The following is a 144,179-nucleotide window of genomic DNA, read 5'->3' as shown; positions in this document are numbered from 1 at the left end:
TGATTCAAAAGACCTTCCGGAGGAAGACGTATACCTTTGCTCCGTGACACAGGCAAATAGTGGTAAGCGCATGTGGCTGGGAGCGCAGTATGACAGCACCCCTATGTTGTGGTTTGTGCTATATGACTTTAGTGTAGGTGTCGTCAGCTTTACAATTATTGACCGGCACTCCGAGGACCTCATCTTTGATTTTTTAATTTAAATCGGCACGCCGAACAGAAAAGGTTGCCTACCCCTGCTCTAGAAGGTGTTTTTAGTTATATCTGAAGAAGAAGAAGCTCAGAGGAAGCTCCGAAACGTCATATTCTGTCATCATTATGAGTTAGCCATTAAAAAAGGTATCACCTACTGAAGACTTGCAAAGTATATTACATGGAGCTGCTGGTATAGTACGTGGATTTCTGGTATATTACAGTATATTACATGTGGTTACTACTATATTACATGTATTTCTGGTATATTACAGTATATTACATGTGGTTACTGCTATATTACATGTATTTCTGGTATATTACAGTATATTACATGGAGCTGCTGGTATAGTACGTGGATTTCTGGTATATTACAGTATATTACATGTGGATACTGCTATATTACATGTATCTCTGGTATATTACAGTATATTACATGTGGTTACTGCTATATTACATGTATCTCTGGTATATTACAGTATATTACATGTGGTTACTGCTATATTACATGTATTTCTGGTATATTACAGTATATTACATGTGGTTACTGCTATATTACATGTATTTCTGGTATATTACAGTATATTACATGTGGTTACTGCTATATTACATGTATTTCTGGTATATTACAGTATATTACATGTGGTTACTGCTATATTACATGTATTTCTGGTATATTACAGTATATTACATGTGGTTACTGCTATATTACATGTATTTCTGGTATATTACAGTATATTACATGGGGTTACTGCTATATTACATGTATCTCTGGTATATTACAGTATATTACATGTGGTTACTGCTATATTACATGTATCTCTGGTATATTACAGTATATTACATGTGGTTACTGCTATATTACATGTATTTCTGGTATATTACAGTATATTACATGTGGTTACTGCTATATTACATGTATTTCTGGTATATTACAGTATATTACATGGGGTTACTGCTATATTACATGTATCTCTGGTATATTACAGTATATTACATGTGGTTACTGCTATATTACATGTATTTCTGGTATATTACAGTATATTACATGTGGTTACTGCTATATTACATGTATCTCTGGTATATTACAGTATATTACATGTGGTTACTGCTATATTACATGTATTTCTGGTATATTACAGTATATTACATGTGGTTACTGCTATATTACATGTATTTCTGGTATATTACAGTATATTACATGTGGTTACTGCTATATTACATGTATTTCTGGTATATTACAGTATATTACATGTGGTTACTGCTATATTACATGTATTTCTGGTATATTACAGTATATTACATGGAGTTGCTGGTATAGTACGTGGATTTCTGGTATATTACAGTATATTACATGTGGTTACTGCTATATTACATGTATTTCTGGTATATTACAGTATATTACATGTGGTTACTGCTATATTACATGTATTTCTGGTATATTACAGTATATTACATGGAGTTGCTTTTATAGTACGTGGATTTCTGGTATATTACAGTATATTACATGTGGTTACTGCTATATTACATGTATCTCTGGTATATTACAGTATATTACATGTGGTTACTGCTATATTACATGTATCTCTGGTATATTACAGTATATTACATGTGGTTACTGCTATATTACATGTATCTCTGGTATATTACAGTATATTACATGTGGTTACTGCTATATTACATGTATTTCTGGTATATTACAGTATATTACATGGGGTTACTGCTATATTACATGTATTTCTGGTATATTACAGTATATTACATGGAGTTGCTGGTATAGTACGTGGATTTCTGGTATATTACAGTATATTACATGTGGTTACTGCTATATTACATGTATTTCTGGTATATTACAGTATATTACATGTGGTTACTGCTATATTACATGTATTTCTGGTATATTACAGTATATTACATGGAGTTGCTTTTATAGTACGTGGATTTCTGGTATATTACAGTATATTACATGTGGTTACTGCTATATTACATGTATTTCTGGTATATTACAGTATATTACATGTGGTTACTGCTATATTACATGTATTTCTGGTATATTACAGTATATTACATGGAGTTGCTGGTATAGTACGTGGATTTCTGGTATATTACAGTATATTACATGTGGTTACTGCTATATTACATGTATCTCTGGTATATTACAGTATATTACATGTGGTTACTGCTATATTACATGTATCTCTGGTATATTACAGTACATTACATGTGGTTACTGCTATATTACATGTATTTCTGGTATATTACAGTATATTACATGTGGTTACTGCTATATTACATGTATCTCTGGTATATTACAGTACATTACATGTGGTTACTGCTATATTACATGTATTTCTGGTATATTACAGTATATTACATGTGGTTACTGCTATATTACATGTATCTCTGGTATATTACAGTATATTACATGTGGTTACTGCTATATTACATGTATCTCTGGTATATTACAGTATATTACATGTGGTTACTGCTATATTACATGTATCTCTGGTATATTACAGTATATTACATGTGGTTACTGCTATATTACATGTATTTCTGGTATATTACAGTATATTACATGGAGTTGCTTTTATAGTACGTGGATTTCTGGTATATTACAGTATATTACATGTGGTTACTGCTATATTACATGTATTTCTGGTATATTACAGTATATTACATGTGGTTACTGCTATATTACATGTATTTCTGGTATATTACAGTATATTACATGTGGTTACTGCTATATTACATGTATCTCTGGTATATTACAGTATATTACATGTGGTTACTGCTATATTACATGTATCTCTGGTATATTACAGTACATTACATGTGGTTACTGCTATATTACATGTATTTCTGGTATATTACAGTATATTACATGTGGTTACTGCTATATTACATGTATCTCTGGTATATTACAGTATATTACATGTGGTTACTGCTATATTACATGTATCTCTGGTATATTACAGTATATTACATGTGGTTACTGCTATATTACATGTATCTCTGGTATATTACAGTATATTACATGTGGTTACTGCTATATTACATGTATCTCTGGTATATTACAGTATATTACATGTGGTTACTGCTATATTACATGTATTTCTGGTATATTACAGTATATTACATGTGGTTACTGCTATATTACATGTATTTCTGGTATATTACAGTATATTACATGTGGTTACTGCTATATTACATGTATCTCTGGTATATTACAGTATATTACATGTGGTTACTGCTATATTACATGTATCTCTGGTATATTACAGTATATTACATGTGGTTACTGCTATATTACATGTATCTCTGGTATATTACAGTATATTACATGTGGTTACTGCTATATTACATGTATCTCTGGTATATTACAGTATATTACATGTGGTTACTGCTATATTACATGTATCTCTGGTATATTACAGTATATTACATGTGGTTACTGCTATATTACATGTATCTCTGGTATATTACAGTATATTACATGTGGTTACTGCTATATTACATGTATTTCTGGTATATTACAGTATATTACATGTGGTTACTGCTATATTACATGTATTTCTGGTATATTACAGTATATTACATGTGGTTACTGCTATATTACATGTATTTCTGGTATATTACAGTATATTACATGTGGTTACTGCTATATTACATGTATTTCTGGTATATTACAGTATATTACATGGAGTTGCTTTTATAGTACGTGGATTTCTGGTATATTACAGTATATTACATGTGGTTACTGCTATATTACATGTATTTCTGGTATATTACAGTATATTACATGTGGTTACTGCTATATTACATGTATCTCTGGTATATTACAGTATATTACATGTATCTCTGGTATATTACAGTATATTACATGGGGTTACTGCTATATTACATGTATTTCTGGTATATTACAGTATATTACATGTGGTTACTGCTATATTACATGTATTTCTGGTATATTACAGTATATTACATGGGGTTACTGCTATATTACATGTATTTCTGGTATATTACAGTATATTACATGGGGTTACTGCTATATTACATGTATTTCTGGTATATTACAGTATATTACATGGAGCTGCTGGTGTGTTACATAGAGTTGCTGGTGTATTACATGGAGTTGCTGGTATATTACATGGATTTCTGGTATATTACAGTATATTACATGTGGTTACTGCTATATTACATGTATTTCTGGTATATTACAGTATATTACATGGATTTCTGGTATATTACAGTATATTGCATGGATTTCTGGTATATTACAGTATATTACATGTGGTTACTGCTATATTACATGTATTTCTGGTATATTACAGTATATTACATGTGGTTACTGCTATATTACATGTATTTCTGGTATATTACAGTATATTACATGTGGTTACTGCTATATTACATGTATTTCTGGTATATTACAGTATATTACATGGAGTTGCTGGTATATTACATGGATTTCTAGTATATTACAGTGTATTACATGTTGTCACTGCTATATTACATGGTGCTATTGGTATATTACAGTATATTACATGGAGTTGCTGGTATATTACATGGATTTCTAGTATATTACAGTGTATTACATGTGGTCACTGCTATATTACATGGTGCTACTGGTATATTACATGGGGTTAGTGGTATATTACATTGTTTGCTGATATATTGTAGTATATAACATGGATTTTCTGCTTTATTACAGTATGTTACATGCGGTTACTGGTATATTACTGTATATTACATGGGGTTACTGGTATGTTACATGTAGTCCTGATATATTTCATTATATTACATGTTTTTTTTTTTTGGTATATTACATGGGGTTACTGGTATATTACATGGACATGCTGGTATATTACAGTATATTACATGGACATGCTGGTATATTACAGTATATTACATGGGGTTACTGGTATATTACAGTATATTACATGGGGTTTTATGGTATATTACAGTACAGTATATTACATGGGGTTACTGGTATATTACATGGTGTTAGTGTTATATTACATTGTTTGCTTATATATTGTATTATATTACATGGGGTTTTCTGGTATATTAAATGGTTTGCTGGTATATTCCAGTATATTATATGGGTTTTCAGGTACATTACATGGTGATGGTATATTACAGTATATTACATGTGGTTACTGTTATATTACATGGTGTTAGTGTTATATTACATTGTTTGCTGATACATTGTAGTATATTACATGGGGTTTTCTGGTATATTACAGTATATTACATGTGGTTACTGCTATATTACATGTGTTTCTGGTATATTACAGTATATTACATGGAGTTGCTGGTATAGTACGTGGATTTCTGGTATATTACAGTATATTACATGTGGTTACTGCTATATTACATGTATCTCTGGTATATTACAGTATATTACATGTGGTTACTGCTATATTACATGTATTTCTGGTATATTACAGTATATTACATGGGGTTACTGCTATATTACATGTATCTCTGGTATATTACAGTATATTACATGGGGTTACTGCTATATTACATGTATTTCTGGTATATTACAGTATATTACATGTGGTTACTGCTATATTACATGTATTTCTGGTATATTACAGTATATTACATGGAGCTGCTGGTGTGTTACATAGAGTTGCTGGTATATTACATGGAGTTGCTGGTATATTACATGGATTTCTGGTATATTACAGTATATTACATGTGGTTACTGCTATATTACATGTATCTCTGGTATATTACAGTATATTACATGTGGTTACTGCTATATTACATGTATTTCTGGTATATTACAGTATATTACATGTGGTTACTGCTATATTACATGTATTTCTGGTATATTACAGTATATTACATGGATTTCTGGTATATTACAGTATATTGCATGGATTTCTGGTATATTACAGTATATTACATGTGGTTACTGCTATATTACATGTATTTCTGGTATATTATAGTATATTACATGTATTTCTGGTATATTACAGTATATTACATGGAGTTGCTGGTATATTACATGGATTTCTAGTATATTACAGTGTATTACATGTGGTCACTGCTATATTACATGGTTCTACTGGTATATTACATGGGGTTAGTGGTATATTACATTGTTTGCTGATATATTGTAGTATATAACATGGATTTTCTGCTTTATTACAGTATGTTACATGCGGTTACTGGTATATTACATTATGTGACATGCGGTTACTGGTATATTACTGTATATTACATGCGGTTACTGGTATATTACTGTATATTACATGGGGTTACTGGTATGTTACATGTAGTCCTGATATATTTCATTATATTACATGTTTTTTTTTTTTTGGTATATTACATGGGGTTACTGGTATATTACATGGACATGCTGGTATATTACAGTATATTACATGGACATGCTGGTATATTACAGTATATTACATGGGGTTACTGGTATATTACAGTATATTACATGGGGTTTTATGGTATATTACAGTACAGTATATTACATGGGGTTACTGGTATATTACATGGTGTTAGTGTTATATTACATTGTTTGCTTATATATTGTATTATATTACATGGGTTTTTCTGGTATATTAAATGGTTTGCTGGTATATTCCAGTATATTATATGGGTTTTCAGGTACATTACATGGTGATGGTATATTGTAGTATATTACATGGAGTTTTCCGGTATATTACAGTACAGTATATTACATGGGGTTACTTTTATATTACATGGTGATAGTGTTATATTACATTGGTTTGATGGTATATTGTAGTATATTACATGGAGTTTTCTGGTATATTACAGTATATTACATGGGGTTACTGCTATATTACATGGTGTTTGTGTTATATTACATTGGTTTGATGGTATATTGTAGTATATTACATGGAGTTTTCCGGTATATTACAGTATATTACATGGGGTTACTGCTATATTACATGGTGTTAGTGTTATATTACATTGGTTTGATGGTATATTGTAGTATATTACATGGAGTTTTCTGGTATATTACAGTACAGTATATTACATGTGGTTACTTTTATATTACATGGTGTTTGTGTTATATTACATTGGTTTGATGGTATATTGTAGTATATTACATGGAGTTTTCCGGTATATTACAGTACAGTATATTACATGTGGTTACTGCTATATTACATGGTGTTAGTGTTATATTACATTGGTTTGATGGTATATTGTAGTATATTACATGGAGTTTTCTGGTATATTACAGTATATTACATGTGGTTACTTTTATATTACATGGTGTTTGTGTTATATTACATTGGTTTGATGGTATATTGTAGTATATTACATGGAGTTTTCTGGTATATTATAGTACATTGCATGAAATATTAGGGGTCCTGATGGCCTCTTTATAGCGCCTATTGATATTTATTACAGGTACTGATCTCCCAAATCCCCACTGACCTGTGACCTGGCCGGAGGACCGTGTAAATCTCAGGTCAGCATAGACAACAGCCATGAAAGCCTCGAATATTCACTGGGCAGAAGAGAAAATCAGAGCTGAGAGCAACAGAGAGGAAGAAGAGGAAGGAGGGAGGAGGCTGCGAGCGACCAAGTGTGCAAAAGGAGAAGTGAGACCATGAGGGGCGAGCAGTCATCACCTGGAAATCTACAGGCCCAGACCAATCTACCCACACACACCCCAACACATACACCTGCGAGTCACTGCTAGTAGTCAGGCATCTGTATGTTTCGTCAAACGCCCCTTTTTGAGGTTTGACAGGTGCCACGCCCCTAACCACGCCCCTTTCTGACCATTCAACCTGCCCAGTTACGCCCCTTTTCTTTGTCTATGGACAGGTTTCCCCGCCCAACCACGCCCCTAGCCCGCCTACTGGGTGTGTCTGGACAAGCCCCTCTCCCCCCTCCCTTCGGAATGCGAGGTGATCAAGAATGTTAATTTGATACGGGTTTGATAAGGTTTTATATCTAGATGACTCGTTATAGGCTGGCTGAGTGAGAATGATATTGATTGTGATCAAGAATGTTAATGTGATACGGCCCTGAGAATGTGCGACGCTTTTATAGAAAGGTGTGAGAATGTGCGACGCTTTTATAGAAAGGTGTGAGAATGTGCGACGCTTTTATAGAAAGGTGTGAGAATGTGCGACGCTTTTATAGAAAGGTGTGAGAATGTGCGACGCTTTTATAGAAAGGTGTGAGAATGTGCGACGCTTTTATAGAAAGGTGTGAGAATGTGCGACGCTTTTATAGAAAGGTGTGAGAATGTGCGACGCTTTTATAGAAAGGTGTGAGAATGTGCGACGCTTTTATAGAAAGGTGTGAGAATGTGCGACGCTTTTATAGAAAGGTGTGAGAATGTGCGACGCTTTTATAGAAAGGTGTGAGAATGTGCGACGCTTTTATAGAAAGGTGTGAGAATGTGCGCCGCTTTTATAGAAAGGTGTGAGAATGTGCGACGCTTTTATAGAAAGGTGTGAGAATGTGCGCCGCTTTTATAGAAAGGTGTGAGAATGTGCGCCGCTTTTATAGAAAGGTGTGAGAATGTGCGACGCTTTTATAGAAAGGTGTGAGAATGTGCGCCGCTTTTATAGAAAGGTGTGAGAATGTGCGCCGCTTTTATAGAAAGGTGTGAGAATGTGCGACGCTTTTATAGAAAGGTGTGAGAATGTGCGACGCTTTTATAGAAAGGTGTGAGAATGTGCGACGCTTTTATAGAAAGGTGTGAGAATGTGCGACGCTTTTATAGAAAGGTGTGAGAATGTGCGACGCTTTTATAGAAAGGTGTGAGAATGTGCGCCGCTTTTATAGAAAGGTGTGAGAATGTGCGCCGCTTTTATAGAAAGGTGTGAGAATGTGCGACGCTTTTATAGAAAGGTGTGAGAATGTGCGACGCTTTTATAGAAAGGTGTGAGAATGTGCGACGCTTTTATAGAAAGGTGTGAGAATGTGCGACGCTTTTATAGAAAGGTGTGAGAATGTGCGCCGCTTTTATAGAAAGGTGTGAGAATGTGCGACGCTTTTATAGAAAGGTGTGAGAATGTGCGACGCTTTTATAGAAAGGTGTGAGAATGTGCGACGCTTTTATAGAAAGGTGTGTTGTTATAGGTCGCCGGAATTAGAATGATAAGAATGCCTCTCTCCTACACTTTATTAGGAGTATGTGTGTCGCCTTGTGTGTGAGCGCGGCCTCGTGTGTGTGAGCGCGGCCTCGTGTGTGAGTCTGGTTTCCCCCTCACACTCCTCCTCTCCCCTGTCCTCAGTCCTGGCACTATCTGGTTATTTGTGAGGTTTGGGTTCCAGTGTTTGCCCCAGTCCTGTGTAACCCTTTCCTCTCCCCTGTCCCTCTCCTCATTCTCTTGTTGTGTATTGTGTTGTGTTGTGTGTCTGTTGTCCAGCACATCCCGTCCTGTGTTGTGTCTGCAGCTGCCCCTTGGTTTCTGTAGGGGTCACCCCCTTAGTACCCCCAGTCCCTAGCTCTCTTGTAGCTCTCGCCCTGTCGGCTCGGCCTTCGTGTTAGAGAGCCAGGAGTTGTCAGGCCAAGGCTAGCTTGTGTACAGCGGACCACCACCCGCAGGCAGGGCCTAGCTAGCCGCTGTAGTGTCAGGGAGAGTCACCGACCCTTGTTCCCTTAGCGGTGCAGTCTGCGGTCCGGAATCTGGGTCTGGGCATAGACATGAACGTGACACTGCACTACTGCCAACCATCCCTCCAGCTACTCCTCCTGTCACACACAGCTCTGCACTACTGCCAACCATCCCTCCAGCTACTCCTCCTGTCACACACACAGCTCTGCACTACTGCCAACCATCCCTCCAGCTACTCCTCCTGTCACACACACAGCTCTGCACTACTGCCAACCATCCCTCCAGCTACTCCTCCTGTCACACACACAGCTCTGCACTACTGCCAACCATCCCTCCAGCTACTCCTCCTGTCACACACACAGCTCTGCACTACTGCCAACCATCCCTCCAGCTACTCCTCCTGTCACACACACAGCTCTGCACTACTCCCAACCATCCCTCCAGCTACTCCTCCTGTCACACACACAGCTCTGCACTACTGCCAACCATCCCTCCAGCTACTCCTCCTGTCACACACACAGCTCTGCACTACTGCCAACCATCCCTCCATCTACTCCTCCTGTCACACACAGCTCTGCACTACTGCCAACCATCCCTCCAGCTACTCCTCCTGTCACACACACAGCTCTGCACTACTGCCAACCATCCCTCCAGCTACTCCTCCTGTCACACACACACAGCTCTGCACTACTGCCAACCATCCCTCCAGCTACTCCTCCTGTCACACACACACAGCTCTGCACTACTGCCAACCATCCCTCCAGCTACTCCTCCTGTCACACACAGCTCTGCACTACTGCCAACCATCCCTCCAGCTACTCCTCCTGTCACACACACAGCTCTGCACTACTGCCAACCATCCCTCCAGCTACTCCTCCTGTCACACACACAGCTCTGCACTACTGCCAACCATCCCTCCAGCTACTCCTCCTGTCACACACACAGCTCTGCACTACTCCCAACCATCCCTCCAGCTACTCCTCCTGTCACACACACAGCTCTGCACTACTGCCAACCATCCCTCCAGCTACTCCTCCTGTCACACACACAGCTCTGCACTACTGCCAACCATCCCTCCAGCTACTCCTCCTGTCACACACACAGCTCTGCACTACTGCCAACCATCCCTCCAGCTACTCCTCCTGTCACACACACAGCTCTGCACTACTGCCAACCATCCCTCCAGCTACTCCTCCTGTCACACACACAGCTCTGCACTACTGCCAACCATCCCTCCAGCTACTCCTCCTGTCACACACACAGCTCTGCACTACTGCCAACCATCCCTCCAGCTACTCCTCCTGTCACACACACACACAGCTCTGCTACACCCAACCATCCCTCCAGCTACTCCTCCTGTCACACACACACAGCTCTGCACTACTGCCAACCATCCCTCCAGCTACTCCTCCTGTCACACACACACACAGCTCTGCTACACCCAACCATCCCTCCAGCTACTCCTCCTGTCACACACACACAGCTCTGCACTACTGCCAACCATCCCTCCAGCTACTCCTCCTGTCACACACAGCTCTGCACTACTGCCAACCATCCCTCCAGCTACTCCTCCTGTCACACACAGCTCTGCACTACTGCCAACCATCCCTCCAGCTACTCCTCCTGTCACACACAGCTCTGCACTACTGCCAACCATCCCTCCATCTACTCCTCCTGTCACACACACACACAGCTCTGCACTACTGCCAACCATCCCTCCAGCTACTCCTCCTGTCACACACAGCTCTGCACTACTGCCAACCATCCCTCCAGCTACTCCTCCTGTCACACACACACAGCTCTGCACTACTGCCAACCATCCCTCCAGCTACTCCTCCTGTCACACACACAGCTCTGCACTACTGCCAACCATCCCTCCAGCTACTCCTCCTGTCACACACACAGCTCTGCACTACTGCCAACCATCCCTCCAGCTACTCCTCCTGTCACACACACACAGCTCTGCACTACTGCCAACCATCCCTCCAGCTACTCCTCCTGTCACACACACACAGCTCTGCACTACACCCAACCATCCCTCCAGCTACTCCTCCTGTCACACACACAGCTCTGCACTACTGCCAACCATCCCTCCAGCTACTCCTCCTGTCACACACACAGCTCTGCACTACTGCCAACCATCCCTCCAGCTACTCCTCCTGTCACACACACAGCTCTGCACTACTGCCAACCATCCCTCCAGCTACTCCTCCTGTCACACACACAGCTCTGCACTACTGCCAACCATCCCTCCAGCTACTCCTCCTGTCACACACACACAGCTCTGCACTACTGCCAACCATCCCTCCAGCTACTCCTCCTGACACACACACAGCTCTGCACTACTGCCAACCATCCCTCCAGCTACTCCTCCTGTCACACACACAGCTCTGCACTACTGCCAACCATCCCTCCAGCTACTCCTCCTGTCACACACACACACAGCTCTGCACTACTGCCAACCATCCCTCCAGCTACTCCTCCTGTCACACACACAGCTCTGCACTACTGCCAACCATCCCTCCAGCTACTCCTCCTGTCACACACACAGCTCTGCACTACTGCCAACCATCCCTCCAGCTACTCCTCCTGTCACACACACACAGCTCTGCACTACTGCCAACCATCCCTCCAGCTACTCCTCCTGTCACACACACAGCTCTGCACTACTGCCAACCATCCCTCCAGCTACTCCTCCTGTCACACACACAGCTCTGCACTACTGCCAACCATCCCTCCATCTACTCCTCCTGTCACACACACAGCTCTGCACTACTGCCAACCATCCCTCCAGCTACTCCTCCTGTCACACACACAGCTCTGCACTACTGCCAACCATCCCTCCAGCTACTCCTCCTGTCACACACACAGCTCTGCACTACTGCCAACCATCCCTCCAGCTACTCCTCCTGTCACACACAGCTCTGCACTACTCCCAACCATCCCTCCAGCTACTCCTCCTGTCACACACACAGCTCTGCACTACTGCCATCCATCCCTCCAGCTACTCCTCCTGTCACACACACACAGCTCTGCACTACTGCCATCCATCCCTCCAGCTACTCCTCCTGTCACACACACACAGCTCTGCACTACTGCCAACCATCCCTCCAGCTACTCCTCCTGTCACACACACAGCTCTGCACTACTGCCAACCATCCCTCCAGCTACTCCTCCTGTCACACACACAGCTCTGCACTACTGCCAACCATCCCTCCAGCTACTCCTCCTGTCACACACAGCTCTGCACTACTGCCAACCATCCCTCCAGCTACTCCTCCTGTCACACACACACAGCTCTGCACTACTGCCAACCATCCCTCCAGCTACTCCTCCTGTCACACACAGCTCTGCACTACTGCCAACCATCCCTCCAGCTACTCCTCCTGTCACACACACACAGCTCTGCACTACTGCCAACCATCCCTCCAGCTACTCCTCCTGTCACACACACAGCTCTGCACTACTGCCAACCATCCCTCCAGCTACTCCTCCTGTCACACACACAGCTCTGCACTACTGCCAACCATCCCTCCAGCTACTCCTCCTGTCACACACACAGCTCTGCACTACTGCCAACCATCCCTCCAGCTACTCCTCCTGTCACACACACAGCTCTGCACTACTGCCAACCATCCCTCCAGCTACTCCTCCTGTCACACACACAGCTCTGCACTACTGCCAACCATCCCTCCAGCTACTCCTCCTGTCACACACACAGCTCTGCACTACTCCCAACCATCCCTCCAGCTACTCCTCCTGTCACACACACAGCTCTGCACTACTGCCAACCATCCCTCCATCTACTCCTCCTGTCACACACAGCTCTGCACTACTGCCAACCATCCCTCCAGCTACTCCTCCTGTCACACACACAGCTCTGCACTACTGCCAACCATCCCTCCAGCTACTCCTCCTGTCACACACACAGCTCTGCACTACTGCCAACCATCCCTCCAGCTACTCCTCCTGTCACACACACACAGCTCTGCACTACTGCCAACCATCCCTCCAGCTACTCCTCCTGTCACACACACACAGCTCTGCACTACTGCCAACCATCCCTCCAGCTACTCCTCCTGTCACACACACAGCTCTGCACTACTGCCAACCATCCCTCCAGCTACTCCTCCTGTCACACACACAGCTCTGCTACACCCAACCATCCCTCCAGCTACTCCTCCTGTCACACACACAGCTCTGCACTACTGCCAACCATCCCTCCAGCTACTCCTCCTGTCACACACACAGCTCTGCACTACTGCCAACCATCCCTCCAGCTACTCCTCCTGTCACACACACAGCTCTGCTACACCCAACCATCCCTCCAGCTACTCCTCCTGTCACACACAGCTCTGCACTACTACCAACCATCCCTCCATCTACTCCTCCTGTCACACACACACACAGCTCTGCACTACTGCCAACCATCCCTCCAGCTACTCCTCCTGTCACACACAGCTCTGCACTACTGCCAACCATCCCTCCAGCTACTCCTCCTGTCACACACACACAGCTCTGCACTACTGCCAACCATCCCTCCAGCTACTCCTCCTGTCACACACAGCTCTGCACTACTGCCAACCATCCCTCCAGCTACTCCTCCTGTCACACACACAGCTCTGCACTACTGCCAACCATCCCTCCAGCTACTCCTCCTGTCACACACACAGCTCTGCACTACTGCCAACCATCCCTCCAGCTACTCCTCCTGTCACACACACACAGCTCTGCACTACTGCCAACCATCCCTCCAGCTACTCCTCCTGTCACACACACAGCTCTGCACTACTGCCAACCATCCCTCCAGCTACTCCTCCTGTCACACACACACAGCTCTGCACTACTGCCAACCATCCCTCCAGCTACTCCTCCTATCACACACACAGCTCTGCACTACACCCAACCATCCCTCCAGCTACTCCTCCTGTCACACACACAGCTCTGCACTACTGCCAACCATCCCTCCAGCTACTCCTCCTGTCACACACACAGCTCTGCACTACTGCCAACCATCCCTCCAGCTACTCCTCCTGTCACACACACAGCTCTGCACTACTGCCAACCATCCCTCCAGCTACTCCTCCTGTCACACACACAGCTCTGCACTACTGCCAACCATCCCTCCAGCTACTCCTCCTGTCACACACACACAGCTCTGCACTACTGCCAACCATCCCTCCAGCTACTCCTCCTGTCACACACACAGCTCTGCACTACTGCCAACCATCCCTCCAGCTACTCCTCCTGTCACACACACAGCTCTGCACTACTGCCAACCATCCCTCCAGCTACTCCTCCTGTCACACACACAGCTCTGCACTACTGCCAACCATCCCTCCAGCTACTCCTCCTGTCACACACACAGCTCTGCACTACTGCCAACCATCCCTCCAGCTACTCCTCCTGTCACACACACAGCTCTGCACTACTGCCAACCATCCCTCCAGCTACTCCTCCTGTCACACACACACACAGCTCTGCACTACTGCCAACCATCCCTCCAGCTACTCCTCCTGTCACACACACAGCTCTGCACTACTGCCAACCATCCCTCCAGCTACTCCTCCTGTCACACACACACAGCTCTGCACTACTGCCAACCATCCCTCCAGCTACTCCTCCTGTCACACACACAGCTCTGCACTACTGCCAACCATCCCTCCAGCTACTCCTCCTGTCACACACACAGCTCTGCACTACTGCCAACCATCCCTCCAGCTACTCCTCCTGTCACACACACAGCTCTGCACTACTGCCAACCATCCCTCCAGCTACTCCTCCTGTCACACACACACAGCTCTGCACTACTGCCAACCATCCCTCCAGCTACTCCTCCTGTCACACACACAGCTCTGCACTACTGCCAACCATCCCTCCAGCTACTCCTCCTGTCACACACAGCTCTGCACTACTGCCAACCATCCCTCCAGCTACTCCTCCTGTCACACACACAGCTCTGCACTACTGCCAACCATCCCTCCAGCTACTCCTCCTGTCACACACACAGCTCTGCACTACTGCCAACCATCCCTCCAGCTACTCCTCCTGTCACACACACAGCTCTGCACTACTGCCAACCATCCCTCCATCTACTCCTCCTGTCACACACACAGCTCTGCACTACTGCCAACCATCCCTCCAGCTACTCCTCCTGTCACACACACAGCTCTGCACTACTGCCAACCATCCCTCCAGCTACTCCTCCTGTCACACACACAGCTCTGCACTACTGCCATCCATCCCTCCAGCTACTCCTCCTGTCACACACACACAGCTCTGCACTACTGCCATCCATCCCTCCAGCTACTCCTCCTGTCACACACACAGCTCTGCACTACTGCCAACCATCCCTCCAGCTACTCCTCCTGTCACACACAGCTCTGCACTACTCCCAACCATCCCTCCAGCTACTCCTCCTGTCACACACACAGCTCTGCACTACTGCCATCCATCCCTCCAGCTACTCCTCCTGTCACACACACACAGCTCTGCACTACTGCCATCCATCCCTCCAGCTACTCCTCCTGTCACACACACACAGCTCTGCACTACTGCCAACCATCCCTCCAGCTACTCCTCCTGTCACACACACAGCTCTGCACTACTGCCAACCATCCCTCCAGCTACTCCTCCTGTCACACACACAGCTCTGCACTACTGCCAACCATCCCTCCAGCTACTCCTCCTGTCACACACAGCTCTGCACTACTGCCAACCATCCCTCCAGCTACTCCTCCTGTCACACACACAGCTCTGCACTACTCCCAACCATCCCTCCAGCTACTCCTCCTGTCACACACACAGCTCTGCACTACTGCCATCCATCCCTCCAGCTACTCCTCCTGTCACACACACACAGCTCTGCACTACTGCCATCCATCCCTCCAGCTACTCCTCCTGTCACACACACACAGCTCTGCACTACTGCCAACCATCCCTCCAGCTACTCCTCCTGTCACACACACACAGCTCTGCACTACTGCCAACCATCCCTCCAGCTACTCCTCCTGTCACACACACAGCTCTGCACTACTGCCAACCATCCCTCCAGCTACTCCTCCTGTCACACACAGCTCTGCACTACTGCCAACCATCCCTCCAGCTACTCCTCCTGTCACACACACAGCTCTGCACTACTGCCAACCATCCCTCCAGCTACTCCTCCTGTCACACACAGCTCTGCACTACTGCCAACCATCCCTCCAGCTACTCCTCCTGTCACACACACAGCTCTGCACTACTGCCAACCATCCCTCCAGCTACTCCTCCTGTCACACACACAGCTCTGCACTACTGCCAACCATCCCTCCAGCTACTCCTCCTGTCACACACAGCTCTGCACTACACCCAACCATCCCTCCAGCTACTCCTCCTGTCACACACACAGCTCTGCACTACTGCCAACCATCCCTCCAGCTACTCCTCCTGTCACACACACAGCTCTGCACTACTGCCAACCATCCCTCCATCTACTCCTCCTGTCACACACAGCTCTGCACTACTGCCAACCATCCCTTCAGCTACTCCTCCTGTCACACACACAGCTCTGCACTACTGCCAACCATCCCTCCAGCTACTCCTCCTGTCACACACACAGCTCTGCACTACTGCCAACCATCCCTCCAGCTACTCCTCCTGTCACACACACACAGCTCTGCACTACTGCCAACCATCCCTCCAGCTACTCCTCCTGTCACACACACACAGCTCTGCACTACTGCCAACCATCCCTCCAGCTACTCCTCCTGTCACACACACAGCTCTGCACTACTGCCAACCATCCCTCCAGCTACTCCTCCTGTCACACACACAGCTCTGCACTACTGCCAACCATCCCTCCAGCTACTCCTCCTGTCACACACACAGCTCTGCACTACTGCCAACCATCCCTCCATCTACTCCTCCTGTCACACACACAGCTCTGCACTACTGCCAACCATCCCTCCAGCTACTCCTCCTGTCACACACACAGCTCTGCACTACTGCCAACCATCCCTCCAGCTACTCCTCCTGTCACACACACAGCTCTGCACTACTGCCAACCATCCCTCCAGCTACTCCTCCTGTCACACACAGCTCTGCACTACTGCCAACCATCCCTCCAGCTACTCCTCCTGTCACACACACAGCTCTGCACTACTGCCAACCATCCCTCCATCTACTCCTCCTGTCACACACACAGCTCTGCACTACTGCCAACCATCCCTCCAGCTACTCCTCCTGTCACACACACAGCTCTGCACTACTGCCAACCATCCCTCCAGCTACTCCTCCTGTCACACACACAGCTCTGCACTACTGCCAACCATCCCTCCATCTACTCCTCCTGTCACACACACAGCTCTGCACTACTGCCAACCATCCCTCCAGCTACTCCTCCTGTCACACACACAGCTCTGCACTACTGCCAACCATCCCTCCAGCTACTCCTCCTGTCACACACACAGCTCTGCACTACTCCCAACCATCCCTCCAGCTACTCCTCCTGTCACACACACAGCTCTGCACTACTGCCAACCATCCCTCCAGCTACTCCTCCTGTCACACACACAGCTCTGCACTACTGCCAACCATCCCTCCAGCTACTCCTCCTGTCACACACACAGCTCTGCACTACTCCCAACCATCCCTCCAGCTACTCCTCCTGTCACACACACAGCTCTGCACTACTGCCAACCATCCCTCCAGCTACTCCTCCTGTCACACACACAGCTCTGCACTACTGCCAACCATCCCTCCAGCTACTCCTCCTGTCACACACACAGCTCTGCACTACTGCCAACCATCCCTCCATCTACTCCTCCTGTCACACACAGCTCTGCACTACTGCCAACCATCCCTCCAGCTACTCCTCCTGTCACACACAGCTCTGCACTACTGCCAACCATCCCTCCAGCTACTCCTCCTGTCACACACACAGCTCTGCACTACTCCCAACCATCCCTCCAGCTACTCCTCCTGTCACACACAGCTCTGCACTACTCCCAACCATCCCTCCAGCTACTCCTCCTGTCACACACACAGCTCTGCACTACTGCCATCCATCCCTCCAGCTACTCCTCCTGTCACACACACACAGCTCTGCACTACTGCCATCCATCCCTCCAGCTACTCCTCCTGTCACACACACACAGCTCTGCACTACTGCCAACCATCCCTCCAGCTACTCCTCCTGTCACACACACAGCTCTGCACTACTGCCAACCATCCCTCCAGCTACTCCTCCTGTCACACACACAGCTCTGCACTACTGCCAACCATCCCTCCAGCTACTCCTCCTGTCACACACAGCTCTGCACTACTGCCAACCATCCCTCCAGCTACTCCTCCTGTCACACACACACAGCTCTGCACTACTGCCAACCATCCCTCCAGCTACTCCTCCTGTCACACACAGCTCTGCACTACTGCCAACCATCCCTCCAGCTACTCCTCCTGTCACACACACACAGCTCTGCACTACTGCCAACCATCCCTCCAGCTACTCCTCCTGTCACACACACAGCTCTGCACTACTGCCAACCATCCCTCCAGCTACTCCTCCTGTCACACACACAGCTCTGCACTACTCCCAACCATCCCTCCAGCTACTCCTCCTGTCACACACAGCTCTGCACTACTGCCAACCATCCCTCCAGCTACTCCTCCTGTCACACACACAGCTCTGCACTACTGCCAACCATCCCTCCAGCTACTCCTCCTGTCACACACACACAGCTCTGCACTACTGCCAACCGTCCCTCCAGCTACTCCTCCTGTCACACACACAGCTCTGCACTACTGCCAACCATCCCTCCAGCTACTCCTCCTGTCACACACAGCTCTGCTACACACAACCATCCCTCCAGCTACTCCTCCTGTCACACACACACAGCTCTGCACTACTGCCAACCATCCCTCCAGCTACTCCTCCTGTCACACACACAGCTCTGCACTACTGCCAACCATCCCTCCATCTACTCCTCCTGTCACACACAGCTCTGCACTACTGCCAACCATCCCTCCATCTACTCCTCCTGTCACACACAGCTCTGCACTACTGCCAACCATCCCTCCAGCTACTCCTCCTGTCACACACACAGCTCTGCACTACTGCCAACCATCCCTCCAGCTACTCCTCCTGTCACACACACAGCTCTGCTACACCCAACCATCCCTCCAGCTACTCCTCCTGTCACACACAGCTCTGCACTACTGCCAACCATCCCTCCAGCTACTCCTCCTGTCACACACACAGCTCTGCTACACCCAACCATCCCTCCAGCTACTCCTCCTGTCACACACAGCTCTGCACTACTGCCAACCATCCCTCCAGCTACTCCTCCTGTCACACACAGCTCTGCACTACTGCCAACCATCCCTCCAGCTACTCCCCCTGTCACACACAGCTCTGCACTACTGCCAACCATCCCTCCAGCTACTCCTCCTGTCACACACACAGCTCTGCACTACTGCCAACCATCCCTCCATCTACTCCTCCTGTCACACACAGCTCTGCACTACTGCCAACCATCCCTCCAGCTACTCCTCCTGTCACACACAGCTCTGCACTACTGCCAACCATCCCTCCAGCTACTCCTCCTGTCACACACAGCTCTGCACTACTGCCAACCATCCCTCCAGCTACTCCCCCTGTCACACACAGCTCTGCACTACTGCCAACCATCCCTCCAGCTACTCCTCCTGTCACACACACAGCTCTGCACTACTGCCAACCATCCCTCCAGCTACTCCTCCTGTCACACACACAGCTCTGCACTACTCCCAACCATCCCTCCAGCTACTCCTCCTGTCACACACAGCTCTGCACTACTGCCAACCATCCCTCCAGCTACTCCTCCTGTCACACACACAGCTCTGCACTACTGCCAACCATCCCTCCAGCTACTCCTCCTGTCACACACACAGCTCTGCACTACTGCCAACCATCCCTCCATCTACTCCTCCTGTCACACACAGCTCTGCACTACTGCCAACCATCCCTCCATCTACTCCTCCTGTCACACACACAGCTCTGCACTACTGCCAACCATCCCTCCAGCTACTCCTCCTGTCACACACACAGCTCTGCACTACTGCCAACCATCCCTCCATCTACTCCTCCTGTCACACACACAGCTCTGCACTACTGCCAACCATCCCTCCAGCTACTCCTCCTGTCACACACACCGCTCTGCACTACTGCCAACCATCCCTCCAGCTACTCCTCCTGTCACACACAGCTCTGCACTACTGCCAACCATCCCTCCAGCTACTCCTCCTGTCACACACACAGCTCTGCTACACCCAACCATCCCTCCCTCTACTCCTCCTGTCACACACATCTCGTGTGTAACCCCTGTGTGCAGTTCAAGGCAACGAGGGGTTAACAGTTTGCAAACCTTATGCATGCAGCATGGAAGCAATTGTGTTTGTTTATCAAATCCTTGGAGGATGGGAGGGGCTGCTTGGCAGGGGAGACCATGTGCTCAGGCAGTCTGCAGGAGAGAGCGATCACAGGTGGATGCAAGAGGAAGATCTCCTGAGCTCCAGGGGCTGAAAGCAAAAGGAAAGAGGATTTCATTCCTTTAGAGAAAAGGTTACCGGCTCCACAGGACGATTTGCTGAATAGACTGGGTGTTCATACCCTCCACAACGGACGGAGGAGCCTCCCAGCTACACCGGAATGTTCTTCCAGACTTAACCCTTTGGCAGCCTGTTGTACAGGACGGCGTTAACCCCTCTGGGACTGTAAGTGTACCTACCACCAGCATTCTTATTTAGACTGCATCCTATGCTCCAGGAGTAACTTGTTCTTGGCTAGTATAACTGTTTAAGCTGGAGCCCTGCAGACGGAGTAAAAGAGACTTGATGCATCCGGGCACCTGCTGTGCTGCCATGTCCTATTGTAAGGGATAGCGCCGGCTGCTGCTGCTGATGGATGATTGTAGCCAGTACTAAATCACTGCACTAAGGAATATTCCCCTGCTAGGAATTAGAGGAGCATTGTTCATTTCTGACATACCTCATGTGCACCAACGAACGAAGATTCCTTCCAGAACCGCAGCAACAGGCCTTGTACTAAGACTGAGCTTTGTGATTGTTATACATTGTCCTGGGGCAGCGCCATGTTCTAGATTGGTTTATCGCTTACAGTGCCACCTCTTACTGATGCTGTGAATGTTATTGCAGATTGGACTTCACCATTACTCTTATTAAGTTCCATATACAAGTTTCCTTGTTTATACCACAATCCTCTCTGGTGTGTTGGTGTGGGCGGGGCTTTCCCTTGTCAAGCCCCGGGCAGAGATCTGAAGAAAGGTACTGTCACCCCGGAAGCACCAGAATATCACCGACAAGGGTGGAGGCACTGCGCTAAGCAAGGTAGAACGGCAACTCATATGCCCCGCTACCCGGGGGTGTGGCCAAAGGGGGCGTTACACGTGTGTAGCAGAGCTCAGCGCACACTCAGTTCTGCTACATCTATACAACAGAGTGTACAGAGATGTAGCAGAGCTGAGTGTGTGCTGAGCTCTGTTACCCCAGAGTTGTGTGTGACAGGAGGAGTAGCTGGAGGGATGGTTGGGTGTAGCAGAGCTGTGTGTGTGACAGGAGGAGTAGCTGGAGGGATGGTTGTGTGTAGCTGAGCTGTGTGTGTGACAGGAGGAGTAGCTGGAGGGATGGTTGGGTGTAGCAGAGCTGTGTGTGTGATAGGAGGAGTAGCTGGAGGGATGTTTGGGTGTAGCAGAGCTGTGTGTGTGACAGGAGGAGTAGTTGGAGGGATGGTTGTGTGTAGCTGAGCTGTGTGTGTGACAGGAGGAGTAGTTGGAGGGATGGTTGTGTGTAGCTGAGCTGTGTGTGTGACAGGAGGAGTAGCTGGAGGGATGGTTGGGTGTAGCAGAGCTGTGTGTGTGACAGGAGGAGTAGCTGGAGGGATGGTTGTGTGTAGCTGAGCTGTGTGTGTGACAGGAGGAGTAGTTGGAGGGATGGTTGTGTGTAGCTGAGCTGTGTGTGTGACAGGAGGAGTAGCTGGAGGGATGGTTGGGTGTAGCTGAGCTCTGCTTCATCTCCAGTGTCCGGAGTAGTCGGGCTAACCGCATGGCTAGCTCTGCTTCATCTTGCCATAGGAATGCATTGACCAGCGTTGATTGGCCAGTGTACTGCAATCGGCCAATCAACGCTGGTTCTGCTGGTGGAGGCGGAGTCTAAAATCGGACCAGAATGGAAACTGCTGTGGACCGATTTTAGACTCCGCCTCCTCAGGCAGAACCAGCGTTGATTGGCCAATTACAGTACACTGGCCAATCAACGCTGGTCAATGCATTCCTATGGGAAAAAGCCCGCTCCGGCATATCACAAGCTGCCAGGGATCCCGACATAATAAAGGTATTGGTGCCCCCAGACATGCGCCCCCTGAGTGTGTATAGTGTGTAGTTGTTAGGCTGTGATAGTGGGGTAATAGAGGGGCTTTGGGGTGTTAGATGCCCCCAGACATGCTTCCCCTGCTGCCTATAGAGCCTTCACATCTTGGCTCAGTGAGGAGATGGAGCTACACACGTGGATATAGACAGTATGGCGCCCAGGCTGGAGGAACCATTACAGGCCTGGAACATACCAAGTGGCCCGGACGTGGGACTATCCCCTCTGCACTGGGTGACAGGAGAGGAGCTTGTACAAGTCTTACAAGGAACTACAGAGGACTCTGGAGAAGACTTGGCAAGCAACCAATGTAATGGAGGAGCAGAGTAGACGGGGCTGATGAGGAGGCCATCTTGTTCTGACCTAGGATCTAGAACCTTCCGAGGAAGATACCACTCAGCAGCAGGATCATCCTCAGGCCTATAAGACTAGTGTCAGGAGGGCGGAGCTTATAGACGCATCACATGGTAAGCTTACAGGTAAAGGATTGCTCAGAGTGAGGCCTATGAGCCTGCACCACAATGGCGGCTCTGCAGGACTATGAGGCCCCCCCCCCACACACACAATGACGGGACGTGGTGAGTGAGGCCGATCTATGGGGACATCAGGTTATGTGTCAGTATTATTGAGGATCCTCTCCCCTCCCCCATCACCTTCCTCTTCTCAGGCCGCAGTCACCTGTAACTAACCGGGAACAGGAAGTGAGAACGAAGAGCGGAAGAGAATCCGGGGGCGGGGGTCACCGACCGAAATATACCGGACTATTATACCTGTGTAATGGGGGGGGGGGGGTCAGACATGTATATAGAGATACTTGTATAGAAGAGAGGGGGTGATATTATATTGGGGGGTGATATTATATTGGAGGGGGGGTGATATTATATTGGGGGGGTGATATTATATTGGAAGGGGGGTGATAATATATTGGGGGGTGATATTATATTGGGGGGGTGATATTATATTGGAAGGGGGGTGATAATATATTGGGGGGTGATATTATATTGGGGGGGGGTGATATTATATTGGAAGGGGGGTGATAATATATTGGGGGGTGATATTATATTGGGGGGGGTGATATTATATTGGGGGGGGTGATATTATATTGGGGGGGTGATATTATATTGGAGGGGGGTGATATTATATTGGGGGGGTGATATTATATTGGAGGGGGTGATATTATATTGGGGGGTGATATTATATTGGGGGTGATATTATATTGGGGGGTGATATTATATTGGAAGGGGGGTGATAATATATTGGAAGGGGGGTGATAATATATTGGGCGGTGATATTATATTGGTGGGGTGATATTATATTGGGGGTGATATTATATTGGTGGGGTGATATTATATTCGGGGGTGATATTATATTGGAGGGGGGGTGATAATATATGGGGGGGTGATATTATATTGGAAGGGGGGTGATATTATATTGGGGGTGATATTATATTGGGGGGTGATATTATATTGGGGGGGTGATATATTGGAGGGGGGTGATATTATATTGGAGGGGGTGATATTATATTGGAAGGGGGTGATATTATATGGGGGGTGATATTATATTGGTGGGGTGATATTATATTGGGGGGTGATATATTGGGGGTGATATTATATTGGTGGGGTGATATTATATTGGTGGGGTGATATTATATTGGGGGTGATATTATATTGGTGGGGTGATATTATATTGGTGGGGTGATATTATATTGGGGGTGATATTATATTGGGGGGTGATATTATATTGGGGGGGGTGATATTATATTGGGGGGGTGATATTATATTGGAGGGGGGTGATATTATATTGGGGGGGTGATATTATATTGGAGGGGGGTGATATTATATTGGAGGGGGTGATATTATATTGGGGGGTGATATTATATTGGGGGTGATATTATATTGGGGGGTGATATTATATTGGAAGGGGGGTGATAATATATTGGAAGGGGGGTGATAATATATTGGGCGGTGATATTATATTGGTGGGGTGATATTATATTGGGGGTGATATTATATTGGTGGGGTGATATTATATTGGGGGGTGATATTATATTGGAGGGGGGTGATATTATATTGGAGGGGGTGATATTATATTGGGGGGTGATATTATATTGGGGGTGATATTATATTGGTGGGGTGATATTATATTGGGGGGGTGATATTATATTGGAAGGGGGTGATATTATATTGGGGGGGTGATATATTAGGAGGGTGATATTATATTGGTGGGGTGATATTATATTGGGGGGTGATATTATATTGGAGGGGGGTGATATTATATTGGAGGGGGTGATATTATATTGGGGGGTGATATTATATTGGGGGTGATATTATATTGGTGGGGTGATATTATATTGGGGGGGTGATATTATATTGGAAGGGGGTGATATTATATTGGGGGGGTGATATATTAGGAGGGTGATATTATATTGGTGGGGTGATATTATATTGGGGGGTGATATTATATTGGAGGGGGGTGATATTATATTGGAGGGGGTGATATTATATTGGGGGGTGATATTATATTGGGGGTGATATTATATTGGGGGGTGATATTATATTGGGGGGTGATATTATATTGGAAGGGGGGTGATAATATATTGGGGGGTGATATTATATTGGGGGGGGTGGTGATATTATATTGGGGGGGGGTGATATTATATTGGAAGGGGGGTGATATTATATTGGAAGGGGGGTGATATTATATTGGAAGGGGGGTGATATTATATTGGGGGGGTGATATTATATTGGGGGGGTGATATTATATTGGGGGGGTGATATTATATTGGAGGGGGGTGATATTATATTGGGGGGGTGATAATATATTGGAGGGGGGTGATATTATATTGGAGGGGGTGATATTATATTGGGGGGTGATATTATATTGGGGGTGATATTATATTGGGGGGTGATATTATATTGGAAGGGGGGTGATAATATATTGGAAGGGGGGTGATAATATATTGGGCGGTGATATTATATTGGTGGGGTGATATTATATTGGGGGTGATATTATATTGGTGGGGTGATATTATATTGGGGGGGTGATATTATATTGGAAGGGGGTGATATTATATTGGGGGGGTGATATATTAGGAGGGTGATATTATATTGGTGGGGTGATATTATATTGGGGGGTGATATTATATTGGAGGGGGGTGATATTATATTGGAGGGGGTGATATTATATTGGAGGGGGTGATATTATATTGGGGGGTGATATTATATTGGGGGTGATATTATATTGGGGGGTGATATTATATTGGAAGGGGGGTGATAATATATTGGAAGGGGGGTGATAATATATTGGTGGGGTGATATTATATTCGGGGGTGATATTATATTGGAGGGGGGTGATATTATATTGGAGGGGGTGATATTATATTGGAAGGGGGGTGATATTATATTGGAAGGGGGGTGATATTATATTGGGGGGTGATATATTGGGGGTGATATTATATTGGTGGGGTGATATTATATTGGGGTGATATTATATTGGTGGGGTGATATATTGGGGGGTGATATTATATTCGGGGGTGATATTATATTGGAGGGGGGGTGATAATATATGGGGGGGTGATATTATATTGGAAGGGGGGTGATATTATATTGGGGGGTGATATTATATTGGGGGGTGATATTATATTGGGGGGGTGATATATTGGAGGGGGGTGATATTATATTGGAGGTGGTGATATTATATTGGAAGGGGGGTGATATTATATGGGGGGTGATATTATATTGGTGGGGTGATATTATATTGGGGGGTGATATATTGGGGGTGATATTATATTGGTGGGGTGATATTATATTGGGGGTGATATTATATTGGTGGGGTGATATTATATTGGTGGGGTGATATTATATTCGGGGGTGATATTATATTGGAGGGGGGGTGATATTATATTGGAAGGGGGGTGATAATATATTGGGGGGTGATATTATATTGGAGGGGGGTGATATTATATTGGTGGGGTGATATTATATTGGTGGGGTGATATTATATTGGGGGGGTGATATTATATTGGAGGGGGTGATATTATATTGGAAGGGGGGTGATAATATATTGGAAGGGGGGTGATATTATATTGGGGGTGATATTATATTGGGGGGGTGATATTATATTGGTGGGGTGATATTATATTCGGGGGTGATATTATATTGGAGGGGGGGTGATATTATATTGGGGGGTGATATTATATTGGGGGGGTGATATTATATTGGAAGGGGGGTGATAATATATTGGGGGGTGATATTATATTGGGGGGGTGATATTATATTGGAGGGGGGTGATATTATATTGGTGGGGTGATATTATATTGGTGGGGTGATATTATATTGGGGGGGGTGATATTATATTGGAGGGGGGTGATATTATATTGGAGGGGGGGTGATATTATATTGGGGGGTGATATTATATTGGAAGGGGGGTGATAATATATTGGAAGGGGGGTGATATTATATTGGAAGGGGGGTGATATTATATTGGGGGGGTGATATATTAGGAGGGTGATATTATATTGGTGGGGTGATATTATATTGGGGGTGATATTATATTGGAGGGGGTGATATTATATTGGAGGGGGTGATATTATATTGGGGGGTGATATTATATTGGAGGGGGGTGATATTATATTGGAGGGGGTGATATATTGGGGGGTGATATTATATTGGAGGGGGGGTGATATTATATTGGGGGGTGATATTAGGAGGGTGATATTATATTGGGGGGGTGATATTATATTGGAGGGGGGGTGATATTATATTGGGGGAGGGTGATATATTGGGGGGGTGATATTATATTGGGGGGTGATATTATATTGGGGGTGATATTATATTGGTGGGCTGATATTATATTGGGGGGTGATATATTCGGGGGTGATATTATATTGGAGGGGGGGTGATATTATATGGGGGGGTGATATTATATTGGGGGGGTGATATTATATTGGGGGTGATATTATATTGGGGGTGATATTATATTGGGGTGATATTATATTGGGGGGTGATATTATATTGGAAGGGGGGTGATAATATATTGGAAGGGGGGTGATATTATATTGGTGGGCTGATATTATATTGGGGGGGTGATATTATATTGTGGGGGTGATATTACATTGGTGGGGTGATATTATATTGGGGGGGGTGATATTATATTGGGGGGTGATATTATATTGGGGGGGTGATATTATATTGGGGGGGTGATATTATATTGGGGGTGATATTATATTGGGGGGTGATAATATATGGGGGGGTGATATTATATTGGAGGGGGGTGATATTATATCGGGGGGGTGATATTATATTGGGGGGTGATAATATATGGGGGGGGTGATATTATATCTGGGGGGTGATAATATATGGGGGGGGTGATATTATATCGGGGGGGTGATATTATATTGGGGGGTGATAATATATGGGGGGGTGATATTATATTGGAGAGGGGTGATATATCGGGGGGGGTGATATTATATTAGGAGGGTGATATTATATTGGGGGTGATATTATATCGGGGGGGTGATATTATATCGGGGGGGTGATATTATATCGGTGGGGTAATATTATATTGATGGGGTGATATTATATCGGGGGGGTGATATTATATTGGGGGGTGATATTATATCGGGGGGGGTGATATATTGGGGGGGTGATATATTAGGAGGGTGATATTATATTGGGGGGTTATATTATATTGGGGGGTGATATTATATCGGGGGGGGTGATATTATATTGGGGGGGTGATATATTAGGAGGGTGATATTATATTGGGGGGTTATATTATATTGGGGGGTGATATTATATCGGGGGGGGTGATATTATATTGGAGGGGGGTGATATTATATTGGAGGGGGGGTGATATTATATTGGGGGGTGATATTATATTGGAAGGGGGGTGATAATATATTGGAAGGGGGGTGATATTATATTGGGGGTGATATTATATTGGGGGGGTGATATTATATTGGAAGGGGGGTGATATTATATTGGGGGGGTGATATATTAGGAGGGTGATATTATATTGGAGGGGGTGATATTATATTGGAGGGGGTGATATTATATTGGAGGGGGTGATATTATATTGGGGGGTGATATTATATTGGGGGGTGATATTATATCGGGGGGGTGATATTATATCGGTGGGGTAATATTATATTGATGGGGTGATATTATATCGGGGGGGTGATATTATATTGGGGGGTGATATTATATCGGGGGGGGGGTGATATATTGGGGGGGTGATATATTAGGAGGGTGATATTATATTGGGGGGTTATATTATATTGGGGGGTGATATTATATCGGGGGGGGGGTGATATTATATTGGGGGGGTGATATATTAGGAGGGTGATATTATATTGGGGGGTTATATTATATTGGGGGGTGATATTATATCGGGGGGGGTGATATATTTTCCTTTCATACAGCAGCAGGAAATTCTCTGAGGAAGTGAGAACAGAAACTGAGTGATGGAGAAGCTTCAGTCTGATGTACAGAGAGAGCGAGGATGAGCGAGCGCTCGGTATCTGCCGCACCCCGAAACTCAGGTAAGTGCATCAGATGTGGCCCCTGTCCTGAGTATGTAACTACTGCACCTACCGTGTAACTACTGCACCTACCGTGTAACTACTGCACCTATTGTGTAACTACTGCACCTATTGTGTAACTACTGCACCTATCGTGTAACTACTGCACCTATCGTGTAACTACTGCACCTATAGTGTAACTACTGCACCCATCATTTAACTACTGCACCCATCATTTAACTACTGCACCTATAGTGTAACTACTGCACCCATCATTTAACTACTGCACCTACCGTGTAACTACTGCACCTACCGTGTAACTACTGCACCTACGGTGTAACTACTGCACCTACGGTGTAACTACTGCACCTACGGTGTAACTACTGCACCTATTGTGTAACTACTGCACCTATTGTGTAACTACTGCACCTATTGTGTAACTACTGCACCTATCATTTAACTACTGCACCTACGGTGTAACTACTGCACTTATCATGTAACTACTGCACCTATCATGTAACTACTGCACCTATCATGTAACTACTGCACCTATCGTGTAACTACTGCACCTATCGTGTAACTACTGCACCTATTGTGTAACTACTGCACCTATAGTGTAACTACTGCACCCATCATTTAACTACTGCACCTACCGTGTAACTACTGCACCTACCGTGTAACTACTGCACCCATCATTTAACTACTGCACCTACCGTGTAACTACTGCACCTACCGTGTAACTACTGCACCTACGGTGTAACTACTGCACCTACCGTGTAACTACTGCACCTACCGTGTAACTACTGCACCTACGGTGTAACTACTGCACCTATTGTGTAACTACTGCACCTATCATTTAACTACTGCACCTACGGTGTAACTACTGCACTTATCATGTAACTACTGCACCTATCGTGTAACTACTGCACCTATCGTGTAACTACTGCACCTATAGTGTAACTACTGCACCCATCATTTAACTACTGCACCTACCGTGTAACTACTGCACCTATAGTGTAACTACTGCACCCATCATTTAACTACTGCACCTACCGTGTAACTACTGTACCTACCGTGTAACTACTGCACCCATCATTTAACTACTGCACCTACCGTGTAACTACTGCACCTACCGTGTAACTACTGCACCTACGGTGTAACTACTGCACCTATTGTGTAACTACTGCACCTATCATTTAACTACTGCACCTACGGTGTAACTACTGCACTTATCATGTAACTACTGCACCTATCATGTAACTACTGCACCTATCATGTAACTACTGCACCTATCGTGTAACTACTGCACCTATTGTGTAACTACTGCACCTATAGTGTAACTACTGCACCCATCATTTAACTACTGCACCTACCGTGTAACTACTGCACCTACCGTGTAACTACTGCACCCATCATTTAACTACTGCACCTACCGTGTAACTACTGCACCTACCGTGTAACTACTGCACCTACGGTGTAACTACTGCACCTATTGTGTAACTACTGCACCTATCATTTAACTACTGCACCTACCGTGTAACTACTGCACCTACCGTGTAACTACTGCACCTACGGTGTAACTACTGCACCTACCGTGTAACTACTGCACCTACCGTGTAACTACTGCACCTACGGTGTAACTACTGCACCTATTGTGTAACTACTGCACCTATCATTTAACTACTGCACCTACGGTGTAACTACTGCACTTATCATGTAACTACTGCACCTATCGTGTAACTACTGCACCTATCGTGTAACTACTGCACCTATAGTGTAACTACTGCACCCATCATTTAACTACTGCACCTACCGTGTAACTACTGCACCTATAGTGTAACTACTGCACCCATCATTTAACTACTGCACCTACCGTGTAACTACTGCACCTACCGTGTAACTACTGCACCCATCATTTAACTACTGCACCTACCGTGTAACTACTGCACCTACGGTGTAACTACTGCACCTATTGTGTAACTACTGCACCTATCATTTAACTACTGCACCTACGGTGTAACTACTGCACTTATCATGTAACTACTGCACCTATCATGTAACTACTGCACCTATCGTGTAACTACTGCACCTATCGTGTAACTACTGCACCTATTGTGTAACTACTGCACCTATAGTGTAACTACTGCACCCATCATTTAACTACTGCACCTACCGTGTAACTACTGCACCTACCGTGTAACTACTGCACCCATCATTTAACTACTGCACCTACCGTGTAACTACTGCACCTACCGTGTAACTACTGCACCTACGGTGTAACTACTGCACCTATTGTGTAACTACTGCACCTATCATTTAACTACTGCACCTACGGTGTAACTACTGCACTTATCATGTAACTACTGCACCTATCATGTAACTACTGCACCTATCGTGTAACTACTGCACCCATCATTTAACTACTGCACCTATGGTGTAACTACTGCACTTATCATGTAACTACTGCACCTATCATGTAACTACTGCACCTATCGTGTAACTACTGCACCCATCATTTAACTACTGCACCTATGGTGTAACTACTGCACCTATGGTGTAACTACTGCACCTATCATGTAACTACTGCACCTATCATGTAACTACTGCACCTATCATGTAACTACTGCACCTATCATGTAACTACTGCACCTATCGTGTAACTACTGCACCTATCGTGTAACTACTGCACCCATCATTTAACTACTGCACCCATCATTTAACTACTGCACCCATCATTTAACTACTGCACCTTTCATGTAACTACTGCACCTATCGTGTAACTACTGCACCTACCGTGTAACTACTGCACCTATAGTGTAACTACTGCACCTATCATGTAACTACTGCACCTATCATGTAACTACTGCACCTATCATGTAACTACTGCACCTATCATGTAACTACTGCACCTATCGTGTAACTACTGCACCCATCATTTAACTACTGCACCCATCATTTAACTACTGCACCTATGGTGTAACTACTGCACTTATCATGTAACTACTGCACCTATCATGTAACTACTGCACCTATCATGTAACTACTGCACCTATCGTATAAACACTGCACCTATCATGTAACTACTGCACCTATCCTGTAACTACTGCACCTATCATGTAACTACTGCACCTATCATGTAACTACTGCACCTATCATGTAACTACTGCACCTATCATGTAACTACTGCACCTATCGTATAAACACTGCACCTATCATGTAACTACTGCACCTATCGTGTAACTACTGCACCTATCATGTAACTACTGCACCTATCGTATAAACACTGCACCTATCATGTAACTACTGCACCTATCGTATAAACACTGCACCTATCATGTAACTACTGCACCTATCATGTAACTACTGCACCTATCATGTAACTACTGCACCTATCATGTAACTACTGCACCTATCGTATAAACACTGCACCTATCATGTAACTACTGCACCTATCCTGTAACTTGCACTGTGTCCGGTTTGAAAAAAAAAAAACGGTTTTGCCGCGTAGAGCATAAAACGCTCCCCTGCGGAAACCTGAGAAGGGAGTCCGGGCGCTGGTGTGATCGCAGCGAGGGGCCATTGTATGTAATTATTATATGACACATCCAGGGGGGTCAGACAGGTTTCGGCTGATATCAATGACTCCACCACTAGTGTTTCTTACGTCTCCCTCGCTCACACTCTCCAGGCTACAGGTCTAAGAAGTCGGCCTTCCTGATGTGGACTCTCCTGGCCTCCAACCTCCTACTACTGATCATAGTTGTGAGAGTGAGCGCCACCTATAGAGGAAAATGTACTGAATACATAGGAGACAGAGGTGAGTGCTGGGAGATTACTGGTACTGTATACTAGGAGGGGGTAGATTACTGTGTACTAGGAGGGGGCAGATTACTGGTACTGTATAATACGAGGGTCAGATTACTGGTACTGTATACTAGGAGGGGGCAGATTACTGGTACTGTATACTAGGAGGGGGCAGATTACTGGTACTGTATAATACGAGGGTCAGATTACTGGTACTGTGTACTAGGAGGGGGCAGATTACTGGTACTGTGTACTAGGAGGGGGCAGATTACTGGTACTGTGTACTAGGAGGGGGCAGATTACTGGTACTGTATACTAGGAGGGAGCAGATTACTGGTACTGTATACTAGGAGGAGGCAGATTACTGGTACTGTATACTGGGGGGCAGATTACTGGTACTGTATACTAGGAGGGGGCAGATTACTGGTACTGTATACTAGGAGGGGGTAGATTACTGTGTACTAGGAGGGGGCAGATTACTGGTACTGTATACTAGGAGGGAGCAGATTACTGGTACTGTATACTAGGAGGGGGCAGATTACTGGTACTGTATACTAGGAGGGGGCAGATTACTGGTACTGTATACTAGGAGGGGGCAGATTACTGGTACTGTATACTACGAGGGGCAGATTACTGGTACTGTATACTAGGAGGGGGCAGATTACTGGTACTGTATACTAGGAGGGGGCAGATTACTGGTACTGTGTACCAGGAGGGGGCAGATTACTGGTACTGTACACTAGGAGGGGGCAGATTACTGGTACTGTATACTATGAGGGTCAGATTACTGGTACTGTATACTAGGAGAGGGCAGATTACAGGTACTGTATACTAGGAGGGGGCAGATTACTGGTACTGTGTACTAGGAGGGGGCAGATTACTAGTACTGAAAACTAGGAGGGGGCAGATTACTGGCACTGTATACTAGAAGGGGGCAGATTACTGGTACTGTATATTAGGAGGGGGCAGATTACTGGTACTGTGTACTAGGAGGGGGCAGATTACTGGTACTGTGTACTAGGAGGGGGCAGATTACTGGTACTGTATACTAGGAGGGGGCAGATTACTGGTACTGTGTACCAGGAGGGGGCAAATTACTGGTACTGTATACTAGGAGGGGGCAGATTACTGGTACTGTATATTAGGAGGGGGCAGATTACTGGTACTGTGTACTAGGAGGGAGCAGATTACTGGTACTGTGTACTAGGAGGAAGCAGATTACTGGTACTGTATACTAGGAGGGGGCAGATTACTGGTACTGTGTACCAGGAGGGGGCAGATTACTGTTACTGTATACTACGAGGGGCAGATTACTGGTACTGTATATTAGGAGGGGGCAGATTACTGGTACTGTGTACTAGGAGGGGGAAGATTACTGCTACTGTATACTAGGAGGGGGCAGATTACTGGTACTGTATACTAGGAGGGGGCAGATTACAGGTACTGTATACTAGGAGGGAGCAGATTACTGGTACTGTGTACTAGGAGGGGGCAGATTACTGGTACTGTATACTAGGAGGAGGCAGTTTACTTGTACTGTGTACTAGGAGGGGGCAGATTACTGGTACTGTATAGTAGGAGGGGGCAGATTACTGGTACTGTATACTAGGAGGAGGCAGTTTACTTGTACTGTGTACTAGAAGGGGGCAGATTACTGGTACTGTATAGTAGGAGGGGGCAGATTACTGGTACTGTATACTAGGAGGGGGCAGATTACTAGTACTGAAAACTAGGAGGGGGCAGATTACTGGTACTGTGTACCAGGAGGGGGCAGATTACTGGTACTGTATACTAGGAGGGGGCAGATTACTGGTACTGTATACTACGAGGGGCAGATTACTGGTACTGTATACGAGGAGGGGGCAGATTACTGGTACTGAATACTAGGAGGGGGCAGATTACTGGTACTGTGTACCAGGAGGGGGCAGATTACTGGTACTGTGTACCAGGAGGGGGCAGATTACTGGTACTGTATACTACAAGGGTCAGATTACTGGTACTGTATACTAGGAGGGGGCAGATTACAGGTACTTATACTAGGAGGGAGCAGATTACTGGTACTGTGTACTAGGAGGGGGCAGATTACTGGTACTGTATACTGGGGGGGCAGTTTACTTGTACTGTGTACCAGGAGGGGGCAGATTACTGGTACTGTGTACCAGGAGGGGGCAGATTACTGGTACTGTGTACTAGGAGGGGGCAGATTACTGGTACTGTATACTACGAGAGTCAGATTACTGGTACTGTATACTAGGAGGGGGCAGATTACAGGTACTTATACTAGGAGGGAGCAGATTACTGGTACTGTGTACTAGGAGGGGGCAGATTACTGGTACTGTATACTGGGGGGGCAGTTTACTTGTACTGTGTACCAGGAGGGGGCAGATTACTGGTACTGTGTACCAGGAGGGGGCAGATTACTGGTACTTTGTACTAGGAGGGGGCAGATTACTGGTACTGTGTACTAGGAGGGGGAAGATTACGGGTACTGTATACTAGGAGGGGCAGATTACTAGTACTGAAAACTAGGAGGGGCCAGATTACTGGCACTGTATACTAGGAGGGGGCAGATTACTGGTACTGTATCCTAGGAGGGGGCAGATTACTGGTACTGTGTACTAGGAGGGGGCAGATTACTGGTACTGTATACTAGGAAGGGGCAGATTACTGGTACTGTGTACCAGAAGGGGGCATATTACTGGTACTGTATACTAGGAGGGGGCAGATTACTGGTACTGTATACTACGAGGGGCAGATTACTGGTACTGTATACTAGGAGGGGGCAGATTACTGGTACTGTATACTACGAGGGGCAGATTACTGTACTGTATACTAGGAGGGGGCAGATTACTGGTACTGTATACTACGAGGGGCAGATTACTGGTACTGTATACTAGGAGGGGGCAGATTACTGGTACTGTATACTACGAGGGGCAGATTACTGGTACTGTGTACTAGGAGGGGGCAGATTACTGGTACTGTATACTACGAGGGGCAGATTACTGGTACTGTATACTAGGAGGGGGCAGATTACTGGTACTGTATACTACGAGGGGCAGATTACTGGTACTGTATACTAGGAGGGGGCAGATTACTGGTACTGTATACTACGAGGGGCAGATTACTGGTACTGTGTACTAGGAGGGGGCAGATTACTGGTACTGTATACTAGAAGGAGGCAGATTACTGGTACTGTGTACTAGGAGGGAGCAGATTACTGGTACTGTGTACTAGGAGGGGGCAGATTACTGGTACTGTATACTAGGAGGAGGCAGATTACTGGTACTGTGTACTAGGAGGGAGCAGATTACTGGTACTGTGTACTAGGAGGGGGCAGATTACTGGTACTGTCTACTGGGGGGCAGATTACTGGTACTGTGTACTAGGAGGGGGCAGATTACTGGTACTGTATACTAGGAGGGGGCAGATTACTGGTACTGTATACTAGGAGGGGGCAGATTACAGGTACTGTATACTAGGAGGGAGCAGATTACTGGTACTGTGTACTAGGAGGCGGCAGATTACTGGTACTGTATACTGGGGGGGCAGTTTACTTGTACTGTGTATTAGGAGGGGGCAGATTACTGGTACTGTATACTAGGAGGGGGCAGATTACTGGTACTGTATACTAGGAGGGGGCAGATTACTAGTACTGAAAACTAGGAGGGGGCAGATTACTTTCACTGTATACTAGGAGGGGGCAGATTACTGGTACTGTATATTAGGAGGGGGCAGATTACTGGTACTGTATCCTAGGAGGGGGCAGATTACTGGTACTGTGTACCAGGAGTGGGCAGATTACTGGTACTGTGTACCAGGAGGGGGCAGATTACTGGTACTGTATACTAGGAGGGGGAAGATTACTGGTACTGTATACTAGGAGGGGGAAGATTACTGGTACTGTATACTACGAGGGGCAGATTACTGGTACTGTATATTAGGAGGGGGCAGATTACTGGTACTGTATACTAGGAGGAGGCAGATTACTGGTACTGTGTACTAGGAGGGAGCAGATTACTGGTACTGTATACTAGGAGGAGGCAGATTACTGGTACTGTGTACTAGGAGGGAGCAGATTACTGGTACTGTGTACTAGGAGGAAGCAGATTACTGGTACTGTATACTGGGGGGCAGATTACTGGTACTGTGTACTAGGAGGGGGCAGATTTCTGGTACTGTGTACTAGGAGGGGGAAGATTACTGCTACTGTATACTAGGAGGGGGCAGATTACTGGTACTGTATACTAGGAGGGGGCAGATTACAGGTACTGTATACTAGGAGGGAGCAGATTACTGGTACTGTGTACTAGGAGGGGGCAGATTACTGGTACTGTATACTGGGGGGGAGCAGTTTACTTGTACTGTGTATTAGAAGGGGCAGATTACTGGTACTGTATACTAGGAGGGGGCAGATTACAGGTACTGTATAGTAGGAGGAGGCAGATTACTGGTACTGTATACTAGGAGGGGGCAGATTACTAGTAATGAAAACTAGGAGGGGGCAGATTACTTTCACTGTATACTAGGAGGGGGTAGATTACTGGTACTGTATCCTAGGAGGGGGCAGATTACTGGTACTGTGTACTAGGAGGGGGCAGATTACTGGTACTGTGTACTAGGAGGGGGCAGATTACTGGTACTGTGTACCAGGAGGGGGCAGATTACTGGTACTGTATACTACGAAGGGCAGATTACTGGTACTGTATACTAGGAAGGGGCAGATTACTGGTACTGTATACTACGAGGGGCAGATTACTGGTACTGTATATTAGGAGGGGGCAGATTACTGGTACTGTATACTAGGAGGAGGCAGATTGCTGGTACTGTGTACTAGGAGGGAGCAGATTACTGGTACTGTATACTAGGAGGAGGCAGATTACTGGTACTGTATACTGGGGGGCAGATTACTGGTACTGTATACTAGGAGGGGGCAGATTACTGGTACTGTGTACTAGGAGGGGGAAGATTACTGCTACTGTATACTAGGAGGGGGCAGATTACTGGTACTGTATACTAGGAGGGGGCAGATTACAGGTACTGTATACTAGGAGGGAGCAGATTACTGGTACTGTGTACTAGGAGGGGGCAGATTACTGGTACTGTATACTGGGGGGGCAGATTTCTAGTACTGAAAACTAGGAGGGGGCAGATTACTGGTACTGTATAGTAGGAGGGAGCAGATTACTGGTACTGTATACTAGGAGGGGGCAGATTACTGGTACTGTATACTTGGAGGGGGCAGATTTCTAGTACTGAAAACTAGGAGGTGGCAGATTACTTTCACTGTATACTAGGAGGGGGTGGATTACTGGTACTGTATCCAAGGAGGGGGCAGATTACTGGTACTGTATACTAGGAGGGGGCAGATTACTGGTACTGTATACTAGGAGGGGGCAGATTACTGGTACTGTGTACTAGGAGGGGGCAGATTACTGGTACTGTATACTAGGAGGAGGCAGATTACTGGTACTGTGTACCAGGAGGGGGCAGATTACTGGTACTGTGTACTAGGAGTGGACAGATTACTGTTACTGTATACTAGGAGGGGGAAGATTACTGGTACTGTATTCTAGGAGGGGGAAGATTACTGGTACTGTATACTAGGAGGGGGCAGATTACTGGTACTGTATACTACGAGGGGCAGATTACTGGTACTGTATATTAGGAGGGGGCAGATTACTGGTACTGTATACTAGGAGGAGGCAGATTACTGGTACTGTGTACTAGGAGGGGGAAGATTACTGGTACTGTATGCTAGGAGGGGGCAGATTACTGGTACTGTATACTAGGAGGAGGCAGATTACTGGTACTGTGTACTAGGAGGGGGCAGATTACTGGTACTGTGTACTAGGAGGGAGCAGATTACTGGTACTGTATACTAGGAGGAGGCAGATTACTGGTACTGTATACTACGAGGGGCAGATTACTGGTACTGTATACTAGGAGGGGGCAGATTACTGGTACTGTATACTATGAGGGGCAGATTACTGGTACTGTATATTAGGAGGGGGCAGATTACTGGTACTGTATACTAGGAGGGGGCAGATTACTGGTACTGTGTACTAGGAGGGAGCAGATTACTGGTACTGTATACTAGGAGGGGGCAGATTACTGGTACTGTATACTAGGAGGGGGCTGATTACAGGTACTGTATACTAGGAGGAGGCAGATTACTGGTACTGTGTACTAGGAGGGGGCAGATTACTGCTACTATATACTAGGAGGGGGCAGATTACTGGTACTGTATACTAGGAGGGGGTAGATTACTGGTACTGTATCCTAGGAGGGGGCAGATTACTGGTACTGTATACTAGGAGGGGGCAGATTACTGGTACTGTGTATTAGGAGGGGGCAGATTACTGGTACTGTGTACCAGGAGGGGGCAGATTACTGGTACTGTGTACCAGGAGGGGGCAGATTACTGGTACTGTGTACTAGGAGGGGGCAGATTACTGGTACTGTATGCTAGGAGGGGGCAGATTACTGGTACTGTGTACCAGGAGGGGGCAGATTACTGGTACTGTATACTAGGAGGGGGCAGATTACTGGTACTGTATACTAGGAGGGGGAAGATTACTGGTACTGTATACTAGGAGGGGGCAGATTACTGGTACTGTATACTAGGAGGGGGAAGATTACTGGTACTGTATACTACGAGGGGCAGATTACTGGTACTGTATATTAGGAGGGGGCAGATTACTGGTACTGTATACTAGGAGGAGGCAGATTACTGGTACTGTGTACTAGGAGGGAGCAGATTACTGGTACTGTATACTAGGAGGAGGCAGATTACTGGTACTGTGTACTAGGAGGGAGCAGATTACTGGTACTGTGTACTAGGAGGAAGCAGATTACTGGTACTGTATACTGGGGGGCAGATTACTGGTACTGTGTACTAGGAGGGGGCAGATTTCTGGTACTGTGTACTAGGAGGGGGAAGATTACTGCTACTGTATACTAGGAGGGGGCAGATTACTGGTACTGTATACTAGGAGGGGGCAGATTACAGGTACTGTATACTAGGAGGGAGCAGATTACTGGTACTGTGTACTAGGAGGGGGCAGATTACTGGTACTGTATACTGGGGGGGAGCAGTTTACTTGTACTGTGTATTAGAAGGGGCAGATTACTGGTACTGTATACTAGGAGGGGGCAGATTACAGGTACTGTATAGTAGGAGGAGGCAGATTACTGGTACTGTATACTAGGAGGGGGCAGATTACTAGTAATGAAAACTAGGAGGGGGCAGATTACTTTCACTGTATACTAGGAGGGGGTAGATTACTGGTACTGTATCCTAGGAGGGGGCAGATTACTGGTACTGTGTACTAGGAGGGGGCAGATTACTGGTACTGTGTACTAGGAGGGGGCAGATTACTGGTACTGTGTACCAGGAGGGGGCAGATTACTGGTACTGTATACTACGAAGGGCAGATTACTGGTACTGTATACTAGGAAGGGGCAGATTACTGGTACTGTATACTACGAGGGGCAGATTACTGGTACTGTATATTAGGAGGGGGCAGATTACTGGTACTGTATACTAGGAGGAGGCAGATTGCTGGTACTGTGTACTAGGAGGGAGCAGATTACTGGTACTGTATACTAGGAGGAGGCAGATTACTGGTACTGTATACTGGGGGGCAGATTACTGGTACTGTATACTAGGAGGGGGCAGATTACTGGTACTGTGTACTAGGAGGGGGAAGATTACTGCTACTGTATACTAGGAGGGGGCAGATTACTGGTACTGTATACTAGGAGGGGGCAGATTACAGGTACTGTATACTAGGAGGGAGCAGATTACTGGTACTGTGTACTAGGAGGGGGCAGATTACTGGTACTGTATACTGGGGGGGCAGATTTCTAGTACTGAAAACTAGGAGGGGGCAGATTACTGGTACTGTATAGTAGGAGGGAGCAGATTACTGGTACTGTATACTAGGAGGGGGCAGATTACTGGTACTGTATACTTGGAGGGGGCAGATTTCTAGTACTGAAAACTAGGAGGTGGCAGATTACTTTCACTGTATACTAGGAGGGGGTGGATTACTGGTACTGTATCCAAGGAGGGGGCAGATTACTGGTACTGTATACTAGGAGGGGGCAGATTACTGGTACTGTATACTAGGAGGGGGCAGATTACTGGTACTGTGTACTAGGAGGGGGCAGATTACTGGTACTGTATACTAGGAGGAGGCAGATTACTGGTACTGTGTACCAGGAGGGGGCAGATTACTGGTACTGTGTACTAGGAGTGGACAGATTACTGTTACTGTATACTAGGAGGGGGAAGATTACTGGTACTGTATTCTAGGAGGGGGAAGATTACTGGTACTGTATACTAGGAGGGGGCAGATTACTGGTACTGTATACTACGAGGGGCAGATTACTGGTACTGTATATTAGGAGGGGGCAGATTACTGGTACTGTATACTAGGAGGAGGCAGATTACTGGTACTGTGTACTAGGAGGGGGAAGATTACTGGTACTGTATGCTAGGAGGGGGCAGATTACTGGTACTGTATACTAGGAGGAGGCAGATTACTGGTACTGTGTACTAGGAGGGGGCAGATTACTGGTACTGTGTACTAGGAGGGAGCAGATTACTGGTACTGTATACTAGGAGGAGGCAGATTACTGGTACTGTATACTACGAGGGGCAGATTACTGGTACTGTATACTAGGAGGGGGCAGATTACTGGTACTGTATACTATGAGGGGCAGATTACTGGTACTGTATATTAGGAGGGGGCAGATTACTGGTACTGTATACTAGGAGGGGGCAGATTACTGGTACTGTGTACTAGGAGGGAGCAGATTACTGGTACTGTATACTAGGAGGGGGCAGATTACTGGTACTGTATACTAGGAGGGGGCTGATTACAGGTACTGTATACTAGGAGGAGGCAGATTACTGGTACTGTGTACTAGGAGGGGGCAGATTACTGCTACTATATACTAGGAGGGGGCAGATTACTGGTACTGTATACTAGGAGGGGGTAGATTACTGGTACTGTATCCTAGGAGGGGGCAGATTACTGGTACTGTATACTAGGAGGGGGCAGATTACTGGTACTGTGTATTAGGAGGGGGCAGATTACTGGTACTGTGTACCAGGAGGGGGCAGATTACTGGTACTGTGTACCAGGAGGGGGCAGATTACTGGTACTGTGTACTAGGAGGGGGCAGATTACTGGTACTGTATGCTAGGAGGGGGCAGATTACTGGTACTGTGTACCAGGAGGGGGCAGATTACTGGTACTGTATACTAGGAGGGGGCAGATTACTGGTACTGTATACTAGGAGGGGGCAGATTACTGGTACTGTATACTAGGAGGGGGCAGATTACTGGTACTGTATACTAGGAGGGGGCAGATTACTGGTACTGTGTACTAGGAGGAGGCAGATTATTCGGGCACGGCGTTAGATGGCTTCGTATTCTCTTCTTCTGCTCTTTGGTCTTCCTCTATTACATAACAATGACTGAACCTTCTCATCAGATCCCTGAAGTGTCTGTTTTGTATTTTTCCTTTGCAGAACATTTCGCAGTTTCCGATCCTCCCGCAGAGACCACAGGTGAGGTGCAGAGAGGACTGTGGGGGCAGAACAGGGCGAGATCCTCGGGGGCGGAGCTTTGTGTCTCTCTCCTTATACTATTTACAGCTTGTTCTGGGGTTACAGCAGACATGTCCCAGCCTGGGCTGTAGTCCGGTCACTGACTGACACTGGATTCAGGGTAACTGCACAGATATCCCTGGTGGAGCTCTGGGGCCCCGCACGGGTGACACTACACGCCTCTTCATTGGCTTTGTCCTGCTTTTTAACCACTGACTGACTGTAGTTGGGACCAATAGAGGACTGAAGTCCATCCAGACTAGAGGTGACAGAGAATCTCATGTACAAGTATTGGGGCTCATCTTAGGAGTTCCCCTCTAAGTGGCAGAAACTTATGTTCTTGAAGTCTCGGCTATTCCTTACTGGTCGATAGGTGATGTCTTGTTGCTGACACTTTAGGGGCCCTGAATCCTGTGGTGGGAGGATTTGTTGTCTGCCGCTCCTCAGGGGACTGACCTCTTACTTTTCTTTACAGCGCCTTATCTGCTGAATAACACCCCAGGTAAAGGATCTGTAGATTCATGTCCTGCTTCCATGTAGTTGTGTCTCCGGAGAGTCATTGAATATTTCCAGGATACGATATAATGTCTGAGCAGGGGCGGCCGAGTGCCGTGACCCCCGCTGATCACTAGTGCTATGTAGGGGACACATGCTCATTCTAAATACTGATGGTGTTGGGGATCTATGGGGTCAGGCATTGGGCCCTGGTGACCAGGCAGTGGGCCCCAGTGGTCAGGCATTGGGCCCCGGTGACCGGAAGCTGGGCCTCAGGTAAGATCTTACATTAGAGGCGCCCGATGACATAAATCCGGACTGTCTAATAACCAGTCAGTCTCAGCAGTCTCCTGAGTCCCGCAGCTGTCGCACTTGATGTGTCTCCCTCCAGGTCACTGTCGGCCATGTCCACATCAATGGATCCAAAGTGAAGAGAAATGTTATTTCTTCTCTGAGAAAAAGAAAACCAAAGAGGAAAGTGAGAAGAGCTGTCACCAGATGGGCGCACGACTGGCCACGGTGAAGGACGGGGTCATACTGGTGAGTTATAGGAGGTCTATGGGAGGGGCGAAGAGTCGTCACATCCGGTGGTGATGGAAAGATATTCTCCAATTCACTTCAGTCTGAACTTGTTCGGATACAACCGAAATGGACTTTATTATACTCTGAGGTCTCTTACAGAACCCAAAACCCTAATTCTCCCCTCCCCCCACCCTCACCTTATTGGTCTCCTTGTAGCATCAGGCGCTGAAAGGTGAGGGAAGGAGAGTATAAATACATTTAATTATCTACATTACCTGAGCTCCTCCTAGTGGTGACTGTATAATCTGTATGTAGTGAGCTCCTCCTAGTGGTGACTGTATAATCTGTATGTAGTGAGCTCCTCCTAGTGGTGACTGTATAATCTGTATGTAGTGAGCTCCTCCTAGTGGTGACTGTATAATCTGTATGTAGTGAGCTCCCCCCTAGTGGTGACTGTATAATCTGTACGTAGTGAGCGCCCCCTAGTGGTGACTGTATAATCTGTATGTAGTGAGCTCCCCCTAGTGGTGACTGTATAATCTGTATGTAGTGAGCTCCCCCTAGTGGTGACTGTATAATCTGTATGTAGTGAGCTCCCCCTAGTGGTGACTGTATAATCTGTATGTAGTGAGCTCCTCCTAGTGGTGACTGTATAATCTGTATGTAGTGAGCTCTTCCTAGTGGTGACTGTATAATCTGTATGTAGTGAGCTCCCCCTAGTGGTGACTGTATAATCTGTATGTAGTGGCTCCCCCTAGTGGTGACTGTATAATCTGTATGTAGTGAGCTCCTCCTAGTGGTGACTGTATAATCTGTATGTAGTGAGCTCCCCCTAGTGGTGACTGTATAATCTGTATGTAGTGAGCTCCTCCTAGTGGTGACTGTATAATCTGTATGTAGTGAGCTCTTCCTAGTGGTGACTGTATAATCTGTATGTAGTGAGCTCCCCCTAGTGGTGACTGTATAATCTGTATGTAGTGAGCTCCTCCTAGTGGTGACTGTATAATCTGTATGTAGTGAGCTCCCCCTAGTGGTGACTGTATAATCTGTATGTAGTGAGCTCCTCCTAGTGGTGACTGTATAATCTGTATGTAGTGAGCTCCTCCTAGTGGACTGTATAATCTGTATGTAGTGAGCTCCCCCTAGTGGTGACTGTATAATCTGTATGTAGTGAGCTCCCCCTAGTGGTGACTGTATAATCTGTTGTTGTTTCTATCCTGGTTGATGATGATGTTGTTGCTGTTGATGATGATGATCTGCGCTGTGTCATGTTTTAGATGACGGTTGGGCCTTGTCATTGGTATTTTGTGTTTCTGATCTTATCGTTACTTTCTTCTAGAGACTGGCGACCATCATGGAGGAGGAGTTCTGGGTTGGATTATCGGCCTCTGGATCCCATTACCATGAGGATTCCTGGATTGGGGTGTGGTCCGATCAGAGCACAGTGTAGGTAGCGCCGCTCTCCGCCATGACTGGTGATCGATCTTGGTCTGTCCATGTCCACATATAGAATCTTTATGTGCCTTCCCCTTCATTATCTCGTCTGTCCAGTAGGTGGCACTATCTGATATCACTTTTTTCAGTAGGTGCAGGGCCGGTCAGAGGAAGATTCCTATTGAGGCTGCTCTATGACTGGTCTCAATAGGAATGTCCAGAATCTCCCATAGACTTCCATACACATGTACAGTTACATTGCAGTCTATGGGACCTGCAGTCAGATGATTGGCGGTTCAAACCCTTGTGGGAGGGGATTAATAAAATACTAAAAAAAAAAAAAAAACCTTCAACTTTAAGTTTTTATTAAAAAAAAAAAGATGTAAATTCCCCCCTTTCCCTAGAATACATATAGAATATCCCGGTGGGACCCATTAGGTATCTCTGAGTACAGAACAATAAATGGGACCATTACGGAGAACAATTGTCCCGCATTAACCCCTTGTGGCTCGGAGAAGGTAAAAATAACAACGTTATGGGGTTTGGGAGTCAAAAACAAAGATGGAAAAAGATCACTGTGTGAAGGGGTTAAACTGTGGGGACCACTGCAGGGGGACGTTAACCCTTTCCCCACTGTCTGCCCAGGGGGGCACTTTAGTTGCAGAGCACGTGTGTTATATGTCATTACTACTAAAGCTCCCTTAGGGCGATGAAGATGAGTTTGGATTCACTTTAAAGATGAGAATCTCATATACCAAGATCATCAGCATAGTCCTTACAGGTCCAGAGCCATCCTCAGCAGTGAGAGCCCAAGGCAGAGCACAAATCCCAACAGCAAATCGCTCAGGACCTGTCAGGGCTATCATGGTGATCTTGGTATTTGAGACTCTCATCTAGCCCTAACAGATCATGACATAAGGGGCACGTATGAAACCTTGGCGTTGGGCCCACCAGTGTGTTAGAATGGCCCTGAGTAGGTGACACCATCAGGCGACATGAAATTGGGGAGCCAGTGTAGGATGTGACATCCCAGATGTGACTGTCCTCCTGATGTTATACTATCGGGGCCATGAAGTGTAGGCGCTCCTCTAGGGTGTGATGCCCCCTCCGTCCTCCTCATATTGATTTATTTTCCGCTCCCCCCCTTCCTTAGGTCTATTCGACAAGGATCTGGGACTTGTGCTAAATTGGGACGTGGCCTAATGTTGGAGAATTGTTACAAGGAGCTGTGCTGGATCTGTGAGAAGGACGTGTAGCATCTGCGGAGTCCTCACTAGATCATTGTAGAGAACCCAAAGCTTCACCTCGAAGGCTTCGAAACACAAAGCAAAGGTGACAATATGGCTGCAAAAGTGGAAAGTATCTGCCAATCCCATCATGCATCGGGAGACCTCATGCTTGGACAACGGGGGGACATTTTTTTTATAAAGGCCTCTTTGGCCAACTCATCCTCCAAATCCATTGATGCTCCTTAGAGGGGAGAATATCCCAAATATATTTTCGAGTCTGAATGCAGAAGAGTCCGCGGTGTCGGCGACAATCAGGTGTGTGGCCGAATAATACGGGAATATCAATGACTAGTAATAAATCTGCTGCAACACTGCAGACTGCTCTCATTGTGTCCATGGGGTGATTGGATGTTGGAGGTTGTCACGAGGATTGATGACATGTTTTTCTTTCAGATTCTCATCATCACTCTCGGCTGTTCAGTTACGGTTTTACTCCAAAATACATCAATGATGGGGAGAAGTAAATATGGGGAGGGCGTAAAACGGTGGTGATAAAAATAGTGAGCCCAGGGTGAGTAATGGGGATGAGGGATCGGCAGGAGGAGGATCAGATGGCCTGTGTGACCTACAAGTGGAGGCTCCTAATCATATAATGCACCTAGAGGAGCTGAGGCCAGCGGTGAGGCCATGCACAAAGCCTGGCAGATGTCTCAGGCTCCTGGGCCCTTCCCCCTCGCCTTCCTATCTCCCTATGCTTTTACTTATGGAGACGTATTTATTTTTTAATATCCAGAATGTTTCTAGTTAAGCTCATCTTGATGTCAGCGTTACGACTGGATTGCTGATATTTTACCTTTCTAGTCTCCCATAACCATTTGTATCAGTTCCTTTATTTTCCCAATTGTAATATTTATTTGAAAAATTTCAAGAAAATCTGATTCAAACATAAATTTTATACAGTGCTGGGGGATGGTCAATACCAGGAGGTCACGCCAGAGCCCGAATCAAGAAAGAAACGGATAACCAGTATAAAGCCGAGGCTCATATCTGAGAGGTCACGTCAGAGGCAGAATCAGGAAAGCGACAGATAACCAGTCTAAAGCCGAGGGTCAGATCTGAGAGGTCACGTCAGAGGCAGAATCAGGAAAGCGACAGATAACCAGTCTAAAGCCGAGAGTCAGATCTGAGAGGTCACGTCAGAGCCCGAATCAGGAAAGAGACAGATAACAAGTATAAAGCCGAGGGTCAGATCCGAGAGGTCACGTCAGAGCCCGAATCAGGAAAGACAGATAACCGGTATAAAGCCGAGGGTCAGATCTGAAAGGTCACGTCAGAGCCCGAATCAGGAAAGACAGATAACCGGTATAAAGCCGAGGATCAGATCTGAGAGGTCACGTCAGAGCCCGAATCTGGAAAGAGACGGATAACCGGTATAAAGCCGAGGGTCAGATCTGAGAGGTCACGTCAGAGGTAGAATCAGGAAAGAGACAGATAACCGGTATAAAGCCGAGGGTCAGATCTGAAAGGTCACGTCAGAGCCCGAATCAGGAAAGACAGATAACCGGTATAAAGCCGAGGGTCAGATCTGAGAGGTCACGTCAGAGCCCGAATCTGGAAAGAGACGGATAACCGGTATAAAGCCGAGGGTCAGATCTGAGAGGTCACGTCAGAGCCCGAATCTGGAAAGAGACGGATAACCGGTATAAAGCCGAGGGTCAGATCTGAGAGGTCACGTCAGAGGTAGAATCAGGAAAGAGACGGATAACCAGTATAAAGCCGAGGTTAAGATCTGAGAGGTCACGTCAGAGGCAGAATCAGGAAAGAGACGGATAACCAGAAACAAGGTGTGAATAACGCTGTCCAGTACACACAGAGCCTACAGTACTGTATGAGCAGGCACCTGGTTCGGGAGGGCGGGGTTGTTTAGAGGCCTCCTCAGTTGCTAACTGGACATTCTCAGGGAACCTCTGATACTGCCCAAGCTTCTTAGGTCGGCATCCTTCAAGTAACAGCTGAATAAAGATCTGTGTCAGGTGGAAGTTATGAGGGTGAGCGGGAATCCGATTACAGAAGAAAATGGAGTAACACAACCATCCGTACTCCGCCCCACAGCACCTTATATACTGGATATGACATCAGTATATACACTGTACATGGCTTATATACTGGATATGACCTCAGTCAGGTGGTGCTAGAACGTTCCGCTGACTCACACGACAGCTTTATCTTCTGTATTTTCCGGTGTAATACATGAGCTGGTGGCCGCCATCATGTTTACTCCTTACGCCCCATATATGTAGGCAAATGGGATTCTATAATAGAATGACTATAATCACCCCAAAATATAATCGCCCCAGATCAGTTCACGAGCCCAGCTGATGCTAACAGGATATACCACAGATCTGGATGGGGGGAGGGGCGGTGACCAGCCCCAATGGACATGAATGTCTATGGGGAAACAAGGCAACAGCTCCAGAACAGAATGAAAGCGATACCTATATAAGACCATCGCCCTTCAAGCTCCCGTCTGGATAATGTGGGGTGTTATACGCGCTGTATACGCCCTATATATAATATACACGATGGATCCGATCCTATGAAGCTTCTGATACTTTAACAGAGATTTGAGGACTACAAGAACGTAGCGAAGCTTTTCAGAACTGATGAGCGGAGGATTTAGCTGTACGGGAGGCGAGTGCGTTACCGAGGGATGGATGTTGTCCTTCTATTACTGACGGCTCTTATACAGCGCCAATATACTCTGCCGCGCCGTACAGATATTGTATATAGGGCTCACAATCTATATTCCCTATAAGGAGGTCTTTGAGGTGTGGGAGGAAACCGGGGTACCCAGAAGAACCCCACCAGACCCAGGGAGAACCTACAAACTCACTGCAGATGTTCTGCTACTCCTTAACGGGATTAGAACCAGGAAACCCTTCTCATGGATGGCGCCGTAGGGGCCACGATAACCGAGCACCTGGGGCGTCTTCCCCTAAACCAACTGTTGGCTTTCTGCTCTTGTATCTCACGTTGTCATGTTAGGATTATACAAGTGGTACTGATCAAGGCGATCATCGTTAGCGTCTGCTCGTATCTTACCGGGATTAGATTATGGCTTATACTTTGGCATTCTACAACTCGCTGACACGCCTAGAAGGATTGTAACGGGACCTTCCGGTGGCTGGAGGACAGACACTTGGCTTAAGACCCCCAGATTTTAGGACGAGTCAGACTCCTCTACAGACAGTCTCAGTGGCCACAATTTCTGTTGGGCTCCCTCCTGTGTGAATTCTCTGATAAGACTTTATTATTGGGGGCTGTGGTTTCTTTGCTGTGCGACTTCTCTGACCTACAACAAGACCTGACATGGGGATAACACATTTTCCATATGACTTATCACCCGTGACCTGTTTCCTTATGTTTAATGAGATCGATTCCCCACATATAGATCATGTAGATTGTTTCTTTCACAATAAGATCGGATTTATTTGTAAAGAGTCCCCACATTCTGAGCCTTAATATGGCTCCTCTCCTGTGTGAATTCTCTGATGTACATCGAGATCTGAATTATTCGTAAAGCGTTTCCCACATTCGGCACAGGAATACGGCTTCTCTTCTATATGAATTCTCCAATGTTTAATAAGATCGTATCGATTTATAAAAAACTTTCCACAATCTGAGCATGAATATGGCTTCTCTCCCGTGTGACTTCTCTGATGATCCTTAAGTCTGTCTTTCGTAATAAAACATTTCCCACATTCTGAGCATGAATAAGGCTTCTCTCCTGTGTGATTTCTCCGATGTTTCATAAGATCTGATCTACATGTAAAACCTTTCCCGCATTCAGAGCATGGGTACGGCTTCTCTCCAGTGTGCCTTCGCTGATGTATATTACGGTCTGATTTGTTCGTAAAGCATTTCCCACATTCAGAACATGAAAATGGCTTCTCCCCTGTGTGAGTTCTCAGATGTTGAAGAAGACCTGATTTCACAATGAAACACTTCCCACATTCTGAGCATGAAAAAGTCTTTTCTCCTGTGTGGCTTCTCATGTGTATATTGCGGCTTGATTTAGACATAAAACATTTCCCACATTCGGAGCATGAATAAGGCTTCTCTCCTGTGTGAGTTCTCCGATGCGTAACAAGATTTATTTTCTGAGTAAAAGATTCCCCGCATAGTGAACATGAATAAGTCTTCTCTCCTGTGTGACTTCTCTGATGTGCAGTAAGATTTCTTTTCCGAGTATAACACTTCCCACATTCGGAACATGAATATGGCTTCTCTCCTGTGTGGCTTCTCTGATGCTGAGTAAGATTCGATTTGTTCGTAAAGCATTTCCCACATTCTGTACATGGATACGTCTTTTCTCCTGGCTGATTCTCCTGATGTCCCACAAGGCTGATGTCACTTTTATTCTGCTCAATACTCTCCGATGAATCCGATGATGGATCTTTGCAGTGAAGGGCTGAGAATGTATCTGGGACGGTGCCGGAATCATCATAAGTGTCCTGTCTAGTGTCACGATCTTCATATGGATCCTGTTTGATGTGAAAGTCATATGTATCGCGTGTGATGTCATGATCTTCGTATGGATCCTGTTTGATGTGGTAGTCATATGTATCATATGTGTTGTCATGATCGTCATATGTTTGCTGTGTCGCGCCATCATCATCCGCTTTAATGTCTGAAGCTATTAGACAGCCCTCCGAGCTCCTGGTACAGGCACCTGCTAAGAATACAAATATTTCATTATATTTCCAATACAAATAATGAAGTCAATTTCTATGAATAACAAAGACAGTGCACAATGCAAAAGATGTGTAACTAGGTTCACAATGAACCAAAGTCATCCTAAACTTCGCAAAAGTTTCAGATGTGATATTAGTGTAGCACAGGCTGGAGTGTAGGTGTAGTGTAGCACAGGCTGGAGTGTAGGGGGTAGTGTAGCACAGGCTGGAGTGTAGGGGGTAGTGTAGCACAGGCTGGAGTGTAGGGGGTAGTGTAGCACAGGCTGGAGTGTAGGGGGTAGTGTAGCACAGGCTGGAGTGTAGGGGGTAGTGTAGGACAGGCTGGAGTGTAGGGGGTAGTGTAGCACAGGCTGGAGTGTAGGGGGTAGTGTAGCACAGGCTGGAGTGTAGGGCGGTAGTGTAGCACAGGCTGGAGTGTAGGGGGTAGTGTAGCACAGGCTGGAGTGTAGGGGGTAGTGTAGCACAGGCTGGAGTGTAGGGGGTAGTGTAGCACAGGCTGGAGTGTAGGGCGGTAGTGTAGCACAGGCTGGAGTGTAGGGGGTAGTGTAGCACAGGCTGGAGTGTAGGGGGTAGTGTAGCACAGGCTGGAGTGTAGGGGGTAGTGTAGCACAGGCTGGAGTGTAGGGGGTAGTGTAGCACAGGCTGGAGTGCAGGTGTAGTGTAGGACAGGCTGGAGTGTAGGGCGGTAGTGTAGCACAGGCTGGAGTGCAGGTGTAGTGTAGCACAGGCTGGAGTGTAGGGCGGTAGTGTAGCACAGGCTGGAGTGTAGGCATAGTGTAGCACAGGCTGGAGTGTAGGGGGTAGTGTAGCACAGGCTGGAGTGTAGGGGGTAGTGTAGCACAGGCTGGAGTGTAGAGGGTAGTGTAGGGTGTAGTGTAAGACAGGCTGGAGTGTAGGGGGTAGTGTAGGGTGTAGTGTAGCACAGGCTGGAGTGTAGGGGGTAGTGTAGCACAGGCTGGAGTGTAGGGGGTAGTGTAGCACAGGCTGGAGTGTAGAGGGTAGTGTAGCACAGGCTGGAGTGTAGGCGGTAGTGTAGCACAGGCTGGAGTGTAGGGGGTAGTGTAGCACAGGCTGGAGTGTAGGGGGTAGTGTAGCACAGGCTGGAGTGTAGAGGGTAGTGTAGGGTGTAGTGTAGGACAGGCTGGAGTGTAGGGGGTAGTGTAGGGGGTAGTGTAGCACAGGCTGGAGTGTAGGGCGGTAGTGTAGCACAGGCTGGAGTGTAGGCATAGTGTAGCACAGGCTGGAGTGTAGGGGGTAGTGTAGCACAGGCTGGAGTGTAGGGGGTAGTGTAGCACAGGCTGGAGTGTAGGGGGTAGTGTAGCACAGGCTGGAGTGTAGGGGGTAGTGTAGCACAGGCTGGAGTGTAGAGGGTAGTGTAGCACAGGCTGGAGTGTAGGCGGTAGTGTAGCACAGGCTGGAGTGTAGGGGGTAGTGTAGCACAGGCTGGAGTGTAGGGGGTAGTGTAGCACAGGCTGGAGTGTAGAGGGTAGTGTAGGGTGTAGTGTAGGACAGGCTGGAGTGTAGGGGGTAGTGTAGGGGGTAGTGTAGCACAGGCTGGAGTGTAGGGCGGTAGTGTAGCACAGGCTGGAGTGTAGGCATAGTGTAGCACAGGCTGGAGTGTAGGGGGTAGTGTAGCACAGGCTGGAGTGTAGGGGGTAGTGTAGCACAGGCTGGAGTGTAGGGGGTAGTGTAGCACAGGCTGGAGTGTAGGGGGTAGTGTAGCACAGGCTGGAGTGTAGGGGGTAGTGTAGCACAGGCTGGAGTGTAGGGGGTAGTGTAGCACAGGCTGGAGTGTAGGCGGTAGTGTAGCACAGGCTGGAGTGTAGGGGGTAGTGTAGCACAGGCTGGAGTGTAGGGGGTAGTGTAGCACAGGCTGGAGTGTAGGGGGTAGTGTAGCACAGGCTGGAGTGTAGGGGGTAGTGCAGCACAGGCTGGAGTGTAGGGGGTAGTGCAGCACAGGCTGGAGTGTAGGGGGTAGTGTAGCACAGGCTGGAGTGTAGGGGGTAGTGTAGCACAGGCTGGAGTGTAGGCGTAGTGTAGCACAGGCTGGAGTGTAGGGGGTAGTGTAGCACAGGCTGGAGTGTAGGGGGTAGTGCAGCACAGGCTGGAGTGTAGGGGGTAGTGCAGCACAGGCTGGAGTGTAGGTGTAGTGTAGCACAGGCTGGAGTGTAGGGGGTAGTGTAGCACAGGCTGGAGTGTAGGGGGTAGTGCAGCACAGGCTCGAGTGTAGGGGGTAGTGCAGCACAGGCTGGAGTGTAGGGGGTAGTGTAGCACAGGCTGGAGTGTAGGGGGTAGTGCAGCACAGGCTGGAGTGTAGGGGGTAGTGTAGCACAGGCTGGAGTGTAGGGGGTAGTGCAGCACAGGCTGGAGTGTAGGTGTAGTGTAGCACAGGCTGGAGTGTAGGGGGTAGTGCAGCACAGGCTGGAGTGTAGGGGGTAGTGTAGCACAGGCTGGAGTGTAGGGGGTAGTGTAGGGGGTAGTGTAGCACAGGCTGGAGTGTAGGTGGTAGTGTAGCACAGGCTGGAGTGTAGGGGGTAGTGTAGCACAGGCTGGAGTGTAGGCATAGTGTAGCACAGGCTGGAGTGTAGGCGGTAGTGTAGCACAGGCTGGAGTGTAGGGGGTAGTGTAGCACAGGCTGGAGTGTAGGGGGTAGTGTAGCACAGGCTGGAGTGTAGGGGGTAGTGTAGCACAGGCTGGAGTGTAGGGGGTAGTGTAGCACAGGCTGGAGTGTAGGGGGTAGTGTAGCACAGGCTGGAGTGTAGGCATAGTGTAGCACAGGCTGGAGTGTAGAGGGATGTACCACGGTTCCTGGTTTCGGCAGCCCCCTGCCCTCTACGTGATCCCCTTACCCTCAGATTATATTCTGGCCTATCATAGAGGGGTTGATCTATTTGATAAACCCCATCTGGGCCCTGACCCTGCAGAGCACCCTGGTGTGAACAAGGCCCGATAGTTAATGTCACTGCCGGGCTACTAAATAGATCAGATCTCTGCCGGACACAGCAGCTGCAAATGGATTATAAAGTACAAACTATGACCATGTGCTCCCAGTAACTTCCCGGGCCGCAGCCTCCTGCTGCGCAGCACCACAAGGACGAGATTCCCACAATACTGACTAAGGGAAGGAATCCCACAATTTATACCAAAAGGATAGAGACTGTCCCGACCTACCTAACTAGGCAACGTGCTGCCAAACTAATGATTGCACTGAGGTGCACAATTCAGGTTTTAGGCTAAGACACCGGGTGAAGAGACCTGTCTCCTTAAAGAGAGGGAACGTGGGTCTAACCAGCAAGTCCAAGGTGCCCTCGCCAGGTGCTCATAGGTTAGCACCACTGTCAGCCAGAAGACCGACCACACCTACCGGCTGCAAGGGGTTAACCCCATGCATGCTGGACTGAGTAGATACAGCGGAACAGGCTGCGACCCTGCTCTCTTGGCCACACAGTCCTAACAATACCCCCAACTTCCATGACACAACGACGCCATGGGTCTCCGGACTGGAGACAAAAATGGTGAGAAGTGATCCAGACACGATCCCCCGGGGACAACTCCACCCCTGACCTATGTCTGATGTCAGCTGACTCTCTGCTCCTGTCCTTGGCCTGCCTCATGGCAGAATGTACCGGCCGTGGACCTTTGCCATTTGTTACCAGAGGATTTGGGGAGTCTGTGGGGGTGAACACGTCCAGTCCTTTTATCCTGCCCAGGTACCGTGCCTCCACTATGCTTAATATTTAATTTTTTCCCATTTTTCCGTTGCGGGCACAATACCTCCCTGGCACCTGATGGCACGGGACAACAAGAATTTCTTGCAGATCTTAGCACCTCCCTCTGCCTCGAGGTGGTGTTGCCCCTGGTAACAGGTGTGTGGAGTATACATGAGACCTAGGTTCTGGCAGGGTCTTAGCAGCGTTTTTAGAGAAGACCTCTGCATACCGAGGGGGTAAGTCCTCTTGTTCCGGAGGCCTCACTGGATGGATGGCATACAGCATAGCCTCCGGACTCCACGTAATAATCTCTCCTTGTCTCCAGTCTATGACTGGGGCGCGCTTACGAAACCACGGGAGACCTCGCAATATTGCACCAGTTAAGCCCTCCATGATGTAGAAGGATTGCCGCTCTGTGTGCAGTGCTCCACTCCGCAGGAGCAACGGTGGCGTCTCAAATCGGATCTGCGGCCGAATCTGAGACCCGTCAACCACCGTAATGTCAATGGGGGTCTGGAGAGCTTTCAGGGGAACGTCACACTGCTGGGCAAATTTTACTGAAATTAAATTCCCCATGGCCCCAGGGTCTACAAATGCCCTAGTGTTGACCCAACCGTTACCCAGCTTAAGGACTACTGGGAACCGGACACGAGTACGGGACTTTAGTGCACCAAGTAGCCCACCCCCAATGGACACTTGGCTAGTCCTTTTTTCCAGTGGGCTCGAGCATTGAGGGGCAATATGCCCTGGCCTGTTGCAACGGTAACAGTTCACCCCCCTAGTCCCCCTACTCCTGCTGCCACCAGAAGGTGTCCATAGGTTCTGTGGACTCCTCAACAGACGGGGCAGTGGATGACTTAAAGACCCCCCGCTCTGTGACATGAGATTATGCTCCAGCCCCCGCTCCACTCTCCTGACAGCTGTATATCTACACAAGTCGCCGAATTAATAAGGGCAGAGAGGGAGGTAGAAGGTTCCCGGCCTGCTAGTTCATCCTTTATACGCGAGGACAAACCCTCCCAAAATATTGCCACCAGTACCCTGCCTGGCCAATCTGGCTCGTATGCCAAGGTCCGAAACTCAATAGCAAAGTCGGCTACTGAGCTCTGGCCTTGCCGTAAGTGTAAGAGCTGAGAAGTGTAGGTGGAGTGGGGCACAGGGCCGGGAAACACCAGGTGTAGTGTTCCAAACAGCGAAGTTAGCATAGTCAACTCCGCCGGATCCTGTTCCTTTAACGGGGTGACCCAGGCCAATGCTGTCCCAATGAGCAAGGAAACCACAAAGGCCACCTGAGACTTCTCATCTGGGAAGAGACTAGGGCAGGCCTCTATGTAAGTGTCACACTGGTGGATGAATCCCCAACATCCCTGCGGCTCACCCGCATACCGCTCCGGAGGCAGGAGAGGACATGGTGACGGCACAGGGGTCAGCAGGCTACCAACCAAATGAACCATAGCCTGAACTAACCCTGAGATAGGGCAGAAAGGTCACCTGAGGCAGCTGGAGGAGATTGCTGTAAGTGTTTCTCCACCGAGCCCAGGCGTGTGATCAGGTAGCTGAAAAGATTCCCCAATCCATTATGTGGCTCTGGCTCTAGTCTACTGTTACAGTCAGAAGGATACTACAAAAAAACCTAAATAAGAAATATCCTGTGGAGCTCAACTGGGCTCTGAGCCGCAGAGCACCCTGGTGTGAACAAGGCCCGATAGTTAATGTCACTGCTGGGCTACAACATCATCTGGGTACAAACAGAAACTAAATAGATCAGATCTCTGCCGGACACAGCAGCTGCAAATGGATTATAAAGTCTTACAGTTACTGCACTGCAAGTCTAACACAAATCTGACTGTTTGCTCCCAGTAACTTACCTGGTAGAGATAAACAGCTCAGAAATACAAGCTGCTCCGAGAACTCGCTCCCCTCCTGAGAGCTACATCACTTGTCCTGGGCGGAGAGATAAACAGCTCAGAAATACAAGCTGCTCCGAGAACTCGCTCCCCTCCTGAGAGCTACATCACTTGTCCTGGGCGGAGAGATAAACAGCTCAGAAATACAAGCTGCTCCGAGAACTCGCTCCCCTCCTGAGAGCAGAGAGCTACATCACTTGTCCTGGGCGGAGATATAAACAGCTCAGAAATACAAGCTGCTTCGTGCAATCAGCCTCTCCCCCCCCCTCTGAGAGCAGGGAGCTACATGACTTGTCCTGGGCGGAGAGATAAACGGCGGAGAGATAAACAGCTCAGAAATACAAGCTGCTCCGAGCACTTGCTCCCCTCCTGAGAGCAGGGAGCTACATCATTTGTCCTGGGCGGAGATATAAACAGCTCAGAAATACAAGCTACTCCGAGCACTCGATCCCCTCCTGTCCTGGGCGGAGAGATAAACAGCTCAGAAATACACGCTGCTTCGAGCATTCAGCACCCCCCGCCCCTCCTGAGATCAGGGAGCTACATCACTTGTCCTGGGCGGAGAGATAAAACCATCCCCAGGTCCGTGGTTATGGAAACGCAGTGTAAACAATGAAGTGAATAAATTAAGATAGCGGCCAAACAAAGCAGTTTTGCTGAAGCAATGTATTTAGGAAAAGTCTTAACTCCACATAAGCTAGTCCTATATATAGGATCCTCGAGATGGGAGAACCCCTTTAATCTACAAACCCTTAAAGGAAACATTTTTCTAGTCGGGACAGCCCTGCTCACCTGGGCAGTCACGGGCAGGATCGTCCTCCTCACAATGCACAAACGTCTCGGCAGTATTCACACTGCCCCGATTCACGAGCTGTGAAATAAACAAGGTCAGGTCAGCAGACGGAGGAGAAGTGGCCTGCAAAGTCTACGAGCTCCAAAGACCACTCATGAGGCTTTCCCACCATAGGGCGCGTCTATATAGAGGGTCCCATCCCCCACCTCTCCCCTATAGACATATATTATACTGCTGGACACAAGGACATCTCCATCTACCTGACCATCCTGAAGAAGAAGAGGAGGAGTGGGACATCTGTGGGGGGTTGTCCTCTTACTGGATCTACCTGCAGGACACACAAACCGGGACTGAATCCATCTGTACATACAAGTAACGAGCGGGTGTATATAGGAGTATATAGTCATGTCTATTACCTGCTGATGTCCGGGGGGGCCGGGGGTCCTCCATCATCACCTCCTTGTACCGATCCTCGTGTCCTTCTAAATACTCCCACTCCTCCATGGAGAAATAGACAGCGACATCCTGACACCTTATAGGAACCTGACAACACAATGATACAGTCATCACCCCGACCCCTCCAGTTACTGTATAATGTCCCAGCATTCCCAGCAGTGTCACCTCTCCAGTCAGCAGCTCCAGCATCTTGTGGGTGATCTCTAGGATCTTCTGTCCATTGATCTCCTCCCTCGGGATAGGGCTCAGGGTTCCTCCATATCCATCATACACAGGGGCCTGACAGCGCCCACTAGAGGTCTTCTTCACTACGGTGTAATCCTGGTTATGGGGGGACACATGAATAAATCTCACTACATACATGTCCAGAGTCCATCACCTCTCCAGATAAGAATGATGTCATGATGACATCATCAGAACCTCTCACCTCTCCTGTCAGCTGGTAGATGATCTCCAGGGTGAGGGTCAGTAAGGTCTCCGCCATCTTGTCTCTCTCCATCCTCCACCAGCCTATCAGGATATTTTATGTGGAAGAAACAGACGGAGGATTCTGTAAGGAAAGAAGAAGATTTTACGTTAAAAGCAGAAGCTACCTGGGAGTCCTTCATGATACCACCACTGGGGGGCGCCCTCTTACCCTCCGCAGGGGCCAGACAATATACTGTATAAGGCCCCCTCCACCACCCACACACCGGGGGGCGCCCTCTTACCCTCCGCAGGGGCCAGACGATGAATATAAGGCCCCTCCACCACCCACTCACCGGGGGGGGCGCCCTCTTACCCTCCGCAGGGGCCAGACAATATACTGTATAAGGCCCCTCCACCACCCACACACCAGGGGGCGCCCTCTTACCCTCCGCAGGGGCCAGACAATATATATAAGGACCCTCCACCACCCACTCACCGGGGGGCGCCCTCTTACCCTCCGCAGGGACCAGACAATATATATAAGGCCCCTCCACCACCCACTCACCAGGGGGCGCCCTCTTACCCTTCGCAGGGACCGGACGATGTATATAAGGCCCCTCCACCACCCACACACCAGGGGGCGCCCTCTTACCCTCCGCAGGGACCAGACAATATACTGTATAAGACCCCTCCACCACCCACACACCGGGGGGCGCCCTCTTACCCTCCGCAGGGACCAGACAATATACTGTATAAGGCCCCTCCACCACCCACTCACCAGGGGGCGCCCTTTTACCCTCCGCAGGGGCCAGACAATATATATAAGGCCCCTCCACCACCCACACACCGGGGGGCGCCCTCTTACCCTCCGCAGGGGCCAGACAATATATATAAGGCCCCTCCACCACCCACTCACCGGGGGGCGCCCTCTTACCCTCCGCAGGGGCCAGACAATATACTGTATAAGGCCCCTCCACCACCCACACACCAGGGGGCGCCCTCTTACCCTCCACAGGGGCCAGACAATATACTGTATAAGGCCCCTCCACCACCCACTCACCGGGGGGCGCCCTCTTACCCTCCGCAGGGGCCAGACGATATGTATAAGGCCCCTCCACCACCCACTCACCGGGGGGCGCCCTCTTACCCTCCGCAGGGGCCAGACAATATACTGTATAAGGCCCCTCCACCACCCACTCACCGGGGGGCGCCCTCTTACCCTCCGCAGGGGCCAGACGATGTATATAAGGCCCCTCTACCACCCACTCACCGGGGGGCGCCCTCTTACCCTCCGCAGGGACCAGACAATATATATAAGGCCCCTCCACCACCCACTCACCGGGGGGCGCCCTCTTACCCTCCGCAGGGACCAGACAATAGATATAAGGCCCCTCCACCACCCACTCACCGGGGGGCGCCCTCTTACCCTCCGCAGGGGCCAGACAATATACTGTATAAGGCCCCTCCACCATCCACTCACCGGGGGGCGCCCTCTTACCCTCCGCAGGGACCAGACAATATACTGTATAAGGCCCCCTCCACCACCCACACACCGGGGGGCGCCCTCTTACCCTCCGCAGGGGCCAGACGATGTATATAAGGCCCCTCTACCACCCACTCACCGGGGGGCGCCCTCTTACCCTCCGCAGGGGCCAGACAATATACTGTATAAGGCCCCTCCACCACCCACTCACCGGGGGGCGCCCTCTTACCCTCCGCAGGGGCCAGACAATATACTGTATAAGGCCCCTCCACCACCCACTCACTGGGGGGCGCCCTCTTACCCTCCGCAGGGGCCAGACAATATACTGTATAAGGCCCCCTCCACCATCCACTCACCGGGGGGCGCCCTCTTACCCTCCGCAGGGACCAGACAATATATATAAGGCCCCTCCACCACCCACACACCGGGGGGCGCCCTCTTACCCTCCGCAGGGACCAGACAATATACTGTATAAGGCCCCTCCACCACCCACTCACCGGGGGGCGCCCTCTTACCCTCCGCAGGGACCAGACAATATATATAAGGCCCCTCCACCACCCACACACCAGGGGGCGCCCTCTTACCCTCCGCAGGGACCAGACAATATACTGTATAAGGCTCCTCCACCACCCACTCACTAGGGGGCGCCCTCTTACCCTTCGCAGGGACCGGACGATGTATATAAGGCCCCTCCACCACCCACACACCAGGGGGCGCCCTCTTACCCTCCGCAGGGACCAGACAATATACTGTATAAGGCCCCTCCACCACCCACTCACCGGGGGGCGCCCTCTTACCCTCCGCAGGGACCGGACGATGTATATAAGGCCCCTCCACCACCCACTCACCGGGGGGCGCCCTCTTACCCTCCGCAGGGACCGGACAATATACTGTATAAGGCCCCTCCACCACCCACTCACCGGGGGGCGCCCTCTTACCCTCCGCAGGGGCCAGACAATATACTGTATAAGGCTTCTCCACCATCCACTCACCAGGGGGCGCCCTCTTACCCTCCGCAGGGGCCAGACAATATACTGTATAAGGCCCCTCCACCACCCACACACCGGGGGGCGCCCTCTTACCCTCCGCAGGGACCAGACAATATACTGTATAAGGCCCCCTCCACCACCCACACACCGGGGGGCGCCCTCTTACCCTCCGCAGGGACCAGACAATATACTGTATAAGGCCCCTCCACCACCCACACACCGGGGGGCGCCCTCTTACCCTCCGCAGGGACCGGACAATATACTGTATAAGGCCCCTCCACCACCCACTCACCAGGGGGCGCCCTCTTACCCTCCGCAGGGACCAGACAATATACTGTATAAGGCCCCTCCACCACCCACTCACCGGGGGGCGCCCTCTTACCCTCCGCAGGGACCAGACGATGTATATAAGGCCCCTCCACCACCCACACACCGGGGGGCGCCCTCTTACCCTCCGCAGGGACCAGACAATATATATAAGGCCCCTCCACCACCCACTCACCGGGGGGCGCCCTCTTACCCTCCGCAGGGGCCAGACAATAGATATAAGGCCCCTCCACCACCCACTCACCGGGGGGCGCCCTCTTACCCTCCGCAGGGACCGGACAATATACTGTATAAGGCTTCTCCACCACCCACTCACTAGGGGGCGCCCTCTTACCCTTCGCAGGGACCGGACGATGTATATAAGGCCCCTCCACCACCCACTCACCAGGGGGCGCCCTCTTACCCTCCGCAGGGACCAGACAATATACTGTATAAGGCCCCTCCACCACCCACTCACCGGGGGGCGCCCTCTTACCCTCCGCAGGGACCGGACGATGTATATAAGGCCCCTCCACCACCCACACACCGGGGGGCGCCCTCTTACCCTCCGCAGGGCCCAGACGATGTATATAAGGCCCCTCCACCACCCACACACCGGGGAGCGCCCTCTTACCCTCCGCAGGGCCCAGACGATGTATATAAGGCCCCTCCACCACCCACTCACCGGGGGGCGCCCTCTTACCCTCCGCAGGGACCAGACAATATATATAAGGCCCCTCCACCACCCACACACCGGGGGGCGCCCTCTTACCCTCCGCAGGGACCAGACGATATATATAAGGCCCCTCCACCACCCACACACCGGGGGGCGCCCTCTTACCCTCCGCAGGGACCAGATGATATATATAAGGCCCCTCCACCACCCACTCACCGGGGGGCGCCCTCTTACCCTCCGCAGGGGCCAGATGATATATATAAGGCCCCTCCACCACCCACTCACCGGGGGGCGCCCTCTTACCCTCCGCAGGGACCAGACAATATATATAAGGCCCCTCCACCACCCACTCACCGGGGGGCGCCCTCTTACCCTCCGCAGGGGCCAGATGATATATATAAGGCCCCTCCACCACCCACTCACCGGGGGGCGCCCTCTTACCCTCCGCAGGGACCAGACAATATACTGTATAAGGCCCCTCCACCACCCACTCACCGGGGGGCGCCCTCTTACCCTCCGCAGGGACCAGACAATATACTGTATAAGGCCCCTCCACCACCCACTCACCGGGGGGCGCCCTCTTACCCTCCGCAGGGGCCAGACAATATACTGTATAAGGCCCCTCCACCACCCACACACCGGGGGGCGCCCTCTTACCCTCCGCAGGGCCCAGACAATATATATAAGGCCCCTCCACCACCCACACACCGGGGGGCGCCCTCTTACCCTCCGCAGGGACCAGACAATATACTGTATAAGGCCCCTCCACCATCCACTCACCGGGGGGCGCCCTCTTACCCTCCGCAGGGCCCAGACAATATATATAAGGCCCCTCCACCACCCACACACCGGGGGGCGCCCTCTTACCCTCCGCAGGGACCAGACAATATACTGTATAAGGCCGCTCCACCACCCACACACCGGGGGGCGCCCTCTTACCCTCCGCAGGGACCAGACAATATACTGTATAAGGCCCCCTCCACCACCCACACACCGGGGGGCGCCCTCTTACCCTCCGCAGGGACCAGACAATATACTGTATAAGGCCCCCTCCACCACCCACACACCAGGGGGCGCCCTCTTACCCTCCGCAGGGCCCAGACAATATACTGTATAAGGCCCCTCCACCACCCACACACCAGGGGGCGCCCTCTTACCCTCCGCAGGGGCCAGACAATATACTGTATAAGGCCCCTCCACCACCCACTCACCGGGGGGCGCCCTCTTACCCTCCGCAGGGACCAGACAATATACTGTATAAGGCCCCTCCACCACCCACACACCGGGGGGCGCCCTCTTACCCTCCGCAGGGACCAGACAATATACTGTATAAGGCCCCTCCACCACCCACTCACCAGGGGGCGCCCTCTTACCCTCCGCAGGGCCCAGACAATATACTGTATAAGGCCCCTCCACCACCCACACACCAGGGGGCGCCCTCTTACCCTCCGCAGGGGCCAGACAATATACTGTATAAGGCCCCTCCACCACCCACTCACCGGGGGGCGCCCTCTTACCCTCCGCAGGGACCAGACAATATACTGTATAAGGCCCCTCCACCACCCACACACCGGGGGGCGCCCTCTTACCCTCCGCAGGGACCAGACAATATACTGTATAAGGCCCCTCCACCACCCACTCACCAGGGGGCGCCCTCTTACCCTCCGCAGGGCCCAGACAATATACTGTATAAGGCTCCTCCACCACCCACTCACCGGGGGGCGCCCTCTTACCCTCCGCAGGGGCCAGACAATATACTGTATAAGGCCCCTCCACCACCCACTCACCGGGGGGCGCCCTCTTACCCTCCGCAGGGGCCAGACGATGTATATAAGGTCCCTCCACCACCCACTCACCGGGGGGCGCCCTCTTACCCTCCGCAGGGACCAGACGATGTATATAAGGTCCCTCCACCACCCACTCACCGGGGGGCGCCCTCTTACCCTCCGCAGGGACCAGACGATGTATATAAGGCCCCTCCACCACCCACACACCGGGGGGCGCCCTCTTACCCTCCGCAGGGACCAGACAATATATATAAGGCCCCTCCACCACCCACTCACCGGGGGGCGCCCTCTTACCCTCCGCAGGGACCAGACAATAGATATAAGGCCCCTCCACCACCCACACACCGGGGGGCGCCCTCTTACCCTCCGCAGGGACCAGACAATAGATATAAGGCCCCTCCACCACCCACTCACCGGGGGGCGCCCTCTTACCCTCCGCAGGGGCCAGACAATATACTGTATAAGGCCCCTCCACCACCCACTCACCGGGGGGCGCCCTCTTACCCTCCGCAGGGGCCAGACAATATATATAAGGCCCCTCCACCACCCACACACCGGGGGGCGCCCTCTTACCCTCCGCAGGGGCCAGACAATATACTGTATAAGGCCCCTCCACCACCCACTCACCGGGGGGCGCCCTCTTACCCTCCACAGGGGCCAGACAATATACTGTATAAGGCCCCTCCACCACCCACTCACCGGGGGGCGCCCTCTTACCCTCCGCAGGGACCGGACAATATACTGTATAAGGCCCCCTCCACCACCCACACACCGGGGGGCGCCCTCTTACCCTCCGCAGGGACCAGACAATATATATAAGGCCCCTCCACCACCCACTCACCGGGGGGCGCCCTCTTACCCTCCGCAGGGGCCAGATGATATACTGTATAAGGCCCCTCCACCACCCACTCACCGGGGGGCGCCCTCTTACCCTCCGCAGGGACCAGACGATGTATATAAGGCCCCTCCACCACCCACTCACCGGGGGGCGCCCTCTTACCCTCCGCAGGGGCCAGACAATATACTGTATAAGGCCCCTCCACCACCCACTCACCGGGGGGCGCCCTCTTACCCTCCGCAGGGACCAGACAATATATATAAGGCCCCTCCACCACCCACTCACCGGGGGGCGCCCTCTTACCCTCCGCAGGGACCAGACAATATATATAAGGCCCCTCCACCACCCACTCACCGGGGGGCGCCCTCTTACCCTCCGCAGGGACCAGACAATAGATATAAGGCCCCTCCACCACCCACACACCGGGGGGCGCCCTCTTACCCTCCGCAGGGACCAGACAATAGATATAAGGCCCCTCCACCACCCACACACCGGGGGGCGCCCTCTTACCCTCCGCAGGGACCAGACAATATATATAAGGCCCCTCCACCACCCACTCACCGGGGGGTGCCCTCTTACCCTCCGCAGGGACCAGACAATATACTGTATAAGGCCCCTCCACCACCCACTCACCGGGGGGCGCCCTCTTACCCTCCGCAGGGGCCAGACAATATACTGTATAAGGCCCCTCCACCACCCACTCACCGGGGGGCGCCCTCTTACCCTCCGCAGGGACCAGACAATATACTGTATAAGGCCCCTCCACCACCCACTCACCGGGGGGCGCCCTCTTACCCTCCGCAGGGATCGGACGATGTATATAAGGCCCCTCCACCACCCACACACCGGGGGGCGCCCTCTTACCCTCCGCAGGGACCAGACAATATACTGTATAAGGCCCCTCCACCACCCACTCACCGGGGGGCGCCCTCTTACCCTCCGCAGGGACCAGACAATATACTGTATAAGGCCCCTCCACCACCCACTCACCGGGGGGCGCCCTCTTACCCTCCGCAGGGACCAGACAATATACTGTATAAGGCCCCTCCACCACCCACTCACCGGGGGGCGCCCTCTTGTAGAGGAGTGGACATGGTGTGACCCCATCACTCAGAGACCCCCCGTCCTCGTCCCTGTTGTACATGGCTACTGCTTGGGTCCAGCACAGATCGTCCTCTGAGTGAATGAGACAGATTAGAGCGGCGCCATCTCTGCTCCGACTGCCGGGGTGTAAGGTGAAGTACAAGGTAACCCTGAGGGGCGACTGCTGAGTGGTGACCCCGGGGTCTTATATGGGCAACGCCATTATATCCAAAGGGACAGAACACCGGCGCAAATATCTGAATAAAAAGCGGAAAAACATCCCCAAAATGGTGGAAATAAGAAGAAGATCAGACCTCGAACCTGACCATGAACCAGAGGCCTCAAATGGAGAAATAAGAACCCGGCGGGGACCGAAGTACAAAACTCAGTGTATGATAGATTTACACTCACCGGCCACTTTATTAGGTCCACCATGCTAGTAACGGGTTGGACCCCCTTTTGCCTTCAGAACTGCCTCCATTCTTCGTGGCATAGATACAACAAGGTGCTGGAAGCATTCCTCAGAGATTTTGGTCCATATTGACATGATGGCGGCATCACACAGTTGCAGTCGCAGATTTGTCGGCTGCACATCCATGATGCGAATCTCCCGTTCCACCACATCCCAAAGATGCTCCTCTATTGGATTGAGATCTGGTGACTGTGGAGGCCATTGGAGTACAGTGAACTCATTGTCATGTTCAAGAAACCAGTCTGAGATGATTCCAGCTTTATGACATGGCATTGCATTATCCTGCTGAAAGTAGCCATCAGATGCTGGGTACATTGTGCTCATAAAGGGATGGACATGGTCAGCAACAATACTCAGGTAGGCTTTGGCGTTGCAACGATGCTCAATTGGTACCAAGGGGCCCAAAGAGTGCCAAGAAAATATTCCCCACACCATGACACCACCACCACCAGCCTGAAGCGTTACCGATACAAGGCAGGATGGATCCATGCTTTCATGTTGTTGACGCCAAATTCTGACCCTACCATCCGAATGTCGCAGCAGAAATCGAGACTCATCAGACCAGGCAACGTTTTTCCAATCTTCAATTGTCCAATTTCGATGAGCTTGTGCAAATTGTAGCCTCAGTTTCCTGTTCTTAGCTGAAAGGAGTGGCCCCCGGTGTGGTCTTCTGCTGCTGTAGCCCATCTGTAGCCTCAAAGTTGGACGTACTGTGCGGCGTTCAGAGATGCTCTTCTGGCTACCTTGGTGTAACGGGTGGCTATTTGAGTCACTGTTGCCTTTCTATCAGCTGGAACCAGTCTGGCCATTCTCCTCTGACCTCTGGCATCAACAACGCATTTCCGCCCCCCACAGAACTGCAGCTCACTGGATGTTTTTTCTTTTTCGGACCATTCTCTGTAAACCCTAGAGATGGTTGTGCGTGAAAATCCCAGTAGATCAGCAGTTTCTGAAATACTCAGACCAGCCCTTCTGGCACCAACAACCATGCCACGTTCAAAGGCACTCAAATCACCTTTCTTCCCCCCCATACTGATGCTCGGTTTGGACTGCAGGAGATTGTCTTGACCATGTCTACATGCCGAAATGCACTGAGTTGCCGCCACGTGATTGGCTGATTAGAAATTAAGTGTTAACGAGCAGTTGGACAGGTGTACCTAATAAAGTGGCCGGTGAGTGTATACAGACACAACACAACCCACATCAGATACATCAGACAAATCGGATACAGCCCAGACACAGGCGCATTAGATACAGCCCATACACATTAGAGACGTCAGATACATCCAACACGCATTAGATACATCACATAAGCATTAGATATGTCAGACACATTAGATACACCCGACACGCATCAGATACATCAGACACACCTGTGACCCCCTCACAGTCCCCGGCCGCCATAAAGCAGAACCTAGAACAGTTACACAATTGTTTTTTTTTCCCTAAATCTTTCCTTGTGATTTTGCCGCCTCCGGCAGATTGTACAGAGTGTTACAGGGACACAATATACCCCTTCCCCCCCCCGATACCTCCCGGACAATATACCCCCCTTCCCCCCCCCCGATACCTCCCGGACAATATACCCCCCTTCCCCCCCCCGATACCTCCCGGACAATATACCCCCCTTCCCCCCCCCGATACCTCCCGGACAATATACCCCCCTTCCCCCCCCCCGATACCTCCCGGACAATATACCCCCCCCCCGATACCTCCCGGACAATATACCCCCCCCCCCGATACCTCCCGGACAATATACCCCCCCCCCCCGATACCTCCCGGACAATATACCCCCCCCCCCGATACCTCCCGGACAATATACCCCCCCCCCCGATACCTCCCGGACAATATACCCCCCCCCCCGATACCTCCCGGACAATATACCCCCCCCCCCGATACCTCCCGGACAATATACCCCCCCCCCCCGATACCTCCCGGACAATATACCCCCCCCCCCCGATACCTCCCGGACAATATACCCCCCCCCCCCCGATACCTCCCGGACAATATACCCCCCCCCCCCCGATACCTCCCGGACAATATACCCCCCCCCCCCGATACCTCCCGGACAATATACCCCCCCCCCCCCGATACCTCCCGGACAATATACCCCCCCCCCCCCCGATACCTCCCGGACAATATACCCCCCCCCCCCCCCGATACCTCCCGGACAATATACCCCCCCCCCGATACCTCCCGGACAATATACCCCCCCCCCCGATACCTCCCGGACAATATACCCCCCCCCCCCCCGATACCTCCCGGACAATATACCCCCCCCCCCCCGATACCTCCCGGACAATATACCCCCCCCCCCCCCCCGATACCTCCCGGACAATATACCCCCCCCCCCCCCCCGATACCTCCCGGACAATATACCCCCCCCCCCCCCGATACCTCCCGGACAATATACCCCCCCCCCCCCGATACCTCCCGGACAATATACCCCCCCCCCCCCGATACCTCCCGGACAATATACCCCCCCCCCCCCGATACCTCCCGGACAATATACCCCCCCCCCCCCCGATACCTCCCGGACAATATACCCCCCCCCCCGATACCTCCCGGACAATATACCCCCCCCCCCCCCGATACCTCCCGGACAATATACCCCCCCCCCCCCCCGATACCTCCCGGACAATATACCCCCCCCCCCCCGATACCTCCCGGACAATATACCCCCCCCCCCCCGATACCTCCCGGACAATATACCCCCCCCCCCCCGATACCTCCCGGACAATATACCCCCCCCCCCCCCGATACCTCCCGGACAATATACCCCCCCCCCCCCCGATACCTCCCGGACAATATACCCCCCCCCCCCCCCCGATACCTCCCGGACCATATACCTCCCCCCCCCCCGATACCTCCCGGACCATATACCTCCCCCCCCCCCCCCGATACCTCCCGGACCATATACCCCCCCAGCCTCAGGTATAATAACCCCTATTACCCCACATGGCTACCTCCCCCTCCCCCAGTCACCTCCAAGGTTACTTCGTCTTCTCCTCGTGTATCAGGGTGTAAAAGCCTCGGCCACATCAGAGGTCACAAACACAGCGACCAAACTTATCCAATCCCTCCATGACATAGTGAGAGGAAGTGCTGCAAACAGGAAGTGACATCACAATCATCACTACAACACCAATGGTCACAGCGATACAGTCAGTGAAGGCTGAAACATCCCATAATGGTTGTCTGAGCAACCGACAGCAAAGCGGGGACCTTATATGTCTGATCAAAGCTTGTACCAAAGACAGGAAGTGCCTTGTGTTCCAAAGACAGGAAGTGCCTTGTGTTCCAAAGACAGGAAGTGCCTTGTGTTCCAAAGACAGGAAGTGCCTTGTGTTCCAAATACAGGAAGTGCCTTGTGTTCCAAAGACAGGAAGTGCTTTGTGTTCCAAATACAGGAAGTGCCTTGTGTTCCAAAGACAGGAAGTGCCTTGTGTTCCAAAGACAGGAAGTGCCTTGTGTTCCATGGATAGGAAGTGAATATCTTTGAATACCAACCAATCCGGTATCACCTGCTTGTAACTGAGCAATAATTCCGGTTACACAACTACAATTATTTACTACAATTTACTTATAAAAGGATCAAAATGAAAATACAAAGAAATCTATAACAAGCCATAAAACGCAAACCCTAAACCTGATGGAATGATCAAACTAGAAACTAATTAATAAGAGGCAAAATAATAAAACCATGACAACCGAAATAATAAGCAGCCGGAGGGGGTAAGCCCCTGTGACCCTGAAATAAGCTAAATAACCCCAATGATAAAACCGCTCATAAAATCCCCCAAAATGTAACTGGTCCTGCAGCACAAATTGGCCGCCCATACCGCCCAACCGTCCCGATTTCCGTGAGACACTCACACTTTCCTACCCCTGTCCCGCAGTCCGGCGCAGCTCCCTACGTCCCTTTAATGTCTTATTGATCAATCATTCCTCCAATCACCGCCTTCTATTATAACAGATAAGAGGCTGCGGTGATCGGAGGAACGCTTAGGGTCAGTTCACACGTGAAAACCGCCTAGCTTATTTGTGCGAGGTAAAAAACCTCGAGGAGTTTTTTTGACGCTGTTTTTTGCATTCCGCGCGGTTTTCGCCTCCCATTCACTTCTATGCAATTCTTCAGGCGTTTTCCGCCTGAAGAAAGGTCATGTCGCTTCTTCAGGCGGAAAACGCTAGGAGGAAAAAAAAAGCTAGTGGTCTACATAGACCACCATGTTAAAGTAGAGGTTTTTGAAGCGAATTCCGCTGTCAAAAACCTCCCCTTTGCCCACGTGTGAACTAGCCCTTACTATGGTGCAAAGACCTTGTGTGACATCACACGGTCACGTGACTAGGTGGGCGTGTCAGTATCCGTGCAGTGAAGAGAGAAGAGATCTGTGTAAGGTACTGAGAAGGGAGGGGGCATGTGAGATGCAGGATGGAGAGAGAGAGTCTGTGTGTCTGTCGGTGTGTGTTTGTCATTATACTGTGGGCAGAGATGGAGGAGGGGACATGAAATGGAGCAGATAAAGGGGGCACTTAAACTGGGGGACAACTGGAGAGGGTATTAAACCATGGGAGGAGCTGGAGGGGGATCTGTCTGCCTCTAGTTGCCTCCAGTTTAATGTCCCCCTCCAGCTACCCCTACGGTTTAATGTCTGCTTCTAGTTGCTCCCCATTTAATGTCCCACTTCATCTGCCATTAGTTTATTGCCCCCTCCAACTACCCCCATTGCTAATGCATACCTCCCAACTATCCCGTATTCCACGGGACATTCACGATTCCGGTGACATGTCCCGTGGTCCCAGTTGGAGGGAGGTATGTCCCGATTTCAACTCAGAGGACGCAGATCTGAGTTGAACACATACGCGGCTGAAGCTGTCACAGTTCAGTTTCTTACTTCGCAGAGCACTGCGGTCCTGTGGTAAGCCCACACAGACGGGGCAGCGTACGCACTTCTCTCTGCCCCAGAGTACGGGCGCTGGTTCAGGACGCTCTGGACCTCTGAGAGCCGCCATGTTCTTGTGGACACCGGCCAATAGCTCCCCCCACATAGAGAAGCGGCACCCATCCAGGTGAGCTGCTGATGGGGCTGGGATGACGTCACCCCCAGGTCCTGCAGCAAATTCAAAAGTGAAAAGCACCGGTCACGGGAGTGAATTGCGGTGGTGTACGGGAATTCCACGTAGCCTATCGTTCAATCCGGGACCCAAGGTATGTATGTGCGCAATTTCAGCCAAATCCGCTCGTCCGTCTAGGTGTCATTGCGTCCCCTTTCCAACCCCCCTCCCCCCGATCCCTTTGCACCCACCCCTGACCCCGGCCTCCTCCCCTGCCTGGGGTTAGGAGCTAGGCCCGAGAGGGCAATAGGGAGTGGCTTGCTATGCTAAAGAGTGTACGGGATTGCAGAGCTGGTGGTACGAGTTGTGGATTTGTGGGGGTCCTGGCAAAAACGTATGTCTGTAATTGTGACGAAAAGTAGCCTATTGCGCAATCCTGCCTAGGAGCTATGTTTGTGGAAAATTTCAGCCAAATCGGTTGAGCGTTTTTTGCGTGATTGAGGAACAAACATCCGAACATCTAAATATCCAAACATCCAAACACACAAACATCCAAACACACAAACATACAAACACACAAACATACAAACACACAAACATACAAACACACATACTTTCACATTTATAATATTAGTAGGATTCTCTAACCTTCTGTGAACGTCCCTGGTATTGGAGTAGAAGGTGCTGCAGCCCCGGCCCCTCTAAAAGTCGTCGTCTAATCAGCCATGGACAGAGGTGACAATATAGTGAGAATCGTTAGAGTCTTTCCTAATGATCGGCGGCTGTTACATTGTATCACAGCTTATACGTTATTTCCTTCACTTCTGGCCTTGTTACTTTGTTTCTCTCTAGAACGTTCACCTAAGATCTGAATACTAAGAACCTGCTGAGGCTAAGAACCTTGGTGGAGGGATTATTGTGGAGCTGCCAGCCTAAAGATTGCATAGCGCCCCCTTGTGGGACAGGTCTGATGTTCAGGCCACATGATGTTGATGTCACTTGTATAATTCTGCTGATTCGCCAATGAGAGAGACCAGAGATGGCGTAACCTCTGGAGATTTGTTTTGTCTTGGGGTTCGGACCCTTGTCCAATGTTGCTGCATCCAACGCTCTCTCGGTCTTCTTCTGGATATTTCCAGCCTCCAAGATGATGACCAATCACAGGCCTCAGCAGTCAGCGGGTGTATGACATCACTCAGGAGTCTGGAAGGTTCCAGAAGACGACCAAGAGAGAGCCTTGGACACCACGAGGAGACCCCGAAGAGGTGAGGGAAGGCGAGAATAACTGTTTGTTATATTTCACACCTTCCTCGGACACCCCCCCCCCCCCCCCCCCCCAGTTATATCGGGTCTGAAGAGATCCCAGGGTGTAATGATTTCACCTCCGAGCCCCAAAATCTTTGGGAAATTTGGATCGTATCCGGTTTGATCATCTCTAAGATTGAGATTCCACGATGCAGAAATGCAACATTTTTATTTATTTTTTAATTCTGAATTTATTTAATTTTTACCAAAAATTTACAAAAATTTACAAAGAAAGCGAGTTCACAGAATTACAAGACTAAGGCAGAGGTGCAAAATACGGGTTAAATTGTCACATTAGTGTGGAACGTGTGACCTAAGAATCACATTGCTCAGAGCCGTGGGGGTTGTTGCAAAGCGATCAGTGTCGTGATAAGGTCATGTGACCGCAGAGGCCAATCAGCAAAGGGTCTGAATGTCACTTCCTGTGACATCACGGGTCCTCTTCCTGAGGCCTGCAGAGTCTGCTGATTGGTGTCACCGGTCACATGACCAATAAGCCCAATCGGCAGCTTGAACACATCTCTGGAAGAGACCTGGGCGAGCAGACGAGCCCCGAGGTGCGCGAGGACACCGGAGCATTATTATTCTACATTAAAGGGCTGTGTATTTTCGCCTGCACGACCCCTTTAACCACAGTAACACCAGCAGGGGGCACCACACCCTCAGGTACTGATCAGGTGTTCTCTCTGTCTAGACTTGTTCTGATGGCTGGGTGACTCAAATTTGGCTGACGACCGCTTTTCTGGGACATGACCGACTTCTCTATCTCTTTCCGAAGCCTCGGCGGCCATGACAGTCCATTCCGTTATTAACGTATGACATTGTGACTTAGTGGCTATAAGTGTCTTCCATTGTACGTTGCCGTGTCCTACAACGTCTCGTCTGGAATGAAGGCGTGAGAGGATCTGGACCCAGGTCTGGAGATATAATGATCATAGTCGGGGTGACCGTCAGGTTTACATCCACGAGGCTCTACAGTAACTCTCCTATACGATCCCGCCATGTTCCGCCGCCGCGTTCTGTATCAGACCTTGGGATCTCCTTTGAGCTTCGATCTTGAGATTTTGTTTTTGCAGGCGAATCATTTCATTGCATTTATGGTGAGAACTTCTGATCCTAATAATAGTCCTAGTCCAGATCCATGTGCGTGTACTCGTATCCATAGTCCGTAGACGTCTGCAGCAAATGCTTATTGGTGACACAGGGCAGGAAGGGCACGGTGCAATCTAGAGGTCGGTGCCCCGGATGAGGATTTTCTGGATATGTCTCTGGTGTTGCGTTGTATTTCTGTATCCACACTTCATACAGCCTGGAGGAGATGAGACAACGACCGATTCATTATTACACTACGTTCCGTCATTTATGATGATGCCGCCACTAGAGATCGGCAAAGCAGTGACCCAAATATTCCAAAATATATTCCAATTTGGGTTTTGTCTCGGATTAACTAAAATGGCCTCTATCGGTAGGTGGAAGCCTACGGGAGGTGACAATGTAATACTCATAGGCACCTTCCATTAACTTATTTTGGGCCTCCACATGGTGTCCGGTCTCCGATTCCTCACAGAAACTGGTGCTTGGAAGCAGAGACAGACATGGTCCTTGCCAGGAGGCCCAAAAGAGGTCACGGACTCACGGAAGGTGAATAGAGATATTTCTCACCTCCCTTAGGCCCCCACTTATTATACTAAAATTTCCCTTTTGGTTCTATCAGATCAAGTTCGGACCGAACCGAGGGGTTCACTTTGTCTGAACACAGGACATAACAAGTCTTCTGAGGTTCTCCATCTATAGGTGCCGCTCCCCCATCAGCAGCTCCAATTTATTTCCATCTCCTTCTTCTCTTTGGTGACCTTGGCCCCTTAGTCCTCACTCACACACTCATGTAATGGTCCCGAAGGCCTCAGTCCATTATTGGCAAGGGTTTATCATACTGAATGAGGAACACGGACTCCCTACTGACCACCAGATCCAAAGAGATACCCAACCCAAAGGTCCCCCCCCCCCGCCTCATGGGCCATATCTAATATTGTAGTCTCTGCAGACTAAGGCCAGGGTCACACCAGTACATGAACTCCATTGGGGGATGCCATTCCATTATACTCTATAGACTAGTCCATGGGGAACCTCTTTTTAAGTGGATTGAGTTTCCGTTTTTTGGGTCCCCAAGTGGATCCAAAAAAGGGAAATCCGAACACTAGTGTGAACCCAAGGAGGTGAAGGTAGGATAACCCAGGTGTGAAGGGGCGGCTCCTAACAGGAATAGTCGTAGTGTATTATATAGCCTGAGCTCGAAAGGGCAGTAGTTGGGCTGGTGAACCCTACATTGTGGTGCCCACCTGTCCCTGTACCTTGCTGGGACCTGACTATGACCCTCTGTCCACCCCTTGATCTTAGTGAAGTCTTGCTGTTCTTCATAGCCCTGGACCACGTCTCCTCCTGACCAGTCCCTCACCTAGTCCGCCTGTCCTGTGTCGCTGAGCAGACCCCTCTTTTTGTCTGGTCCTTATTCAGGTATGGAGATACACGCCAGCCTGAGCTTTTATGATTGGTGCTGAGTCCCTTTTTTGAGATCAGCGTCACCTGTGCCAAGCCAATCAGGACCCAGCATTAGTGATAGGGGATTGATATGTCCCCGGATAGCTCTGCCCTGACCAAATGTGCACAATGACTTACTTATCTATATAGCAATGGTGAACTACGAAGATGGGATCATTGGCAGATACTGGGACCTGAGACATTGTCCCCCCAATATAGTGATGGAACATATTGTGCATGTTCATTCCTGGACTGTCTCCATCCAAAGGGTTCACAAATCCTGGGAGGAGAAATCAGAGGAGAAGAATTATCGCCAGGATATTATTATTATTATTATTATTGTTTATTGATATAGCAGCATTAATCCCATGGTGCTCTGTACATTATTATATTAATCCCATGGTGCTCTGTACATTATTATATTAATCCCATGGTGCTGTACATTATTATATTAATCCCATGGTGCTCTGTACATTATTATATTAATCCCATGGTGCTCTGTACATTATTATATTAATCCCATGGTGCTCTGTACATTATTATATTAATCCCATGGTGCTCTGTACATTATTATATTAATCCCATGGTGCTCTGTACATTATTATATTAATCCCATGGTGCTCTGTACATTATTATATTACTCCCATGGTGCTCTGTACAGTATTATATTAATCCCATGGTGCTCTGTACATTATTATATTAATCCCATAGTGCTGTACATTATTATATTAATCCCATGGTGCTGTACATTATTATATTAATCCCATGGTGCTCTGTACATTATTATATTAATCCCATGGTGCTCTGTACATTATTATATTACTCCCATGGTGCTCTGTACATTATTATATTAATCCCATGGTGCTCTGTACATTATTATATTAATCCCATGGTGCTCTGTACATTATTATATTAATCCCATGGTGCTCTGTACATTATTATATTAATCCCATGGTGCTCTGTACAGTATTATATTAATCCCATGGTGCTCTGTACATTATTATATTAATCCCATGGTGCTCTGTACATTATTATATTACTCCCATGGTGCTCTGTACATTATTATATTAATCCCATGGTGCTCTGTACATTATTATATTAATCCCATGGTGCTCTGTACATTATTATATTAATCCCATGGTGCTCTGTACATTATTATATTAATCCCATGGTGCTGTACATTATTATATTACTCCCATGGTGCTCTGTACAGTATTATATTAATCCCATGGTGCTCTGTACATTATTATATTAATCCCATAGTGCTGTACATTATTATATTAATCCCATGGTGCTCTGTACATTATTATATTAATCCCATGGTGCTCTGTACATTATTATATTAATCCCATAGTGCTGTACATTATTATATTAATCCCATGGTGCTCTGTACATTATTATATTAATCCCATGGTGCTCTGTACATTATTATATTAATCCCATGGTGCTGTACATTATTATATTACTCCCATGGTGCTCTGTACATTATTATATTAATCCCATGGTGCTGTACATTATTATATTAATCCCATTGTACTCTGTACATTATTATATTAATCCCATGGTGCTGTACATTATTATATTAATCCCATGGTGCGCTGTACATTATTATATTAATCCCATGGTGCTCTGTACATTATTATATTAATCCCATGGTGCTGTACATTATTATATTAATCCCATGGTGCTCTGTACATTATTATATTACTCGCATGGTGCTCTGTACATTATTATATTAATCCCATGGTGCTCTGTACATTATTATATTAATTCCATGGTGCTCTGTACATTATTATATTAATCCCATGGTGCTCTGTACATTATTATATTAATCCCATGGTGCTGTACATTATTATATTAATCCCATGGTGCTCTGTACATTATTATATTACTCCCATGGTGCTCTGTACATTATTATATTAATCCCATGGTGCTGTACATTATTATATTAATCCCATGGTGCTCTGTACATTATTATATTAATCCCATGGTGCTCTGTACATTATTATATTAATCCCATGGTGTTCTGTACATTATTAAATTAATCCCATGGTGCTCTGTACATTATTATATTACTCCCATGGTGCTCTGTACATTATTATATTAATCCCATGGTGCTCTGTACATTATTATATTAATTCCATGGTGCTCCGTACATTATTATATTAATCCCATGGTGCTCTGTACATTATTATATTAATTCCATGGTGCTGTACATTATTATATTACTCCCATGGTGCTCTGTACATTATTATATTACTCCCATGGTGCTCTGTACATTATTATATTAATCCCATGGTGCTCTGTATATTATTATATTAATCCCATGGTGCTCTGTACATTATTATATTAATCCCATGGTGCTCTGTACATTATTATATTAATCCCATGGTGCTCTGTACATTACTATATTACTCCCATGGTGCTCTGTACATTATTATATTACTCCCATGGTGCTGTACATTATTATATTAATCCCATGGTGCTCTGTACATTATTATATTACTCCCATGGTGCTCTGTACATTATTATATTACTCCCATGGTGCTGTACATTATTATATTAATCCCATGGTGCTTTACATTATTATATTAATCCCATGGTGCGCTGTACATTATTATATTAATCCCATGGTGCGCTGTACATTATTATATTAATCCCATGGTGCTCTGTACATTATTATATTAATCCCATGGTGCTCTGTACATTATTATATTAATCCCATGGTGCTCTGTACATTATTATATTAATTCCATGGTGCTCTGTACATTATTATATTAATCTCATGGTGCTCTGTACATTATTATATTAATTCCATGGTGCTCTGTACATTATTATATTAATCCCATGGTGCGCTGTACATTATTATATTAATCCCATGGTGCTCTGTACATTATTATATTAATCCCATGGTGCTCTGTACATTATTATATTAATTCCATGGTGCTCTGTACATTATTATATTAATCCCATGGTGCTGTACATTATTATATTACTCCCATGGTGCTCTGTACATTATTATATTAATCCCATGGTGCTCTGTACATTATTATATTAATCCCATGGTGCTCTGTACATTATTATATTACTCCCATGGTGCTCTGTACATAATTATATTAATCCCATGGTGCTCTGTACATTATTATATTAATCCCATGGTGCTGTAAATTATTATATTACTCCCATGGTGCTCTGCACATTATTATATTAATCCCATGGTGCTCTGTACATTATTATATTAATCCCATGGTGCTCAGTACATTATTATATTACTCCCATGGTGCTCTGTACATTATTATATTAATCCCATGGTGCTCTGTACATTATTATATTAATCCCATGGTGCTCTGTACATTATTAGATTAATCCCATGGTGCTCTGTACATTATTATATTAATCCCATGGTGCTCTGTACATTATTATATTAATCCCATGGTGCTCTGTACATTATTAAATTAATCCATGGTGCTCTGTACATTATTATATTACTCCCATGGTGCTCTGTACATTATTATATTAATCCCATGGTGCTCTGTACATTATTATATTAATCCCATGGTGTTCTGTACATTATTATATTAATCCCATGGTGCTGTACATTATTATATTAATCCCATGGTGCTGTACATTATTATATTAATCCCATGGTGCTCTGTACATTATTATATTAATCCCATGGTGCTCTGTACATTATTATATTAATCCCATGGTGCTCTGTACATTATTATATTAATTCCATGGTGCTCTGTACATTATTATATTAATCCCATGGTGCTCTGTACATTATTATATTAATCCCATGGTGCTGTACATTATTATATTAATCCCATGGTGCTCTGTACATTATTATATTACTCCCATGGTGCTCTGTACATTATTATATTAATCCCATGGTGCTGTACATTATTATATTAATCCCATGGTGCTCTGTACATTATTATATTAATCCCATGGTGCTCTGTACATTATTATATTAATCCCATGGTGTTCTGTACATTATTAAATTAATCCCATGGTGCTCTGTACATTATTATATTACTCCCATGGTGCTCTGTACATTATTATATTAATCCCATGGTGCTCTGTACATTATTATATTAATTCCATGGTGCTCCGTACATTATTATATTAATCCCATGGTGCTCTGTACATTATTATATTAATTCCATGGTGCTGTACATTATTATATTACTCCCATGGTGCTCTGTACATTATTATATTACTCCCATGGTGCTCTGTACATTATTATATTAATCCCATGGTGCTCTGTATATTATTATATTAATCCCATGGTGCTCTGTACATTATTATATTAATCCCATGGTGCTCTGTACATTATTATATTAATCCCATGGTGCTCTGTACATTACTATATTACTCCCATGGTGCTCTGTACATTATTATATTACTCCCATGGTGCTGTACATTATTATATTAATCCCATGGTGCTCTGTACATTATTATATTACTCCCATGGTGCTCTGTACATTATTATATTACTCCGATGGTGCTGTACATTATTATATTAATCCCATGGTGCTTTACATTATTATATTAATCCCATGGTGCTCTGTACATTATTATATTAATCCCATGGTGCGCTGTACATTATTATATTAATCCCATGGTGCTCTGTACATTATTATATTAATCCCATGGTGCTCTGTACATTATTATATTAATCCCATGGTGCTCTGTACATTATTATATTAATTCCATGGTGCTCTGTACATTATTATATTAATCTCATGGTGCTCTGTACATTATTATATTAATTCCATGGTGCTCTGTACATTATTATATTAATCCCATGGTGCGCTGTACATTATTATATTAATCCCATGGTGCTCTGTACATTATTATATTAATCCCATGGTGCTCTGTACATTATTATATTAATTCCATGGTGCTCTGTACATTATTATATTAATCCCATGGTGCTGTACATTATTATATTACTCCCATGGTGCTCTGTACATTATTATATTAATCCCATGGTGCTCTGTACATTATTATATTAATCCCATGGTGCTCTGTACATTATTATATTACTCCCATGGTGCTCTGTACATAATTATATTAATCCCATGGTGCTCTGTACATTATTATATTAATCCCATGGTGCTGTAAATTATTATATTACTCCCATGGTGCTCTGCACATTATTATATTAATCCCATGGTGCTCTGTACATTATTATATTAATCCCATAGTGCTCAGTACATTATTATATTACTCCCATGGTGCTCTGTACATTATTATATTAATCCCATGGTGCTCTGTACATTATTATATTAATCCCATGGTGCTCTGTACATTATTAGATTAATCCCATGGTGCTCTGTACATTATTAAATTAATCCATGGTGCTCTGTACATTATTATATTACTCCCATGGTGCTCTGTACATTATTATATTAATCCCATGGTGCTCTGTACATTATTATATTAATCCCATGGTGTTCTGTACATTATTATATTAATCCCATGGTGCTGTACATTATTATATTAATCCCATGGTGCTGTACATTATTATATTAATCCCATGGTGCTCTGTACATTATTATATTAATCCCATGGTGCTCTGTACATTATTATATTAATCCCATGGTGCTCTGTACATTATTATATTAATCCCATGGTGCTCTGTACATTATTATATTAATCACATGGTGCTCTGTACATTATTATATTAATCCCATGGTGCTCTGTACATTATTATATTACTCCCATGGTGCTCTGTACATTATTATATTAATCCCATGGTGCTCTGTACATTATTATATTAATCCCATGGTGCTCTGTACATTATTATATTAATCCCATGGTGTTCTGTACATTATTATATTAATCCCATGGTGTTCTGTATATTATTATATTAATCCCATGGTGCTGTACATTATTATATTAATCCCATGGTGCTGTACATTATTATATTAATCCCATGGTGCTGTACATTGTTATATTAATCCCATGGTGCTCTGTACATTATTATATTAATCCCATAGTGCTGTACATTATTGTATTAATCCCATGGTGCTGTACATTATTATATTAATCCCATGGTGTTCTGTACATTATTATATTAATCACATGGTGCTCTGTACATTATTATATTAATCCCATGGTGCTGTACATTATTATATTAATCCCATGGTGCTCTGTACATTATTATATTACTCCCATGGTGCTCTGTACATTATTATATTAATCCCATGGTGCTGTACATTATTATATTAATCCCATGGTGCTCTGTACATTATTATATTAATCCCATGGTGCTCTGTACATTATTATATTAATCCCATAGTACTGTACATTATTATATTAATCCCATGGTGCTCTGTACATTATTATATTAATCCCATGGTGCTCTGTACATTATTATATTAATCCCATGGTGCTGTACATTATTATATTACTCCCATGGTGCTCTGTACATTATTATATTAATCCCATGGTGCTGTACATTATTATATTAATCCCATTGTACTCTGTACATTATTATATTAATCCCATGGTGCTGTACATTATTATATTAATCCCATGGTGCGCTGTACATTATTATATTAATCCCATGGTGCTCTGTACATTATTATATTAATCCCATGGTGCTGTACATTATTATATTAATCCCATGGTGCTCTGTACATTATTATATTACTCGCATGGTGCTCTGTACATTATTATATTAATCCCATGGTGCTCTGTACATTATTATATTAATTCCATGGTGCTCTGTACATTATTATATTAATCCCATGGTGCTCTGTACATTATTATATTAATCCCATGGTGCTGTACATTATTATATTAATCCCATGGTGCTCTGTACATTATTATATTACTCCCATGGTGCTCTGTACATTATTATATTAATCCCATGGTGCTGTACATTATTATATTAATCCCATGGTGCTCTGTACATTATTATATTAATCCCATGGTGCTCTGTACATTATTATATTAATCCCATGGTGTTCTGTACATTATTAAATTAATCCCATGGTGCTCTGTACATTATTATATTACTCCCATGGTGCTCTGTACATTATTATATTAATCCCATGGTGCTCTGTACATTATTATATTAATTCCATGGTGCTCCGTACATTATTATATTAATCCCATGGTGCTCTGTACATTATTATATTAATTCCATGGTGCTGTACATTATTATATTACTCCCATGGTGCTCTGTACATTATTATATTACTCCCATGGTGCTCTGTACATTATTATATTAATCCCATGGTGCTCTGTATATTATTATATTAATCCCATGGTGCTCTGTACATTATTATATTAATCCCATGGTGCTCTGTACATTATTATATTAATCCCATGGTGCTCTGTACATTACTATATTACTCCCATGGTGCTCTGTACATTATTATATTACTCCCATGGTGCTGTACATTATTATATTAATCCCATGGTGCTCTGTACATTATTATATTACTCCCATGGTGCTCTGTACATTATTATATTACTCCCATGGTGCTGTACATTATTATATTAATCCCATGGTGCTTTACATTATTATATTAATCCCATGGTGCGCTGTACATTATTATATTAATCCCATGGTGCGCTGTACATTATTATATTAATCCCATGGTGCTCTGTACATTATTATATTAATCCCATGGTGCTCTGTACATTATTATATTAATCCCATGGTGCTCTGTACATTATTATATTAATTCCATGGTGCTCTGTACATTATTATATTAATCTCATGGTGCTCTGTACATTATTATATTAATTCCATGGTGCTCTGTACATTATTATATTAATCCCATGGTGCGCTGTACATTATTATATTAATCCCATGGTGCTCTGTACATTATTATATTAATCCCATGGTGCTCTGTACATTATTATATTAATTCCATGGTGCTCTGTACATTATTATATTAATCCCATGGTGCTGTACATTATTATATTACTCCCATGGTGCTCTGTACATTATTATATTAATCCCATGGTGCTCTGTACATTATTATATTAATCCCATGGTGCTCTGTACATTATTATATTACTCCCATGGTGCTCTGTACATAATTATATTAATCCCATGGTGCTCTGTACATTATTATATTAATCCCATGGTGCTGTAAATTATTATATTACTCCCATGGTGCTCTGCACATTATTATATTAATCCCATGGTGCTCTGTACATTATTATATTAATCCCATGGTGCTCAGTACATTATTATATTACTCCCATGGTGCTCTGTACATTATTATATTAATCCCATGGTGCTCTGTACATTATTATATTAATCCCATGGTGCTCTGTACATTATTAGATTAATCCCATGGTGCTCTGTACATTATTATATTAATCCCATGGTGCTCTGTACATTATTATATTAATCCCATGGTGCTCTGTACATTATTAAATTAATCCATGGTGCTCTGTACATTATTATATTACTCCCATGGTGCTCTGTACATTATTATATTAATCCCATGGTGCTCTGTACATTATTATATTAATCCCATGGTGTTCTGTACATTATTATATTAATCCCATGGTGCTGTACATTATTATATTAATCCCATGGTGCTGTACATTATTATATTAATCCCATGGTGCTCTGTACATTATTATATTAATCCCATGGTGCTCTGTACATTATTATATTAATCCCATGGTGCTCTGTACATTATCATATTAATTCCATGGTGCTCTGTACATTATTATATTAATCCCATGGTGCTCTGTACATTATTATATTAATCCCATGGTGCTGTACATTATTATATTAATCCCATGGTGCTCTGTACATTATTATATTACTCCCATGGTGCTCTGTACATTATTATATTAATCCCATGGTGCTGTACATTATTATATTAATCCCATGGTGCTCTGTACATTATTATATTAATCCCATGGTGCTCTGTACATTATTATATTAATCCCATGGTGTTCTGTACATTATTAAATTAATCCCATGGTGCTCTGTACATTATTATATTACTCCCATGGTGCTCTGTACATTATTATATTAATCCCATGGTGCTCTGTACATTATTATATTAATTCCATGGTGCTCCGTACATTATTATATTAATCCCATGGTGCTCTGTACATTATTATATTAATTCCATGGTGCTGTACATTATTATATTACTCCCATGGTGCTCTGTACATTATTATATTACTCCCATGGTGCTCTGTACATTATTATATTAATCCCATGGTGCTCTGTATATTATTATATTAATCCCATGGTGCTCTGTACATTATTATATTAATCCCATGGTGCTCTGTACATTATTATATTAATCCCATGGTGCTCTGTACATTACTATATTACTCCCATGGTGCTCTGTACATTATTATATTACTCCCATGGTGCTGTACATTATTATATTAATCCCATGGTGCTCTGTACATTATTATATTACTCCCATGGTGCTCTGTACATTATTATATTACTCCCATGGTGCTGTACATTATTATATTAATCCCATGGTGCTTTACATTATTATATTAATCCCATGGTGCTCTGTACATTATTATATTAATCCCATGGTGCGCTGTACATTATTATATTAATCCCATGGTGCTCTGTACATTATTATATTAATCCCATGGTGCTCTGTACATTATTATATTAATCCCATGGTGCTCTGTACATTATTATATTAATTCCATGGTGCTCTGTACATTATTATATTAATCTCATGGTGCTCTGTACATTATTATATTAATTCCATGGTGCTCTGTACATTATTATATTAATCCCATGGTGCGCTGTACATTATTATATTAATCCCATGGTGCTCTGTACATTATTAGATTAATCCCATGGTGCTCTGTACATTATTAAATTAATCCATGGTGCTCTGTACATTATTATATTACTCCCATGGTGCTCTGTACATTATTATATTAATCCCATGGTGCTCTGTACATTATTATATTAATCCCATGGTGTTCTGTACATTATTATATTAATCCCATGGTGCTGTACATTATTATATTAATCCCATGGTGCTGTACATTATTATATTAATCCCATGGTGCTCTGTACATTATTATATTAATCCCATGGTGCTCTGTACATTATTATATTAATCCCATGGTGCTCTGTACATTATTATATTACTCCCATGGTGCTCTGTACATTATTATATTAATCCCATGGTGCTCTGTACATTATTATATTAATCCCATGGTGTTCTGTACATTATTATATTAATCCCATGGTGCTGTACATTATTATATAAATCCCATGGTGCTGTACATTATTATATTAATCCCATGGTGCTGTACATTATTATATTAATCCCATGGTGCTCTGTACATTATTATATTAATCACATGGTGCTCTGTACATTATTATATTAATCCCATGGTGCTCTGTACATTATTATATTACTCCCATGGTGCTCTGTACATTATTATATTAATCCCATGGTGCTCTGTACATTATTATATTAATCCCATGGTGCTCTGTACATTATTATATTAATCCCATGGTGCTCTGTACATTATTATATTAATCCCATGGTGTTCTGTACATTATTATATTAATCCCATGGTGCTGTACATTATTATATTATTCCCATGGTGCTGTACATTATTATATTAATCCCATGGTGCTGTACATTATTATATTACTCCCATGGTGCTCTGTACATTATTATATTAATCCCATGGTGCTCTGTACATTATTATATTAATCCCATGGTGCTCTGTACATTATTATATTAATCCCATGGTGCTCTGTACATTATTATATTACTCCCATGGTGCTCTGTACATTATTATATTACTCCCATGGTGCTCTGTACATTATTATATTAATCCCATGGTGCTGTACATTATTATATTACTCCCATGGTGCTCTGTACATTATTATATTACTCCCATGGTGCTCTGTGCATTATTATATTAATCCCATGGTGCTCTGTGCATTATTATATTAATCCCATGGTGCTCTGTACATTATTATATTAATCCCATGGTGCTCTGTACATTTATTATATTAATCCCATGGTGTTCTGTACATTATTATATTAATCCCATGGTGCTGTACATTATTATATTAATCCCATGGTGCTGTACATTATTATATTAATCCCATGGTGCTCTGTACATTATTATATTAATCCCATGGTGCTCTGTACATTATTATATTAATCACATGGTGCTCTGTACATTATTATATTAATCCCATGGTGCTCTGTACATTATTATATTACTCCCATGGTGCTCTGTACATTATTATATTAATCCCATGGTGCTCTGTACATTATTATATTAATCCCATGGTGTTCTGTACATTATTATATTAATCCCATGGTGCTGTACATTATTATATTAATCCCATGGTGCTGTACATTATTATATTAATCCCATGGTGCTCTGTACATTATTATATTAATCCCATGGTGCTCTGTACATTATTATATTAATCACATGGTGCTCTGTACATTATTATATTAATCCCATGGTGCTCTGTACATTATTATATTACTCCCATGGTGCTCTGTACATTATTATATTAATCCCATGGTGCTTTGTACATTATTATATTAATCCCATGGTGCTCTGTACATTATTATATTAATCCCATGGTGTTCTGTACATTATTATATTAATCCCATGGTGTTCTGTATATTATTATATTAATCCCATGGTGCTGTACATTATTATATTAATCCCATGGTGCTGTACATTATTATATTAATCCCATGGTGCTGTACATTATTATATTAATCCCATGGTGCTCTGTACATTATTATATTAATCCCATAGTGCTGTACATTATTGTATTAATCCCATGGTGCTGTACATTATTATATTAATCCCATGGTGTTCTGTACATTATTATATTAATCACATGGTGCTCTGTACATTATTATATTAATCCCATGGTGCTGTACATTATTATATTAATCCCATGGTGCTCTGTACATTATTATATTACTCCCATGGTGCTCTGTACATTATTATATTAATCCCATGGTGCTGTACATTATTATATTAATCCCATGGTGTTCTGTACATTATTATATTAATCCCATGGTGCTGTACATTATTATATTAATCCCATGGTGCGCTGTACATTATTATATTAATCCCATGGTGCTCTGTACATTATTATATTACTCCCATGGTGCTCTGTACATTATTATATTAATCCCATGGTGCTCTGTACATTATTATATTAATCCCATGGTGCTCTGTACATTATTATATTAATCCCATGGTGCTCTGTACATTATTATATTAATCCCATGGTGTTCTGTACATTATTATATTAATCCTATGGTGCTCTGTACATTATTATATTAATCCCATGGTGCTCTGTACATTATTATATTAATCCTATGGTGCTCTGTACATTATTATATTAATCCTATGGTGCTCTGTACATTATTATATTAATCCTATGGTGCTCTGTACATTATTATATTACTCCCATGGTGCTCTGTACATTATTATATTAATCCCATGGTGCTCTGTACATTATTATATTAATACCGTGGTGCTCTGTACATTATTATATTAATCCCATGGTGCTCTGTACATTATTATATTAATCCCATGGTGCTCTGTACATTATTATATTAATCCCATGGTGCTGTACATTATTATATTAATCCCATGGTGCTCTGTACATTATTATATTAATCCCATGGTGCTGTACATTATTATATTAATCCCATGGTGCTCTGTACATTATTATATTAATCCCATGGTGCTCTGTCCATTATTATATTAATCCCATGGTGCTCTGTACATTATTATATTAATCCCATGGTGCTGTACATTATTATATTAATCCCATGGTGATCTGTACATTATTATATTAATCCCATGATGCTCTGTACATTATTATATTAATCCCATGGTGCTCTGTACATTATTATATTAATCCCATGGTGCTCTGTACATTATTATATTAATGCCATGGTGCTGTACATTATTATATTAATCCCATGGTGCTGTACATTATTATATTAATCCCATAGTGCTCTGTACATTATTATATTAATCACATGGTGCTGTACATTATTATATTAATCCCATGGTGCTCTGTACATTATTATATTAATCCCATGGTGCTCTGTACATTATTATATTAATCCCATGGTGCTCTGTACATTATTATATTAATCCCATGATGCTCTGTACATTATTATATTAATCCCATGATGCTCTGTACATTATTATATTACTCCCATGGTGCTCTGTACATTATTATATTAATCCCAAGGTGCTGTACATTATTATATTATTATATTAATCCCATGGTGCTGTACATTATTATATTAATCCCATGGTGCTCTGTACATTATTATATTAATCCCATGGTGCTCTGTACATTATTATATTAATCCCATGGTGCTCTGTACATTATTATATTAATCCCATAGTGCTCTGTACATTATTATATTAATCCCATGATGCTCTGTACATTATTATATTAATCCCATGATGCTGTATATTATTATATTAATCCCATGGTGCTCTGTACATTATTATATTAATCACATGGTGCTCTGTACATTATTATATTAATCCCATGGTGCTGTATATTATTATATTAATCCCATGATGCTCTGTACATTATTATATTAATCCCATGATGCTCTGTACATTATTATATTAATCCCATGGTGCTCTGTACATTATTATATTAATCACATGGTGCTCTGTACATTATTATATTAATCCCATGGTGCTGTACATTATTATATTAATCCCATGGTGCTCTGTACATTATTATATTACTCCCATAGTGCTGTACATTATTATATTAATCTCATGGTGCTGTACATTATTATATTAATCCCATGGTGCTCTGTACATTATTATATTAATCCCATGGTGCTGTACATTATTATATTAATCCCATGGTGCTCTGTACATTATTATATTAATCCCATGGTGCTCTGTACATTATTATATTATTCCCATGGTGCTCTGTACATTATTATATTAATCTCATGGTGCTGTACATTATTATATTAATCCCATGGTGCTGTACATTATTATATTAATCCCATGCTGATGTACATTATTATATTAATCCCATGGTGCTCTGTACATTATTATATTACTCCCATGGTGCTGTACATTATTATATTAATCCCATGGTGCTCTGTACATTATTATATTAATCCCATGGTGCTCTGTACATTATTATATTAATCCCATGGTGCTGTACATTATTATATTAATCCCATGGTGCTGTACATTATTATATTAATGTTAATGGGGATGTTGAAGTCACCCATGATGATGGTGGGGGTGTCTGTGGATAGGAAGTGTGTGAGCCAGGTGGTGAAGTGGTCGATAAAGGCAGCGGTAGGTCCCGGCGGTCGATATATGACGGCCAGTCGGAGGTTGGAGGGTGAGTAGATACGAACAGAGTGCACTTCAAAGGAGGGGGGGTGAGGGCAGGTAGCGCCTGGATAGGGGTAAATGAGCACTTGTCTGACAGGAGGACGCCTACACCTCCACCAGGTTTGTTGTTGGGGCGGGGGGGGGGTATGTGAGAAGTGCAGACCTCCATAGGAGAGGGCGGCGGGGGAGGCGGTGTCTGAGGGGGTCAGCCATGTTTCTGTGAGACAGAGAAATGTAAGTTTATTAAGAATAAAAAGGTCGTGGATGTAGGTAAGTTTATTACATACGGAGCGGGCATTCCATAGTGCACCAGGGAGGGCGGGGGGAGGGGTAGGAGTGAGTGTGATTGGTTGGAGATTTCGGAGGTTCCGTGTGCTAGCGCCAGGTGTGGGGATTTGCTGTGGAGGTCCAGGGTTAGGAGATATGTCACCAGAAGTAAGGAGGAGCAGGGAGAGTGACAGCAGGTGTAGGTAGGAGAGGCTGCGGGGGGGTTGTATGTGTCTGGGGCGGAAGGCCTGCAGGTGTGTGAGGAGCTGTGCAGAGAAAGTGATATGGTGGGGTAGGAGAGAGGGAGAGATGAGGAGGTAGTTACTGACAAGGCTGGTTTGGGGTGGAAAAGTAGACAAGTGAGCAGTATGTAGTGGGTGGTTTGTGTTACCTTCTGGTTCAATTCTGGTGTAATTCTGATACACACACTTAGATTCACACTTGCATTGCACACTGGATAGCACAAATGACCTCGGCCAAATGACCTACGCACTTACATTTATACAACCCAAGGTTTGTAAGTGACCCATCAGGTGTGAATGGGGGTGTGGATATTTGGAGACAGAATCATAGACAAGGAGGGGGCACAGCAGGGTGTACAGACAGAGGGGTCACAACTAATATAATGGCTACAAAGTGGTTACAATATACCAACACAATGATTGATGATAGTAGCCAGGAATACAGTGATGGTGGGAGCAGGAGTGAGGGTCCAGCAGCAGAGACGATTGGATTGTAGCAGGAGCTCGATGTTGTGTTAGAAACGCACAAGACAACTTCTGCTCTACTACTATAATAATCCTGCAGAATTCTCCATAGGGAGAAGCTGTGACCTCAAGACCACAAGAGCCACAAATTGGGAGGACAATTAGAAGGATCATTTCTGACTTTTACCTTCCAGACAATTCCGGAAACTGTACTTTGAAGTCTTGTCGAATGGTTCTGCATCAAACGCCTCCCACTTCAGAGTCTCCTGGACATCCTGATATGTGGGGATACGAGTGGTTGGGTCCCGTCCTGGTTTTCGCAGCAGATTTTCAACATAGAAACCCCTCTCGGCACTTCGGCAGTAGGTATCGGTGTAGTAGTAGCCGCTACAGATGGCCTGTGGGATTACATACGGAGACGTGTATAAGTGGAAGATGCCATAGTCACACCATCATCAGGGTCTAGGGGCAGAAGTCTATGATGGTAAATGAGACAAGATGACTATCTGATCTATCCAAGGAGATCTCTGATATCTTGTAACCTTCTGACTATACATCTGAAGATCGTGGTGAATTCTTCTTGAGTGTCTGAATAGTAGTGTAGATAGGTGAGAATGGAGAGGAGTCACTGCTCTAATATGTATGAGATGTGACCAAAATATTGTACGGCAGAAAACTCACCCCCGGTCCACTAGAGGGTGCTGGTGTCACAGTCTGGGGTAATCTAGCAGTTACTGGGGGTCTGCGGAGGACAGGCCAAGGGGGGAATCCTACGCTCACTGATGAGAGGGATGAAGGACATGCTGGGGATGGGTCAGGAGAAGTGGGGAACTACCTGAACCAGCCGGGTCACGGCCACTAACAGGGGGGGAGACCAGAGGCATCGCAGGGGTAGTGTTTGCTTGGAGGTAATAGTGTGCTGTGTGCAGCGCCGCACCTCCCATGAGGCGACCTGAAGCGAGCGCTTCAGGCGGCGCTATGCCAGGGCCTCAGGGAGGGCGGCATTTTTGGTTACCTAAGCCAGTCCAGGACAAGCTGTCCTGGACTGGCTTAGCACCGAGCGGTGGTTTGGGGAGGCCACTGGAGCAGCGCTGCTCCAGCAGCCTCCTCTCATGCTCAGGCAGAGAGCAGGTCGTCTCCTTGCCTGCTCTCTGCCGGCGAACGGCGCTAAGCCCCACCCCCTGCACTTCGCCATGCCCCTCTGCTCCACCACGCCCCCTCGCTCCGCCTCCCGGCGGGGGGGGGGGGGGCTTTCTGTAGTTCGCCTCAGGCGGTGAAAGGGGCAGGTTCGCCCCTGGCTGTGTGTGAGAGTGAGGGCCCGGACCACGTGATCCATCTCACAGCATTATATAGCACAGTATAGAACAAGCCATAAACATTCCGGCTATAGATATAGGACAAGGAGAACTTAGAGAATGAAGAAATGACAGCGACAGATCAGTGCGAGAACTCAATAGACACAAGAAGACAAACAGTGGCCGGAGGAATCCATGCTGCTGCTGCTTACAGAGACAATCAACATTTTCATTGCCAATGATCTGATTTTATCAGGAACTTGTGCAATAGAGCAGTTTCATCTCTGTACACATTCTTTATGCCTGCCTTAATCTGAACAAATTATTCATTGCTTAAGCGTATTATATATATATACATATACACACATATACACAAAGTAGTGCAGCCTTCACTAATGTAAACAATCTTTGTTAATTCAGTATTGTTTTAGTTCATTAAGCTCTGCCTGCATACATTAAAAAAATCACTGAAAAAAAAAAAAAAAAACAGGACAGGTGGCAGACAAAAGCAGGAAGAGGCAGAAACACTTGTGCAAGTACTATCAATAAAAATTTGGGTGGCAAGAGCAACACTACTTCTGGTTTTCATAGTACCTCCAGTAGCCGCAGGACTGTTGTACTGAGAATGACAAAGAAATTTTTGTTTGCACTCACTTCTCCCCGCCCTGTACCCGCCCACACTCTCCTAAGCCACAACAAGCCCCGCCTTCTCCCAGCATCTGTAACACTAGCCTAGGGAGGCAGGGGTGAGTACGGCGCTCTGCCAGTGTGTGAATGACAGTAGGAGAGGACAGAGGACAATGGCCGGGAGCTCTGCGGAGCGGCAGCAGTTCTGTACAGGTAAAGTTCAGCAATCGGGATTCCGTTCCCGATCTTTTTTAGGCAGGATCGGAACCCAATCGCGATTGTGAAATCTACTCGATCGCCGATTGGGATCTGATCTTTTCCGATCCCAATCCCTCAACCCTAGTCGGCACCTTATGGACAATACATCAGTTGTCTCAATAGGCTCTTAGTGAGTTTGCAGGTTTAGACCAATCCTTCAGCAGCAGATATTGGTGGCGTTGCATTGGCTCATAAACCGAACAGAAGATATTAAAATGTGTCACTCACCCCCCAGGAGCCAAAGCAAGATGAGCTCTGGATATTGCCTTGTAGGTCATTACTGCCCAGGAAGTCTTCAGTGCAGATGGAGCAGTTTTTCTCATGACTCCAGTTATAATATGGAAGTCCAAAGTCCTCGTCTCCCATCAGCTCCTGGATCTCGCTCTCCAGGAAGAGGAGCAGCCTACGATGCCACCCTGGGAAGGCTGGACCCGCGTGGGCATAGTTGGTTTTTGTGCTGAAGGTGTTGTTTTCCATTATTGACTTCATGGCGTAATAATGTATCCAAACAAAAACATCATAAATGGTTGCACTGATAAATTTATACGTGCCGCGGTGGTGTCTGTCACCAGTGACCAGTATGACATAGTCCTTACTGATGGTGTATTTGGCCAGGTTGAGGTAACTGAAGAATCGTTCCCTCTCTTTAAAAGACAGCTCCCGGATCTCTTTTCTCACCACAGTTTTTGGTTTATCACATTTGTCACCAGAATATCCAGGCTTGCACTTCCCGCAGTTAAATCCACCATAGTTACCAAAACACTCACAGGTGAAGGCAAAGTGGCCTTGTGGCCAGTACAGACGGTCATCATGGTGCTGGCTGTCGGCGGATCTAGGTTCCCAATCAATGCAACGTCCACGATTCGCATTTGTTCCACAGGGGCTTCCAAAAAACCAAGGACAACATGTTTTATTCTTTAAAGTCTCTTCTGTTGTACAGACGGTGGGGAACTGTCCATGTGAACCTCCAATGGCCAGAGCCAATAATAGAAGGGGGAAAATCATGTCCCCTGTAGATGCCTGTCCTGTGGATATATCTCCTTTAGATGTGCCTTCAGTGGATGTCTCCAGTGGATATGTGTCCTGTAGATATGCCTGCTCTTAGATGTGTGTACTGTAGACAAGTCTTCTGTTGATATGTCTCCTGTAGATGTCTCCTGTGGATGTGTCTTCTGTGGATGTGTCTCCTGTAGATGTCTCCTGTGGATGTATCTCCTGTAGATGTGTCTCCTGTAGATGTCTCCTGTGGATGTGTCTCCTGTAGATGTCTCCTGTGGATGTGTCTTCTGTGGATGTGTCTCCTGTGGATGTGTCTCCTGTAGATGTCTCCTGTAGATGTCTCCTGTGGATGTCTCCTGTAGCTGTGTCTCCTGTGGATGTGTCTCCTATAGATGTGTCTCCTATAGATGTGTCTCCTATAGATGTGTCTCCTGTAGATGTGTCTCCTGTGGATGTGTCTCCTGTAGATGTGTCTCCTGTGGATGTCCCCTGTGGATGTCTCCTGTGGATGTGTCTCCTGTAGATGAGTCTCCTGTGGATGTGTCCTGTAGATGAGTCTCCTGTATATGTCTTCCTTGGATATGCCTGCTGTAGATTTCCTATGGATAGGTCTCCAGAAAAGAATAAGCCATCATTCAGGTAATAAATATGTTCTGCCAGTGTCAGCCTTAACTGCTGAGTTAATAATTATTTCTGTGCTTTTCATCGTTAGTAATGTTACATCTCTGGAGCAAGGTTCTCTACTAGGCAAAGCGGAGACCACCAGAATCTAAACTGGAAGAGTGAAGATCCTATGATGTGTGCTAGGATCACTAGAGAGTCTGGAGACCACACGGTTCTGTATTGGGAGCAGTAGACTTCACAAGTTTCCATACTGAGAGAAGTGGAGACCACCAGGTATTGAACTGGAAGAATGAAGATCTGGAGATCAGTACTGGGAGTAGTGGTGAACACAATATTCTGAACTGGGAGAAGTGGTGATCACCAACATATGAACTGGAAGAGTAGAGATCCAAGGACCTGTACTGGGAACAGTGGAGAACACCTAGGGGAGAATTTCTTGTGACTGGTGTTTCATATTTTAATAAAGTCCTTGATTAGAGCGAGCTGAGCCTGATTTTGGTTCTTAATAAATCAGGTGTAAGCCCAAGCACCAGAATTCAAAATTATGCCGGTTCTAGATATAATTCACACCAGTTTTGTTGCACTAAAGAATCCCAACCTCGTCCTGCCCATCCCACATTCACACCTGACTAAGTTACAGAACTGACTATGTGGTGCATCTTAGGCACAATTAAGGGCTGTGCTCCAAAAATGTGCCACAATTACACCCATCTACTCCAGAAACTTGGCATAGATGGGTTAATAAATTCGCCCTAGCTTGAGCCAACCATGAAGCAGGATGGACTTGTTCTGAATTTGGGGCCAAGTTACCACCACAGAAACTGGTACAGGAACACTCCACAAACTGAAATCAAAGTAGAAGAACCCTCAATAAACTTACAAGGAAGGCAAAACCAGAAGGATGAACCAGAAGATTGAATGTCCAAGCCAAGGGTCAGTCTATTGACAAATTAGGAGACAAGCGGATTCCCATTAACAAGCCAAAAGTCAGTCCAGAGAGGTAACATCAGAGCCAAAATCAGAAGCCCTAGCAGATTTGCAGTAACATGCCAAAAATCAATCTAGAGCAATCCAGTAAAAATGATCAGGAAATGAAAGTCACACGAGGTACAATGACATAGCAGGCACCTGGCTGAGGAGGAGGAGGGCTTAAATAAGGGAATTCTGAACACTGCAGAACATGTCTTGTAATAAGTATGTCTTCTGTAATAATTCAGACCTGTATTGCACATCCCAGGCTGCAGATTCAGGAGGTTAGTTCAGTTATATACCAACCCATAAGCCTGTGTGTGGGATGTGGTGAGAAATCACAGCTGTGGGATGGTAGACTGAGAACCAGCCATTGCAAATCTCTATATGGAACTATGGAAAATATAACTTCAAAGCCACATATGTCATAATTCATGTTTTACAACAATCTGTATATAGGAATATGGTCAGGGAGTGCAGATCCTTCTCTGCATCCAAGCATTAGAACCAATAGCCTCCAAAGCCACCCCAGTCTACCTCTCTGGTGAACTGATTCCTATGTCACCTTTCTATTTATTATGTCCATGACTTTCCAGGTGTATCGTTCCTATAGGAGGTGCCCACACAGAGTTATGGCACATTCCAAATGTCAGGTATACGTCTGTTGACTTGGTACATGTGATTGGCCAGCCCTAGTCATAGGTGGGAGGTTCCCATGCGGGGGCTGGGTTAAGGTTCCGATATTTGGAGATGCCTCCGAGCTCCTAATCTGTCCAATTATTTCTCCACAGCTGGAGCCTTAACCAACCCAGTTAGAGGTCAGAGGTCAGTGTCTTTACCTTACTCCCTTGTATTTTGTCCTTGTAGTGTCTATAGTGAGTGCAGCTAGTGACAGGAACCCACTTAGTGCATTATTTATAGCTCTAGCTCATACCTTACTGACCTGTCTATACATTGTGTTACCCTTATTATGTAGGTCAGTACTAGAGGAGGGCAAACTGCTTCGTCATGAGCCGGTTTTGACCGGAATATTCCAAATCGTAAGATTTTTAATGAAACCAAACTAATTAAAGTGGACACAGACATGAGCATTGTGCAGGTAAGAAGACGAGTGTATTGTCAGGCCTGGCTCACATCAGTTTTCAGTATGGGGACCCCCAAAGGGAATACCAAATGCACTGAGAACCGGTGAGCTTATGAAAGCACACAGACGCCATAGACTATGATGGGGTCCGTGTGTTGTCCGCGCGGTATCCTCACAGAATATGCGGAGAGGAACGTACTTCATGAATTACTGTCCTCTCCCCCAAAACTGGACAATCCGCGCACTTAGGAATAATGGATTCCCAGGTCACTTGTATTCTATAAAAGCCTCGTTATTGATAAAACGGGAGCACAACGCATTCCGAGGACTAGGGTTCGCTTTCTCAAGTGCAATAATAAATTCCCTAACAACATATATGTGAATAATCTAATCCATATATGTAACATAAAACAACGATATCACCTCAATGTATGTGCCGAGATGAAATATATGGACAATATATAACAGCAATGTCAATCCCTGCGGCTGTGCAGAAATACTCATTCGTACACAAACAATATCGCACGTGGTCGCCTTGTGATCCAAAAATGTATTGGATAGTGAAATGGGAGCCGTTAGACCACAATTTCAGACTTCCCATGACACAAAATGCATGGGTTATAGGGATAATATGGAGAGAGCACCTTCATATGGGGGATTACAAAGCCATTTTCGTTCCACTGGGGGATTATGAGAAAAATATGCAAATCTTTTTTCCCAGATGTAAATAAAGAAACAGCGTCTCTGTTTGCTGCCCTCTAAGGAGTGATATTCTCTCCATCACCTGGTCACCCAGCCAAACCAGTTCTCCCTACGCTTTGCTGAAGAGATCCAACCAGAAAGAAACAGCGCCGTCCACAGCTGGGATTCTGTTCCTTTTGGAATAGATTTATTGGTTTGGCTAATCCTCGCATCATAGAAATAGACTTATTGAAAAGCCATGCATGATGTGTAAGAGGGCGACCAGTGCCGCACCTCCCATGAGGCGACCTGAAGTGAGCGCTTCGGGCGGCCCTATGCCAGGGCCTCAGGGAGGGCGGCATTTTTGCTTCCCTAAGCCAGTCCAGGACAAGCTGTCCTGGACTGGCTTATCACCGAGCGGTGGTTTGGGGAGGCCACTGGAGCAGCGCTGCTCCAGCAGCCTCCCCTCACGCTCAGGCAGAGAGCAGGCAGACTCCGGGCCTACTCTCTGCCGGCGAACGGCGCTAAGCCCCGCCCCTTCACTCGGCCACGCCCCCGCTCCGCCCCCTCCTCCCGGCCGGGGGGGGGGGGGGGCGGCTTTCTGCAGTTAGCCTCGGGCGGCGAAAGGAGCAGGCTCACCCCTGAGGGCGACCCCTAGAGGGCAGCTAGCAGACGCACTGGTTTCCTATTTACAAAATGCATCATAAACTTTCTCATCTGGTGATGACTGGTGAGACCAGAGAATCCGGGACCAGAACAATCGCTATAGCCACTGCTTATATGGCTGACACAACATCCCGTAATAAGCAGAATAGTGAGCATGGACTAATCCTGCAATCAGATGATAGTAGCCTAAGACACCTGATCAGAGCCGACTATCATGGCCAATAAGGCAGCAGCAGGTGAGCCAAAGGTCGTGGCTTCCTTGGCTCCTTTAAGTAATCAGTTACCCTGAGCCTGTACCGCTCTGCAAATGGCGATTTCACCGTGACACTGACATTTTTCTTTACCTAGAATAAGCAACAATGTTTAACATATTTTCTGCAAGTGAAGCCACGGATATTCTACTAGTGCAGAGATATATAACAGGATAGAACAGACAAGCTCAGAGTGGACAGATACCAGGAATCAGAGCAACTAAGAAGAGAAGGAAGACTCCAGGGTCACTTAGTTCTCTGTGCGGAGTGATCTCCACTTGGTCTGATGTAGATTATACAGCCTGATCACGGGTGGGAGGAAGGACCTGAGATAGATACTTGTCACACTTGGGGTGAAGCAGACGGTCACTGTGATAGGAATGTGCAGCAGCTGTGGCCAAGATATTAGGGTCACAGCCTGTTCCACTGCGCAGTCCAGCATTCATAGGGTTAATTCCCTATGTAGCCGATAGGTGTGGTCAGCGTGCTCCACCATATTATGTCCTGCCGCCTGCTCCACCATATTATGTCCTGCCACCTGCTCCATCATATTATGTCCTGCCGCCTGCTCCACCATATTATGTCCTGCCACCTGCTCCACCATATTATGTCCTGCCACCTGCTCCACCATATTATGTCCTGCCAGTTGCTCCACCATATTATGTCCTGCCGCCTGCTCCACCATATTATGTCCTGTCGCCTGCTCCACCATATTATGTCCTGCCGCCTGCTCTACCATATTATGTCCTGCCGCCTGCTCTACCATATTATGTCCTGTCGCCTGCTCTACCATATTATGTCCTGCCACCTGGGCCACCATATTATGTCCTGCCGCCTGGGCCACCATATTATGTCCTGCTGCCTGCTCTACCATATTATGTCCTGCTGCCTGGGCCACCATATTATGTCCTGCCGCCTGCTCCACCATATTATGTCCTGTCGCCTGCTCTACCATATTATGTCCTGCCGCCTGCTCCACCATATTATGTCCTGCTGCCTGCTCTACCATATTATGTCCTGCCGCCTGGGCCACCATATTATGTCCTGCCGCCTGCTCTACCATATTATGTCCTGCCACCTGGGCCACCATATTATGTCCTGCCGCCTGCTCCACCATATTATGTCCTGCTGCCTGCTCTACCATATTATGTCCTGCCGCCTGCTCTACCATATTATGTCCTGCCACCTGGGCCACCATATTATGTCCTGCCGCCTGCTCCACCATATTATGTCCTGCTGCCTGCTCTACCATATTATGTCCTGCCACCTGGGCCACCATATTATGTCCTGCCGCCTGCTCCACCATATTATGTCCTGCTGCCTGCTCTACCATATTATGTCCTGCCGCCTGCTCCTCCATATTATGTCCTGCCGCCTGCTCCACCATATTATGTCCTGCTGCCTGCTCCACCATATTATGTCCTGCCGCCTGGGCCACCATATTATGTCCTGCCGCCTGGGCCACCATATTATGTCCTGCTGCCTGCTCTACCATATTATGTCCTGCCGCCTGGGCCACCATATTATGTCCTGCCGCCTGCTCCACCATATTATGTCCTGCTGCCTGCTCCACCATATTATGTCCTGCTGCCTGCTCCACCATATTTCACTATAACACACCATTTTGATTTCCCATCATGGGATAATCTTTGGTGGCTTTTTTTTGTAAAGCCAAATCTTCATCGCTTTTCAAGTTGATGGCAGCCATATTTTTTTCTCCCAGACAGCAATGACCCCTGGTGCATTTCCTTCTGAAGTTCTGTACAGGGACTTACTTTCGTTTTGATTGATGCCACTTTATGCAGATTTGTATCTTGTGCTACATAATATCTGGGATAGAATAAACAAGGCTTAATAAGAAGTTTATTGTTCTGTTCCATCAGAGGAAATGGTTAGAGCCCCGGCCGGCCAGGACTGTGTAATAAACCTCCAACCTTCAGGATCCTGCTCAGCTAACCAGGACCTACGAGGCGTGACCGCCAGGGCTCAATCATTACTCCAATAAACCACTGGTATGAAAGAGTCACTCAGGCATCAAATAAAAATAAAACATTGTCTAAAGTATATAAAATGGAAAAACCCAACCTGTGCAGAGTGACCATAGATGGGAGAGGGGTGGGGAGCGAAGGAAGGACACGAGGGACCCGCGGAGAGAACAGTAGGCACACATGGATCCTGTGTTCTGTGACCTAACACATAAAGTTTTATCTGATGTCAATTATACAAATCATTTAACATGTCTGAGATGCCGAGATCTGGTTATACGGTCTATGGTCATGTGATATACAGTCTATGGTCATGTGATATACGGTCTATGGTCATGTGATATACAGTCTATGGTCATGTGATATACAGTCTATGGTCATGTGATACACGGTCTATGGTCATGTGATATACAGTCTATGGTCATGTTATATACGGTCTATGGTCATGTGGTGTACGGTCTATGGTCATGTGATATACGGTCTATGGTCATGTGATATACAGTCTATGGTCATGTGATACATGGTCTATGGTCATGTGATATACAGTCTATGGTCATGTGATATACGGTCCATGGTCATGTGGTGTACGGTTTATAGTCATGTGTTAGAGTCAAATCCTCCATCTTTGTATTTTGTCAGTCATCTTGTAACCTTTCACACATAAACTGTATAAGTAAGTCGCAGCTGGCTATTTGTATATCTTATCTTCATGGTATATGGAGGTCACTGAGACTCATTTAGCACCAACATGACATCTTATCTCTGTTTCCATGATATATGCATATAGACATAGTGTAAGCTGTTAGTTCACACATAAGTGTTTTTGAAACTTTCTTTGTTTAAGGACAAAGTACAAAGTCCATTAAGCTGTAATGATATGCAAATTACATGAGGCCTCAGCCAATAGTCATGTGCCAGGTTTATCTTATAACCAATCATTTTATGCCAACCATGTTAGAATAGTCCAACCTGCTCTTGTCTGTATTGTATTTAAACCACCTTTGTGCACCATTAAATTAGAATCCACCTTGATACACCAAACACCATGTGTCTTCGTGATTCTCCAGGTCAAAGATCGGCTGTAGCCAATCTTGGCCTGTTAATTAATTTTCCTTTACAGACAGCATATCTCTGGGGTATTATGATTCCCCCGACACATGTGATATACGGTCTATAGTCATGTGATATACGGTCTATGGTCATGTGATATACGGTCTATGGTCATGTGATATACGGTCTATGGTCATGTGATATACGGTCTATGGTCATGTGATATACAGTCTATGGTCATGTGCTATAGGGTATATAGTCATGTGCTATACGGTCTATAGTCATGTGCTATAGGTTCTATGGTAATGTGCTATAAGGGCTATGGTCATGTGCTATACGGTCTATGGGCATGTTATATACGGTCTATAGTCATGTGGTGTACGGTCTATGGTCATGTGATATACGGTCTATGGTCATGTGATATACAGTCTATGGTCATGTGATATACGGTCTATGGTCATGTGATATACAGTCTATGGTCATGTGATATACAGTCTATGGTCATGTGATATACAGTCTATGGTCATGTGATATACGGTCTATGGTCATGTGATATACAGTCTATGGTCATGTGATACACGGTCTGTGGTCATGTGATATACGGTCTATGGTCATGTGATATACGGTCTACGGTCATGTGCTATACGGTCTATAGTCATGTGATACACGGTCTATGGTCATGTGATGTACGGTCTATGGTCATGTGATATACGGTCTATGGTCATGCGATATACGGTCTATGGTCATGTGATATACGGTCTATGGTCATGTGATATATGGTCTATGGTCATGTGCTATACGGTATATAGTAATGTGCTATACGGTCTATGGTCATGTGCTATACGGGCTATGGTCATGTGCTATACGGTCTATGGTCATGTGATATACGGGCTATAGTCATGTGATATACGGGCTATGGGCATGTGATATATGGTCTATAGTCATGTGATATACGGTCTATGGTCATGTGATATATGGTCTATGGTCATGTGATGTACGGTCCATGGTCATGTGGTGTATGGTTTATAGTCATGTGATATACGGTCTATAGTCATGTGATATACGGGCTATGGTCATGTGATATACGGTCTATGGTCATGTGATATACGGTCTATGGTCATGTACTATATGGGCTATGGTCATGTGATATACGGTCTATGGTCATGTGATATACGGTCTATAGTCATGTGATATACGGTCTATGGTCATGTGATATACGGTCTATGGTCATGTGATATACGGTCTGTGGTCATGTGATATATGGTCTATGATCATGCGATATACCGTCTATGGTCATGTGCTATATGGTCTATGGTCATGTGATATACGGTCTATAGTCATGTGATATACGGTCTATAGTCATGTGATACACGGTCTATGGTCATGTGATGTACGGTCTATGGTCATGTGATATACGGTCTATGGTCATGCGATATACGGTCTATGGTCATGTGATATACGGTCTATGGTCATGTGATATATGGTCTATGGTCATGTGCTATACGGTATATAGTAATGTGCTATACGGTCTATAGTCATGTGCTATAGGGTCTATGGTCATGTGCTATACGGGCTATGGTCATGTGCTATACGGTCTATGGTCATGTGATATACGGGCTATAGTCATGTGATATACGGGCTATGGGCATGTGATATATGGTCTATAGTCATGTGATATACGGTCTATGGTCATGTGATATATGGTCTATGGTCATGTGATGTACGGTCCATGGTCATGTGGTGTACGGTTTATAGTCATGTGATATACGGTCTATAGTCATGTGATATACGGTCTATGGTCATGTGATATACGGTCTATGGTCATGTGATATACGGTCTATGGTCATGTGATATACGGCCTATGGTCATGTGATATACGGTCTATGGTCATGTGACATACGGTCTATGGTCATGTGCTATACGGTCTATAGTCATGTGCTATAGGGTCTATGGTCATGTGCTATACGGGCTATGGTCATGTGATATATGGGCTATAGTCATGTGATATACGGCCTATGGTCATGTGATATACGGTCTATGGTCATGTGCTATACGGTCTATAGTCATGTGATATATGGTCTATGGTCATGTGCTATACGGTCTATAGTCATGTGCTATAGGGTCTATGGTAATGTGCTATACGGGCTATGGTCATGTGATATACGGTCTATGGTCATGTGATATACGGTCTATAGTCATGTGATATACGGGCTATGGTCATGTGATATACGGTCTATGGTCATGTGATATACGGTCTATGGTCATGTGATATACGGTCTGTGGTCATGTGATATACGGTCTATGGTCATGTGATATACGGTCTATGGTCATGTGCTATACGGGCTATGGTCATGTGATATACGGTCTATGGTCATGTGATATACGGTCTATAGTCATGTGATATACGGTCTGTGGTCATGTGATATATGGTCTATGATCATGCGATATACCGTCTATAGTCATGTGATATACGGTCTATGGTCATGTGATATACGGTCTATGGTCATGTGATATACGGTCTATGGTCATGTGATATACGGTCTATGGTCATGTGCTATACGGTCTATGGTCATGTGATATACGGTCTATGGTCATGTGCTATACGGTCTATGGTCATGTGATATACGGTCTGTGGTCATGTGATATACGGGCTATCGTCATGTGATATACGGGCTATGGGCATGTGATATACAGTCTATGGTCATGTGATATACGGGCTATAGTCATGTGATATACGGGCTATGGGCATGTGATATATGGTCTATGGTCATGTGATATACAGTCTGTGGTCATGTGATATACGGTCTATAGTCATGTGTTATACGGTCTATGGTCATGTGATATACGGTCTATGGTCATGTGATATACGGTCTATGGTCATGTGCTATATGGGCTATGGTCATGTGATATACGGTCTATGGTCATGTGATATACGGTCTATAGTCATGTGATATACGGTCTATAGTCATGTGATATACGGTCTATGGTCATGTGATATACGGTCTATGGTCATGTGATATACGGTCTGTGGTCATGTGATATATGGTCTATGATCATGCGATATACCGTCTATAGTCATGTGATATACGGTCTATGGTCATGTGCTATATGGTCTATGGTCATGTGATATACGGTCTCTGGTCATGTGATATACGGTCTATGGTCATGTGATATACGGTCTATGGTCATGTGATATACGGTCTATAGTCATGTGATATACGGGCTATGGTCATGTGCTATACGGTCTATAGTCATGTGATATACGGGCTATAGTCATGTGATATACGGGCTATGGGCATGTGATATACGGGCTATGGGCATGTAATATACAGTCTATAGTCATGTGATATACGGGCTATGGTCATGTGCTATACGGTCTATAGTCATGTGATATACGGGCTATAGTCATGTGATATACGGGCTATGGGCATGTGATATACGGGCTATGGTCATGTGCTATATGGTCTATGGTCATGTGCTATATGTGCTATGGTCATGTGATATACGGTCTGTGGTCATGTGATATACAGTCTATAGTCATGTGATATACGGGCTATGGTCATGTGATATACGGACTATGGTCATGTGCTATACGGTCTATGGTCATGTGATATACAGTCTGTGGTCATGTGATATACGGTCTATGGTCATGTGATATACGGTCTATGGTCATGTGATATACGGTCTGTGGTCATGTGATATACGGTCTATGGTCATGTGATATACGGGCTATGGTCATGTGATATACGGTCTGTGGTCATGTGATATACAGTCTATGGTCATGTTATATACGGTCTACCGGCTCCACAGGACGATTTGCTGAATAGACGGGGTGTTCATACCCTCCGCAAAGGATGGAGGCGCCTCCCAGCTACACCGGAATGTTCTTCCAGACTTAACCCTTTGGCAGCCTGTTGGACAGGACGGCGTTAATCCCTCTGGGACTGTAAGTGTACCTACCACCAGCATTCTTATTTAGACTGAATCCTATGATCCAGGAGTAAATGGTTCTTGGCTAGTATAATTGTTTAAAGGGATTCAACCATTAAAGCAACTTTTTTTTCTAATTACCACGTCGCAATAGCCTTCAGAAAGGCTATTTGTCTCCTACCTTTAGATGTGGTCTCCGTCACGCCGTTCCTTAGAAATACCTGCGCAGTCGGCTCTGACAGCGAGATCCTGTTAGAGCCGACTGCGCATGCTCAATAAGGTCCGTACAGCTCTCTGATGCGCGAGTGAACTCATCCAGGCATCGGAGGTGTGCGCAGGCTTCAGACATGACAAAGAAAGAAGACGACAGACAAGGGGAGGAGGCAGATGAAGAAGAAGGACGCCCCCATTGCTGCCGAGACCTCATTAGCATACCGGTAAGTACCGGTATTTCTAAGGAACGGCGCGACGGAGACACATCTAAAGGGGCTGTGGCCAAAGGGGGTGTTACATAAGTTTTTTCAATATTAAGATAATTTGTCCTCTAAATTTGAATGAACCTCCCAATGTTCTGTGTAGAGTATGGAAACCCCCCACATGTGGATATAAACTGAGGTGTGTACAGTACAGTACTGAGTTATATCATGAGAAATGCAACGGCGTCACTAGGAGTGGCTGGGCTCCAAACATTTGACATGTCCCCCCCCACTGACCCTGACCGACCCTCATCCCCAACCGTCACGTGAACTGGGCCTGCGTTGCAACACATAAGGACTCTGGCCTGCCCTTCGTGACATCACCAAACAGGCCCAAAGCCTACCGTAGTGAAGGAGAGGTGAGTAACAATGTTTTTCATGTTCCATCACCTCCCCTGGCCCTCCGATCCTTATACTCTGGGGTCTCAAAAGATCCTGGAGTATAATGATAGCAGTTTTAGTGGGGTTTGCCAGGCCCCCTAATGTCCTGGCCCCTGTACCCTGGTAGTTATGCCACTGGAGAAATGCAAGAATTTACTAAATTAGACAAGGGGGCGGAGCAATCCTCTACAGGTAACCTCATATTCTCTCAGTCACTTACCATGTTCTAATTATCTACACAAACACACGTTAATTATTTGTGCTGACTTATCTGAGCGGTCTACAGTCACCCATCTACCCAACAAGATCTTACCCCATAACCTCATGAGAACCCACCTGTGACCTCACCACATCTGAGACATCACAAGAAAGCACAAATATCTGATGCAAACAGAAGCTTTTATTATTATATCAGGGTCAAGGAGCAAAATCAAAGGGGACAAGTCCAGGACCCAAAAGCTTGGAGCCTTCAGCTTAGGACCTTCTTCAGGATTGGAGATCAATGTCTCTATGGTTTCTGGATGGACGATGTACGAGGCCTCAGTGGTGGAGTGAGGACAGGGCTGATGACAGGTCTCTGGTCAGGGAGTGTCCAGGAGGTCTTCTATGGAACCTCTGGAGATGGAGGCAGGACAGGAACAGCTAAGCAGGAGATAGGCAGGACATCACTCGGGGGTTCCATGACTTCCATCTTTAGTTTTTTGGCTCATAGGTCAAATAGGCTTTCAGAGATTTCACTTGCCCATTCAAGCCTACAGCAGCTACCTCTGGCACATGATCTCCAGCAATGCTGACAATTTTGTTCCCTGTGCAGCCATACCCATCATACAGGATCCACACTCCGCTCTCCACTTTGTGGGACATGGCACTGTGTGTCAGGTTGCGGTTCTCAGCATCCTTCATAATGTGCTCCTGACCGCTATATTTGGTTTGCTCATAGACCTTGATGACATGATTCTGCAATGTTCCAGAAAGCTCCCGGATAGATCTGATGTTGTTGATCTTTAGAGCAGATTTGTAGTCTCCTTTCTGGTAGACAGCAAAGTCTCCCATGTAGTTGGCTTCAGAAAACACAACCCAGATGCCGCCTTCTACTCTAAGGGATTTCACTGAACTGATGGTGCCAAAATATGAAGCGTCACTGGTGATGATGTCATTAGCTCCAGATAGGTTTTCTCCAGAATACAGAATGATCTGGCTCATCTTGGCTCTTGTTGTGGCTGCTGCACAGTCGGTGAAGGCTTCAGCTTGGAGTGGTGGTTGGTCCCTCTGGAGCCCGGCTATATATTGGGTTGTGGGTGAGGACGCCCCTTCTCTGAGTCACAGTTCTCTGGAAAACCTTGTTGGTTTACAATAACATTCCCTGCCACTGCTGGGGGGAGGGGGAGGGGGCAGGGGGTTTCTGCAGAAAATCAGAATTCATTATCACCATGAATCACCCCAGAAAGTAGAAGATAAGGAGCCCTCATGGTTTGCTATGTTTTTGTTTAACCTGTTTTACTGAAAGTTATATAACAGTGTAAACAATAAAGTCAGGAAAATAACGCTCGCAACGAGCACAAAATAAGGTACAAAGAAATTACAAAGAAAAAACATGAACAGATAAGGACAAGCCACATGGCTACCCACCCAGATTTCAACACACCCACTATAGCAATATGGCAATAGAGAAGAAGGCACACTGGCATCAACAGTAGTACAACATACCGGGGCAAGGGGCCATGGACTGTCCCAGCAGATCTCATCTCTCAGGGCACAAAAGCATCCAGCGTCCATCGTAGTGCGGGGGCAGAGTATTGGGTTGTGGGGGAATCACACCATGCTCCCCAAACTTTATAGAATTTCTGGGGGCAGCCCCTCCCTTTGTAAATAATTAGGTTAAATGGAAGGATTGAAAGAATTAACTTCCGTCACTGGGATTTCAACAGAGATTTTGGGGCATCCACTGCAGGGCGATAGCATTCCTGGCATAAGATAAACACTCCATGCGGCTCCAGCACACACTGCACCTCCACACCCCTCTGCTCTCTCCTTCACACTCCTGCACTCTGACCTGGAACTCAAAGAGAGGCTCACTTCCTGTCTGTAGCTCCACCCCTCTTCCTAAAATGACTGTGGGACTTTGTGTATGCTGACAGGTTGTCTGGATCTCACTATACTGTCACATTACACAGCGTAGATCACATAAGATGACATTGTAGTAACCCACGCTGTGGGGCGCTACACATATACTGTACAGGAGACACTAGCAGCTGTAATTGGTGCAGGAGAGGGGAGAGGAAGACCAGAAGCTGTCAGAAGAGCTGGGGATCTCAGGCTCACCTTCCAACTCCCTGCTGTAAGATTGGCACTAGTTCACCGTTGATCCAGCAGGAGCGCTGGGGCTCCAGTTAGAAGAAGAGAAGAACATGGCCGCCAGCCACATGGAGAAGGCAGAGGTCACGATCAAGCAGCAGGAGGATCGATCCAGAACCGAGCGGGGACCAGGACAGCAACATACCATATACTGTCATCCATGAGGGCAGAAGAGCAGGAGAGCGACTGCCGGCTGTCTATGACCAATGCAGGCTGCACTGCCGTTCACTGGAGGGAGGCAGGCAGAAAATGGCCGCTGGCATTGGCAAGAGAGGTAGACCGCACTGCCACCAGGACCGCAGCATGCCGGGTGCCACCAGGACCGCAGGATGCCGGGGATAGCACAGCGGAGGATCCCCAGCATGGAGAACACTGTCAGGGGTGCGTCTCTGGAGTGTAGGAGGCCCAGGGTGCCAGGTGTCAGGATGGGTGCAGGATTATTGCAGTGGCTCAGGACAGAGCTCCGCTACATGTGCCCGTCCATGTTAGGCGCTAGCCACGCCCCTCCATGGTTCGATATGTTATTTGCTTCTACTTACATTCTCGTGTATTTGTGCTCGTCTTGTTTCACTTTTTCTCTACTGTCGTGTCGGGAAGTGTTTGGGGAAGATTTTCGTATCTTACATTGTTAATAGAGATGAGCGAACAGTGTTCTATCGGACACATGTTCGATCGGATATCAGGCTGTTCGAGATGTTCGATTCCATACGGACACCACATGCCAAACTCCCAAAAAATTCGATTCCCCTCCCACCTTCCCTGGCGCTTTTTTTGGCATCAATAACAGCACAGGGGAGGTGGGACAGGAACTACGACAACGAGGGCATTGAAAAAAATCGGAAAAAGTCATTGGCTGCCGAAATCAGGTGACCCCCATTTTAGACGAATAGTAGATTTCAAATCCGGGTCATAGGAGACTGTGAACTTTGTGACTATGAGACAGGGATAGCTGTACAGGCAGGGATAGCTAGGGAGAACCTTTATTTAGGTAGGAATGTTATTAAAAATAACTTTTTGGGGCTCTATCGGGTGTGTAATTGTGATTTTTGTGAGATAAACTTTTTTCCCATAGGAATGCATTGGACAGCGCTGATTGGCCGAATGAGATACAGAAGACGTGCAGAGACTCAGCAGTGTTGAGCCAGTTCTGCTCAACTACACCGTGTGCCGGTCAGCTCTGTATGCGAGCTCAGCACACACTCAGCTCTGCATCACCGCTGGCATGGGCCAGCGTTGATTGGCCAGTATGCAGAATCAGGATACAGAATCAGCAGAGCTGAGTGTGTGCCGAGCTCGCACAGCAGAGCCGACCGGCACACGGTGTAGTTGAGCAGAACTGGCTCAACACTGCTGAGTCTCTGCACAGCAGAGGTGAGTGTGTGCACTCGCTCAGCATGGCTGCATCACCGCATACCCATAGGAATGCATTGGCCAGCGTTTGATTGGCCAGTCTTCAGAATTCGGCCAATCAGCGCTGGCTCTGCCGAAGGAGGCGGAGTCTAAGATCGCTCCACATCAGTCTCCATTCAGGTCTCACCTTAGAATCCGCCTCCTCCGGCAGAGCCAGCGCTGATTGGCCGAATTCTGAAGACTGGACAATCAGCGCTGGCCAATGCATTCCTATGGGAAAAAGTTAGCTTGCGAAAATCGCAAGCTGACAGGGATTTCCATGTAATAAAGTGACTTATATGCCCCCAGACATGCTTCCCCTGCTGTCCCAGTGTCATTCCAGGGTGTTGGTATCATTTCCTGGGGTGTCATAGTGGACTTGGTGACCCTCCTGAGACGGATTTGGGTTTCCCCCTTAATGAGTATATGTTCCCCATAGACTATAATGGGGTTCGAAACCCGTTTGAACACTCAAACAGTGAGCAGCTGTTTGAATCGGATTTCGAACTTCGAACATTTGGGTGTTCGCTCATCTCTAGTTATTAACCCATGGACTTCCTTTCAGTAGAAACCAGTAACGCTCTTACCATGGAGATCCTTCCCGTATTCACCCTGTATAGACAGTATGTAGAGATATAGAAGTTGTCAGGAGGAGGGGGAGGGGTCCTCACATGACTTTATCTCCAGCTTTACACCGCTCACAATCCCAGCTCTACAGGCGATGTCTCTGGTTTCTGCTACAGTTAGATCTGATCTAGAACATCTGAGTTTCACAATTCTCACAACACTCCAGAAATATTAAATTTATGAAGACGGCCATATTGTATGTCACTCTTAATACCCAGCCCAACTGGTGCAGGAACCAAGATCAGGTCTTGAGTCGCACAAAAGGGTCTTACACCAAACATGTCCCTGAATATCACCCCCTACACCAGATCTCTTTCATACAGGGGATGATAAAGGAAGAAAAAACAACAAAAAACAAAACTGTCGAAAGATTTAAGAGGAAGCGGGGGAGGGGGGAGGATTCTACACCGGGCATGTACACAAATCACAAAGATAACTGTACAGATAAGAGACTCTCCTTTCCAGAGAACTGAGTCTATAGAGGAGAGGTCAGGGGTCATGTACTACATGCTGGTGGAGGAGTCTTTTGTGTCCTCTCATCTCCGGTACCATCTATAACAACAGAAGACCTGGAGTCCCACCATTGTGGTGGTTACTATAGAGGACAATTCTAGCAGCTTATACATGGAGAGGAGGGAACTCACCAAGCTTCATTGTGTTTCAGGTCCTGATGGTTCTGCACAAAGATTTGCTTTGGGTCAAATAAAACTGGAGGAGAAAGTATAATATTGTGTTGTCTCTCCATCCCCCGAGTATAATAGGTGGAGGCCCCGGAGAGGTGACAAATATATCACAAAGAAGAAGAGGACCCCGAGGTAGCATAGGATCCTGTGAGGAGGCCCCGGGGAGGTGACAAATATACCACAAAGAAGAAGAGGACCCCGAGGTAGGAGAGGATCCTATGAGAAGGCCCGGGGAGGTGACAAATATACCACAAAGAAGAAGAGGACCCCGAGGTAGGAGAGGATCCTGTGAGGAGGCCCCGGGGAGGTGACAAATATACCACAAAGAAGGAGAGGACCCCGAGGTAGCAGAGGATCCTGTGAGGAGGCCCCGGGGAGGTGACAAATATACCACAAAGAAGAAGAGGTCCCCGAGGTAGTAGAGGATCCTGTGAGGAGGCCCCGGGGAGGTGACAAATATACCACAATGAAGAAGAGGACCCCGAGGTAGGAGAGGATCCTGTGAGGAGGCCCCGGGGAGGTGACAAATATACCACAATGAAGAAGAGGACCCCGAGGTAGGAGAGGATCCTATGAGGAGGCCCCGGGGAGGTGACAAATATACCACAAAGAAGAAGAGGACTCCGAGGTAGCAGAGGATCCTGTGAGGAGGCCCCGGGGAGGTGACAAATATACCACAAAGAAGAAGAGGTCCCCGAGGTAGCAGAGGATCCTGTGAGGAGGCCCCGGGGAGGTGACAAATATACCACAAAGAAGGAGAGGACCCCGAGGTAGCAGAGGATCCTGTGAGGAGGCCCCGGGGAGGTGACAAATATACCACAAAGAAGGAGAGGACCCCGAGGTAGCAGAGGATCCTGTGAGGAGGCCCCGGGGAGGTGACAAATATACCACAAAGAAGAAGAGGTCCCCAAGGTAGTAGAGGATCCTGTGAGGAGGCCCCGGGGAGGTGACAAATATACCACAAAGAAAAAGAGGACCCCGAGGTAGCAGAGGATCCTGTGAGGAGGCCCCGGGGAGGTGATAAATATACCACAAAGAAGAAGAGGACCCCGAGGTAGCAGAGGATCCTGTGAGGAGGCCCCGGGAAAGTGACAAATATACCACAAAGAAGGAGAGGACCCCGAGGTAGTAGAGGATCCTGTGAGGAGGCCCCGGGAAAGTGACAAATATACCACAAAGAAGGAGAGGACCCCGAGGTAGTAAAGGATCCTGTGAGGACGCCCCGGGAAAGTGACAAATATACCACAAAGAAGGAGAGGACCCCGAGGTAGTAGAGGATCCTGTGAGGAGGCCCCGGGGAGGTGACAAATATACCACAAAGAAGAAGAGGACCCCAAGGTAGCAGAGGATCCTGTGAGGATGTCCCGGGGAGGTGACAAATATACCACAAAGAAGAAGAGGACCCTGAGGTAGCAGAGGATCCTGTGAGGAGGCCCCAGGGAGGTGACAAATATACCACAAAGAAGAAGAGGTCCCCAAGGTAGTAGAGGATCCTGTGAGGAGGCCCCGGGGAGGAGACAAATATACCACAAAGAAGAAGAGGACCCCGAGGTAGTAGAGGATCCTGTGAGGAGGCCCCGGGAAAGTGACAAATATACCACAAAGAAGGAGAGGACCCCGAGGTAGTAGAGGATCCTGTGAGGAGGCCCCGGGGAGGTGACAAATATACCACTATACCACAAAGAAGAAGAGGATCCTGTGAGGACACCCCGGGGAGATGATAAATATACCACAAAGAAGAAGAGGACCCCGAGGTAGCAGAAGATCCTGTGCGGATGCCCCAGGGAGGTGACAAATATACCACTATACCACAAAGAAGAAGAGGATCCTGTGAGGACACCCCGGGGAGATGATAAATATACCACAAAGAAGAAGAGGACCCCGAGGTAGCAGAGGATCCTGTGAGGAGGCCCCGGGGAGGTGACATGTTTTCTGGATTAAAGGGGTTGTCTAGGTTGAGGTTATCTATGGCCTATGCTATAGAATGCTCCATCCCCTGTATAGTGACCGGCTGCCGTCACTGGAGATCTGCACTTATTGTAGTTAGTGGAGGTGACAGCACCAGCCACTATATAGGGAATGGAGCGTTTTGCTTTTGGTCCTGTATAGTGTACAGGGTTGGTGCCGGTAGCGGCTCCGTACAGCTGATCGGTCCTGGGGATGACTTCCGACCCTCCAACTATTAGATATCCTGAAGATAGGCCATAAATACCGTAAACCCAGACCATCCCTTTAAGGCATTGTGAAATGAAGAATACAGCGTATACAGTAGATTATTACATTCTTGTGTGTCCAGTGTTAGTTTTGATATTTGTCTTGCCTTGTGTTATAGTTGTGGTGTAGGGACAGGCTCGGAGCGTGCCGGGCTTGGTTATGGTCTTGTAGTCTGGAGCTTCTCATCAGTCAAGTCGTTCCTACAGCTTTTATCCAACCTAATTCTCCCCAAGATGGCCAAACTGAGGACAGAACACTTCAGTGAAGCCGAGCCAACCCCAAGACCTGCTAAATGTCAGCAGAAGATGGACAAGTTCCTTAAAGAGAAGTTACCCAGCTGCTAGAGACTCCTAAGACTCTGGAACTGTAACCTGCAGAAGACTCAGATGACGACAGCTCTTATGTACCACCGACACAGTGGATGAGTCTGACTCTAATATCGGGATTGATGAAATGCTACGTCACGACCCGAGATACTCCCGGAACATACAAAATGGTTCAATGTTTAACAAAACCGAACAAATGTCAGTTTGTCTAAGACCACCACCATGTGACTGACCAGAAAATACAGAGGAGACGCCGGAAATCTCACCCAAAACACAAACAAGACGGACCTTACAGAGCTGCTGTCAGATGAAGGATATGAGGATGTGCACTCAGGATGAGACATGGCCGAACCTTGGAAGATTTGTATCTGGTGGTTTGGGGCCAATATCAGATTTGGGTTGAACAAGTTCAGCAGAAGGCAAACCTTAGGCTCCAGGTGGTTAGAGCGAAACGTCCCGGCACAACATTGGATCCGTTCTTCATGTATACCTGAATAGCGTTTCTCCATGGCGCATCCACCTGCGTTACCTTCACAATTAATGGATTTGTTTATTCATCACTGAATCAGGATCGAGCAGCAGATCATTTCTCTTTTGGATACTGAGGGGGTCGGAGGACCCATTTTCTGCTTACACCTCAATCCAACATAGGAGTGTGCGGTTCCACTGTCTTCTCACATTAGCGCTGCAAAGTATCCACACGAAGCGACCAATCATATCGCACGCTCAAGTTTTCAGTCTTTCATTTGCTAAAAAAATAAATGTCCAATAAATTTCCTTCCACCTCACACTTGTTCCCACTTGTATGGAAGGAAAACTCCATTTTGTAAAATTTTCTGTCTTTATGTTTGAAGCCTGAAATGTGGCAAAAGGTTGAAAAGTTCAAGGTGGCGAATACTGTCACAAGCCGCGGTATTATGTTCTAAGGAATCGGGGGGGGGGGGGGGGTAACAATAATCTCTGAATCACTGTTGCATCACCTACTTTATGTTTCGTTGTTTCCTTGTTTCAGAGAAATACAACATGTCATTGAGGGAGCGGGGGAGGGGGGTGAACTCTAGGCCACTCACTGTACTCTCCTTTCCAGAGAACTGAGTCTATAGGGGAGAGGTCAGAGGTCATGTACTATACGCTGGTGGAGGAGTCTTTAGTGTCCTCTCATCTCCATTTTATCTATTAATATGTTTCTATTCCTTTTTCCGTAAAGATATCTTTCCATCAGGATGAAACATATGAGTAGTGGTCCGCAGCGGAGAGACGGCCGGAGACTGAACAATACCCCCAGTCCTTGGCATTCAGCTCAGCGCCCCCAACCTTATACAACAGCTATTCATGTACCTGGACACAGCACTGTACTATCCTGACTCCTCTGACTCCCTTTGTCTCTCCGGGGCCCCCAGATTATCAGGGGCCCTACACCGAGGCCTCTAGCAGCACCTATAAGGCTGTATTAGGAGGAGGCATTGAGGTCCCCACCACTGGTCCAGGACCTTCTACAGTGGAGGTGACAGCTCCTTTGGCCTCCCCATCCTCCAGTCTCATTGCTATACATCTCCAGCGCCCCCTCTCTTCAGCTTTGCACATCCTGAGTCTCCTCCATCTTCTGTCTTATTACTAGTTCCATCACTTAGTAGTCAGGTGGGAGGGGAGAGGGCAGTACAGAGTCTCCATCCTGTAGCTGCACTAAAGCTATTACTACTGATGTCCGGGCCAGGGGTGGACGCAGACGGCTGAGGGACCGAGAACAAGAATAGTCATAGCCCCTTCTATTCCAGTATCTTGGCATAGAGCGCCCCCTTATGTATCTCAGGTAATCCATCAGTAATAGCCATTAGCTTAGAGATTTACCTGCAACATAATAGACAGTAGAAAGCTGTTATAGTGCTAGGGCCCCCCCGACCTACAGAGCCCCCCGACCTACAGAGCCCCCCGACCTACAGAGCCCCACGACCTACAGGGCCCCTATACAGCTGCACAGGCTGCACCAATGGTCCTGCTCCTGTCCTAGTAGCATGGAGTCCAGACTTCAGTTATGTGTAATGTGTGTACATGTGTGTGTTGTATTGTTGCTGTACTGTGTGACACAAGGTATACTGGTGTGTATATTACTGTAGTATCATGTGACTGACACATTGTGCCGCTACATCCTGCCCACTCTATCAGATTGTCTTGTGTTTCCTCATCAGATTTCTACTATGGACAATAATATGGAGGCTGAAGGATTACGGGCCATTGCTATTGCACCGTTACGTCTCCTCTTTCTGCTCCGACGGGCCGGTGATTTATCTTGTTCTTGGCTTTTATTTGTGGATTTATTATATAATTTGTGTATTGAGATTTTATTTATCCCATTGAGGGAAACTCTCAGTATTTTGTTTTTTCTTTCCTCGCCTTCCCAAAGCCATAACTTCTATGTGTTTCAGTGCGGAGAGCTGTATCGGGGCTTGTTTCCTGCAGGAGTAATTGTACTTTGTAATGGCTCCATGTATTATTCTATGTCATGTACTGGGCGGCCAGAAAGATAGATAATCCTGTAATAGTCCCAGCATGCGGATACTCAGTATGTTCCAGCAGCCTAGTCATACAGATACAGGATAATACACAGGAATATATTACAGGACACACAGACTGAGGAGAGAAGATATACTAGGAGACCAGAGCAGCTAAGGAGGAGGAGAAGGAAGAAGGAAGACTTCAGGACCATTTAGTTCTCTGTACGGAATGTCTCCTTGCACCTCCCCAAGGCCATTTTTGTTCCCAGACCTAAAGCTTCTCTTTTTCTCCTTGAGAAGAGCTTTAATCTCAGAGTTGATCCATGGATTGTTATTGGAGAAACACCTCACCTTTCTAGTTGGTACCGTGCTGTCCACGCAGAAATTAATGTAGTCCGTTATGCAGTGTGTGAGTCCCTCAATGTCACCCACAAATGAGTCTTCACTTTGCATAATGTTATATTAAAACAGTCCCTCACAGTCTCGACACAAAGAACTGTAAGGGTAAGTTCACACAGGGTTTTTGGTCAGGAGTTTGAGGCCGTATCCGCCACAAAATCCTGACCAAATAGATCGACAACTACAGAGGGATCTGCGTCAGCAGCACGCTGGGGAAACTGTTCAACAGCATCATCAATAACAGAATCCTCACCTTCCTCACACAACACGGGGTCCTCAGTAAGAGCCAAGCAGGGTTCATGCCAAACCACCGCACCACAGACCATATCTACACCCTGCACAGCCTCATCAAGACGCACGTCCACAACACCAGAAGAGGCAAGATATTCGCCTGCTTCGTGGACTTTAAGAAGGCGTTCGACTCAGTATGGCACCCAGGCCTACTCCTAAAACTCCTAGAGAGTGGAATAGGAGGAAGAACGTACGACGTCATCAAGAGCTCCTACACCGGAAACCAGTGCAGTGTGAAGGTGAATGGGAAAAGGACCGCATACTTCCAACAGGCCCGAGGGGTCAGACAAGGCTGTAGCCTGAGCCCAACGCTCTTCAACATCTACATCAATGAACTGGCTACAGCCCTGGAGGCCTCATCAACCCCAGGCCTCACCCTGAACAATCGAGAGGTGAAGTTCCTGCTATACGCCGATGACCTCCTACTCCTGGCCCCCACCGAGAAAGACCTCCAAGAAAGCCTGTCAGTGCTGGAAAAATTCAGCACCACATGGGCCCTACCCATCAACCAGAAGAAGACCAAAATCATGGTATTCCAGAAGAAGGGCCACAATAAAGCCTCCACCACCCCACAATTCACACTGAACGGCTCCACACTGGAGAAAACCAACAGCTACACCTACCTGGGGCTGGAGCTCAGCCAATCAGGAAGCTTCAAAGCAGCAATAGAAACCCTGAAAGCAAAAGCCTGCAGAACCTTCTACGCCATCAGAAGACAACTGTACCACCTCAAACCACCGGTGAGGGTCTGGCTGAAGATATTTGACGCTGTCATCACCCCGATCCTTCTCTGTGGCAGTGAGGTTTGGGGCCCAGCCACCTACCCAGACCAGTCAAGGTGGGATTCCAGCCCAACAGAGAACTTCCACCTGGAGTTCTGCAAATACCTACTCCATGTCCATCGCAACACCACCAACATGGCCTGCAGGGCAGAGCTAGGCAGACTCCCCCTATGGCTCACCATACAGAAGAGGGCGCTAGCTTTCCAGGCACACATCCAGGGGAGCGACTCCTACCACCACCAAGCCTGGCTAAGCCACCTGAGCAAACCAGACACTCACCAACCAAACAGCAGCCAACCACCAAACCAAAAACACCAACAGATGATAACCAAGGCCGAAATAAAGGCGACCACAGAGGCAAACAGAGAGCGGTACATTGAAGAATGGAGAAACGAAATATATAACTCCAAGAAACTCACCAATGTGTACCAATCCCTACAAAGGGACTACACCATGGCCACCTACCTGGAGAGAATACGCCACCCCAAGCACAGACAGACCCTGAGCCGGTACAGACTGAGCGCCCACAACCTAGAGATAGAGACGGGGCGATACAGGCAGACGTACAAGCCACGGGAGAAGAGACTGTGCCAGCACTGTGACCAGGGGGCCCTAGAAGACCAGACCCACTTCCTGCTACACTGCACCAAATACTCAGCTGTGAGGGCCGTCTACTACCAAAGACTCTCTGCCCACATCCCAGACTGGGAGAAGAGGAAACTCTACATCCTACTGGGAGAAGAAGAGGCCACTGTGGAGATCGCTGCCCAATACGTGTCCAGCTGTCACCAAACAAGAGGAAGATGAGACTCCACGGACTGGTATATTTATCCCAATACACCCGCCCACCCCCACCCCACCCACCCCCACCTCCCCATATAGCAGTCACCAACGAAGAGGAAGATGAAACTCCATGGACTGTTATACCCCAAACCACCCACCCCCACCACTCACCCACCCGAGTCCAACTCCCCCCCCACACACACTTTACTAGCTTTGGCAATGCCAAATATCTATTCGGACGTGCCAATAAAGCTTTTTTGATTTGATTTGATTTATATATAATACAGAGTGTATGACACTGTCAGGGCTCCTAGGACTATATATATATCTATAATACATAGTGTATGACACTGTCAGGGCTCCTAGGACTATATATATCTATAATACATAGTGTATGACACTGTCAGGGCTCTTAGGACTATATATATCTATAATACATAGTGTATGACACTGTCAGGACTCCTAGGACTATATATATCTATAATACATAGTGTATGACACTGTCAGGACTCCAAGGACTATATATATCTATAATATATAGTGTATGACACTGTCAGGACTCCTAGGACTATATATATCTATAATACATAGTGTATGACACTGTCAGGACTCCTAGGACTATATATATATCTATAATACATAGTGTATGACACTGTCAGGGCTCCTAGGACTATATATATCTATAATACATAGTGTATGACACTGTCAGGACTCCTAGGACTATATATATATCTATAATACATAGTGTATGACACTGTCAGGGCTCCTAGGACTATATATATATCTATAATACATAGTGTATGACACTGTCAGGGCTCCTAGGACTATATATATCTATAATACATAGTGTATGACACTGTCAGGGCTCCTAGGACTATATATATCTATAATACATAGTGTATGACACTGTCAGGGCTCCTAGGACTATATATATATATCTATAATACATAGTGTATGACACTGTCAGGGCTCCTAGGACTATATATATCTATAATACATAGTGTATGACACTGTCAGGACTCCTAGGACTATATATATCTATATTACATAGTGTATGACACTGTCAGGGCTCCTAGGACTATATATATCTATAATACATAGTGTATCACACTGTCAGGGCTCCTAGGACTATATATATCTATAATACATAGTGTATCACACTGTCAGGGCTCCTAGGACTATATATATCTATAATACATAGTGTATGACACTGTCAGGACTCCTAGGACTATATATATCTATAATACATAGTGTATCACACTGTCAGGGCTCCTAGGACTATATATATCTATAATACATAGTGTATGACACTGTCAGGGCTCCTAGGACTATATATATATCTATAATACATAGTGTATGACACTGTCAGGACTCCTAGGACTATATATATCTATAATACATAGTGTATGACACTGTCAGGGCTCCTAGGACTATATATATCTATAATACATAGTGTATGACACTGTCAGGACTCCTAGGACTATATATATCTATATTACATAGTGTATGACACTGTCAGGGCTCCTAGGACTATATATATCTATAATACATAGTGTATGACACTGTCAGGGCTCATAGGACTATATATATCTATAATACATAGTGTATGACACTGTCTGGACTCCTAGGACTGTATATATCTATAATACATAGTGTATGACACTATTTGAGATTGAGATTTTTGTTCAACCCAAATCTGATATTGGCCCCAAACCAGCAGAAACAAATCTTCCAAGGTTCTGTAAGGGTGTGATGTAGTAAACTGTTAGTAACTATCTTTGGTCAGTAGGTGGCAGCAAATTAATAAATGCCCATAGGGAATTAATGCAATTAATTCTTCAGAATGTAAATATTGTTCGAGGTTGCAAACTCTGATTACAGATAATTACTGGGACATTTTGGACTTCTACAAGCCTGGCAGTGTGCTGGGATTGCAGTTTTGATACCTTGCACTGGAGATAGTCATCTGCATCATCCATTACCAGGAAACAGGAAGTAGAGTTCTGTGTGGAGAAGGGTCCTGGCTGCTGCAGGAGAAGGTGAATGGATGGGAGTGGAGACCTGACATGCTGGATGGCAGCCTGTGCTCTGCTGAATGGAGACCTGACATGCTGGCTGTGGACTGAGTCTGGACACAGAGTCTGTGGTGCTAGTTTTGGGACTGAGTCTGGAAAGCTCTGAAGCTCAGAAGGTAAAGGAGACCACATGAGAGAAAGGCCTCAAGGACATGTAAGTATGGCTTGGCCGCGTCCACGTGTACCACGCGGTGATATATAAGGGACTCTTACGCTGACATCTTATCATCTGAGAAATTGGCCTGTCTGTTAAGTGGAGACCTGGAGCAAAGGATATAACTGTACTTTTATGTGAAGACACCATTTCCCTGTGGATTACAAATAGTATTGCGCAATACTTAGGGTGCACCCCAACGAGGGACCGATCCAGGAGAACCGTGTGCTTAAAGGACTTGTATCTGGTACCTGTTAAGTAACTGCGGGAGCGAGGAATGTAGTGTTAGTTTGCTGCAATATTCTGTTGCATATTAGTTTGTATTTCTTCTCTGTTTATACCGTATTTCATGTTTTCCCAGTTCGCTATTCTGTGACTTATTCAGTAAACTTTGTCCTGGGGATTAAAACACTGTGTGCGTCTGTGTGGCATCGTGTACCTGCTGAACCTGTGGGCCCAGCCCTTGGCCCTCTTACAGTTCGGCCATGTCTCATCCTGAGTGCACATCCTCATATACTTCATCTGACAGCAGCTCTGTAAGGTCCGTCTTGTTTGTGTTTTGGCTGAGATTTCCGGCGTCTCCTCTGTATTTTCTGGTCAGTCACATGGTGGTGGTCTTAGACAAACTGACATTTGTTCGGTTTTGTTAAACATTGAACTATTTTGTATGTTCCGGGAGTATCTCGGGTCGTGACGTAGCGTTTCACCATGACCGGGATATTCCCATGTCATTAAGTCACTGAAATTGAATTAACATGTAACAAAACATCCCACCCAACGGAAAAAACAAACTGGACGCACACACCAAAGTACGATGGGATAAAGCGGCCACAACAGCCAATTTATTGATTAATTACACATATCATGAACAACAACACTTTATTAGAGGAAGGTCGAGCAGGGTCAGCATAGTAAAAATGGGCAGTCCGTCCGCAATCTCCCAGCCGCAACGCGCCGACACGGGATAGGACAAAACCTGGTACTGCCTTGTACTCCATCTTAAACATTAATAACTTTATTATCGTGCTAAACAAAGACATGGCAGAGGTACCCTTCACCATGGGTCCCCCATATTGTACACCGGAACTCGGAATTACAGCATGCCCTGCCTGACCTTCCCACCGCCAACACTATCATGTGTGATCCCTTACACATGATAGTCCGCCCAAACGCGCAGAGCTTTTTCGACACCCTCCTGCAAGGCTAAGATCCAAATGTCATACCCCACATCATTGAGGTGAACCCCATCTCGACTCAAGTGGCCGCTGTGTGGAACTTCTAAATCCTTATGGCGAACAACTATACCCCCATTGCGAGCCACAAAGGCCGAAACAGAGGTGTTAACTTTTCGCCTGGCCTTATTCAATTTAACAACAGATCGCGCATGGCGCCAAGACAATCTTGCAACTATTTCGGACCACACTATCACGACACCCGGGTACATGGACCATATGCGAAGCAGATCATATTTAATATCTCTGATGAGCTCACGGGAGGAACGAACGCCAAGATCATTACCGCCCGTATGAATCACCAGGACGTTTGGGGGTCGATCCATCAGGGAATGAAAATGCAAAATAGGTAACAATGCTTGCCACAACATGCCCCTCCTACCTATCCATCTCACTACAGCTTGCGTACGGGGAAAACCCAGTTGCCTACCATTAGGCCTAACTGCGGCTCTGAGGGCTCCCCAATGCACATAAGAGTGCCCCACTATCCAGACCAGGCCCGGGGCAGCATCTGAAAGAAAATGCAGTAAAAAGGAACAAGAGTAATACAACAGAAATAATAGGCAACCGAAATACTAAAAACAAACAAATCAATCTGCAGAAGCAGACGGGGGGCAGGTCTGCAGCAAATGAGGACGAATGTACAGGCGATAGCGTGTAGAAGCCCAACGGCCAATGCGCATGACCGCAGCTTCCGGCAATCCGCATCTGGCGGCCTCAGTGGCCGCTCCAATGCGAAAAGAATGAGTATTATATTGATCAGGCGACATGCCTAAACTGCTCAAGACTTTACGAAAAAGTGCAACAAATTGAAAGCGAGAAAGGGCTTTACCCGACTCGTGAATCAAAAAGGCCCCGCCGAAGGCGGGCCGCATGGACAAAAACCTCTTAACCGAAGCAACTGGACAAGAAGAGGCACAAGGGACAGGGAACAAACGGACGATGACACCTCTACCCTCCTGATCCGTTTTGCTACGCGAGATCTGACAAGAGACGGCATCCCCGACCACCGAAACGTGAGACCACAACAAACCATCATGAGCTAGGGTAGAAGAACTGACCAATTCACTAATACGAAATGCCCCAAAAAATGCTAAAGAAAACGTGACCCCAAACAACTGAGCTTCGTAAACATCCCTACATACAACCAACAGTTTTGAAAAAATGGCTTCCAGCAAATCAAAAGACACCGGGCGCCTCGCGTCCGGGGGGTGCGAGGAACGTCTGAAACCCACAAGAGCCCGTCGGACCAAGAAATGCTTGGTGGTATCGGGCAAGCCAAAAAATTTTAGCCAAAAAGAGAGCGCCGACAGGCTCCTGCAAGCGACAGACTTCGACCTACCCTGAGAAAAAGAAGAACCCAAGCATGAAAGTACTAATGAAACCGGGGCACCCGAGTAACAGTCATGCCCTACCGTACTGCAAACACACGACCACTCTTGCCAGATCCGGGAATAGGCATTCCACGTGGACGGACAAAGGGAGCGACCCACCAAGGTCAGGGCTGTCCGAACGCCAGATCCCAGAGGTGACCCGGGCAAGGGATTCCATGAAGTTCTGCCTCCGGTGCCAAGGCCCGAAAACGATCCCACTGAAAGCGAGAAAGAGCGTCAGCGATAGAATTAGTCACCCCTGGAACATGACGAGCGGACAGCCAAACATTAAAAGATAAACAAGTAAGGACCAAGTGACGAACAAGACGAATGACAGGAGGAGAAGAAGCAGTTAAATGGTTCAACACATTCACCACGGAGAGATTGTCGCACCAAAAACGAACACGCCTATTGCAAAACAATGGACCCCAAACTTCTACTGCAGCGACAATAGGAAAGAGTTCGAGTAATGTGAGGTTACGGGTAAAACCGGCCTGTTTCCAAGAAATGGGCCACTCGTCAGCAAACCATTGACCCTGAAAATAAGCTCCAAAGCCAAGACTGCCAGAGGCGTCGGTATGTAAAGAAAGGTCAACATTGTCACACCAGTCTTCTTGCCACACCGACTTGCCATTGAACTGAGCGAGAAAGGAAGACCAAACCCGCAAATCAGACCGGTGTTCGGCCGTAATCCTCACGAAATGGGCAGGGCTAGAAATTCCTGCCGTCGCTTGCGCCAAGCGCCGACAAAATATTCTCCCCATAGGGATGATGCGACATGCGAAATTAAGCTTACCGAGGACAGACTGCAATTGGCGCAACCGAACTTTCCTGTAAGCTACCAACTGATCCACCTCCTTGCGTAACACCTCAACCTTATCCATAGGCAATCTACATTCCATAGCAATGGAATCGATCTCTATGCCCAGGAATTTAAGGTTGGTGGTCGGTCCCTCCGTCTTTTCAGGAGACAGAGGTATGCCAAAACGGCGGGCTACGTGCTGTAATGTAGAAAGAAGGACCGAGCACACCTGAGAACCTGCCGGACCAATACACAAAAAATCGTCTAGGTAATGTAAAATAGAGTGTAACTTGGACTCCTCCCTGACGACCCACTCAACAAATGTGGCAAAACGCTCAAAATAAGAACACGATATTGCGCAACCCATCGGGAGGCACCTATCTACATAGTAAGAGCCCTCCCAATGGAAACCCAGTAAAAATAAACTGTCAGGGTGAATAGGAAGGAGGCGAAATGCAGATTCCACGTCCGCTTTGGCCATAAGGGCCCCAGGACCGCAGCGTCTCACCCAATCCACCGCCCTGTCAAATGACACATATGACACAGAGCACAACTCCTCGTCAATACCGTCATTAACGGACAATCCCTTAGGGAACGACAGGTGGTGGATCAGGCGAAATCTATTCGCCTCCTTCTTGGGAACGACACCTAAAGGCGAAATATGAAGATTCCGGAAAGGAGGAACAGCAAAGGGCCCTGCAATCCGACCAAGTGACAGCTCTTTATCTAGCTTCTCAGACACCACTTCAGGACGCATGCGAGCCGACTTCAGATTACGATAACATGGTACAGAAAACGGAACCTCAGAGGGGATGACAAAACCGTCCCTAAACCCGTCCAACAAAAACTGAGCCGTGCATCGATCAGGATAACTATTTAGATAGGGAAGCATCGGGTCTAGCTGAACCGGTGTCATCCCTTTTCGTAACGGCATCAGACTGCTTTGCTCTAAGTTTTTTAAAACAGTGTGACCCTGCATGCGATCCCCCACAATGAGAGCATTCGTGTTTAAAGCGGCAGGTGCTGCCGAACCGGCACTGACCTTCATTGAATTGCCAACAATAACCGGGACGTTGCACAGCGGAGGGCGCCTGTCCCGAAGAAGGCACCCCTGCACCGGATCGAAATGGCTGAGGCGGTAACCTGGCAGCCACCATGAGACTCATCCACAAATTAATGTCTTTGTGATCCCACCGGATTGAAGGCCGGACCGCCTTCCTCTGACGAAACTGCTCGTCATATCGAATCCATGCGGTCCCGCCATAAACCCGGTAGGCCTCACCTATAGATTCCTCATAGCAGAATAAAGCCGAACAGTGCTGAGGGGCCTTCTCACCTATGATACTGGCCAATATGTGAAATGCCTGTAACCAATTTGCGAAAGTACGCGGTATCAAGCGATACCGGCGTCTTTCTTCCTCCTCTTTCTTGGACTCAGTGAGTTTGACTCTGTCTAAATTGAACTTCTCAAGAGGCAAAAGAGAAAATATCTCCACATATTCATCCTTCCATATCCTCTCTCTAACCTCCAGCTTAACATGCGCCCCTAAGGGGCCACTGAAACAAAGGTAGATCTCGCCCTTCGCTGCATCATCTAATCTGACCGGATCAACCGCCACCTCACCCTGCGACGTCCCCGCCGTCTCAGCGCCAGCAACAATCGGCACAAGAGGCAAAGGTGCAGGAACAGCCGCAGGAGGAGGGGCCGGGGCCGGAGTAACCCAAGCAGAAGCAGGAGATGGAGAACTAACTGTTGGTACATAACTATCAATAAACTGCCTCACACTAGCAAATAGGGTAGACAAAGGGTCCGGGGAGGGGGAATAATTAGCTGAAGGGCAAGAAGGGTTCAGGGAGGGGAGAAGCCCTGACCGCAAAGAAAGAAGGGGGTGGTGTGACTCACCAGGCTGGCTCCGGTGGAGCGCCGAGGCAGCCGCAGCTCCGGATTCGTCTGGAACGTGGCCCAAATCCCGGTAGTCGACCTCATCATCAGAGGAGGAAGGAGGAGACCTGGTGTGATGATGGTGGGAGGCACGGCGGCCGCCGCGGACAGGTCTGTGAAGATCTGGCTCCTGGAGCGTGGCTGTAGTGGACCGCTGTGGGTGACGATGCTGAAGCTCAGATGCCGGATCCTGATGGGCAGCAGGCAGTGTAGAGGAGCGCTGGTCAGCTGGCACTGGGGACAATGCAGGCCGAGACTCCGCCCCCTGTGGGCGAGCCGCTGCACGAGATTTCTTTGCAGCCCTTCTCTTAATCCTTTGGCTTGGGCCTGCAGAGGGTCGGGATGTGGAGGGAGAGCGCTCTGGAAGGCGGAGCTCACGATCCTGAGGCTCCGCCTCCACAGCCATGGCGTCAGATCGGCGTCTTCCGGTGGGCGGGGCCAGAATTGCAGAAGGCCCGGCTGCATCGCGAGATCCCGACGCAGCCGCTGACGTCACCACGCCGGGAGTAGGAGGGGCTGAAGCAGCTAGGCCGGAGACCACCGCGGAGGTAGGGGAGCCATGGCGCCGTGCGGATGGATTCCGCCGGCTCCGCACTGTCTCACCTCGGGAGGTCTGCGCATCGGAGACAGCTGCAGGAGGCGGCGGGTCCCTTGAGGGGCTCCGGGCACGGCGCCGACGCTTCGGAGAGGCAGATGGGCTGAGGCGCTGCGGCGGTCGTGACGGCCTGGCGGGTCTGGATGAAGCAGCCGGAGGGGGCACCGCTGGAGGGGACGAGACATCAGGAGGTGAATCAGGCAAGGCCGCTAACAAAGTGCTGCGCAGCCAAGCCGCTCCATGAAGGGCAGAGAGACGCCGGATGGAGTCCTGCAGGATTTGTTCGTCCGACATGACAGCGCTGGGGAAAGTTCCAGGTGAGGAGTGAACAAGGGGCTGGGAAGGGACAAACACTAAATAGCCCCCCTTATGGTAAACAAACCCACCCCTGACCGGCCACTAACCCCAAACAAACCCACTCCCGCCAAAATATTAACCCCTGTAGCAAAACCTATACCTGCATGACTTGCAAAATCCCTGTCATGCGGGCCTATGCTGAATGCTCCAGCTCCGGCCCTTCCTATCCCGATATTAGAGTCAGACTCATCCACTGTGTCGGTGGTACATAAGAGCTGTCGTCATCTGAGTCTTCTGCAGGTTACAGTTCCAGAGTCTCAGGAGTCTCTAGCAGCTGGGTAACTTCTCTTTAAGGAACTTGTCCATCTTCTGCTGACATTTAGCAGGTCTTGGGGTTGGCTCGGCTTCACTGAAGTGTTCTGTCCTCAGTTTGGCCATCTTGGGGAGAATTAGGTTCTCTCTAGTTCCTTCCTCAGAGCTCTGAGGAAGGAACTAGACGTTCCGAAACGCGTCTGCGTTTTTTAGAGGTTTTCTCTTTACTTATTTTTTTCGTTACATCAATTTTTTTGGTCATTTTATGATGTTAATATAATAAAAGTTATATTTTAAACGGAGAGCTGCCGGACATCTGTTTTTCACTTGGATCAATATTACACGCTCTTGGAATAGAGTGTTTTGCCGTGCACCCCGAACGATTGTGGACATTCAAAGCCTATTTGGAGACTGTCAACTCATAGGTGAGCCTCACCACTTTTTTTCTATATATTGATATTTGTCACCTCCCTGGGGCGTCCTCACAGGATCCTCTACCACCTCGGGGTCCTCTTCTTTTTTGTGGTATATTTTTCACCTCCCCGGGGCATCCTCACAGGATCCTCTGCTACCTCGAGGTCCTCTTCTTCTTTGTGGTATATTTTTCACCTCCCCGGGGCCTCCTCACAGGATCCTCTGCTACCTTGGGGTCCTCTTCTTCTTTGTGGTATATTTGTCACCTCCCCGGGGCGTCCTCACAGGATCCTCTGCTACCTCGAGGTCCTCTTCTTCTTTGTGGTATATTTGTCACCTCCCCGGGGCCTCCTCACAGGATCCTCTGCTACCTTGGGGTCCTCTTCTTCTTTGTGGTATTTTTTTTTTTTACCTCCACGGGGCCTCCTCACAGGATCCTCTGCTACCTCGGGGTCCTCTTCTTCTTTGTGGTATATTTGTCACCTTCCCGGGGCCTCCTCACAGAATCCTCTGCTACCTTGGGGTCCTCTTCTTCTTTGTGGTATATTTGTCACCTCCCTGGGGCCTCCTCACAGGATCCTCTGCTACCTCGGGAGTCCTCTTCTTCTTTGTGATATATTTGTCACCTCCCGGGGACCTCCACCTTTTATACTCGGGTGATGAAGAGACAACACAATATTATATTTTCCCTTCCAGTTTTATTTGCCGTTACCCAAATCCATGTGCAGAATCGTCAGGACCTGAAACACAATGAAGCTTGGTGAGTTCTTTCCTCTGTGTTGGCACCGGACCCACTGCGGGAGGATGCCAGGGACTGCGACGGTGAGTTCATTCCCCTATTATTTCTTGTCCTCTCCCTTCCCTTGTCTTGTATTACTGGTTGTCCTGTCTAGTTTGTCTGCAAATAACCTATTACGTGTGTATGCTGTCTTGTATGTCTCCCCTTCACGTTCACCTGTGTGTATGTGTTTTGGTTCCATCCGTTCTCCCCCCTGTCTTTTGGAGGCGTGGTTAAACTTGGTACGGCCCGTCCTCCTTTTATTCCTGGGCAGCACGGCCATCTTCCTTTCCGGCTGCCTGTCCAGACGAGCGAGCTTCGGGCAGAAGGTATGGCTGACGAGTAGACGCTGATATCGGCCCTCCGGGCCGGGCTTGCTGCCGAAGGGGAGGCATTTCTGTCACGCCTGATTGCTGGCGTTTGACAGGAACCCTCCTCGGCATCAGCGGCTCCTGTGCCGCCTCCCCGAAAATCCGGCAGGCGGTCAGGGCCGCCTGCGGGCTTGAGTCCAAGCCCCTCCTCCTCCAGTCTCACGCATGGTGGAGTGGTTACAGGCTCGTCTGCTGCAAGTAGGTCGCGTCAGGCGGGGCCTCTCCTCCCGCTGCTTCGTAGCTCCTTCTGCCCTCGTGTCTCCGGCCGCCATCTTAGCTTCCGTTATTGCCGGAGACAGCAGCAGCATCCCCATGGGCTTCAAGGAATCTGTGCCGGAGGTGGCTCCAGGTGTTCCTCCTTTAACTCCACCTGCCACTCAGCCTCCTGTCCCCACTCTGCCTGACTTAGACAGGCCTGCTCCGGTGGTCCGGCGATCTCCCTCCCCCTTGCCATCCTCTTCTTCTCAGATACTCATGGATGCCCTTAGGGCTCACTTGGAGCCTGCTGCCAGTTATTGTCGGGATGGCGCTAGAAGGCCCAGGACCCCCAGTTCAGCTTCCTCTTCTTCCTCTTCCCAGGACCGGGACAGGCATAGGTGCCATCGGTCTTCTAAGCGTAGGAAGGACCAGTCGGGCCGGGCTTCTCGTGCGTCCAAGAGGAGCAGGAGGTCTAAGAGTCCCAGGGCCCGTCGTCGCCGCTCCCCCTCTTCTTCGGATGAATCTTCCTGCAGTTCCCCTGGTTCAGGCAGGTCTTCTCGTCATCGATCCAAGAGGCAGGTGCCTAAGCAGCCGCAGGAGCGGTCGTCCCGCGGGGCTTCCAACTCCTGGTGAGTTTGCTTTTTCTGATGCTTGGGGGGGTGGGTGGTGTGGATAAGACTAGCTTGCTTCCCGCCCTTAAGGCTTTGACAAAACAGTTGGAGAAGGACAAGGATAGTAAAGCGGTTCCTGCCTCTCCGGTTAGGGCTAGCCTTCATAAGGATTCGTTCTTTTGTGGTATTAGTCCATTGGGTAGCCATTTAGAGGATGATGTCAAGAACAAAATTTGGTCTTGTCAGTATGTGGCCATATGGTCATTGATCTCTGTAGACCAAGACACTGTTGATAAAGAGCGCCGTGTTGTCACTGAAAGGGCCTTAGATAGGAGACCCAGGGTCGCTAAGACTTTTGAGAATTGGTGTCAGGCCGTGTTATGGGTCAAAGGCACCTTGAGTGGTGCACGGAACTTTTCGTCTATTTTGATACGATTTTTCCTGCTTACAAGTCGCACGGCGGCTCCGCCTGGTGGCGGTATGATGAAGAGTTCCGTAGAAGCTTGGGTGTGCAGCCTGAGATAGGGTGGGCGGTTAAAGTTATGGATGTACGGATTCGTTTGATTTTGTCCCAGAAATCGTCACCCTTTTCGGGTGTGGCCGCCGGACAGGGCAGCAGCTCCCCTGGACCGGTGGCCGTGCGTCGCCCTGGAACCTGCTGGCTCTTCAACGAAGGGCATTGCAGGTTCTTTGGCCTCTGTAAATTCCGGCACGAGTGTTTGTGTTGCGGGGGAAACCACTCTGCGTCCCGCTGTCCCAAACCAGGGTCCCCGGCTCCCAAACCTAAGATGAATGGGAAGAACCCTGGTGAGCATACAGGCGATGTCCCCGTGATTAGACAAGTACCCCAATAGATCAGCTACGTCGGAACTGCGTTGTGGTTTTTCTTTTGGTGTTTTCATCCCCTTTTTGTTTAGTAGGTCCCCACTATTTTCTGACAATTTGAAGTCCGCTCGCGATCACCCGGACGTTTTGCAGGAGAAGGTCGCGAAAGAGGTCAAGTTGGGTCGCATGTTCGGCCTCTTTTTACAGCCCCCTTTTTTTAACTTCCGGGTTTCCCCTTTGGGTGTAGTATCAAAGAAGGAGCCTGGGAAGTTTCGCCTCATTCACCATCTTTCATACCCCAAGGGCGACTCTGTGAATGATGGCATACTGGCTGAGGATTCCTCAGTTTCGTATGTCTCTTTTGACAGAGTTGTGGATTTAGTTCGCAAGGCAGGTCGAGGTGCCCTTATGGCAAAATACGACATAGAGTCCGTTTTTCGCCTGATTTCAGTACACCCCGATTGTCATCACCCCTTGGGCTGTCAGGTTGACGGCGTTTTCTATATGATGCGTGCCTTCCCATGGGCTGTTCCATCTTGTACCATTTCTTTGAGCTGTTCAGTTCCTTTTTGGAATGGGTGGTTCGTTTTGAGACAGGCCTTAGGGATGTCACGCATTACCTAGATGATTTTTTGTTTGTTGGCCCTGCTGGCGACGAGCAATGCGGTTTTTTGCTTTTGTTCTTTCAACGTTTGATGGGTGTTTTCAGCGTCCCGATCTCTTCCGAAAAAACTGAGGGCCCAACCACCTGTATTTCCTTCTTGGGGATTGAAATCGACTTGGTTGTAATGTGTTACCGTTTGCCTGCGGAAAAATTACAGAAGTTGTTAGATTTGATTAATGGGTTTCTGAACGTTGATAAGGTGTCTTTGCGTCAATTGTAGTCCCTTTTGGGTCTTCTTGTTTTTGCTTGTCGGGTGATGCCTATGGGACGGGTTTTTTCCAGGCGTTTGTCTTTAGCCACCCGTGGTGCCACCCGCCCCTTCCATAGGATTTGCATCACCCGACAATTGAAAAACGGTTTGTTGGTTTGGCGGGATTTCTTGTTGTACTATAACGGTAGGACCCTGTGGCCGACTCCTGAGGTCAACAACTCGGTGTCGGAGTTGTTTACTGACGCTGCTGGCAGCGTGGGTTTAGACGCCGTTTTTGGAGTACAGTGGTGCACTGAGTTGTGGTCGCTGGCATGGCGGGATTCTGGTCTTTGTAAGAACCTGACTCTCCTGGAACTGTTCCCTATAGTGGTTGCTGTCGAGATTTGGGGCTCTCAGTTCTGGGACAGGCGGGTTCATTTCTGGACTGACAATCTTAGCGTTGTCCATTGTATTAATACTCTTTCCTCTTCCTCCCTTCCTGTGTTATCCCTCATCCGTCACCTGGTCCTCCGGTGCTTGCAATTGAATATCTGGTTTCGTGTGCAGCATATACCTGGACTGGATAATGTGGTTGCTGATGCCTTGTCCCGCTTCGATTGGCAGGTGTTTCGGGAGCAGTTGCCAGGGGCTGCAGCGGTGGGTGTCTCCTGCCCGGCCCAGCTCTGGGACATGGTGACCTTCATTTGATCCCTTTGCTTCAATCTTCCGTTGCTCCATCCATGTGGTCTGCTCATGGTACGGCCTGGGGTGAATGGTTGTCTGTACTTGGGGAGGTGGAGTTGATTAATGATCCTTCCATGTTATTAAATGTCCTGACACATTACCTGGGCAACCTGTGGGAGTTGGGGGTTTCCGCTTCTGTAGATCAGAAGCGAATAGCGGGTGTGGGTTTTCATTTGCGCCTGCAGGGTTTGGCTGATGTGACCCAGTCTTTTGTCATTCGTCAGGTTCTTAGAGGCTGGAAGAAAGAGGTTTCTTGCCGGGATTCCCGGCGCCCGGTTACGCATTCCATTTTGTTGCGTTTATTGTCTGTTCTGGATAACGTGTGTTCTTCTCCTTATGAGACGGCGTTGTGGTCTATAGGTTTTAGCATTGCCTTTTTGTGTTCCTCCTCTTTGTCTTCCCCCGGGGGGTTGTTGCGTGATGATGTTATGCTGGGTGATGGGTTTGTTTAAATAAGGGTGCGTCGCTCCAAAACTGACCAGCTGGGTAAAGGGGTGTGGCTCATGTTGCGGGTGGTCCCGGGACCATTGTGGTTTCCCGTTTTCTTCAGTTCCCTGCGGTTGGTCCCCGATTGTTGTCTCACCAGGATGGATCGATGGCCACTCGCTTTCAGTTTCAGTCCTTTTTTCGGAAGTGTTTGCACACTTTGGGTTTACCTCCCTTTGATTTCGGTATGCACTCTTTTTGAATTGGGGCTGCAACTGAAGCTTCTAGGGCGGGTTTTACGGAAGGCGATGTGCAGCGCATCGGCAGGTGGAAGTCATCGTGCTATGTTGGTTATGTTCGTCCTGAGCTGGTTTTGTGATTTTCTTTTCTTTCAGGTTCGTCCCCGCCGGTGGTTATCTTCTTGGGACATTCGTACATTTATTGGGCCGCGCTGCATGCTGATCTTCGCCCTGGCAGGAGGAGCCTTGGTTTTCTTCATCTGGACATTCTTTGGAGGGGCATTCGAGGTCTCCGATGGTCTCAGGTGCTGCCGGAAGTGGTAGAACTCAGTAGGCTTTCCGCTCCATCTGTCGTATTGGTCCTCCATGCCGGGAAAATTATTTAGTTTCAACGCTCTTGGTGGAATTGTTGACCATGATGCGCTGCGATGTGGAGCGTTTGTCCTCTTTCTTTGATAACATTGTTATTATTTGGTCCGAGATCGTCTCCAGGGTTGCTTGGCGCTGCAACAGGGATTCTGCTGTCATTGAACGCTCTCGCAGGACTTAACTCTCGAATGGCACGTCTGGTTCGGGCGAAAGGGGATCTGGTAGTACGACACCGACAACTGGACGGGGACAACAGTAGTCTCATGAGACCGGATGGGGTCCACTTGAAAGATATAGGTTTGGACATTTTTCTGGCGGGTCTCCAGGATGGTGTTGAACAGGCTGTTTTCCATTTGGGTGGGGGTCGGAGCCCGGCTTAGTCACCGAGTCCTCCTTGGCAGTTTTTCAGAGGAAATAAGGGGGTGGACGGGAAGAGGGAGTGGCCTTCCGGAAGTAAAGTGGGGCGGGAGCCCATCCTTCCGTCCTATAGTTTGTTATTTCTGGTTATGGTTATGCAAATTCAAGGTTAAAGGTTAATCGGAAATAAATGCTGTGGCTGACCTCCAGCCCAACAAAGGTTAAACTGTTGTCTTGTGTCTTTATTTATTCTTCCACTGAGTTCCTTCCACTATGAAGGGAGTGTGTTATAAATGGTGGTTTCATCCTTGCAGTCCCACGTATAAGCTGCTACAATTGTCCTCTATAGTAACCACCACAATGGTGGGACTCCAGATCTTCTGTTGTTATAGGTGGTACCAGAGATGAGAGGACACGAAAGACTCCTCGGCCAGCGTATAGTACATGACCCCTGACCTCTCCTCTATAGACTCAGTTCTCTGGAAAGGAGGGTCTCTTATCTGTACAGTTATCTTTGTGATTTGTGTACATGCCCGGAGTAGAAACCTCCCCCCTCCCCCGCTTCCTCTTTAATCTTTCGACATTTTTGTTTTTTATTGTTTTTTCTTCCTTTATCATCCCCTGTATGAAAGAGATCTGGTGTAGGGGGTGATATTCAGGGACATGTTTGGTGTAAGACCCCTTCGTGCATCTCAAGTCCTAATCTTGGACCCTGCATCAGTTGGGATAGTCTTGGCCGTCTTCATAAATTTAGTATTTCTGGAGTGTTGTGAAAATTGTGAGACTCAGATGTTCTAGATCAGATCTAACTGTAGCAGAAACCAGAGATATTGCTAGTTATAGAGTCGGGATTGAGAGTGGTGTAAAGCTGGAGATAAAGCCATGTGAGGACCCCTCCCCCTCCTCCTGACAACTTCTATATCTCTACATACTGTCTATACAGGGTGAATACGGGAAGGATCTCCATGGTAAGAGCGTTACTGGTTTCTACTAAAAGGAGGTCAAGGGGTTAATAACGTAAGATACGAAAATCTTCACCAAACACTTCCCGACAAATATACGACAATTTAAGGAGAAGCAAATAACATATCAAACCATGACGGCTCCGTATCTTCTACTTTCTGGGGTGGTTCATGGTGATGATGAATTCTAATTCTCTGCAGAAACAACCCCCACCCCTCCCCCCTAAGCAGGAAATGTTATTGTAGACCACAAGGTTTACTACAGAACTGTGACTCAGAGAAGGGGCGTCCTCACCCACAACCCAATATATAGCCGGGCTCCAGAGGGACCAACCACCACTCCAAGCTGAAGCCTTCACCGACTGTACAGCAGCCACAACAAGAGCCAAGATGAGCCAGATCATTCTGTATTCTGGAGAAAACCTATCTGGAGATAATGACATCATCACCAGTGACACTTCAGATTTTGGCACCATCAGTTCAGTGAAATCCCTTAGAGTAGAAGGCGGCATCTGAGTTGTGTTTTCTGAAGCCAACTACATGGGAGACTTTGCTGTCTACCAGAAAGGAGACTACAAATCTGCTCTAAAGATCAACAAAATCAGATCTATCCGGGAGCTTTCTGGAACATTGCAGAATCATGTCATCAAGGTCTATGAGCAAGCCAACTATAGAGGTCAGGAGCACATTATAAAGGATCCTGAGAACCGCAACCTGACACACAGTGCCATGTCCCACAAAGTGGAGAGCGGAGTGTGGATCCTGTATGATGGGTATGGCTACACAGGGAACAAAATTGTCAGCATTGCTGGAGATCATGTGCCGGAGGAAGCCGCTGTAGGCTTGAATGGACAAGTGAAATCTCTGAAAGCCTATTTGACCTATGAGCCAAAAAACTAAAGATGGAAGTCATGGAACCCCCAAGTGATGTCCTGCCTATCTCCTGCTTAGCTGTTCCTGTCCTGCCTCCATCTCCAGAGCCTCCATAGAAGACCTCCTGGACATTCCCTGACCAGAGACCTGTCATCAGCCCTGTCCTCACTCCACCACTGAGGCCTCGTCCATCGTCCATCCAGAAACCATAGAGACATTGATCTCCAATCCTGAAGAAGGTCCTAAGCTGACGGCTCCAAGCTTCTGGGTCCTGGACTTGTCCCCTTTGATTTTGCTCTTTGACCCTGATATAATAATAAAAGCTTCTGTTTGCATCAGATATTTGTGGTTTCTTGTGATGTCTCAGATGTGGTGAGGTCACAGGTGGGTTCTCATGAGGTTATGGGGTAAGATCTTGTTGGGTAGATGGGTGACTGTAGACCAGTCAGATAAGTCAGCTCAAATAATTAACGTGTGTTTGTGTAGATAATACGAATATTGTGGAGGTCACTTTACAGCATATGAGGTTATTGGTAGAGGATCGCTCCGCCCTCCTGGTAAATACTTTCATTTCTCATGATGAAACAATTATTTTTAGATTATTTTTTTGTGCTGTTCAGTGGTGAACCAAGACTCTCTGCTGCCTGAGGCGGACGATCAGAAGACGCCCCCCACTTTATCCGGAAGGAATCTGGTGGTGGTGGTGTGTGTGTGTGTGTGGAGGGTGATTGTCCGCCTCGGACAGTGGGGGGTTGGGGGTGCTAGCGGTAACATTACAGTAAATACAATGCAGTAATATTTGTGCAGTAATCCTCACAGGAGTCGTCTCCCCACATTTCCCGTCTCTTCCCTTTGGACCGCCATGACCACTTCTTCCAGCTGTGACTTGAATCTGTAAAGTTTACAACTCAGACATCTTTAAGTCCTCACTTCTCCATGCACCAATCCCATATATATATATATATATATATATATATATATATATATATACAGTCATGGCCAAAAGTTTAGAGACTGCCACAAATCTCCTCTTGTCACATGATCTGCTCCCTCTGGTTTCTGTGTGTTGTCAGATGTTTTTATCACATACAGAAATAGAATTGCAATCCTATTCTGAGTAATAAAAGCTTATAGTGACAGTTAGAAGGAGTTACTGCAGCGGTGTAATATTTGCAGTGTTGTCCCTTCTTCTTCTTCAGGACCTCTGCAATTCTCCCTGGCAGCTCTCAATCACCTTCTGGACCAAATCCTGACTGATAGCCGTCCATTCTTGCACAATCAATGCTTGCATTTTGTCAGAATTTGTAGGTTTTTGTTTGTCCACCCGTCTCTTGATGATTGACCACAAGTTCTCAATGGGATTAAGATCTGGGGAGTTTCCAGGCCATGGACCCAAAATCTCTCTGTTTTGTTCCCTGAGCCATTTAGTTCTCCCCTTTGCTTTATGGCAAGGTGCTCCATCATGCTGGAGAAGGCATTGTTGGTGGCCAAACTGCTCTTGGACGGTTGGGAGAAGTTGATCTTGGAGGACATTGATCTTGCATACAGCGCAAGTTTCAGCCACAAATCCAACTTGGAGACCCAATAAGTATCGGCCGCAGAGGGATTGGAGAGGACAGGGCTGGTGTCGGCCAGGTACTCCCGCAACATGCGCCTATACTTATCCCTCCTGGTGACACTAGGCCCCTCAGTGGCGGTACTTTGGCGAGTGGGTGCCATTAACGTGTCCCAGACCTTGGAGAGTGTGCCCCTGCCGGGTGTGGCCTGGATGACAGTTTTTTTCGCCTGTTGGAGGAACTCTCCTCTCTGCCGCCAACAAGAGTTGATGGAAACATCTCCATCATATTCTGCACCAGTTGCTTGTGGCAATCACTCATGTGACTGGCCCTCCCCTCTACCGGAATAAAATTACAAACAAAATTTTTATACCGGGGTCGAGGATTGCAAAAATCCAGTAGTCGTTGCTTTCCAGGATTTTGGCAATGTGTTTGTCACTGGAAAAGCAGCCCAACATGTATTCAGCCATGTGTGCCAGAGTGTTACTTGGCTGCCCCCACCGGAAAGCTCACTCTCCATTTCCTTCTCCATTTCACCCCAACCGCGCTGCAGCAATGGGACGCAATGAACTTCCCCGCTAGCCTCCTGTGTGACAATGAGATCTGCCACTTCGTCCTCCTCCTCCTCCATCAATGTGCGCTGTGAAGCGGACAGGAGTGTGCACTGACTATCCTGCTGGGATGTTCCTGCTCCTATGCCCGACTCCTCAGCGTCCAATGTGTTATCCCTGATGGCGATGAGGGATTCTCGCATCACACACAGGAGCGGGATTGTTACACTCACGATTGCGTTGTCACAGATGACCCTCATGGTTGACTCCTCAAAGACGCGTAAGATCTCGCATAAGTCTTCCATCCATGGCCACTCATGGTGCAGAAACTGCAGGAGCTGACTCTGAGGAACCCTTGGGTTTTGGAGATGGTACTCCATCAAGAGTCTCTGCTGCTCACACACTCTGCTCAACATGTGGTACATCGAGTTCCAGTGTGTGGGGACATCGCACATCAGCCAGTGTTCTGGCAGATGGAGGCGTTGCTGGAGGCTTTGGAGGATAGCAGCAGCTACTGTGGACTTGCGAAAGTGGGCGCACAAGCGCCGCACTTTCACCAGTAGCTCGGCTACATTGGGGTATGTTTTCAAAAACCATTGCACCACTAAATTGAATACGTGGGCCAGGCATGGAATGTGTCGGAGGTTGGCAAGCTCTAGAGCCGCTACCAGGTTGCGCCCGTTATCACACACAACCATGCCTGGGCCCAGCTTCAGCGGCAAAAGCCATGTTGCGGTCTCATCAACGAGGGCATCCCTCACCTCTGAGGCAGTGTGCTGTCTGTCCCCCAAGTTTATGAGCTTCAGCACGGCCTGCTGACGTCTCCCCACACCAGTGCTGCAGCGTTTCCATGGCGGAGGAGGTGGAGGGTGGTGGTTCAGAGCCCCTGCCAGGAATGTTGGGCGGGGAAATGAGGTAGACCACCCCAGATTGTGACCTGCTCCCAGCCTCAACTACATTCACCCAGTGTGCCGTCAGTGAAATGTAGCGTCCCTGTCCGCATGCACTTGTCCACACATCGGTGGTCAAGTGGACCTTTGTGCAAATCGCAGAACTTAGGGCCCATCGGATGTTGCGTGACGTGCTGGTGCAAGGTGGGGACGGCACACTGGGAGAAGTAGTGACGGCTAGGGATGGCATAGCGAGGTGTCGCACTTGCCATCAGGTCATGAAAGGCCTGACTTTCAACAAGCCGGAACGCCAACGTCTCCTGGGCCAGCAGTTTGGAGATGTGCGCGTTTAAGGCTTGTGCATGGGGGTGGGTAGCGCTGTATTTTTGCCTGCGCTCAAAAGTCTGGGAGATGGTGGGTTGTTTTGAGGAGGCGCATGATGGTACAGGAGAAGGAGCTAAGGCAGGAGAAGGACGTAAGGCAGGAGAAGGACGTAAGGCAGGAGAAGGAGCTGAGGCAGGAGAAGGACATAAGGCAGGAGAAGGACATAAGGCAGGAGAAGGAGCTGAGGCAGGAGAAGGGGAGGATGAGGGAGAAGTCCCCAAAGTGGTGGAGGAAGATGTGGAGGTTTCCTGGCTGCTGGTCTGGACTGCAGCACCAGCACTGGCAAGAGTGGGAGAGGCAGTGTCGGCGATACTACAGCTTTTGCTCTGCCACTGAGCCCAGTGCTTGCCTTCCAAATGACGGCGCATGGCAGTGGTTGTGAGATTGCTCATTTCAGAGCCCCTACTCAGTTTTGAGTTGCAGAGTGTGCAAACCGCACTATATTTGTCCATAGCACAGACATAAAAAAAATTCCACACCACCGAAGACCGTGGCCTCGATGGGGGAGTTTTTCTAAGCTGGCTACAAGAGGTAACATTTTGGGCCCTGCTGGCTGTGTCCTCTGCCTATCGACATGCCTCTGCCTCTAGCCACCCTCTTTGCTGCACTTCCCTCCACATCTTCACTGCTCTCCCCGCTTGAGATTCGCCCTGTCCAGGTCGGGTCAGTGGCCTCATCCTCCACCACCTCCTCTTCCATATCCTCCAACGGCTCCTCCTTCTCCTCTTGCGCAACAACGACGGCAACAGGCTGCCCTGATGGCAACTGTATCTCGTCATCTTTGTCACTGAGGGCCGATTGCTGGTCAACAACAACCGGAGATAACGGATGCTCCAGTGTTTGTGCATCAGGGAAGTCATCTGTTACCTCTGGTGATTCAGGATGTGGTGGGACAGAGAGAGGGACAGTGAATGGAGCCGAAAACAGCTCCTGGAAGGCGGGAAAGGTGGGATTAGGTTGCCGGGAAGATTGGGCATGTTGTGAGGAAGAAGGAGCAGTCTGTTGGGTAGGAGGAGGAGTTGAGGTAGAGGCCGACTGGCTTGTGGAGAATGTGCTGGAAGCATTGTCCACCAGCCATTGTAATACCTCTTCCTGGTGCTCGGGCCTAGTTAGGTTTGTACCCTGCAGCCTACTCAATGTGGCCATCAAGCCAGGGATTGTGGAGAAGTGTAATGCTTGCTGCCGCAGAGCTGTAGACACAGTAGAGGCTGTTGGTTGATGGCAACCTTGCTGAACATCTGCATTTCCACGCCCCCGTCCTCGTCCCCATTCCCTTGCACTAGCTTTGCGCATTTTGGATGTACTATTCCCTTTTTGATGGTCTATACACCACAAAGAAAAGCTCTATATGAACCTGGAAATGCTGTGAATTGCTGCAATTTTTCAGGCCCACCAACAATTAAAGGCTTTTTCCAGCTCTATATGATCTAGTCAGTGCTGTGTATTCCGGCTATTCTGTGTGACAGCCAACAATGAGCGCTGTTTCTCCGCTATATATGAAGTTGTATCTGTTGTGTATCCCTGTTTTCCACCGTCCGGGGAAAGCTGGACTGATGTCCCTGCAGTGTATAGCTCTGAGCGGCTGGTTTTCTTCTTTAGTTCTTGCCTGACTATCTGAAGCTAATCGCTATCTCGCCCTCAGCAATGTTTCTCTCCCTATCTCTGACCGCTAAAATGGCGACTAGGGCGGCGGCCGTTCTTATGAATGGGAGGTCACATGTTTTCGGCAGCCAATGGGTTTTATAAATTTTTTTCACTGCCTCCGTTGTCGTAGTTCCCGTCCCACCTCCCCTGCGCAGTTATTGGTGCAAAAAACGCACCAGGGAAGGTGGGAGGGGACACAAATTATTACTGCGTATGTGGCCTGGTATTCGATTGTGAACGAATACATCGAACACCATGATATTCGATCGAATGGCGTTCACTCATCTCTACTAAACACACATCTTATCAGACAGGCCTATCACAATTCCTAATGTAAACCCTTCCATGGAAGACAGGACTCTACAACCAGAAGAGTCTCCTTTAGTTCTCCAGAAAGAGAATTGGAAATAACGGACAACATGAATATCGGAACAACAAAAAAGAAAAACAAACGTCGGAGGGGCCGGAAACATAAAAAAAGACATTCAATACCATTTATGGAAACAATTTTTGGACTCCATGCTGTGTAGTGAATAGGATTGTTCTTAAAATCCGATCTTCGATTATTAAAAAAAAAATCCCATTGACTTGCATTAGGATCGGACTTGGGATTGGGTTCAGATGGAAAATGATCGGAAATCGGATTTTAAAAACCATTCTGAAATTTTAAGATCGGCTCAACTCTACCCATAACCTCATGAGAACCCACCTGTGACCTCACCAGATCTGAGACATCACAAGAAACCACAAATATCTGATGCAAACAGAAGCTTTTATTATTATATCAGGGTCAAGGAGCAAAATCAAAGGGGGCAAGTCCAGGACCCAGAAGCTTGGAGCCTTCAGCTTAGGACCTTCTACAGGATTGGAGATCAATGTCTCTATGGTTTCTGGATGGACGATGGACGAGGCCTCAGTGGTAGAGTGAGGACAGGGCTGATGACAGGTCTCTGGTCAGGGAATGTCCAGGAGGTCTTCTATGGAGCCTCTGGAGATGGAGGCAGGACAGGACCAGCTAAGCAGGAGATAGGCAGGACATCACTCGGGGGTTCCATGACTTCCATCTTTAGTTTTTTGGCTCATAGGTCAAATAGGCTTTCAGAGATTTCACTTGTCCATTCAAGCCTACAGCAGCTTCCTCTGGCACATGATCTCCAGCAATGCTGACAATTTTGTTCCCTGTGTAGCCATACCCATCATACAGGATCCACACTCCGCTCTCCACTTGGTGGGACATGACATTGTGTGACAGGTTGCGGTTCTCTGCACTCTTTATTGTGTACATCTGGCCATCATAGTTGGTTTGCTCATAGACCTTGATGACATGATTCTGCAATGTTCCAGAAAGCTTCCGGATAGATCTGATGTTGTTGATCTTTAGAGCAGATGTGTAGTCTCCTTTCTGGTAGACAGCAAAGTCTCCCTTGTAGTTGTCTTTGGAAAACACAACCCAGATGCCGTCTGGTACTCTAAGGGAGTTCACTGAACTGATGGTGACGTAATCCGGAATATCACTGGTGATGATGTCATTATGTCCATAAAAGTTTTCTCCAGAATACAGAATGATCTGGCTCATCTTGGCTCTTGTTGTGGCTGCTGCACAGTCGGTGAAGGCTTTAGCTTGGAGTGGTGGTTGGTCCCTCTGGAGCCCGGCTATATATTGGGTTGTGGGTGAGGACGCCCCTTCTCTGAGTCACAGTTCTCTAGAAAACCTTGTTGATATACATTTCTTGCTTAGTCTGTAACACATCACTGCGGGGGAGGAGGAGGGACCTTTCTGCAGAAAATCAGAATTCTCTGTAACTACAAATCACCCCAGAACAGATAGAGATAAGGAGCCATTTACATCAATGACCTGGCCACAGGGTGGTGTGGGAAGGGGGGGGAGGGCCCCGGGTCGGAGGGAGGGAGGGAGAGAATGAGGGAATGGAGAAGCAGGTAGGGAAAAAAGTTGGGGGGCCAGGGTTAGGTCATTCCGAGCCGTACACGCGCTCGTATAGTAAAAAGCAGCCCATTCATTTCAATGGGGAGTGCTCGTATGCCGGCTCCCATAGAAATGAATGGAACTACTTTATACGCGCTGATTCGGAACGTGTTTTAACATTCAGAATCAGTCAGCGTATCCGTAGTGTGAAGGGGCCCTGATTTAGTTTCCCACAGTTATGACACGTTACTCCCTTTGCTGGGCAGGGTTCCTGATGAGGATAAGGACCTCCACAGTTGTAGCAGGCTGCAGCCGGTGTGTGAGGCACATGTGGCTTCTGAGGGAGCTTTGCTACAGAAGATGGCGGCTCTGGTATACAGTCTGTGCTCTCTATAACTTTAGCTTGATTCTCATCATCAATACGAGCAATGTCCAGTAGCTTTACTAAAGTCATGGTGGGATCTCTGAGTGCTTCTCTCCTTACCTTAGAGGACACACAACCTTGTATGATTTGCATCAGGATTTCCTTGTCTATATCTGCAAATTCACAGTAAGCTGCAAGCTGTCTTATGCGGACATGATATTCATCAGTGGATTCTGTTGCTGACTGTCTAAACTTGAATATTTCATAGGCTGCATTTACGTCTGGAGAGAAATGCTTAGTTACTGCTGCTTTGCATAGATCATAGTCACTGTCCTCCCCTGTATTGGGCAGAGATGAGCGAACACCAAAATGTTCAAGGTTCGAAATCCGATTCGAACAGCCGCTCACTGTTCGAGTGTTTGAACGGGTTTCGAACCCCATTATAGTCTATGGGGAACATATACTCGTTAAGGGGGAAACCCAAATCCGTGTCTGGAGGGTCACCAAGTCCACTATGACACCCCAGGAAATGATGCCAACACCTCTGGAATGTAACTGGGACAGCAGGGGAAGCATGTCTGGGGGCATCTAACACACCAAAGACCCTCTATTACCCCAACATCACAGCCTAACAACTACACACTTTACACATTCCAAAAAACCTCTATCAAAGTGGGAAAATACCTGGAAACATGTGTATATGGCCCTTGGAGTGAGGAGAGCTTGTCACCAGCAGTGAATTTGGCCCTTGTAGTGAGTAGAGGTTGGCACCAATATTGCTTTTGAAAATCAGGGTGGATTGAGCCTCTAACCAGCAGAGTTTGGGGAAATTCATGGTAGAGGGAGCCTCTAACCAGAAGAGTTTTTTTTTTTTTTTTTTTTCTTTTCGGTAGAGTTGGAAGGGACCTCAAGGGCCATCGGGTCCAACCCCCTGTGAGTGCAGGTTTTCCTAAATCATCCCAGCTATATGTCTCTCCAGATTCCGCTTGAAGATTTCCATTGATGGAGCGCCCACCACCTCCCGTGGCAGCCTATTCCACTCTCTCACTCCCCTCACTGTCAGAAAGTTTTTCCTAATGTCTAATCTGTATCTCTTTCCCTTTCGTTTCATCCCATTGCTTCTTGTACTTCCTTGTGCTAATGAGAATAGGGGAGATCCCTCTGCACTGTGACTACCTTTCAGATATTTGTAGACTGCTATTAAATCTCCCCTCAGCCTTCTCTTCTGCAAACTAAACAATCCCAGTTCTTTTCGCCGCTCCTCATAGGACATGGTTTGCAGACCTTCCACCATTTTGGTTGCTCTTCTCTGGACTTGCTCCAATATATCGATGTCTTTCTTGAATTGAGGCGCCCAGAACTGTACACAGTATTCCAGGTGTGGTCTGACCAGGGAAGAGGACAGCGGAATAATGACCTCTCTTCATCTAGATTCAATGCTTGTCTTAATACATCCCAGAATTGTATTCGCCTTTTTTGCAGCAGCACCGCACTGTTGGCTCATGTTGAATTTGTGATCTACTATTATGCCCAAGTCCTTTTCCCCTATGCTATCACTTAGTTCTATTCCTCCCATACTATAGATGTTTTTTACATTTCTGTTACCCAGATGTAGAACTTTGCATTTGTCCCTGTTAAATCCCATTTTGTTGGCCTCAGCCCATTGTTCCAGTGTGTCTAAGTCCTTTTGAATACACTCTCTCTCCTCTCTAGTGTTGGCTATTCCTCCTATCTTCGTATC

General features: G+C 47.1%; 4 protein-coding genes across 5 annotated transcripts; all 4 read right to left on the bottom strand.

Moving 5' to 3' along the window:
- Positions 1-50,250: 50,250 nt before the first annotated feature.
- Positions 50,251-69,562, bottom strand: LOC142197066 (uncharacterized). Of its 2 annotated transcripts, none has more exons than XM_075267107.1 (7): positions 69,437-69,562; positions 58,837-58,959; positions 58,575-58,730; positions 58,370-58,496; positions 58,214-58,281; positions 57,953-58,031; positions 50,251-51,524 (listed from the first exon to the last, which is right to left on the bottom strand). In XM_075267107.1, the coding sequence occupies exons 2-7, from the start codon at positions 58,906-58,908 to the stop codon at positions 50,308-50,310; spliced, it is 1,719 nt and encodes a 572-aa protein (XP_075123208.1). In that variant the 5' UTR covers positions 58,909-58,959; positions 69,437-69,562; the 3' UTR covers positions 50,251-50,307. The 2 variants fall into 2 exon arrangements, with proteins under 2 accessions (XP_075123208.1, XP_075123218.1); XM_075267117.1 differs by having other exon boundaries at positions 50,251-51,521.
- Positions 69,563-73,939: 4,377 nt separating this feature from the next.
- LOC142192032 (tyrosinase-like) lies at positions 73,940-93,890 on the bottom strand. The gene is made up of 4 exons (XM_075262391.1): positions 93,114-93,890; positions 90,893-91,103; positions 75,488-75,629; positions 73,940-74,120 (listed from the first exon to the last, which is right to left on the bottom strand). The coding sequence occupies exons 1-4, from the start codon at positions 93,888-93,890 to the stop codon at positions 73,940-73,942; spliced, it is 1,311 nt and encodes a 436-aa protein (XP_075118492.1).
- A 12,784-nt stretch (positions 93,891-106,674) lies between these two features.
- Positions 106,675-107,184, bottom strand: LOC142191871 (epidermal differentiation-specific protein-like). Its single transcript, XM_075262381.1, has one exon. The coding sequence runs from the start codon at positions 107,182-107,184 to the stop codon at positions 106,675-106,677; it is 510 nt and encodes a 169-aa protein (XP_075118482.1).
- A 34,032-nt stretch (positions 107,185-141,216) lies between these two features.
- LOC142191710 (epidermal differentiation-specific protein-like) lies at positions 141,217-141,726 on the bottom strand. The gene has a single exon (XM_075262370.1). The coding sequence runs from the start codon at positions 141,724-141,726 to the stop codon at positions 141,217-141,219; it is 510 nt and encodes a 169-aa protein (XP_075118471.1).
- Positions 141,727-144,179: the final 2,453 nt, after the last annotated feature.

The sequence above is a fragment of the Leptodactylus fuscus genome, chromosome 1, assembly GCF_031893055.1.
Source record: "Leptodactylus fuscus isolate aLepFus1 chromosome 1, aLepFus1.hap2, whole genome shotgun sequence".
In the NCBI taxonomy this organism is placed as follows: domain Eukaryota; kingdom Metazoa; phylum Chordata; class Amphibia; order Anura; family Leptodactylidae; genus Leptodactylus; species Leptodactylus fuscus.
Note: the sequence above shows the minus strand (reverse complement) of the source record. Positions and strands in the feature narration are given on the sequence as shown.

Excerpts from the sequence above, each read along its gene's own strand:
- LOC142191871 (XM_075262381.1), bottom strand. The coding sequence starts at position 107,184 with ATGAGCCAGATCATTCTGTATTCTGGAGAAAACCTATCTGGAGCTAAT.
- LOC142192032 (XM_075262391.1), bottom strand. The coding sequence starts at position 93,890 with ATGATTTTCCCCCTTCTATTATTGGCTCTGGCCATTGGAGGTTCACAT. Across the intron at positions 75,630-90,892 it reads TTTCCGGAATTGTCTGGAAG|GATTTGTGAACCCTTTGGAT; the intron begins GTAAAAGTCAGA and ends TTCTCCTCCCAG. Across the intron at positions 74,121-75,487 it reads CACCATTGCTATATAGATAA|GCTGTATGAAGTGTGGATAC; the intron begins GTAAGTCATTGT and ends CATCTCCTCCAG.
- LOC142197066 (XM_075267107.1), bottom strand. The coding sequence starts at position 58,908 with ATGGAGAGAGACAAGATGGCGGAGACCTTACTGACCCTCACCCTGGAG. Across the intron at positions 58,497-58,574 it reads TGGAGCTGCTGACTGGAGAG|GTTCCTATAAGGTGTCAGGA; the intron begins GTGACACTGCTG and ends TTGTGTTGTCAG. Across the intron at positions 58,032-58,213 it reads TTCTTCTTCAGGATGGTCAG|CTCGTGAATCGGGGCAGTGT; the intron begins GTAGATGGAGAT and ends TTTATTTCACAG.
- LOC142191710 (XM_075262370.1), bottom strand. The coding sequence starts at position 141,726 with ATGAGCCAGATCATTCTGTATTCTGGAGAAAACTTTTATGGACATAAT.